We start from the raw sequence: 143,205 nt of genomic DNA on the forward strand, positions 1-143,205 counted from the left end.
CTCCTACCTCAGTTTCCTGAGTGCTGGGATGAGAGATGGGCACCACCATACAAGGTATGTATAGTCTTTTTTCTTGTCACCCATCCCCTAAACATTAGAATCTAAAGTCAGGTATGGTGGTACACACCTGTAATCCTGGCACTTGGGAGGGGATGTCAAGAGGTCAGGAGTTAAAAATCCTCAGCTCCAAATAAATAAATAAATAAATAAATAAATAAATAATCCTCAGCTACATAGAAAATTAGAGGCCAGCCTGGAATAGGAGACACAGTATCAAAACGAAACAACAAACAAACAAAATGAAACAAGGGATGGAGAGGTGGCTGCTCTACAGAGGATCCCAGTTCAATTCCCAGCACCCACACATAGTGGCTCACAGCCCAACCATCTGTAACCCCAGTTCCAGGACCCTGATCTGAAGGCCTCTTCTTCCCTCTGCTGCCACCACACACACATAACACAAGTGGCACACAGACACGTGCAAGCAAAACACCCACACACAGGAGATTTTCGGAAAGGAAAAAAAGCCACGACAATAGAGTCTAACAACTATTGAAAATAGTTCAAGATAGCCGGGAGGTGGTGGCGCACACCTTTAGTCCCAGCACTTGGGAGACAGAGGCAGGCGGATCTCTGTGAGTTCGAGGCCAGCCTGGTCTACAGAGCAAGTTCCAGGACAGTCAGACAGTCAGGGCTACACAGATAAACCATGTCTCAAAAAAACAACAAAAGGGCTGGAGAGATGACTCAGAGGTTAAGAGCACTGACTGTTCTTCCAGAGGTCCTGAGTTCAATTCCCAGCAATCACATGGTGGCTCACAACCATCTGTAATGAGATCTGGTGCCCTCTTCTGGCCTGCAGTCATACATGCTGTATACATAATAAACAAATCTTTAAAAAAATCAATATATATGTGTGTATATATTATATATATTATTTATAATTACATAGTACATTGGATTAGATGGAAGCAATTAATAATCTAGAGGTGAATCAAAGAGTATAGAAGAATTCATGTAGGGCATATCCAAATTCGAAACCATTTTTTCCGACGAATTTGGAAATGCAAACATTTTGGTATCCAGGGAGTTGCTGAAGCCACAACTACTTCAGTTACCACAAATGCCTACCTTAGGTCTCATTTTGCAACCTGGAGAGAAGCTGAGGACGGGGAGAGTAGAGATGTGTGCTTCGGAGCAGCCCCAGCACCTTGTGTGTGGAGGGGGTTGGGGGATTACTTTGAACTGCTGGAGCTAGAGACTCGCCAGGGTTTGGGTGGGACCAGAAGTCCCATCCGCTGGGAAAACGGGACACCAGCAGACACAAGGCCACACAGAGAAAGTGGGCAGAGGACAATGAGTGGATCTGGGTCTTGGTGAAGGAGCCACAGGATGACCCAGCAGTGAGAGCAAGCGGTGAGTCTGGGATGGGAAGGCATTCATCCAAATCTGACCCATGGGGCAGAGGCAGGGATGTTTTCCTAAGACAAGTTAGCGCCCAGAACTCCAGGATAAAATTGTGGCCTAGGAGTTGTCAAAGGACTGACTCCTCAGCCCGTGCTTTGTCAGGTCCACCTAAGACGCGATGAGCTATCTGGAAGCCACACATTCAAAGGCTCCTAGGCTTTTTTGTGCTTTGGGCTGGGGGGAGGCATCCAGCTGGGCTCCTGGCTCAGTTCCCATCGAACTTTGCCGGTTTGCTGCTGCAGGATAGCCTGTGGCCCTGGGAGTAATTAACCCTCCAGCCGCCAAGCCTTTGATCTTTATTTAGAGAGTGAAGACTTAGAAGGATGCAAACAAAGCAATAATTTGAATACTAACACTTCAAAAACAAATGCTTGGGCTTGGCAAATGTCTCTTCTGAAAGTCTACAGTGCTTCATTGAAATGGGTGTGGCATGAAGAATTCAGAAAGGCCTCGAAGATCTTATGCAATGAGCAAACCCTCAGCTATGAAGGAGATGCAGCTTTTTTTTTTCCCCCTGTGACTTTAAGTAAATCCCGATTCCCTGGTGTCTGAAGTCCGCCCCGCTCCTCAACCCGGTGTCTGCTTCTCCGCTCCTTCCCCAGGGTCCATCCGTGTCCCGTCCCAGCCCCCCCCCCCAGTGTTGGGATTACAGGCATGCCTGGCAGGGCCTTCCTCTATATGCAACATTATTTTTCTTCTAAGTACCCACTTTGTGAAGTTGTAAGAAGTCTGGGTCTATACTACCACCCTTCCCTCCACCTCTCCCTCTACCCCACCCCCACCCAACCTAAGCTTTAAGGCACTAGGCTACCTCCAGAAACGTAGGTTAACTCTTTTGGAGGTCTCTAAGCTATAGACAAGAATGTCTTTTTTCCAGTGTAGAGATTGGCGGGCATCTACCCCCTAGGACAGACAAATGGTTGCTCTTTGGCGTTTCTCTGCTTGGACCCCACTGCCTTCAGCATAGTATTCGAAATCTGCCCAGCCCTCTGGAATCTCTTCAGGCCTACCCATCTAACCTCATTCCCTCTTACTTCTTAAAGGTTCCCCTAATACCATGATGGGACTCCCCATAGTCGCCAGTGATATGCTTCCCCCTTCCCAGACTGCCTTTTCTGTCCTGTTTCTCCAGGCCATCGAGGACTTCATGCCCCAGCCTGTGTTCCCGACTCCCTTGCAGCCCACAGCATTTTCAAGTGGACTTCTATTTAGCGATCCTACCATCCTAAAAACTCCTGCATGCGAGCTTTCATCGTGTAAGAAGGACCAGTAGGCAGGAGAAAATCACTTCTCTGATCGCCTTTCCCGACCAGCCCGCCTTCCAGCGGGCTTAGAACCCTTTCTGTACTTTCTGTCGGGAAGGTGAACCCGAGGATCCTTATGGCCCGCTCCTAAAGTGACTGTGAGTGGCTTGGGGTAAAGATGGACCCGTGGGTCCTAATAGCCTGTCTCATGACTGTGAGTTGCTTGCGGCCAAACAGTGGGCCGGTGGGTCTCGAAGGCCTGTCTCGTGACTGTCAGTTGCTTGGGGGCAAACGTGGAGCCCAATTTTGCCTGCGGCGTTCCGCAGCCTAGCTCCATGCTAACTGACCAGAAACAAAGCGAGGGCAGGGAGCGTGGCTGCCGCTTCGGTGTGGACGGGTCTTTGGTCCCTGGCTAAGCGCATCTCGAGAATGGACCCCGGCCGGGGTAGAAGAGAACCCAGGCGGCCATCTTCAGCACAGAAAAGGTTAAGCCACCGTCTCCCCCACCCCCCGAAAGGCTAGGGGGCGAGTGCGGCAGAAGGTCCTGTTTACCGTGGCTCCCCCTCGGCGGCGGGCCCTGGGAGAGTGGTTGCCGTGGCAACCGGCCGGGCGCCCGCCAGCTGCGGATTAGCTCACTGGAGCCGCGGGATGGGTCGGGAGGAGGGGGCGCGCGTCACGGCAGACGTCGCGGCGCAGCCCGAGGCAGAGGAAGGGGCCCGCGCGCGCGCGGGCGGGCGGGCGGAGGGAGGGGACGCAGCGCGCCTCCGAGGCCGGAGGCGGCGGGGACCGGACGGGAGCGCGCGCGGCGGAGACCCGAGGGCTCGCAGCGGCCTGGGGAGGCCGCGCGACAAAGGCGCGCAGGGCTGCGGGCCATGGCGCCCCAGGCCCCGCCTCCGCCGCCGCCACGCGGGCGTCCGCGAGATGCGCCCCGGAACCCGCGGAGCCGCCGCTGGCGGGGAGGTAGGACGGGCGCCGGGGGTGCGGGCGAGCTCCGGGGAAACCCGGGAGGGTACGCGCGGGGCGGCGAGGAAACTGTGTGCAGGCGGCGCTGGGGAGTCTTCAGCCGGCCCCAGGGACACGCGTCGGAGAGCGATCCAGATCTCTTCCCCGGGGCGGGCTGACTTCAGGGCCGAAGAAACTTGCAGAAACTGGGCAGAGCCCGGCCCTGCGCCGTGCCAGAGCTCTGGACGCCTGAGAGTGAGTGCGCGTGTGTGAGAGGGCGTCTGTACTTCGGGGTGGGGAGTCCAGACGGCTGGAGTCAGGGTTTGCAGTGTTGGAAGGTGGGCAACGTTGAAGTTCACTTCTCCCACTTCCCGCCCAAGGATGGAGTTGGGAGCCGATGGAGCCCAGGGTAAGTCTCTTAAGAACACAGGATATAATCTTGTGTAGGAGGAGGGCACTGAGATATGGAGTCAGACCACTGAGACAGAGGGAGCCCAGCGCCGGGAATCCTTTAGTGAGGGGACAGGAAGCTGGGGGTTGCCCTCCTTGGCCCTGCATTGGAACTAGGAAAGTGCGCCGACCCTGATTTAACCAATCTGCTGAGGGAGAAGCAGGCTGACTTCTGGCCCAGTCCTCTGAGGGCTTTGGGGGTTGTGACTTCAACTCCCCAAATGACAGGTAATTGTGGGGTGTGGTAATGGTGTTATAGTATCACTTTACAGTAATTTGTTCTGAAACACTTGCACCTGCTGTGGTTACTGTAGCTTTTCCCTTCTGTCTCAAACACCTGAAGAGTGGAATGGACTTGTTTAGGGGATGGTCCACATAGGAGGGAAGTGGAAATTCGGAGAGGAAGCTGAGGGCAAACAGAAACCAGTGGTAGTTTATTTGAGACCGGGTCTCAGGATGTGACCCAGGCTGGCTTCAAACTTACCATCCTCCCTCGTGCCTTAGCTCTCTAAGTGCGGGATTACTGGTAGGCGCAGACAGGCTCAGTTCAGGGACTCGACTCGTTTTGTTTTGCTTTTTTGAGACAGGGTCTCAGGTAGCATAGACTGACTTTGAACTTGACTTTAAATTAATTTTTTTCGAGATTTAATTTATTTTTATGAGTGTTTGCCTGGATGTATGTCTGGGTACCATGTGCATGCAATGACCAAGGAGGCTCTGGTGCCTGTTGCCTGGGACTGGAGTTACAGACAGTTGTGAGCTGCTAGGAGTCGAACCCCAAGTCCTCTGGAAGAACAGTCAGTGCTCTCAACTGATGAGCCCTCTCCCCAGGTCCTGAGTCTACCTCACAAACACTGGAATTATAGAGTGCAGCACAAACCTTTATGAGATGCTAGGGATCAAACCTAGGGCTTCCTGCATGGGAGGAAAGCACTCTACCTACTAAGTTATGTCTTCCTCTCTGAGATTAAGACAATTTTTATTATATTTCTATTTATTGTGTATGTGCGGTGAGGCATGTGTGTAAATCAAAAGACAATTTGTGGGAGTCTGCCCTCTCATCTTGTGGGTCCTCAGGGTCGGACTTACGGACATCAGGCTCGGCAGCAAACACCTTTACCTGCTGAGCCAGCCATCTTGCCATTCCTCAGACTCTTTTTGAGGTAGGGTAATGAAGACACTGTCTGGAAGATTTGCACCCTGTCCGGACATAACTTCACTCATATAAGTGGCTCTGTGTGGTGGTCAGTGGGGACACAGTGATTAAGACAGCCTCTTCCTCCCGGAAACTACCACTCTGATCCGGCCTGGCTATTCATACTGTATGCCACAGAGCCAGGAGAATCCAGAGGGTCCCAGGTTCAGAGGGGGTGCTTGTGGTGAGACCTGGGGAGTCACTTCACCAAGAATGTGCGGGAAAGATTGTCTGGAGCAGAGAGAGCAACATATGAAAAGTCATGGAGAGAGGAGAGAGGCAGGCATGGAGGAGAAACCCGGTGTGGCTGCAGCACAGAGTCAGAGCCCCCACCTCCCTCACCACCACCGTGTGTTTGTGTGTGTGTGTGTGTGTGTGTGTGTCTGTCTGTCTGTCTGTCTGTCTGTTTGTCTGTCTGGTCTGTCTCAGCAAGGCTGTCTGTCTGTCTGTCTGTTTGTCTGTCTGGTCTGTCTCAGCAAGGCAGAGCAAAGTGAAATGGAATGAGGAGTTCCCCAAAGTAGGAGTGAGGACCGACCAGCTTTGTGTCTTAGAAAGCTCACTCTGCCCTTGAGGCCGGCGAGACCCAGGCTTTGCAGCCTGGTAGAGTGGCAGTGTTGAGGCTGCGGGAATGGATGGAGTCTGGAGGACAGGAGGCAGGCAAGGCCGCTGGTTTGGGGCACAGGATGAGGTTACTTAAACTAGAACCAAACCCAGAGATGCTCAGCAGGAGAGAGCAGAAGAGGAGGGACATTTTGAACGGCCTGAATGGAGCGGATTACCGCACTTGGACAGTGAACTTGGCTTCCAGTTCCCTGGCAGCTTAGGAACAAACAAAAATGCACTAGATTGCATAGTTTTGGATTGGGGACAACAGAAAGCTTACAAATGAACTTTCAGAACAAATTTTTTCCTGGAATTGAACTCAACTGGGAGTTCATCAGGAGAACTTCATGTAAAGACTAGGGAGTGACTGGGGGTGGTGGGGGTGGAATAAAGTCTCCATTAGGGAAACAGAATGATAAACATAGATAAGCCCGAGGGGGGGGAGACCTTCATTGTCAGTGTTACAGAAGATGGGATGATACACTCCACAAGACTGTCCTCCTGGACCATCCACCTCAGGTCTAGAGGAACAGTTTGGGTGAGGGTGAGGGTGGAAGGTCAGCTGGGGTGTGGACAGTTATGGTGCAGTGCCACCAGAGGCGGGGGACAAGACAGTGATGTCTTAGGAAGAAGTGACATGTACTTTTGAATGTAGAGGACAGAGCAGCCAGTTGCCGAGCCACGAACAGGAAGGTGGCCCATTAGTCTGTCAGAGGCTGGGCAGAGACCCTGGTGTAGCGCAGGAGAGCCAGCTAGATCCTGGTGGTGCCAGGGTCACCAGCCTCCAGACATGCCATTCCGTGGCGAAATGGGCAGAAGCCTTGGGAGCAGCATTTTGGGGCTTCCCTCCTGATTGACACGCCCCAGATCCCTCTGCCTTCAAGTCTTGATACTGAGTCTGCATCTGAAGGAAGGGGTGGGTGGCATTCAGCAGATCTGAACTCCTCTCCCTAGAGAGGAGCCTGGGGACTGTTTGCACAAGAAGTTTCAGAAAGAGTGAGCTGGGAAGTCCCGCAGACGCCACACAGGCTTCCTAGTGACCGCTCCCTCCGATGTGTCTGCACAAGGCGGACAGCCTACGGAATCCGTGGCCATCGCCACACTAATGAACTCGGTAAAATTCATGAGCGGTCTCACTTAACTATAGCTTACATAAACATTGAGGAAGTGTGGGTTTCTGCTCTCCCCAGCAAGTTCCTTTCCTCCGTCTTTCATTTATTTTAGAATTTTATGTATGGTGTTTCGCCTGCATGTGTGTCCATGTACCACATGTGTGCCGGGTAGTCATAGAGGCCAGAAGAGGATTAGAGGTCCAGAAACTGGAGTTACAGATGACTGTGAACTGCCATGTGGGTGCTGGGAATCAAACCTGGGTCCTCTGGAAGAGCAGTCAGTGCTCTTAACCCTTTTAACTTCTGAGCCATCTCCCGTTTCTTTCTTTTATTATATATTATTTAAGATTTATTTTATTGTATGTGTATGAGTGTTTTGCCTGTGTATATGTATGTATACTAACTACATGCCTGGTGCTCATGGAGATCAAAAGGCTTCAGATTCCTGGGACTGGAGTAAGGTGGTTGTGAGCCACCACGTAGATGTCTAGGAATTGAACTTGGATCCTCAACAAGTGCTCTTAACAGCTGGTCAGCTCTCCAGTTTCTTTTAAAGGTTTTATTTTTAGTTGTGTACAAGTGTGAGTACAGATGCCCTGGAGTCCAGAAGAGGACACAGGGTCCCTGGAGCTGGGGGAATAGGTGGTTGTGAGCTGCCTGACAGGAATGCTGGGAATGAATTCAGATCCACCACAAGCTCGGCACCTGCTCTTAACTGCTCTGGCATCTCTCCACCAGCCCCCCCCCCCCAGTTTCTTTGCTTCTTTGCTTGTGAGACAGTGTTTCGCCATGTAGACCGGCCTTGTTCTGTGGTCCTTCTGCCTCAGCCTTCTGTGTTAGTGATTTTTCCTAGTGCTTTGATGAAAACACCCTGACCAAGGCAACTTATAGAAGAAAGAGTTTATTTTCACTCATGGCTCCAAAGGGTTAGAGTCCGTGATGGCAGACAGAGCAGAGGTAGCAGGAGGCTGGAGCAGCTGGGGGCTGACACCTTAAGCCACAAACAGGAGGAAGAGAGCTAACTCAAAATGGTGGGAGACTTTTGAACCCTCATAGCCCAACCCCAGTGATATGTTTACTATGGTAAGGCCATACCTCCTAATCCTGCCCCGACAGCCACCAACTGGGGATAAGCATTCACATGCCCGAGACTTAGGGAGGACATCTCATTTGAAGCGCCACAGTCTTTCAAGGTTGAGTTACAGGTGTGTGTCACCATGCCTGCCTCAAATTTCTTAGTATTTTAAACTTGCCTTCACCTTAGAATGTGTATTTAAATGCCAGAGAGGGATGTTGGGGGGGGGCATTGTTTTGTGGTACTAGAGTCAAATGCAGGGATTCATACATACTAGGCAAGCACCCTACCACTGAACTTCATCCCAGACCTAGGGAGAGAGATTTTAAAAATAGCCGTTGCTGCTGGGTGCGGTGGCGCATGCCTTAAATCCCAACAGTTTAATCCCAGCACTCGGGAGGCAGAGGCAGGTGGATCTCTGTGAGTTCGAGCAGAGCGAGATCCAGGACAGGCACCAAAACTACACAGAGAAACCCTGTTTCAGAAAGCAAAAAAAAAAAAAAAAAAAAAAAAAAGAAAGAAAGAGCCAAAAACAAAAAGGGGTTGTTTCCTTCACCTTCATAACTATTAAAGCAAACAAACAAACAAACAAACAAATAAATGAAAAATCTCTGAGAGTGGCCCTGAGCAACAGTTGTGTGTGTGGGGGGGGGTTGTTGTTGTTTTGTGAGAGAGTGGTCTCCAGATGATTTTAAAGTTCAGGGTTGTAGCTTTTGCCATCTCTGAAGCAGATAAACCTTGGGTCCCAAAAGGTCCCTGGGGCCATATAGGCTGTATCACAGGTACCAGGGAGCCCAGGCTGACCTTGCTTGGGGCCATGTGTCCCACAGTCTCTGTGTAGCTCTTTATCTTGTTGCCTCACCTCAACTTCAAGATCTTTCATTTTTACAGGGTTTCACTCTGTAGCCCTGGCTGTCCTGGAACTCTGTAGACCAGGCTGGCCTCGAACTCAGAGATTTGCCTGCCTCTGCCTCCCAAGGGCTGGGATTAAAGGTGTGCACCACCACTGCCCAGTTTCGCCTCAAGATCTTTGCAGGTCCTTCTGCATCGCTTTGGCGGTTACCTTGTTCAAGACTGGGGATTGGTTCCTTTCTTGAGGCTGCCCTAGATTGTGCTTCTTGGAGAGAGATTGGTGAAATGGTTTTCTCACAAGATGACAGCCACACACTTTCCCAGCTAGGAGAGCTCACTATTTTCTCGGCCACCTCTCAGTCCCTCTATGGCACTAGGGACCCAGCCCTGGGCCTGGCCAACAGCCTTGAGTGTTCATGTGTGGACCGTTTTGCCACAAGAACCTCTAGCCACCTCAGAATCCAGAGACTGCTCCAGGCTCTCTTGAAAGTCTTCTCACAGGTCAGGAGCAGAAAGGCTGCTGGGCCTGTCTGCACTTTAATAACAGAAGGCAAGGGAGTCAGCTCAGCCCTTTGATGCTCAGAAGGCAGTGCTATTCGGAGAAGCCACAGTCAGACAGACCCTTGCCCTGGTTTTAAAAACAGAGGCTGATTGAGGCAAACATCAACTCGGTTTGCATAGAACTTGAGCTCTGTATGATCTGGAGCATAGAACTTGGGTCCTGTATCACCTGGACCACAGAACTTGGGCCCTGTATCACCTGGACCACAGAACTTGGGCCCTGTATCACCTGGACCACAGAACTTGGGCCCTGTATCACCTGGACCACAGAACTTGGGCCCTGTATCATCTGGGCCACAGAACTTGGGCCCTGTATCATCTGGGCCAGAGTCACTGCTTTGTCCCTTTGATGAGTTACAGTCCTACATCCTCCTTCTCTGACTACTCAGTTTGGAAAACCAAGTAACGGGGTTTTCCCTGGCCTCAGGGCATGATGGGGTGAGTCACACTTGCAGCAAGTTTAGGGAAGAGGCCCTTGGGACTCCAGGACTTGGGCAGGTGCCAAGCGGGGAGTAGGGTCAGGATGGAGACCCATGACTATGACTGGCTACTCTTCCTGTGATGGTGGCTTACTCCGAAGACTGGACAGACTAGCTTAAGTTCAGAGTCAAATGCATTTCCTTTAGTGTTTTGCTTTCTTAGAATTTGTATTTAAAATTTTCACTTTTACGTGTATATGCTTTCATGTGGACTGAGAAAGTTGTGTTTAAGAGCTTTAAGCAATATGTAAAGAGATTTTGTGGACAAATGAAGTTTTTCCCGATGCTGTCGGGACCAGCCTCAGAGCAGGTCCATTTGATGTTTGGTCTATAAACCAAGTCCCCCTCGATCCTTTTTCTTTCTGTACTGGAAACTGAACCTAAGGCCTTTGCATATGGTAGGGATCCACTGCACCACTGAACTGTATCCAACCTTGTTTCATTTAAATTTTGTAAAGATTTGATTTATTTTTAGCTGGGTGGTGGTTGTGCATGTCTTTAATCCCAGCACTGGGGAGGCAGAGACAGGCGGATTTCTGAGTTCCAGGCCAGTCTGGTCTACAGAGTGAGGTCCGGGTCAGCCAGGGCTACTCAGAGAGACCCTGTCTCAAAACAAACAAACAAAAAAGAAAGGGAAAAAAAGATTTATTTTATTTCAGTTACATGCATGTGTGTATGTCTCTGGACATTTGTAAATCGATGTTTCCTCTCCCAATTGCCCAGTCCCAAATAAACACTCAGAGACTTAATATTACTTATACATGCTCAGCTGGTAGCTCAGGCTTGTTACTAGCTAACTCTTACATTTAAATTAACCCATAGTTCTTATGTATGTTTGGCTTGGTACCTTTTCTCAGTAAAGCATTCTCATCTTGCTTTTCTGCGTTTGCTGGCAACTCTCTTACCCTGCACTTTATCTTCCCAGAATTCTCCCAGTTTGGCTCTTTCGCTCAATCTTTTCCTGCCCAGCTATTAGCCAATCAGCTTTTTATTAGCCAATGAGAGTAATACACATTCATATACATAGTATACAAAAAGATTGTTCCACAGCAGGCGTGTGCATATGAGTTTAGGTGCCAATGAAGGCCAGAGTCATTAGATCTCCCTAGAGCTGGAATTGCAGGTGGTTGTGAGCTACCTGACATAGATGTTGAGACTCAAACTCAGGTCCTCTGCAAAAGCAGTATATGCTCTTAACCTCTGAGCCATCTTTCTAGCCTTTAAGTTTTTATTACATTTAGAGAGCAAGTGCATGTGTGTGTATGCGCACTCAAGTGTGCAAGTGTGTGTGTGCACATATGCACATGTGTGCATCCCACAGAGCTTGGGGAGGTCAGAAGACATTTTGGGAGTCAATTTTTTCCTTCTATCATGGGGTTGTCCCAGGGATCAAACTGAGGTCATCAGGCCTGCAGCAGGAACCATTACCATGACTACAGAGTCATCTCATCAGAACCATATTCCAACATGTTTTTTTTTTTTAAAAAAAAAACATCACCCCCACTGCTACCACCCACCCCTGCACAAGCTCCCATCCATAGCCCTGGCTGGCCTGGAAACTACTGTGTAGACCAGGCTGTTCTTCCTCTCTTTCAGAGTGCTGGAATTAAAGGCTTGTGTCACCTTCCTGGGCTTTTTTTTTTTTTTTTTTTTTCTCCTGTGAAGCCTGGCTGTCCTGGAGCTCACTCTGCAGACCAGGCTGGCCTCAAACTCATTGAGAGCTGCCTGCCTCTGCCTCCAGAGTGCTGAGATTAAAGGCGTGCCTGCCACCATTGGCTGGCTACCTGGGCCCCCTTTTAACTTTCTGTTTTGAAACAGAGTATCATTAAATTGCCCAGGCTGACCTTGAACTCACTTGTAGCCTAAAAAGGCCTTAGCTTTGATCAAGCTGTCCTAGCCTCCCAAGTTGCTATGATTAGAAGAAGCCTGTGTCACCAAGACTCCTAGATCTTTTTTCTTTGCATATGTGTGTGTATCTATACCTCTATCTATTTGCATATATGCATATCTCTTTACATATATCTATTTAGCAAAATGGAAAATTTTCTATAACATAGTTTTACAATATAGCAACATTTTATGAGAATAATTCTATTAACAGCCTTCTTTTTAACAGCTGCCTGGAGTGCCTCTGTTTAAGTTCATTTGTTTAGCAAACTATCAATTTATGGTTCAATTTTAGTTGCTGCAAATGATGTTGCCATAAGCCCTGAGTCTAATATTTCTGCCAACTAAATTCCTAAAACTGGAACCACTGGGTTAAAGAGGATCTCAAAGACACTTAGTGAATAATGTTTGTGTCCAGTAGTGGTTCCTTGAAATGAGGATCTGATGGCCTTTTAAAAATGACATATTCCCTATCCTCCTTCATGTGTCCCCACACCAGCTCCATGCTGAGTTTATTATGAATTTTTACTTAAGTTTATATGAAATTAAAGTTTGTGGTATGACAGTTTCAGAGGCAATTTGTTACTGTGTTGTTAAGTATAAAAAGGCAGCATGTTAAAATGAAAGTTTCCAAAGGAAGATTTAATGGATTGTTATCTAACAAATTGTTCTAAGTTTTGTCTCTTGCTGTTGGTTTCAGGTGAGTCAGTTGAAGATGAGTGTTGTAGTGCGCCTCTAGATGCTGAGGCAGGAGGATTGTGAATTCCTTGACAACCTGAGCTACACAGCAAGACCTCTGTAGAAAAACAGAAACAAAACAGAACAGAAAACACTGAGTCAATAGATACTTCTTTCTTTTCCCTGGGTTTGTTTATTTATTTATTATTGTATTTATTTATTTTCATTTTTGTTTTATATTATTTTTGAAACAAGGTCTCATGTAGCCCAGGCTAGGTTCTTACTTTGTAGTGGAAGATTAGGTTATAGAATGTTGTGCATGCCAGCTAGTCAAACTGAGGTGTATCACCGCTCCCTCACACTCCTCTGTTCTCAGAAGAGAAGATGCAGTAAGTCAAATCTGACTTAACGGAAATTCTCTCCAGATCTACAGTGGGTGACAGATGCTGGTGACCATATGTAAGCCAGACTGGGGCTGGAGCTATGGCTCAGGAGTAGAGTGTTTGCCTAGCATGCTTAAGGTCCTATACTGCAAAAAAAAGGGCACTCACAAACCACTCTCCGCCAGAGATGGGGCTGTAAAGACAGGCCAGTTCTGAAGCAGCTGACTGACCGCTCTGGGCTTCTTTACCAGGAACATTGTGTCTGGCTCCTAGGGGTAGAGGAATTTTCTACTTCCTTCTCTAGGCTACAGGTGATATTTGTTCAGACCTGAAATGGAGTAGGTGACCATCTAACCAGTAAGATCCTTTGGCTTCCTTTGGTGACCAGCATCCTTCTCATCTGGTCTATTTCATCGTTGTGTTAGTGGCAATCAGCAAACATTCACAGGCTCCCAGGACATCAAAGAGAGAGCACTGGTCTCTGTTTACCTCCCAGCTGACTGAAGCATTCAACATTATGGGAAGTGGCAGAGAGGGGACAGAGCTGTTGAACGGCTCTCAGAACAACCAAGCTTGGATTCCAGCGCTGCGTGGGCAAGGCCAAGAGAACCTCCCATCACAGGCTCCCTGTCCCCAAACACAGGACAGCCAGCATGTCTGGCCTAGCACTGACTAAGAGGCTGGGGTTGCTTCTAGCTACATATGGAGCTTAAGGCCCAGGATGCCAGTTCATTGGAGGGAAAGAGAAGGCCGCTTCCAAGACGAGGGCAGGTACCCTGCAAATGGAAGTGTCAGAGACAAGTCCCCAAGTTTCTTCCCCCAGAGCCCTGAAACTGGCTCTCACCCCTAACCATCTATAAATACGGGGGCCAATTCCTCATTATCATGGTTGTCAATCCCTTCCTGGAACCCAGGTCAAGGCTGAGAGGAGTTGGTGTGCACTGTTAGCTTTTGTGCCACTTGTGAAAGCGTTGAAATACTGATATGCTTATGTGTGAAAAGGCCTGGGTTCGGTCCTCAGCTCCTGGAGGGGCGGGAGGCAGTTAACCAGAAGGCAGAAGGCAGGGTTTTTTTAATGATTTATTTATCTCTATTTTGTGTGCATTGGTATTTGTCTGCTTGTATGTCTGTATAAGGGTGTTGAATCCCCTGGAACTGTTACAGACAGTCGTGAGCTGCTATGTGGGTGCTGGGAATTGAACCTGAGTCCTTTGGAAGAGCAGCCAGTGCTCTTAACCACTGAGCCATCTCTCCAGCCCCAGCAGGCAGTTCTGATTGGCTGGCGCCCATGTCCCATCTTTATCACATAGCGTGAATGCTGCCTCTTCCCCCCTAGATCCCATGCCATTTTGACTGCCCTTAGCTGCCCCCCCCCACTTCTTAGTGTGCATATGATGGGAGACGGTGTGCCCTGGTGTACAAGAGGAGGTCAGAGGACAGTTTTGGGGACGTTTTTGTTTCTTCCAGGGATCAAACTCAGGTCTTCAGGTTTCCAGCACTTTACCTACAGAAATATCACTCAGACCCTAACGATCCCTAATGAAGGGATCTTCACTGATTGGCCCCTCATTCAAAAAGTATTCATGTATCATTCACAGTAGCCAAGGCTGGGCTAGAAACAGTAGGGACATAAAGTGAAGCAAACTCGGTCAGCAAACTTGAGCCTAGACTCCTAGCTTCTTGGGAGGCTGAGGCAGGAGAATTACTTAATTTCCAACCCCGGGCAGCATAGGGAGATCCTGTCTCAAAATGGGGAGGTGAGGAGGGCTGAGAGATGGCTCATGAGTTAAGAGTGCTTGCTGCTCTCTCAGTTCCCAGCACACACGTCAAGTGGTTCACAGCTGCCTTTGTTCTTTGCAGGGACCCAAGCTCATGTTCACAGATACACACAATACACACAATTTTCTTTTTATTTTTGTTTTTCAAGACAGGGTTTCTCTGTGGCCTCAGGTGTCCTATAACTTGATCTGTAGACCAGACTGGCCTTGAACTCACAGAGATCCCCCTGCCTCTGGAGTCCTAGGATCAAAGTTATGTACCACACTGGGTCCATATACACAATTTAAAATAAAATATTTTTAATAAGAAAAAGTTCAACTGGGCAGTGGTGGAGCATGCCTTTAAGGCAGATCTCTGTGAGTTCGAGGCCAGCCTGGTCTGCAGCGAGAGTTCCAGGACAACCAGGGCTACATAGAGAAACCCTGTCTCAAAAAAAACAAAACAAAAGAAGAAAGTCCCGAGTACATGTTGGAAGGCCTAGATAAGCGGTGTAAGAAAGAAGCAACTGAGTTGAGGGAGAAGAGCGAGCAGCCCCACGCCACTGGCCTCTCACAGACATCTCATTCATACTCACATCTCAGCCTGGCCCCTTCAGAGCTGTTCTTTCTGCCTTAGCTCACTGCTCTGCCTACTCTACATATTTCTCCTGATCAAACCACCCAGACCTTAGCATGTGCACAGGAGAACAGTTCTTCATCACAGGCCCTCCACATTCCCTAGGGTAGCAAACCTGGCCTCCTCTCAGCTTCCCAGCCTTCTGCTTTCTTCCTGTCTCCCCACCGACATCCTAGAGTGCAAATCTTGCTGTCTCCAGATACTGGAGCCCACCTGTTAGGGTCCCTTGATTTGAGGCCGACTCGTGCTTTATTGCTGAGGCTGGGCTCAAACTCCATTTCTGAGCCCTGGAATTACAGAGATTTTCCATCGTGTCAGGCAATGATACAGTTTCTGTTGCTAATAACACAGTACTAGAGACCAAGCAACTTATAAAGAAAGGAGGTTTATTTTGGCTTGGTTCTGGCCCAAGGTCAAGAGGTAACATCTGGCAGTGTCTCTTTGTCAGAATCCTGAAGTGATGCAAGACGTCACTTGGGTGAGGCCAGGAGCAGGGGACACCTAGCCAAGCTGGCTCTTAAATTTACAGGCTGTCCCACTGCATCTCCACTGGAGACTGACTTTTGTAGTAGGCCTACTTTCTAGATAGCTCAGTGGCCCAACCTGTGAATGGAGTTATTCATTCATGAAGCCAGAGGCCTGATCACCTGAGCGATCGATCCTTCATGGTCTCACCTCTTAATATCTCAGGATGAAGGTTAAACTTCAACACAGGCTTTAAGGGAGCTATGTTCAGATCAGGGCTCGAGCCTGGTCTGAGAACTTGTCGGGTTCTATTTTCCTTGAAGATGGCTGTGGCTCTTACAGTGCTCACCGCCCTCCTCCGAACTCTACCTTTTGGTTCATATTTACCACTGGTAAATTCAGCACTTCACTGGACTCTTTTTGTTAGAGGTATCTCTCACATTCCCTGGACCCGGTTTGTCGTTTTTGTTTTCTGGTTTGTGTTTTTTGTTTTTTGAGATAAGGTTTCTCGGTGTAGCCCTGGCTATTCTGGAACTCCCTCTGTAGACCAGGCTGGCTTCGAACTCAGGGATTATTTCTTTTGCCTCTGCCTCAACAGTGCTGGAATTAAAGGCACGAGTCACCACATCGGGCTTCCAGCTTGTCTTTTTTTTTTTTTCTTGAAGAGATAGTAACAGTTACTGCCTTCATATTGTCTGCCATTGGGTCTCTCTCTAGTTCCAGGGCAGAGATCAATTTATACCAGTGTGTTCCAGACAGTACAAATGCTGTGTTCTGCCAGGTGATTGAGTTTATGGTCAATTTCAAATCCATTCATGCTGCCTCAGATTAGCCAAGTGAAATTGTAGGCGAAAGACCATTTTCCGTAGCTCAGAATTTAGCTGATGGAAATGAGCATGCTTGCAGGCATTGCGAAACCTTGGAGTACAGAACACTAGGCAGAGATAGTAAACATTCAGACAAGGGCCCCGGCTCACAGGAAACTGGAAAATAGCGCAGGCTGAGGAGGCCAGGACAGCAGGCTTGGTGACCCAGGGGGACATTAGGCTGAGGGTCAGCATGTCCTGGGTGTCTTGCTTCTACTGCAGTGACCCAAACTAACTCCCTCGGGTTGTGTTGTCACTGTGGTCATTTGCTTGAGAGTTGGTGGTGGGTGTTTGGAGGTGGGGGTCGGGGATGGGTTTCTGTAGTACTGGGGTTGAACCCAGGGCTTTGTAGCTGCTAGGTAAGTGCTCAGTCCTTGACCTGCAGCCCCAGCCCTGTCTGAGAGTATTTTAGAGTTTCATAGCCCTTGGGAACAATCAGCCCTCCTAATGAGTTGAGGGGACCGTCCTTATCAATTCAGGACCCTCTACTGTTCCTGTTAGTATCATTTGTCAGGGCAAGGCTCATTTTAAAACCACAGCAGCCATGTGTCCACACTTTCCTCAGGATGTGCCCCGAGCTGAGTGCTCAGCAGGTGCGATCTCACCTCATCCTTTCCAGGCCTTTCCAGCTGCTGCTAACACCAAGAGGACAAGGCTCCGGAAGTCACTGACCCGAAGGCTAGCAGCACGCGGCTCACTGGAATCTGAGCCTGGATCCAGAACCATCCAAGCCCTTTGCTTTAACCCTTACATTAGGCTGCATCTTCCACCCCTTCCCCAGAACCTTGGGAGCAGCCAGGGGCGTGGCCTCTGGTGCTGGCCGTGTGGACGGCATGGAAGATGACGTCTCCCTCTAAGATCGCTGTCTTTGTCCACATGTGCTGGCTGCGCGCCAAGCCTGGAAACTCTCTGCTCATGGAAAGAAAGAACAGAAGCCAGCAAAAAAGGGTGGGAAGGAGGCCGAGGGGGAGGAAAGGAAGAGAAGGACAGGAAGGGGGGCAGCACAGCTGGAGCTGGGGTGGCTGCCAGGAAGCAAGTGATGACCTCCAGGTGCATTCCACTCAAGTGGCTGCTCGGTGGTGTGGTGTGAACATCCAGCCCTGGGAGGCACAGACTCTGGGCTCTCTGGGTGACCGCAGCCGGGACAGATGAGCAGGGTGGCCCTTCCTCTTCTCTGTGTTCAGGGAGGTCAGGTTAAGGCAAACATCAGGAAAGCCTGCAGAGAGAAAGCAATCCCAGATGGCAGTGTGCGGCTGCCTCTGGAAGTGTAGGCGGCTGCCCAGGCATGCCTCTATACCAGGGCATGGGTGGCGGTCAAGGTGCTGACTACTGGCTGCTGTGGATGAAGTCATGGAGCCCCTCTGGATCCAGACGTTGAGGCTGTACCCCACCCCCAGATGTCTGGAATCCTGAGTCCGACCACCTGTGTTCATGCAGGCATGGCCAGAGTTCATCCCTCCAGATGTCTGTAAAAGGGCAAGTAGTCGGTTGAGTGTGAAGGTGGACTGAGAGCCAGACGTGGTGACGCACGCCTAATCCCAGCACCTGAGAGGTAGAGGCAGGAGGAGCTGGAGCTCAAAGTCATCCAAGCCTACGTAGAGAAGAGTTCAAGGTTGGCCTGGGTTACACAGACCCCCATCCCAAAACTGAGCAAAGGCCAGAGAGATGGCCACCTCACCCCACTTACAAAGCTCATAGTGGACCGGGCAGTGGTGGCACACACCTTTAATCCCAGCACTTGGAAGGCAGAACCAGGCGGATCTCTGTGAGTTTGAGGCCAGCCTGGGCTACAGAGCGAGAGCCAGGACAGGTACCAAAGGGTGTGGTGGTTCACACCTTTAATTCTAGCATTGGAAGGACACAAGCAGGTGGGTCTCTGTGAGTTCAAGGCCAGCCTGGTCTCTATAGAGAGTTCCAGGCCAGCCAAGGCTCTGTAGTGAGACTCTGTACACCCCCCCCCCAAAAAAAGCCAAAAACAAATAGTAAATTGTCAATAATCCTAGATATCAGTTCATTATTGCAGCTTAGTTTGAGGTTAACATAAACATGGGAAGCCTCAGGTAAAAATATATAAATGACATTTGAAACCAATCATAGAAGAGCAAATATGAGGCATGTATATTTAGTTAGTCAAATGCAAATAAGTTCATAATTGCCATAAAAGTGAGGGAAGGGAGAAAAAAGTTTAGCTGGGGTGACAAGAATGGGCTTTGTTGGAAACTGCCTGCCTGCCTGTTACTGTCTCTGTCAAGTTAGAAGACGTTTCTTTTTTTTTTTAATTTATGTTTTTGTTTTTAATGTATGAGTGCTCTGTCTGTATGTATCCCTGCAGGCCAGAAGAGGGCATCAGATCCCATTATAGGTGGTTGTGAGCTACCATGTGGTTGCTGGGAATTGAACTCAGGACCTCTGGAAGAGCAGCCAGTGCTCGTAACCACTAGAGGACATTTCTATGGTAAAGGCTTTTATAGGCTCGTATTAAATGGAAAGGTTTTGGCTAGACTGAGGGGGGTGAGCTGTAAAACACAGGAAGTGGATGGAAGCCGAGCAAGAGGATGGACAAAGTGTGGGGGCTGATGGGGTAGCCCAGCAAAGCTCAGGTATAATCTCGCCAGCAGAACATTCTAGCCATGGCTAGTCATATGAACATTTCAGCTGGAAAAAGCAAATTGGTCACAAGGGCTGGTCAAATGGAGAGGCCTCTGGATGTGACTACCATGCCAGCTGCTCAGTCTGCCACTGGGTCCCCTGTGGCTCTGCCTGCCTCTGTCACCTCTTTCCTGGGTCCTTAGAGCTCCTGTTCCTGTCGCTCTGGTTCTGTCTACTTCTCCCTCCACTCTCTGTCCCACTCTCTGCCACTATTTCTTTTTTTCTTTTTGGTTTTTTGAAACAGGGTTTCTCTATGTAACAGTTGTAGCTGTCTTGGAACTTGATCTGTGGACCAGGCTGGTCTTGAACTCACAGACATCCGCCTGCCTCTGCCTCCTGAGTACTGGGAGTAAAGGCGTGCGCCACCACTGCCCAGCTAATTCATTTCTTTTAACCTGCTAACACCAAGTTGCTTTTTTCCCCCCAGTACAAGTCAAAAAGTTCAAATGCTCATTTTTATTTTTAACAAAAATAAAGGAAAGAATTCAGTGGGAATTCATGGTTGAAATTATGTGGTAGCTAAAGAGCATTTTTTGTTTGTTTTATTTTGAAACTAGTCACAGTGTAGCCCAGGTTAGGTGTTGGCTACGTATGTGCTGAGGATAAGTTTGAAGTACTGAGATTATAAGCATGGGCCACCAACGCTGCTTAATTCTTTATTATTAATTTGTTTATTTAGGTACCGGAAAGTATCATAATAGAGCTTTATAAGTAGCATTCTGTTACTTAGCTTAGCTACCAGCTTTTAGGTGTGTGTTTGCTTGAAGCTCTCGTGACTGAACCTCGGCCATCTGTGTGTTAGAAGTGTTCCACCGCTGGCCGTGTCCCGCTGACTTGCCCAGGCTGGTTTTAAACTGTTCATCCTCCTCCTCCTTCGGTCTCTCAGTAGCTGGGATTATAGGCTGCTCTGTCAGGCCTGACTTGTCTGTCTGTCTGTCTGATTCAACATCCTAACAACAAAGACCATTACTTCTTTTCTTCTTCTTTTTTAAATCTTCTGTTGCACTCTATTTGTTTGTTTGTTTGGGGGTGTGAGCATCTGCCACAGCGCTCGTGTGGGGTCAGAGGACGGCTTGCAGGAGTTGGTTCTCTCCTTCCACCACGTGGGCCCACGTGACCACACTCAGGTTGTCAGGCTTTGAAGGCAAGGACCTCTACTTGCCGAGCGTCTCCCAGGCCAGAGCAGCACGTCTTCAAATAAAATCCCCGAGCTCCAGAGGTTTCTGAAGGGGTAGACCCTGTTCCTGATAATGTGGAAAAACCAACAGTAAAAACTAGAGGTTGGGGGAGAGGAAAGAGAGAGAAGAGGCCTGGGAATACAGCTCGGGTGGTAGAGTGCTTGCCTACCACATCCGGGGCCCTGGATTGGATCTTCAGTACTACATAGAGTACTCGTGGTGCTGGGGCTGGTGCAGGAATACAGGTGTGCATGCCTGTGATACAAGCACTTGGAGGTGGAGGCAGGAAGATGAGAAGTTCAAGGTCATCCTTGGTTACAGATGAGTTCAGAGGCCAGCCTATGATGATACAGGAGACCTTATCAGCAGAGGACAGATGGCCTCTGTGTGTGAGAGGCCTGTGTGTATGAGAGTTAGAGAGACAGAGAGACACACAGAAAGAGATCTCCAACAAGAACATACAGCTCACGAGGAAACCCACATTGCCCTGAGTAGCTGTGTATAGAAACTGAGTCACCTGGACAAAGGAGTGGGGAGGGGGTGGTGGGTGTGGATGAATGATGGCAGTAGCAGCTTTGGGTTCTGTGGGGGGGGGGCTGCTCTTGTGGTCCCAGCTCTGCAGTGAAGGCTAGGGAGCCCCGGGCTAGTGTTGTCATTTCCAGCCCTGACTTCCGGTCACTCCCCTGTGTGCGTGTTTGGGAGCATCTCCCCGATGGGCTTCTCTAGCTTACTATGTATCGGCCCCCACCAGCACCTCCCTTTCCGCTTTGATTCTCCTCACTCACTGGGACTCTTAGGAGCACAGACATTTGCAGGCTGGGTTCCCAGTGACCCTCTGGGTCACGAGGAGAGCGCTGCTGAGGCCAGCAGGAGGATGTGACAGGCTGGGTCAGCCAGTGTAGGCGTCACTCCCAACAGGGTCCTGGGAGAAGGGGCTCCACACTTCCTGGAGCCAAATGACTCCATAAATAGAAGGATGGGAAAAGTGGGAAGATCTGGGCATCCTCTCCCTCCCGGCAGCTCAGCTCTGGCTTCTGGTCCTGACTCTGGAGGCTCTTGTGAATGTTTGTCATTCACATGTGTCCCCGCCAGTTGGTTGGGGGCGGGGATGTGTGGTCTACTGTCTTCTAATGTAGGTTCGAAGCCAAGCGCTGAAGATGTCAGGAGTGACTGCTATTTGTCATTTCCCTATAGTGGTCTCTCATTAGACTATCTCAGGAGTCACTCTCTTTTTTTAACTTTGTTTTTGGCAGGTGGGTGGAAGGCTGCTGCTGGTGGTGGGTGGTGGGGTGGTGGGGTGGTATTGCAACAGAAAGAAATTATACACATCTTCTAATATGGTGACTTCATTTACTTCATCCAAGGGCTCAGCATGTCCTCCATTTGGACCCTTCCTGGGTCTTCAGAAAGCCTTAGGTCTTGTGCCATCTGCCTTCCCAAGACTACAGCCGTTCCCATTTACTCTCCTGAGAAATCAGCCTCACCAAGGAAAGGGACTTCCTGAAAGTGGTTTTCCTGACTTAGTGCTGAAGGTGATCAGATCACACCCAATCTGCTTTGCATGCTGGAGGCAAAGTGATGGGGCTGGGGTTTCTTTAGTAGCCAAGAGTGCTCAGTAGTGAGCCACATGAATGCAGATTCCCGCTTAAGACTCTCCTTCCTCTTCACTTCGGAATAGGTGTGTCTATATTGAACGTAAGGTTGTGTGTTAGTAGAGAGCCTTTGTGTTGTTTAAACAAAGATGAAGATATCTCATAGAACCTGAGGACAGGAATGCGGACCACCCCAAGGAGGGGTGGGGCCAGGAGGTACAGGGCCACCCTGCCGCTCTCTTTCCTGTCCCTCACAGCTGGGTTCTGTGTTCCTTCGCCCACAGGGAGGGAAACAGCTGCCTCACAGCAACTCCTTCCTGTTCCAGACATACGGAAATTGGCGCTACTTCCCTAAAGTAGAATCTGATTGGCCAAACATGAGTCTTCTGGTAGAACCAATTAGCCCCGCCCTGGCGTGGGGTGGAGCCAGTGATCTCTGCCTTAAATATGGCTGCCAGCAGCCTTGAGACACAGGGCAAGATTTAGAAGGTGATTCCTTGCAAGGTAAGCTAGCTGTTCATTGTGCATGACCTGCCCTCTACCTGTGAGCGATTTCTTTAAATGCAGCTTTCATGGTGCTTAACTTTTGTGCTTCCTAGAATCCTAGTCCTAAAGTCCACTCACTGAATACTTGGACATAAACAGAAATTGAAGATTTGGGGGAGATACAGCCCTTCTAAGGCTTAGTGATGCTGTTCATCCTCTGTGTGCCTCTTCTGTAAACTGAAATGGACTTCCTGTTATGATTGTTTCAGCACTGGGCTTGGATAGAGGCTTACCTTCTGCCTGGAAAGCAGAACAAAAACCAAAAACAGCACTTTCCTGAGATGTAACTTGCATACAAGATAAACTCAGCATTTAATAGGTGTACAGTTTCGTGTTTTTCATTTGTTTGTATCCATTTGTTCCACTGTCACAATTTGAGGACAATTTTCACCCTGTAAATGAAACCTGTATCCAGCGTGTCCCTCAGCCACCCAGCCTCCCAACACTCTAAGTGACCTCTCAGCTGCTTTGCCTGTGTGGACTGGCTTATTGGGGACATTTCAAATAAATTAAATCATACACTATGTGGGCTTTAAAAAGGATCCTTTAAAATGTATTTTGTTTTATTTAGTTTAATGGCTGTACATGTGTGTGCGAGTGGGTGCCTGTGGAGTCCAGAAGTGCTGGGTCCCGCCAGAACTGGAGTTACAGGCAGTTGTGAGCCACCAGATAGGGGAGCTGGAATCCAAAGTCAGGTTCTCTGCAAAAGCACCACATGTTCTTAGCCCAGACCAGATCCCACTCCAGACTCACATTTATTTCATTTTAAATTATGTATATGTGTTTGTGTCTGTGTGGGCATGTTCTCGTGGGTGCAGGTACCCACAGAGGCCAGAGATAATTGATCCCCTGGTGTTGGAGTTAGGTGGCTGTTAGCCACCCTGCCTGGGTGCTGGGAACCAAATTCAGGGGACTCTCCGCGAGAACAGTATGTGTTCTTAACTGCTGAGCCACCTCTCCAGCTCCAGTATGTGGAATTCTTGACTGGATTCAATTTACTTAGCATACTGGTTCCCAGGTTCACCCATGTTGTAGCATGCACCTGTATGTCAGTCCTTGTATGGCTGAGTAATAGTCCTTTATGTGGACATACCACATTATTTATCCATTTATTAACTGATGGTCATTAGGTGTTTTTATTTATACTTTGCTTTCCGGACATTACACAGAATGCCATTCTAAACATTCTTAGAAACTATATAAGGGCATAGTTTTTGTTTTCCAGGCATGTGATATTTCTGTTATTAATTATGTTTGTGCTTAGAGACGTGCCTGGCAGACTGTCACTATTAATGTACTCACCCTGACTGTCCCAGAAGGTTATGAATGATAGCTATTTCCTGCTTTGTTGCCCTTAGAAGCAGGTCCAGCTGCCCCAAAGAGCCTGACCCTAAGGGGTCCCCAGGGGTCCTGGCAGAGCTGAGATTCTTCAATCAGGCTTTTAGAGAGGTGATGATCCCATGTAATTCTTGTTTCAGGTGTGTAAGGAACAGATATCAAAGCTCAAAGGGTGAAATGTGGATTTGGACTAGGGAGATCTGACAGAACTCTCAGTCCTTTATTAAACATGGTGACTGATAATGGGCAAGCCTCTGACCCTTGACCTCATTTTTAAAGTGAGGTCAATGGCTCCATCTCAAAGTGGATGGACATCTGGTCCTTCAGAGGCTACTGCCAACCCCCGGGCTGAGGCCCTGTTGTGAAACTCGTTCTCGCCTGCCGCTGCTAGTTTTCTGCTGAGGAAGACCTAGGCCATTCTCAGAAGCTCCCCAGGGCTGAAGGAGCAGCCGGTTTTATAGAATTACCTTTGCTCTTTTGGTACCTGAGGTTGGAGCCCGGGCCTCATGAGTGCTAAGTGTGTGTCCTACCACAACTGACAAGCCCAGCCCGGGGTGATTGTAAACTGACCACTGTTCACTTGAGCTGCTCAGGTCTCAAAGTCTGCCTTGGTGTCGTCCTTGTTCAGGCAGCCATGTTAATGAGACTTCATGGATGTGGCTTGTCTGACATTTGTAGGGGATGAGGTCTCACAGCAGACCTGTTCCTGGCTCCTGCAGTCTCTCTCTCCCTCTTCCACTCTGGTCCCTGAGCCGTATGTAGGTGCAGGACTTGTGTGTAGATGGATCCCTTGGCTCTGGGCTCCGTGGGTCACCCACAGGCATGCTTACATGGAAGGGGAAAGGTCTCATGGGCCTCAGCCCTAGAGAAAGGGACAACAAACTGGTGCTCGACACTAAGCCCCACGTGCCTTTTGCTTTGTTTTGTTTGTTTTGTTTTTGCACTGTTTTCCCAGCTCTCTTGCATTTGGAGTAATCTTAAAGTATTCAGTATCCACCTGGAGGGCCTGGTGAGTAACAGATGGGATGGGGATGAGTTGCTTCATAGAGCTGGCGTGCTGACTTCAGTAACTAATTTTATTTTACTTTATTTTTAAAGATTGATTCATTTATTATGTACAGTGTTCTGTCTGCATGTATGCCTGCAAGCCAGAAGAGGTACCAGATCTCATTACAGATGGTTGTGAGCCACCATGTGGTTGCTGGGAATTGAACTCAGTCCTCTGGAAGAGCAGCCAGTGCTCTTAACTGCTGAGCCATCTCCCCAGCCCCCAGTAACTGATTTTATAAAGGTTTTTTTTTTTTTTTTTTTTTTTTTTTTAATTATATTTATGATCACTGAAGGCTTCTAGTGGCTGGATAGCACTATTTCTTAGAACCTCCAATAGAGCGTTTTAACACACTTCTTAGGGTATGTGTGTGTGTGGCGTGTGCATACATGTATGTATGGGTGTATACCTGTGCATATCCACAGAGGCCAAAAGGTATTAAGTGTCCTGTTGCTTTCTGCCTTATTCCTTGAGGCAGGGTCTCTCCTGAATCTGAGCTCACATTTTTTGAGGCTGGCAGCCATTAAGCACCAGCAATCCTCCAGTCTCCCCAACACAGACATTAAAGATGAATTCAAGACTATGCCTGGCTTATTAAATGGGTGCTAGGACCATTCTGGGATCCAAATTTAGGTCCTCATGGTGCAGAAAATGCTTTTAACCACTGAGCCATCTTTCCTGCCAGAATCATGGTCTTGTAAAATACAATTTACTTTATACTTTATAATATTCCATTGAATACATGTATTATTTAACATTTGAGTTGTTTTTAGTTTTTCAGTTTTATAAATAATAAGCTATAAACATCGTACATACATTTTCTCTGTCTTTATAATTATTTCTTAGGATGGATTTCCAAAGTATACAAATATACAATTATAGAACTATAAAAAGACAGATCCATTAAAAACTTAGTCCTTTCCCCTGGCTCCCTTTAAAAAATATTTATTATTATTATTATTTAAATTATTTTTTATTTCATGTGCATTGGTGTTTTGCCTGCATGTATGTCTGTGTGGGGGTGTCAGATCCCCTGGAACTGGAGTTACGGACAGTTGTGAGCTGCCACGTGGGTGCTGGGAATTGAACCTGGGTCTTCTGGAAGAGTAATCAGTGCTCTTAACTGCTAAGCCATCTCTCCAGCCCCTATTTTATTATTTTTGATTGTGTGTGTGTGTGTGTGTGTGTGCGCGTGCACGTGCGTGTGCGTGCGTGCGTGCGTGTGTGTGTGTGTGTGTGCGCGCGTGCGCGCGCACACATGTGAGTTCAGGTGTGCATTGGAGCCATAGGCTTATATCCCTCCTAGAGCTGGAGTTGCAGGTGGTTGTGAGCTGTCCGTCATGAATGCTGGACCTGAACTTGAACTGAGCCATTCTCTCCAGCCCTGTTCTCCTCCCCCGACCCCTCTGAGGCAAGCTTTCACTGTGTATCCCAAAACTCACAGAGATCCTCCTGCCTTTACCTCCTGGCACTGACACTGAAGACCCATCATGCCCTGCTCTCCCAGTTCTCTTAATGAACAAGTGTTGCACAACTCAGTGTGGTACAAAAGAAGTGTGAAAGATGAGGTTAACAATAAGAGCTAGAAAAATAGGAAAATATAATAATAAACAATAAAACAGGACAGCATAATAATGTATGTGAACTAATTCTCTCAAATTGTCTTGCTGTATCATACCTTCTGGTGATGATGGAGGAGGGGGCAGGGCCTGTGTGATGAGAAGAAGTGAGGTGAATGATGTGGGCCCTGTGTAGGACTGGGCTGCTGTGTAAGGACTTGAACACAAGCACGTAATATCATGACTGATGGTATCTGTGCAGCCAATGTGTCTCCTCTGTGACACAGAACACAGCGTGTTCTGCTGGACCAAGGAGTGATTCCCATCTGGTGGGATGGAGCAGGACAGCCTGAGATTTCCTCACATTACTCAGAATAGCACACATGTAAAATTTGCAATATCAGCTGCGTGTAGTGATGCACGCCTTTAATCTCAGCACTCAGGAGGCAGAGGCAGGTGGTCTCTGTGAGTTCGAGGCCAGCCTGGTCTACATAATGAGTTCCAGGACAGGCAGAGTTATATAGTGAGACCCTGTCTTGGAAAAACAAACAAACAAAATATTGCAAATCTTTTTCACCTATCAGTTTCATTTAATATTTAAATTAATTTACTACGCCTGACCACAGTTAAGTGAGGGACTGCTGGGCAATTTAAACTAAATTAGAACGTGATTTTTACCAGTTTGGTAACCTGCGTATATAAATGAAACAAGAGGAAGTATATTTTTCATTTAAAAATTCGATGTGCATTTTATTTCATGTGCATGGGTGTTTTGTCTGGTGACATTGCTGATGATTCCATTGCTAATGAGAGAGGAGAATGAAACATGATTGTGTGCATGGGGTATGTCTGTACACCACACGTGCGCCTGGTTCTCTCGGAGGCCAGAGGAGAGCATTGGAGCCTTTAGGACTGAAGTTACAGACAGCTGTGAGCCTTCGTGTGGGTGCTGGGAAGCAAATTCAGATCCTCTGGCAGAGCAGCCAGTGCTCTTAAGACACTGAGCCATCTCTCCAGCCCTGGACTGCTTTTTATTTGAAAACAAACAAAACGGAAGTTGGGGGTGAGCTCACTGTGAAGCACACCATCAGTGTACGTCAGTCCCTGGCTCAAACCCAGCACACAAAGAGAAATCCGAATTAAGACTATGGAGTCACATTTTAGTATATTGCATAGTTCATACTTTTTAATTTTACTGTTTATATGGGATCTTATGTAGCCCAGGTTAGTGTCAAGGCCGTTAGATAGCTGAGAAAATCCTTGACTTCCTGATTCTCCTGCCTCCACCTCACAAATTCTGGAATTAGCAGGTGTGCCACCAGCATCCAGCTCTGTAGCTTCTACTTTACTGATTATGACACACACTGACTTCATCAGAGCCAACACTCGTAGTTAGAGACCCTGAGGGGACTGATAGCATGAACACTGTAACTCCGTGTTGCTGTGCAGGGAGCCCGTGGAAGTACACATCTACTCTCTAACCCTCCAGGAATGGTGAGCCGGAAGGCAACCTGGAAGCGTTTCCACATTGCCAATGGAAGAGGAGAATGAAGCGTGATCTCCAAATGTTGTCAAGAGAAAAATGCCTTTCCATATTCCTAAGGTGCCTGAATACCTCTGCAGATGTAAGAAGCGTTTAGGAGAGAGAAGGCAACATCTTGACTTGCTTCTGGCCTCATCAGCACCAAGTGTGGTCCAGTTTGCATTCTTAGACTGGGCTAGCCACAGCTCCCAGGGTCTTTATCATATTTCAGACCAACAGGTATCAGCTAGGAAGATACCAGTCAGGTGGCTAAAAGAAAATTTTGTCAGTAACCGAATATTCATAGCCATGGGCAGTCTTGATGTAGCTCGAGTTACACTCCTAACCTGAAATGAGCCTTGATATTGAAGCCAGTGTGGGATCTGCAACCCTCCATTACTATAGCAGATGCCTAAGAGAATTAAGTGTTTAAAGAGAAAAGACTTGTTTTGCCTCAAAATAAACCTTATTGAGAGGTTACAGTCCAAGATCAATGGACAATCCTTGCACCAGGGAGGCAGAGGCAGGAGGATAGAAGTTTGAGATAAACTTCCTGTCTCAGAAACAAAACAAGAGTTGCTGAGATGATCTGAATTCGACCTCCTGGACCCTCATGGTGGAAGGAGAAGACCACTTCCCAAAAGTTGTCCTCTTACCTCCACATAAATGCTGTGCTACACACACACAATACATAAACTTAATTTTTAAAGATGTGTCCATTTAGTACAGACAGGTGCAGCGCTCTTTATCCCCAACTATCCCTGCACCCCGGTTGTATTAGGAACTTCTTATACAGAGAGACTGTCATGTGGCACCCCAGGTCATTGTGAGACGGTACACAGCCAGGCAGGTCCTGGGGGTCAGAGTCCTCCATCTTCTTCCGTATGTGAAAATACTGGACTGTTCTTGAAGATACTAGTAAATAATAAATGTACTCTGCAAAGGTCTGGCACTAACTGCTGAGCCATCCATCCAGCCCAAGTATGACCATTTAAAAAAATCAAGTTCTATAGATATTGTGCGCAGAAATAATATACCAACTTAAGAGCAGGAGATACATCTGCTCTCCTACTCGGATTCCTTTATTCCCACTTAAACATACTTTATTAATTATATTTTTAATTATTTTACCTTATGAGTTTGAGTGTTTTACCTGCATGTATTTCTGTGCAACACCTCCGTGCCTGGCATCCACGGAGGCCAACAAGGTGGTCAATCCATGGAATTGGAGGTACAGATGGTTGTAAGCCATCTCATGGGTGCTGGGAATCGAACCTGGGTCCTCTGGAAGAGCAGCCAGGGCTCTTCTCCTGAGCCATCTTTCCAGCGTCAGCTGAGACATCTCACAGCCACCTGTAATTCCAACTTCTGGGAATCGGATACCTCCAGCCTCTGTGGGCACTGGCACTCACATGCCCATACCCACACACACACATGCACATAAGTAAAAATTAAATGAATATTTTTGTTGTTGTTGCTTTTTGAGACAGGGTTTCTCTGCGTAGCTTTGGAGCCTTTCCTGGAAGTCACTCTGTAGCCCAGGCTGGCCTCGAACTCAATGATCCGCCTGCCTCTGCCTCCCGAGTGCTGGGATTAAAGGCGTGCACCACCAACGTCCGGCTAAAATAAATCTTAAAAAAAAAGAATATGTGCCAGGCGGTGGTGGCACACCCCTTTAATCACAGCACTCAGGAAGCAGAGCCAGGTGGATCTCCATGAGTTCGAGGCCAGCCTGGTCTACAGAGTGAGATCCAGGACAGGCACCAAAACTACACAGAGAAACCCTGTCCTGAACGCGCCCCCCCCCAAAAAAAAAAAAAAAGAAAGAAAGAGAAAGAAAGAATATGCTCGGTGATGAGATTCAGAGGCATCTTATTTAGTCATAAATGAATAATTAATGCCCAAGCAGATTATGCCTCCCTGGTCCCTGAGGAGGAAAGCGAGGCAGAAAGTCAGGCTGGGGTGAACTACAAAGATAGGGCCAGGCCCTGAAGGCTCCCCTCCCCTGGAGGTACAGGCTGCAAGCTCCTCCTTCCTCTTTGAGGTAAAATACTTCTGTTTTAATTCTTGGGCCTTTGCCAAAGAGGCGACTGTTTTATAATGAATGACTTGCCTTTTTCGTGTGCATGTGTAGTCCAGGCCCCTTACAAACAGAAAAATGGTGTGTGGGGAGTTTTAACTGGACTCTGGTATTTAGTAGGCTTGCTTAAAGGAACTGAAGGAAGAATGCTTTCCAAATGCAGCAGTGGGTTTGAGAGGTGGCTCGGCAGCCCAGAGCACTGGCCCTGGCAGAGGACATAGTGTGGTCCCCAGCACCATGTGGTCGTCACACAGGCAGCTGTACCTCTCATTCTAGAGGGTCCATCTACCCCCTTCTTCTGACCTCTGTAGGCTCCAAGCATGCACAGGACACAGACATACATGCAGGCAAAGCACCCAACCATATAAAAGCAAATACAATCTTTAAAAAATTATATGGACTCTCGTGTATCTATCGTCTCAAATTTTTAGAGACCATTTTAGGGCTATTAAAAGTTTTAATAACTGGAGATGGTGGTGTACTTCTGTAATCCCAGTCTGAAGCAGAGTTGCCATAAATTCTAAGTCATTCTCTCTCTCTCTCTCTCTCTCTCTCTCTCTCTCTCTCTCTCTCTCTCTCTCTCTCTCTCACACACACACACACACACACACACACACACACACACCCTGTTTCAAAAAAACAAAAATAGTAATAATTAAGACCATCTGGTTAATAGGAAGTTCTGCTTTTATAGGAAACAGTTGGGTGAGGAAATGTGGTATTAATATTCTTTCATTAGACCTCTTCTTGGTCAGCAGTCTGAATCACAAGGCCAAATTGCCCAGGGAGAAATGAGTCCTCAATTGTGTGAAAATCATCTAAATACTATTATTTATCATATTAGATTGCAAACCAGCCCACAGACAGTTGGTTTTGCTGCATCAGAGATGTCCCTAGGTTCACTGGAAGAGACTCCCAGTACACCACAATTTGGGAAATAGACTGTCCCAGATCTGTAAAGTGGCAGGAAGGCTTATGTGTACAGAGCACTCCCAAAGAAGACTAGACTTGTCATCTTATTGATTATTTTACTTTTTTTAAGATTGATTTTTATGAGGCCTGACAATAGTGGTGCACGCCTTTAATACCAGCACTCAGGAGGCAGAGGCAGACGGATCTCTGAGTTCAAGCCCAGCCTGCTCTACAAAGTGAGTTCCAGGACAGCCAGGGCTGCACAGTAAACCCTGTCTCGGAGGTGGAGGAGATTGATTGTTTTTACTTGTGTGTATGTGTGAGTATATGCCGTGTGTGTGTGTGTGTGTGTGTGTGTGTGTGTGTGTGTGTGTGTGCCGGTGAGAGCGGAGGCCAGGGGTGTGCCAGACCCACGGAGCTGAAGTTACAGAGCTGAAACTACACTCACTTCCTAGAGGAATAAGAAGTGCTCTTAACCACTAGCCGTCTCTCCAGCCTGGATTTAATTTGTTGTTGTTGTTTTTCAAGACAGAGTTTCTCTGTGTAACAGTCCTGGCTATCCTGGAACTTGCTTTGTAGCCCAGGCTGGCCTCAAACTCACAGAGATCCACCTGTCTATGCCTCCCAAGTGCTGCAATTAAAGGCGTGTGCCACCACTGCCCAGCTATTTTTTTTAAATAACATGTGGTGTGTGTGTGTGTGTGTGTGTGTGTCAGGCACATGTTCCACAGCATGACTGTAGGACTGTAGAGGTCAGAGGACAGACTGTGTGAGTTAATTTTCTCTTACCCTGTGGGTTCTGGTGAACGAACTCAGATTGTCAGGCTTGGCAGCAAGTACGTTTACCCACTGAAACATCTAGCCAGCCTATTTTAATCATCAGGGGCAAAAACAAAAACAAAAACCCCAAATGAGAGCGACATATTCCATGCCTCTGAATCCAGGCATCCTGATGGCCCTTGCTGAATGTGGGTGTTTTCTCTACCTCTTCACTCCCAGCCTCTGCTCCCCATTCAAACTTACTCTTGTAATGTGGCACCAGAATATGCTGTCTCCTGGTCCCCTGGAGCTAGGAGTTGTTACCTGATGGGAAGTGAGTTCACACTTAGTGTTGTGTGTTTGAGGCTAAAGCTGCTTGGGAGCATCTCCTGGAAGGATGGTGGTGGCCCTGCTTCCTCGGGCAGGGGATGGGGAAAGCACTCCTGAGTGGAGAGGGCTGCGGGGACTGCCCGCAGCCCAGGCACTGCCCGGTGTGCTGCTCTAGGAAGGAGACAGAGCCTCTCAGCTCGGCGTCCTCTAGAGCATCCTGCACACAGCTTGGCATGAGCCTAAAAGAAAAAGAAGATGGAGAGCCAGCTGCCTGGCTCACATGCAAGAAGGTTGCGTGGTGGGGGGTTTGGTCTGCAGAGCCAGAGTGCAGGCTGTAGAGCGCGGGATGATGGGCGGAGATCGGCTGCTCTCCCCGCCCCCACATCCCATGTGGCTCTCCGCCAGAAGAGGACAGAAAGGCAGTGTCTGTGGCCCAGCCACATGGAGAGGCTCCAAAAGCTTCAGCTGTGTGAGTGTTATGAGAGGGACAATGAGTCCCTTCCTGTCCCCAAAGGCCTTTCAGGGCCCCCCTCCACCGTGGGGTGGGCGGGCCAGAGTGCCTGGCTTCCCTGGAGCCCTGGGCTCAGGTCCACCACAGGTTCATTCCAGAATGTACAGTGCTGGGTTGCTGTAAAGTAACTGCCGGGCTCCTGGGCAGCCCATGCTCCAGCCACAGCAAGTTTGGAAGGTTCATCTGCTCCAGGCATTTTCAGCTCATGGACGCCTCCATGCCTTCCTCCTCCTAGAAAGAATTTCCTTATACATCTCTTTATTTGTAGGTGCGCATGCTCACATAGAGGTCAAAGGGCAACTTGTAGGGAGTGCATTCTTCTTCTGCTGCGTGGGTTCGTCGGGTGTGGTAGCAAGCACCTTCACCCCCTGAGCGTCTCACCAGACCAGGCAGGTCTTCCTCTTTATAATGTGTTTCATGTATTTTATGTTTTAGTTGATTGATTGATTGATTGTCTTAGTCGCTGTTCTATTGCTGACACATGGGGTTTCTCTGTGTAGCCCTGGCTGTCCTGGATCTCACTCTGTAGCCCAGGCTGGCCTTGAACTCACTGAGATCCACCTGCCTCTGCTTCCCAAGTGCTGGGATTAAAGGCGTGTACCATCTACCCCCACCCCCCACCCCTCCCCCAGGCTGTGACCAACTCTTATAAAGGAAAGCATTTGATTGGGGCCTTGCTTACAGTTTCAGAGACTGAGTCCACGATCATCGTGGCAGGGAGTGTGGTGGTGTGTGTGTATGTATGTATGTATGTATGTATGTATGTATGTATGTATGTCGGCAGAGCAGTAGCTGAGAACTTTACATCCGGGATTCCCTGGCAGCAGCCTGAGAGAGAGAGAGACAGAGAGACAGAGACACTGAGCCTGGCTTGGGCTTTTGAAACCTTAAAGCCCACCCCCAAGCAACACACTCCTCGAACAAAGCCACACCTCCTAATCCTTCCAAGCAGTCCACACTGGGAACTAAACATGCAAACATATGAGCCTCTGGGGCTCATTCTCATTCAAACCACCACGTTTATTTATTTATGTATGTCTCTGGCCTTTCCCTCCTGATACCTACTATCTAGAAGCATGTCTTGGAACACAACCCTTTGATTTCTTTGGGGAAGTTCTGAGCCAGGACACTGAATGCCCACACTGTTGCCTGGCAGGTTTATTAGCCTCAAAGAAAGGGTAGAAATCTTAGAAGCCTGAGGAGATCCTATGACATCATCCCCCTGGGACAGGGTTTCTGAATGGTGTCTTCTTGCTACCTCCAATTCTGGGCGGGATCTCCTCAATATAAACAGTGCGGAGTGAGGGTTGGAGACCTGCTTCCTTCTGAAGTGGCCTGTGTGACTCGCTGAGTATGTGTCTCTGTTCTCTAGGCCACCTGGAGCCTCTCTCGATGCTGACATGGTGACAGTGTGCAGGCAGACCACAGGCAGCCACAGCCAGACTGGAACTCTGAGCTACAGACTGGCCGACAAGTAAGAGCCTCCCTTTGCATGCACCCTGAAAGTGTGGGGGATGAGCAAGCTTCTGAGTCTCCTTCCTTTCTCCCTAAGAATGTAGGAATTGATTAGTTTCTCTCTCCCTTCCTCAACTAAGGGGTGTCATTTTCCCAAGCATGTCCTTGAACTCATTTGAGGCTTGGGACAAAGTGGTCGAGGGGGTCTGTATATTGCCGAGTGAGCATTGAGAATCTCCTTTGTGCCTTCCAGGCCAGGGCCCATTTTCCAGCTAATAGAACCACAGGTTTTTCACTCCCCTCTGAAGCCTTGAGGCCATAGCGCCCTCTTCTGACCTCCATGGACACCAGGCATACGTGTGGTACACATACACATATGCAGGCAAACACTCATGCATAAAGTAAAAATAAAACAAATACTGAATCCTAATTGTTGTTTTCAAAAAGAAATTCTGCTTTGACGGCCGTGGAAAGTGTGTTTGCGGTCTCACAAGCTTAACATTTATACTGTGCAACCCAGAACAGCAGCATAATTTGTGTGCCGATGATGTAACTAAGGGAGAGGGCTTTATATAAACAGCTTGTAGTCTTAGAAATGGAAAGTTATAGTAACGGGATGAATGCAGCTGCTAATTATTCATCCCTCACTGTGAACCTTAGCTGGAGTTTCTCACTCACTAGACAGTCAGATTTATATAAATTCAGAAGAATGCGTCCTTGCTTCGTGCCTGTTTACTGGGCCCACCCATCTAATTACCATGCCCAATTGTAATCTCTGCTGTGCGAGGCTGGTTTGTATTTCAAAACACTGTATTCTCATTCTCATTAAGTGTGCTTCAGACGTTTTCTTCCTAAAGAGTTTTTGGCATCTTTATGGTGCTAACCTCCCAAAGTCATATTTAGAGGTGTGCAGATCCACTCGTGTTCTAGACAGTCATCTGCAATCGTAGAAAACCTATCCACTGAGGAGCCGTTTGCCACATGGGGTTTGTGAGTGCTTAGCTGGCAGCTGGGGCAGCTGAGGGACGAAGCTTTCATTTCTTTGGATTTAAGTTCACATCACTCCATGCCTGGTGGAGACTGGATTGGACAGTGCGTTTCTAGGCCACGTCTGAAGTCTACATCTCCACGTTGATTCACACATTCACTCAGGCAGCAGACACTTACTGACTCCTGCTCTGCCAGGGTTGTTCTGGAGCCGGGGAAGCAGCTCTTGACAAGACAACCCCTCTCACAGAGAGCCATTTCAGTGGGGTTTGTGCTCCAGAGAGTGTTCCCCAAGTCGTGGCTTCACACCTCAACTCCGGTCAGTGGTGGCACACGCCTTTACTCAGAGCACTCCCAAGTGGATCCCTGAGCTCGAGGCCAGCCTGGTCTACAGAGTCGGAGATAGCAGGGTCAGTACCTGCTGTGCAGGCATAGGATCCTGAGAACCCGTGTAAAGAGCTACACGTGGCAGGTTACGTCCCAGCTGTGGGGATAAAGGGACAGGTGGGTCCCAAGAGCTCTGTCCAGCCAGTCTAGCCTAGTCAGTGTTTCAGGCCCGTGAGAGACCCTCTCTCAAAAAACACGTGCATATAAAAATAAAATAAATCTTAAAAAAGCAAAAGAGCTTCAGAGGCCCGGGAGATGGCTCAGCAGTTAGAGGACCTGGGTTCAGTCCCCAGCACCCACATGGTGGCTCACAATCTAGAACTCCAGTGCCAGGGAATCCAATGCCCTCTTCTGACATCCATGGGCACCAGGCACACATGGTTAACATACATACATGCAGGCAAACACCCATACACATAAACATTAAAAATGATACAATAAGTCTTAAAAAAGCAAAACAATAGCTTCAATGTTGTGGTTGGCAATTAGTCTATAATACTTATATCTGGTTCTGGCGTCTGTCCAAGACTGGCCAAGGACAGTAATGTAAGGACCCCTCACCTTGTATTTGTCTCTCTGGCACAGGGTCGAGGCAGAAGGGCCAAAGGCTGGGGAAGCTTCTAGAAGGCAGCCACTGCCCTTGGGAAGGAGTTCCCCAAGAAAACCCCACAATCTCATGCTGGAGGCAGGAGTGGACATGCTCGGCTCCAACATGATCATCAGTGGCCCGGCTGCAGACCTTGGTGCTAAAGAGGCCAGCCGGCCTTCGAAGAAGCAGCTTGGTAGTGTCCAGAATCCCGGATCATCCACCCGAGCCCAGCCCCAGCCCCTCAGCATAAAGGACAAGATATCCAAGTGGGAAGGCAAGAAGGAGCCACCTGCGCCTGAGCCTGCCAGGCAGACAGACGGCCAAGAGAACGCCTTGCCACCCTGCGGGGTAGAGAGGAGAGGCAGCGAGGTCACCAGAACTAGGAACGGAATGAGGCTCGAAGCAGAGAGCTTGGAAAATGACGGCAGAAGGACAGCAAGAAGCGTGTGTCAGGACACAGAACGGTGGCCAGGCCTGAGGCAGAGCGATGGACAGCCAGAGCCCAGCCAGCACCGCGGGCTCGAGCTGAAACCCAGTGACTTACGCTTCCAGAGTGACCGCCCGTCCGTGCTGAAGCAGGTCAAGAGACTGGAGAAGGCCCTGAAGGACGGCTCCGCTGGCTTGGACCCCCAGTTGCCAGGGACTTGTTACTCCCCCCACTGCCTGCCTGACAAAACAGAGGAGGACCGATCCACCCCTGAGAGCCACGGAGCTGGGGGCTCCAAGTGGAGGGCCCACCCCTCGGAGGGCAGGGAGCCAGGCCCTGATGTTTCAGAGGAGTGGAGAGGCCAGGAGAGTGCGTGCCGGGGCTCCAGGCAGCACCCCCCAAAGCCTTTCATCAACCCCCTCCCCAAGCCCCGCAGAACGTTCAAACATGCCGGAGAAGGGAGCAAGGATGGGAGTCCAGGGAGCCCCGGCTGTAGGAAAGAGAAGAGAATCCTGCCTCCCCTGCCCGCTCTGCCGCCCCCTCCCCCACCGCTGCCCTCCTCCCCTCCCCCCACCTCCGTGAGTAGAAGACCGTGGACGGGGAGGCAGAGACCCAGTGCTGACCACAGGTAGGTGCCCGCCAGAGGACTCCGCTGTCGCCTGTGTCCCTTTACACCCGCCTCTTGTCAGCCTGAGGATGTGTCCGGTGCACCCGAGGGCTCTCAGTCGTCAGGTGTTCATGGTGTGGGGCAGCTCGTTGACCCACCTGGAAATGTGGGAACCTTTTGTTCTCTTCCTCTGGAGGCAGGCACAGTGGCACAGGCCTATAATACCAGCTCTTGGGAGTTTGAGGCTGGAGGGTCGTAAGTTCAAAGCCAGCTTGTACAACATAGCAAGTTCCAGGCCAGCTTGGGCAACTTAGTGAGATCCTGTCTCAGAACAACCAAATCACCTTTCAGGTGTGATAAGGGCTTGTAATTGTCACCAAAGGTTAAGTGAAGAAGTTTGTGAAGCTAGGCGTTTCCCAGTTTACCTTTTTTCCCCCCTTTCAGAGTGTGTGTCTCTGTGTCTGTGTCTGTTTGTGGGATGGGTGTGGAGGCCAGAGCTGATGTCCGGTGTCTTCCTTGCTTGTTCTCCACTTATTTACTGAGGCAGAATCTTAGTTTGTCATTGACCCAGCTTGGCCCAGGGATCCTGTGTCTGTCCTTCCAGAGTGCGGGCACTACAGGTGGTCATGTGCTCTTTCTCTCTCCTGCCCCTCTCCCCCTCTCTCTGAGACAGCGTCTTCTCCCGCTCCACCCCCCCCCCAGACAGTGTCTGTGTATGTAGTTCTGGAATTCTGTCTGTAGCACAGGCTGGCCTCGAACTCACAGATGCCTCTGCCTCCTGAGTGCTGGGATTAAAGTTGTGCGCCACCACACCGAGCTGTTTTCTGTCGTTGAGATAAGGTCTTTGCAGAGGTCCCTGCAAGCTCTGCAGTCAGAGAAATGGATCTCAGAGGCAAGAAGGAAGCTCGGTCCAGCACAACTTAGCTGGTGCCGATTCAGGCTTCTCGAGTCTGACACCAGGCAATTTATTTTAGGCATATTTAAGTACAGTACAATTTTGGAAAGAAGTTTCCTGGTAACAGTTATCTCAATCCCATGTGCACAATACAGTGTGAGTACATCACAACTCTTTTGCAAAGTAACTTCTTTTGCATGTGACTTCCACCTTGAAGATGGGTTCTACCTATGGCTTAAGGCTCAGGATCTGGTGTGGTCTCTGACCCACATAGTGTAGAGGTCACATCTCCCCTAGGGATGGGTCCTATTGACTGAGAAACAAAGATAAAGATGCAGGGAGGGAGAGTCTGGGATAACATTCTGGGGGGCGGGCTTGGGTGAGGCGTGGCCCTACAGCTAGCAAAGGTCACCAGATTATTAAGAGCATCAGCTGCCAGCCCTCTGGGTGGAAAACAGGGATACACACATCTATTGCAGCCTATGGAGACCAGCTCCACAGTTTAGGGGAAAATTGTAATAGCATATGTGAAAATTACAGACAGAAGCAAATGATATTCCAGAGTCTGTGGCCCTGCGGCCATGCCTAACGAGGTTCCCCATCAGAGGATTATTCACCTGGTGGGTTGACACCTTGAACATCAATTACTGTTTGTTGTTGCTCTGACATGTCTATTGGCTACCGGCACACATCCCTTCTGTAGAAGAGACAAGCCTTCCTGCTTAACATTCCTGGTTTTCCTAGTGCTTGTCTCTGAGCTCAAAGACTTCGAGCTCTCTAGACCAAGCTGTTATAGAACTCACTCTGTAGTTCAGGCTGGCCTTGAACTTGGGGTAATCCTGCCTTAACCTCCCAAGTGCTGAGATTACAGATGTGAACCACCATGTCTGACTTACTTCATTCCCTGTTTGCCTTCTAACTTGGCTTGGCATCTTCCACATGGGTTTGACCACTCATCTTCAATCTGCTGTTGCCCAAGGCCACCAGCAGCCTCTGTCTCATTAAGTCCAATGGCCAATGTTCTGTCATTTTCTTAGATGACGTCTTTTGGTGTGGAGGACAACTGTTGTATCATCCTGTCTTGAAACATTGCCTTCATTTGGCTTCCGGCACCTCCAGGTGAGGCTTCCTCCTGGACGCTCTCAGGTCCTTCCTTCTCTCCTCCTACTGTTAGGACAGTACCCACTGTCCTGACCTGTCCCTGCCCCAGCCAGGCTCAGACCAAGGGCTTTTGTCCTCTCCCTTGTCCCTCATCCCATCCTGTGCATGTCACTTGCCAAGTGTATGACTCCCGAACTGAGATCTCAGTCTCAGCTGAGTGCAGTCATACCCTGCTGGATCTCCATGTGGCTGTCATTCCAAGCCACCACTGACCATTTCACAGTAGCCGACATCTTGTCAAATGACATCACCCTTTATTTAGTTACTTAACCCAAGAGGTAGTCACTCGCTTTGGTTTTCTTTTTCACATACTCCTGACTAACCCAGCAGCAAGCCCTTCAGTCCTACTTAAAAACTTGATCTTGAATCTGATTATATCACCTTAGATCCACTGCCCACCTCCCAGAACATTCCTGCCCAGTAACCAGAAGCGGTTTCCAGAAATTGTGTCCTGCTCTGACTCAGAGTTATTTGTCAGTGAGGGCGCTTTGGGTTCAGATAACTTCATTTTTTCTGTTCTCCCCCAAGAGGAAACAGCTTGCGTATTCTAAAGTGTGTGTGTGTGTGTGTGTGTGTGTGTGTGTGTGTGTGTGTGTGTGAATATTTTTTAGACAGGTTCTCTCTATGTCGTCTGGGCTATTCTGGAGCTTACTATATAGATCAGGCTGGCTCCAAACTCACAGAAATCCACCTGCTTCTGCCTCCCCCGAGTACTAGGATTAAAAGCATACATTACAGTGCTTGGGCATATATAATTATTTATATATAAAATTCTTGTATTTTTTCTAAATATTCCTTTATTTCTATCATATTTCACATAACTAAAATAATGCTTTAAATTAGGATTATGTATATTTGTTTCTTCCTAAGTAACTTAATATTTTTATTGCATTTTTAAAACTATTTTTAATTACGTATATCTGTGTAGGTATGTGCATGTGAGTGCAGGTGTCCATTCAGGTGAGAGACATTAAATGCCCTGGAGCTGGAGTTTACAGTCAGTTGTGAGTGATAGTTGGTTGCTAAGTGAACTCAGGTTCTCTGCAAGAGCAATCTTTTTAGCTTTTTGTTGTAATTTTTGTTTGTTTGTATTTTGTTTTGTTTTCCCCAGACATGATCTCGCTATGTATCTCTAGCTGTCCTGGATCTCACTCTGTAGCCCAGGCTGGCCTCGAACTCACAGAGATCCACCTGTCTCTGCCTCCCAAGTGCTGGGATTAAAGGCATGTGCCACTGCCACCCCCGGCCAGGCTCACATTTTCAAATGCAAGCATAAGCAGAGCGAGCAGACTGGGAGGAGGGAGAGACTGTAAGCTCTCCAAGCCCACCCCTAGTGACATACTTCCTCCAGCAAGGCCACACCTTCTAATCCTCCCCAAACGCACGACCAGCTGGGGACCAAGTGTTCAGATGCACGAGCCTATGAGGGACATTCTCATTCTCATCACCACAGAAGGATTTACACGTGGGGAAGTTGGCTCCTGTCTTAGTGTGTGAGTGAATTCAGTTTGCTAATAGTTGAAGATTTTTGTGCCAGTGTTCCGTAATTGAGGTAGATCTACACTTGGGTGATTCGTTCACGTGTATTTACATTGTGACTGTGTCTGCACACATGTGCACGTGCCAAGGTACACATGTGGATGTCAGAGGACACCTTGGAGGAGTTGCTTCCCTCCTTCACCATACTGGTTCTGAGAATCAAACCCAGGTTGTTAGATGTGGCAGTAAGCACTATTACCCGGGAGCTGTGTTTTTAGGCAGGATTTCATAGGCAGGGTTTCGTTATGTAGTGCACTGGAAGCACCAGGAACGTTAATCGTTCATGGTCATCTCCTCAATGGAGGAAATGTGTGCATGTTTTCCACCCAGAAGCCTGGAAGTGGATGCTGTTAAAAAAGCAGCCAAGTGACCTTTGTTATCTGTAGGTCCAGGATGTGGGAGCCCATAGAGGTATCCTAGTGAGATCTGAGCCTGCTTTACCCAGCAGGACTGCACAAGAGGATGATTGGGCCAGGCAGTGGTGGTGCACACCTTTAATCCCAGCACTCGGGGGAAACAGAGCCAGATGGATCTCTGTGAGTTTGAGGCCAGCCTGGTCTACCGAGCGAGATCCAGGACAGGCACCAGAATTACACAGAGAAACTCTGTCTTGAAACCACCCACCACCCACCACCCAAAAAAAGAGGATGACTGGACCATGTGCCTAGGTACCAGGTATTTGGAAGAGTCTACACTTGGCTGTATCTAGCAAGGGGTGGGGGGTCCTTTTGCCTCACTCTGTGGCATTGTTATAAAAAGCCCTTTTGAATAGAGTTCTGGGCTGCTGGGTGTTGACCCAGGCCTTTCCAAAGCTTTCCTGTGTTTCTGTCTTCTCATCATCTAGGTCTCTCTATCATTTAATTCCTCTCTCCTCTGCCCAAGAACCCTTCAAAAGGTGGTAGTAGGTCGGAGCTGGTCTCCCACGGACACCAGCCTCACCTAAATCCCCCCAGAGCGTTCATCCCAGACTCTCCCTCCCTGAACCTTTATCATTGTCTTTCTCAGTCGATGGTGAATCCTTACGGGAGATGTCTCATGCACTTCATAGCCTGGTGACCTCTATGCTACGTGGGTCAGAGACCACACCAGATCCTGAGCCTTAAGCCATAGGTAGAACCCATCTTCAAGGTAGAAGTCACATGTACTTTGCAAAAGAGTTGTGATGTAGTCACACTTTAAGCTTTATTGTGTACATGGGATTGAGATAATGGTTACCAGGAAACTTTTTTTCCAAAATTGTACTGTACTTAAATATATCTAAAATAAACTGTCTGGTGTCAGACTAGAAGTTTGAATCAGCACCTGTTAAGTCATACTGAACTGTGTTTCCTTCTTACCTCACTTGGATCCGATCATTTCTCTGCTTGTAGGAACCTCCACAATCTAGCCCTGGCTGTCCTGGAACTCGCTCTGTAGACCACGCTGATTTCAAACTCAAGAGATTCACCTGCCTCTGCTTTCTAAGTGTTGGGTTCCTATGAGCCATTTTGTTCTGTTGTTGTTCATTTGTTTGTTAAAATTCAATTAAAAAAATTTATGTATGGGCTGGAGAGATGGCTTAGCAGTTAAGAGCACTGGCTGCTCTTCCAAAGGACCTGGGTTCAATTCCCAGCTCCCACATGGCAGCTCACAACTGTCTATAACTCCAGTTCCAGGGGATGCTACACCATCACACAGATATAAATGCCGGCAAAACATTGATGCATATAAAAATAAATTTCTAAAAAAGTATGTACATGGGTGTCTTTCCCATATGTATGTCTGTGCACCACATGTATGCCCCATACCCATAGAATCCAGAGAGGGTTTCCGATCCCCTAGAACTGGAGATAGATACCGTTGTAACCTACCGTTTCGGTGCTGGGAATTGAACTCAGATCCTATGGGAAGAGCAGCCAATGCTCTTAAGCTGAGCCATCTCTCCAGTCTGGTGTTTGTTATTGGTTTCTATGTTTGTTTGTTTTGTTAAATTACTATTGTGTGTGTACGTGCAATTATGTGCCTGTGGAGGCCAGAAGAGGTTGTTGGATCCTTTGGAGCTGGAGTTACCTGATGAGGGTCCCTGGGAATAGAACTTGCGTCCTCTACAAGAGCAACTGCTCTGAACTGCTGAGCCAACTCCCCAGCCAATTGTTACGTGTTGTGTTGAAGGAAGAGCTGGGCTGAGGATTGAGCCCAGGGCCTTCTGCAGGTTAACCTCATGTTCTACCACTGAGTCACAAATCCTCAGCCTCCGTGTCCAGTTCGAAGTCCTTGCCAATTCAGTACCAGAGCCTGACTACATTAACTACAGCCTGGCAGCTTCTCCGAGTGATACCCCTTCCTCGCCCCTCCCCAGGGCAGCTTGGTTGTGGAAACAAAAATCTTTTGTCTATGTCACGGTTGGACAGACAGATCAGCCTGGTGAATCATTATTCTCATTATCTCTTTCCTCCTTGCTGCAATCTGCTGTTTTCAGCCTTCTAGCATTTTCTTTATAAGCAGCTAAAATGACTTTGTTTCAGTCCAAAAATGATCACATCAGCTGCACTTTAACAATTTTGACTTTAGGTTTCTTGTTTTGTTTAAAATACTACAGTGGAGGTGATTGGGGCAAGATGTTCACTTTCTACATCTGAAAGAATAGTGTGCTCTGTTGTGGTGCTATCTCCTAGAGAAAGACAAACGGCTTACCCCTGCATTGGCAGACGTCCTGTCTTGTCTGAGTCAGGAGAGCCAAGCCAAGGCCAGAGAAAGAAATGATAAAGGGTCCCGAGGCCGTGAGGGTGCAGGATGACACAGCCAGTCTGGGCTTTACAGTCTGAAGTCACTGTATTCTCATTGGCCACTCAGCCTGCCCCGGCCAAGCCACACCAGGGGATGCTGATTCTTGGTTTGAGGACAATGTCTCTTTTTCTCTTCTCTCTGTCCTTCTTTTTCCTCCTCCCTTCCCTTCCCTGCCTCTTCCTTTTCTTCATTTCTCTGGAATTTAACTGCAGGAAATTGAACTGCAAAGACTTAGGCCCTCAGCCTAAACCCTCACGTGTCAGGAAGTTCCAAAGATAAGCATCCTACAGTCACGTGAGCTTGGCTATGGATGTTTATGGCGTACATTTAATAACCCTGGCATGAATGCCTTAAGGCTACCATGAAACAAAAGTGTTTTTTTTTTTTTTTTGATGTAAGCACCTCAAATTCACATAGACATATGCTCCAAATATTTTAACTTGAATTTAGATTTTCACATTTAAGCTGCATTTGGTCATGCGACGGTTTTGAAACCTTTGTAGAAACCAAACAGCTCCACCCACCATGATTTAGACTTGTCACTGATGGTCTGGGCATCAGACAGATCTGTCTTCTACTCGGGGCTTCCTCCTTGGCCTTGGGAACTGAGGAGCCCTCCCACCTCACCACTGCCAAGGGATGCGTGCTGTCGTGGGTTCCGTCTCCACCTCGCTGGGGCTGGCAGTTCCCCAGTAGTCTGCCTGGACGGGACCCTGATCGCTCAGCCATCCGTCGGTCAAAGTTACCTCCATAGCCTTGCCGCCATGTCCATGTCAACATGGGTGCCGGCCTCTGAGGCAGCTCTGAGTGGCCATGTATAAAACATGAATTAGGGGCTGGAGAGATGGCTCAGTGGTTAAGAGCACTGGCTGTTCTTCCCGAGGACCCGGGTTCAGTCCCCAGCACCCATATCAGGGGCTCACGACCACCTGCAACAACAGCAACAATGTGTGAGTGTTTGGCCTGCATGTATGTGTGGACCATGTATGCGCTTGATGCCCATGGAGATCAGAAAGAGGGCATTGGATTCCCTGGAACTGGAATTACAGATGTAAACCACCATGTGGGTGCTGGGAACCAAACCCAGGTCCTCTGCAAGAGCAACATGAACCCCAAATAAATCTTTTAAAAAGAAGGTCAGGCTGGGCTTGATAGCACACATCCATAATCTCAGCACTTGGGAGGTAGAAGCAGGTAAATCTCTGTGAGTTTGAAACCAGCCTAGTCTCCACAGTGTATTCTAGGACAGTCAGGGTTACATAATGAGACCCTGTCTCCAAAAAAAAGAAAGTCAGAGGAATGAATTAATTAGTTTGAGGTTCAGAGCAACATTGCTTTGAGAAACATGGTTTAACAGAGACATTTGCGTCACCAGTGGCTATGTTGGAAAACGAAGAGGCCTTGGTTGCTGCTCTGTGCTCTGAGAACCTTTATTGTGTCTTATTTTTCATTGGAAGGTGAGAATCACTGGGTCTTGGACACTATTCGTAATTCTTCAGGTTTTTGCCTGTAGCAATTTTAGAGTTTGAGGTCTTATATTAAAATCTTTAATCAGATGGATTTTTGCAGATTAGAGATACAAATATTAATTTTTCCTTGTACCGTTTGTTGAAGAAGCTGTCTTTTCCAATGTATGCATTTGACACGTTGGTCAAGATTCAGTGACTGTGCCTGTGTGTGTTTATTTCTGGGTTCTCCACTCTGTTCCACAAGTGTTTACATTTACATGTCTGGGGTTTTGTTTGTTTTGATTTTTGGTTTTTTGAGAGAGTCACACTGTGCAGCCCTGGTTGCTATGTGGACTAGGCTGGCTTCAAATTCACAAAGATCTGCTTGCCTCTGCCTTCAGAGTGCTGGGATTAAAGATGTGAGGCACCATTTCTGGCTAAAAATAGCTTTTCGTGTTTTCATTCCTAGCCAGGCATGGTGGCGCACGCCTGTAGTCCCTGCCTCAAGAGGATTGCTCTGAGTACAGATCAGCCTCCATTACAGAGTAAGACTCTGCTTCAAAAAAAAAAAATCAAAGTTATTCAATCAATTAATTAGCTAATCAATCAAACACTCATTTACTTATTCAGCCAACAAATATTTACTGTGCCTATATTTAGTGTTGGATGTGGGAATTTATTAATGAGCAGGACTGATAGAGGCCCTCCTAGAGCATCCAGGCTAGCAGGAGGGCACAGCTGCTTCTGTGAGGCTTGACTGGTAACTCCAGAGCTGTGCTAAGTGCTCTCAGGAAGCAGAAGACGCTGGGGGGGGGGGGGTGAAGACGCAGGTGAATGCGGTCTGCCAAGGGAACAGGGCAGCCTTGAGAGGACAAGCTGTTTAGATGCTCAGCGTGGGAGGAGGTGGCGGGCGGACGGATGTCAGTGAAGAGCAGATACAGACCCTGAGCTCTCTGTGCTGGAGGAACTGAAGGACAGGGGTCTGGCCAGAGTGGGACGAGGAGGCCTGGGGTCTGATGGAGCCAATTCTGGAGCTCTGGAGACAGCTTTGAAGGGAGCAGTCCTCAGATTTGCATCTGTTGGGGCTCCCCTTGGCAACTGAGTGGGTGTTGTGGTCAGGTTGTGATGTAATTTCAATGGGGGCCCGGAAGAAGTGGTCATTTCCAACGAGACTAGGGGGGTAGAATGCCGTGAGTTGGTTAGGTGTAGGTGGGCTTGGAGAGCGGGCTCTGCAGTGTGCCTTGCAGCTCCAGGCATGAACATCTGGTGGCCTTCCAGAGGCCAGCTCCGAGACAGGAACTTCTTTTGAGACATGTTAATTTTGAGGTTCTTGCCCACTGTCTTAAATTAGCATTTTATTTACAAGAATATGGAAAAGCCATTAGTAACCCCCCCCCCCACACACACAGAGTATTTGGACATTGGTCATAATTTTTTAATGTTTCTTGAAGTAATTTCATGATACACTCCAGGCTGGCCTCAAACTCGAGATCCCTTGCTTCAGCCTCCTGAGTACTGGGATTAGACTCCCATGGAGGGAGGGCTAGAAAAGAAAAAGAGAAAAAAAGAGAAGATGAAATTCATTGGGGAGTGGGGGGCCTGATGTATGCACCAGTAATCCCAGCACTTAGGAGGTAGAGACAAGAGAATCCGAAGTCTGGGAGGCCATCCTCGACTACATAGTGAATTGGACCAAGCCTGAGTTACGAGGGAGTTCATCGAAACAGCGAGATCAGGATCTCATCTCTAAAACCAGCTGTCATGTGATCATTGGAGGGCCTGGAAGGCAAAGAGGAGGTTGCGTTCTCCCCAGCTCTGAGCATCCTTAAGGCAGGGACTTCTTGCCTTTTCTTCACTAGTTCGGAGCGCAGTATGACCCACAGAAGGTGTTTGGCACACCCGTGGGTGGTGTGGAGTATGGTGCTGGACGTTGGTTAGCTACAGACCTGTTTGGTTGTGCTTGTCATTCATTTACCTTTGGAAATACCCTTTTTCTCCAAGTTAATACATAAAGGCTAAAACTTTTCTCAAGTTCAAAGTTGTTCATAGAGAATTAGCGCAGTGGATCAGTCATTCATGTGAGCAGGTTTTTCTTCAGGGTGTGTCATCTTCCACCTGCATTGTAGCCTGGCTGTTCTCACCTAAGAGAAGGAGACCAGGATGAGCTCTGTGTGAATTCAAAGTTTTTTAGTGAACCACATAGACCCTACTACAAGTCTAAAGAGGCGGTCCCGAGCTGAGTCTGAGTGAGAAGGGATGTAGCTGTGATGGCCGTTAACAAGCATGACTTGATACGGATTTTTTTTTTTTTCTAAGACAGGGTTTCTCTGTGTAACAGCCTTGGCTGTCCTGGAACTCGCTTTGTAGACCAGGCTGGCCTGGAACTCACAGAGATCTGCCTGCCTCTGCCTCTGCTGGGATTAAAGGTGTGCGCCACCATGCCTGGCTGAGGATCTAAGCTTTTAATGAGGCTAGGACAAGTTGTGTCACGATGGTCACCTTTGATAGGGGAGCAGAGGCCTTGGGCTTACAGAAGCAGAATAGTGCAGGTTAGCAAAAGTTCCTCCAGGTACTGGACATGCCTGAGGGTCAGCCTGACCTCAGTTTTAGCCCGGGGTCGGGTCAGGATTTGGCAAGTATGTTTTTCTCACTTCACCTGAACCTTAGAACAAGAGGACAGCAGTCCCTGCAAGCCATCGTGCTCACGTGTGATGCTGACATGCCAGTGAACCAGACCTTGTAATAATTACACTTCGGCTTTCCTGTTAGTTCTGGAACCTGGAATTGGTGGCTCTTCCTTGCACCTCTGTGGATCTTACTTTGTGTTGATTTACAGTGTTGCCTTTTAGATTTCACACACTGGTCAATTGAAAACCAGTACTTTGACACAGAGATGGAATTGCCATTAGGAAACCCCTGTGATAACTTACTTGACAAGTTAAGCTTTGCAGCAGAGGCAGGAGGATCACAAGTTCAAAGGCCAACCCCGGGCGACATAGCAAGAGACCCTCTTTCAAAAAGCTAGGGACTGAGCTGAGTGTGGGGGCGCACACCTTTCACCCCAGCACTCGGGAGGCAGAGGCGGGAGGATCTGCAGCCTGGGCTACAGAGTGAGTTCGGGGTCAGCCAGCAGGATTAAAGGATTAAAGGATTAAAGACATAGAAACCTGACTTAAAAAGCCAAAAAGCCAGGGCCTGAGGCTGACGCGGCAGGGCACTTGCCCAGCGTGCACAAGGCTATGGAGGGTTTGCCGTGCGCTGCTTGTTCTTTGATTTTGTTTGTTCTTGTTTTCTGTTATTTATTTATCTGTGGGTGTGTGTGATGAGGGATGCTCGGGTACCACGCTAATGAGTGGAGGACAATTGCAGGAGTTGGTTCTCTTCTCCACAGTGTGGGTCCAGCAGATTGGACTCGGTTCCTCAGGCTTGGTGGTGAACACCTTTACCTGCTGAGCCTTCTCATGGGTCTTACTTTTGTTTGTTTGCTGTTGTTTTATTGTGGAATTTTTTGTTGTTTGTTTGTTTTGAGGCAGGATCTACAGCCCAGACTGGTCTGAAACTCATGGTAGCCTAAGTGGGCCTAGGACCATTGAAAATTCTCCTGCCTCAGTCTCCAGAGTGCTGGGATTATAAACATTAATCACCATGCACAGCTTTATTATTATTATTATTGTATTATATTGCACTTCTGGTTTTTTGAGACGAGGTCTTACTATGTAGCTCTGGCTAGCCTGGAATTCACTATGAAGACCAGGCTGGCCTAGAACTCACATAGATCTGCCTGCCCCTGCCTCTGGAATGCTAGGATTAAAGACATGCACCACAATACCCAGCTCCTCCTAGCTTTGATTTTTAAGGTGGGATCTCATTATGTAGACCAGGCTGACCTAGAACCGGCATTTCAGACATGTACCATTAAGCCTGCCTCCTAATCAGTTTAAAAGAAAGTTCTTATTCTTACAACGTGGTCTTTCTAAATGCGGTTTAGACTGTCAAAACCTTGTATGGGTCAAGACTCAAATGCAAAGCATGCCTCATGTTAACATCTTGCTCCCATAAATATGGAAAAAATGACAACAGAGTTAAGGCATGTCTTAAAATCCAGGATGTCCATCAGTAGCCATTTGGATGATGGTTAATCCCATCCCAAGGAACCCCAAGATCATCCAGATTAGTTGTTGTGTTGCATGCACTGTAAAGAGGAGAGCTAGCCACTGGACTATGCCCTGAGGTGTACAAACGTCTTGAGTTGTTAGGGCTCTGTGCTGCAGACCACACCTCCACCTCCACTCCATCTCTCCTCATAGTACTAGTCTGGGCAAATAACAACCTGGCCTGGAAGAGGTCAGAGTCAAGGCAGCATGGCATATTACCATACCAGAGAAAGCAGCTAACACCTATCTATGTCCCAGACCAGACCCCATCTGCTAGAGCTCTGAGACTTGGCCCCTCGTCTGCCTGCAGGAGCCCTCGGTGGAGGCGGAAGAGGCTCATGCGTGTGATAGCTCATCCTGTGTGGATGAGTTTCTGCGGCAACTCAGGCGTTTGCCTTGTCTTGCGCCTCTGCAGCCCTGGCCTGAAAGCTTAGGCCTGGCCCCTTTGCGCTCTGTTCTCTGCTGTGTTCAGAACCAGCCTGAATTGATCCCAGTTCTCTTTTCCTTTCCTTCCATGGTGCACACCCCAGGAAGTCCTATGAGTTTGAAGACTTGCTGCAGTCTTCCTCTGAGAGCAGCAGGGTGGACTGGTACGCACAGACCAAGCTGGGGCTCACGCGCACTTTATCGGAAGAGAACGTCTACGAAGACATTCTAGGTAAGAGGCCAAAGTGTGGGTAGAGGGCTGTGGGTGGGAGTCTGTCTGGGACGAAGTGAGAGTTGAAATGGAGGTTCTGCTGGAAACACACGTGCATGCACTTGAAGACAGATGTGCAGGCACCGTGTGAGAAAGCAGCGGGTCGGCAGGCCGGGAGAGTGAGCCTCAGTGGGCTGAAGGAGAGAGGCACAGCTGAGCGGGCAACCGGGTGATCCAGGAAACACGGAGCCTCAAGGTCCAGGGTGGACTCCTGTCTCCGCTGGTTGTTTGGCGACACAAGGGCTCAGGATTTGAGATCTCCGTCTGTCTAATGATGATGCTGGCCCCCTTGCAAGTTGCTCAGGGGTTGGTGAGAATCCAAAAGACTTGGTTCCCAACAGCCTTTCCTTCAGTATCGGCTGTGGAGTGAGGACACTGGAGGCCAGCATGCTCTTTCAGATGACACGAGAGTGTGACTCCAACAATGATGTCTGTGGCTGGAAGAGTAGCCTTGGTGGAGCTCCGAGACTCCTCAGCTTCCAAAGCTTGTTTCAGAGTTCAGTAATCTTCAGGGGATAGTTCCACTTCGGCTAGGCCTGAGCTCATCAGACCTGATGGCTTGTGATGGCCGAAGAAGTGAGCTGGCACACGAGCAGTGCTGCGTGGAAGCCCGCAGGCCAGTGTCTCCAGCTCTGCCACGTGGCCGTCCCTGTGGCCCATGACAGAGCCACCAACTCGAGCAGTTCTGGAGGTACTGGGAGAAGTCGGGGTGCTGGCCACACTGATGAAGGTGTTGGAGTCTCATACGAGGAACCAGAGGGTCCACTTGTACCCTGGGTCTTTAAGCATCACTTAGGAGCTGCTGTCCCAGAAAACCCAGAACTAGAGCTGTTTCGCCCAGAACTGGCAGGAATGAGAGAAAAACCAGGCAGATGTAGAAGAACATAATAAATGAGAGGCTGGAGAGATGGCTCAGAGGTAAAGAGCACCGGCTGCTCCTCCAGAGGTCCTGAGTTCAATTCCCAGCAACCACATGGTGGCTCACAACCATCTGTAATGAGATCTGGTGCCCTCTTCCAGCCTGCTGGAATACATACATGCAGGCAGAACACTGAATGCATAATAAATAAATCTTAAAAAATAAAACAAAATTTGCTTGGTATGAACCATCTCAGGAGAAGTGTGCAGAATAGGATTCTTCTCAGCTGGAAAGACACTGAAAACTAGTTTTATATCTTGTGTAGTATATAGTCTCTTCTACAGATAGTATAAAACTTTAACATGTTAAAGTCACTCATCACACTTTAGCTGTTGCAAACACGTAGACTCGTGAACAAAAACTCAGAATACCTTGAAAACAGAAAAAGAGCTGGTGAGAGCGAGAAGCCCACAGGTATTTGCACATGAGGGGGAGATAGGGTATTTGCACACAGACGTCACACGTGGGATCACCAGTACCAGAAACGCCTCTGAAAGGAGACAGCGCAGGAGGCCGGGAGGGCTTGTCAGCGCAGTTTGAACCAGTGTCAGGGTGGGTGCCCACCCTTGCGATGATACGGCAAAGGTACTTTAGGGGAATCTGCAACCCGAACTGGCTTCACCTTTCTTCTCTCATGATGGTTTTGTTCTCAGCAGGGTTTCCGGCCATCCCCAGGAAGGCTGCTACCAGCTCCCTGGGACCCATGCTTTCCTCTGTAGAACCAGAGCCTGGGGCCTGCAAGTCCCAGCAGAAGTCCTGAGTCACTCTGGCCAGACCAGCTTCTGTCTGTGTTCCTTTTTAGTGACTTTGAATAGTTGCCTTAGGCCTGGGCTCTCAGCCCTTCTGAACTTGCCTCTGAGGCAGGGTCCAGGCCCCACAGAGCAGCAAGTCCTGAAACTGGGAACAGAGTTTATTTGTCGCAGCTACAAGTGGGGAGATGGGGAGTTACCCCTTCGTGAGAATCAGGATCTGCTGCTACGAGGAAGGCCTGGCCAGTAAAACAACACACATCCCACAAGGACTCACAGGGTGGAGGCCAGGGTGCTGGCCTTGGTGCTCTCTGCAAAAGTTCGGGGGCTTGAGAGAGGGCACAGCAGTGAAGAGCTCTGGCTGCTATCGCCAGAGACGTGGGTTCAGTTCCCAGCACCCTCATGGAGGCTCACAGCCGCGTGTAACTCCAATTCCAGGGGATTTGACACCCTCTTCGGGGCTTCTCAGGCTTCAGCCACACACAATACATGGATAATATGTGCAGGCAAAACACCATTCACATAAAATAAAATCTTTTAAAAAGAGAAAAAAAGACAAAGTTCTAACATCTCTAACCCATTTTGCCATTGATCCCAGATCCACCCATGAAGGAAAATCCTTACGAGGATATCGAATTGCATGGCCGCTGCCTGGGCAAGAAGTGTGTCCTGACCTTCCCTGGATCTCCCACCTCGTCCATCCCGGACACTTCCACCAAGGTACCTCGGGCACTCTGGAGTTCTTCCCGTTCAGCCGTCTGTCTCACTCAGCAGCCCTCTCCACAGAGCTCCCTAAAACACCTTTGGGTTTCTAACTCAGGACCCTCTCCGAAGTCCGTCACTAAAAAGCCATGCATTCTGACTGTCCCGAGCCAGGTGTGATGGATCCCACCCGCAGCATCAACACCAGAGCCACGGCAGGAGAACTGCTGCTCAAAGTTCAGGGTCAGCCTGGCTGACGTAGTAAGTTCCAGAGTAGCCTAAGAAAAGAAAATCCTGAGCGTAAATAAACAAGTACAGAAAGGCATCCTGATGAGATATAAGGAAAAAAGATAGAGTGGAGAACTGGTTTGTATAGTGTACTACCTGCCATCTGTGTACATTTTGTTTGTTTGTTTGTTTTTTCAAGATAGGGTTTCTCTGTGTAGTTTTGGTGCCTGTCCTGGATCTTGATCTGTAGACCAGGCTGGCCTCGAACTCAAAGAAATCCTCCTGGCTCTGCCTCCCAAGTACTGGGATTAAAGGCATGTGCCACCACCACCCGGCTCTGTGTACATTTTTTAAAGGTTTTTTTTTTTTTTTTTTTTTTTTTTTTTTTTTTACTTGTCAGATGTGGTGGCGCACGCTCTTATTCCCAGCCCTCAGGAGGCAGAGGCAGACAAACCTTTGTGAGTCTGAAGACAGCCTGGTCTACATAGTAAATTCCAGCTACACAGTGAGCCCCTGTCTTTTAAAACAACAACAACAACAAGTGCTTATTTATTTTTTATGTATATGTATGTGAGTTTATGTGTATCACATGTGTGCAGGAGCCCTTCGAGGCCACAAGAGAGCATCAGATCCTGGAACTTGAGTAATAGATGGTTGCCAGCCACCATGTGGGTGCTCAGAACTGAACCCAGGTCTTCTATAAGAGCTCCAAATCACTGAGCAATCTCTCCAGACCCTGTGACTATTTTTTAACTTAAAGAATATATGTATTTTTGTAAGCTCACATTTGTTTGTACATGTGCAGAATATTTCTGTGAGGGAACCTAGAATGTAGAAGTGCATATGCAAATACCTCAGTGGTGGTATTTTGGTATCTGAGTACCCAGAGGTCAAGACTCCAAGATTTACTTCCCGTTACAGAAGATCCTTTTGAACTCTTTAGGGGATTTGTTGTTGAAGAAAGTAAATGAAGGGAGACCAAATTTAAGCTGCAAATGTCACTCAAATTCCATTGTCAGGGTTTTGTTTCCAGCCTGAGAAAGCAGCTGTATGCCTGTGGCCCCCAGGGCAGGTCAGCATTTGCTGGAGGGTGGGGTGGTCTTCACAGGGCATGCGTTCTACACCTGGTGTCAGACAGAGACACTTCCAGCCACAGACTTCTAGAAGAATCAGAGGCATAACCTGTTGTTAAGGGTGAAGCTTACAGGCCCATGTGAGCTGCTCAGGATTTGCCTGAACCAGCTAACTGTCGCATGGAGAAGACTGTTGTCATGAGGAATGCGTGATAACCAGTAATTAGCAGTTTCTACTTGCCTTGGAAACGTGTTTGTGTTCACATTGGAATATGGATGTGTCTGGCATTTAGACACTTTTCCTGGAGCGACCAGCCTGACTTAGAAAAACAAAATCAGGGCAAAGGACATGAACCAGTGGGGGACTGCACACGAGCCCCTGGTTCAGTCCCCAATGCCCGGGAAGAAACTTGGCAAAATGGCTCACACCTGTGATCCCAGGACTTGGGAGGCTGAGGTCATCTTTATCTATGTAATGAGTTCAAGGCCAGCCTGGAACACATGAGACCCTGTCTCCCAAAAAGAGGGGATGGGGTGGGGGGTGCTGTGGGTTATAGCTTAATCTATAAAATGCTTGTCATGCAAGAATGAGGACTGAGTTCAACCCCTGGAACCCATGTACAACAGCTGGGTGTAGAGATATGTGTTTATAATCCCAGCTCTGGAGAGGCAGAGAGGCCCATTGGCCATCTGAACTAGAGAGTTCTAGGCCAGTGAGAGACCCTGTCTCTAAAAGAAAGGAAGGAAGGAGGAAAGAAAGGAAAGAAGGAAAAGAATAGGTGGATGATGTCTAAGGAACACCAGAGGTTGGCCTGTGGCCTCCGCACATGTGTGGACATATGTGCATGTGAACCCACACACACAAACACAAAAGAAGGAAAAGAGCAGTCATACCCACTCGGCTTCTCACATCCTCCGTGGCCCTCCACCTTCTGAGCAGGCAGCTGCTCCCTCGTACCACAAAGTGAAGGCTGAGTAGTCCTTCCTGTCCCTGCTGGGCTGGGCAAATCTGGAGCCTGTGCTCCCAACCACAACAGCCAGACTAGGGTGGTAGTGATGCCAGTCAAGTTTTCTGTCCAGATGTGGTTGTCCTGGATAGCAGTGTGCCCTGGCCAGTGCCCCGGACATGACAGGCTGTTAGGGCCTGTGCAGCGTCACTGGGCCCTGCATCTTATGTCCACAACTCTGCTGTCACATCTGGGTGTCTGGTCTGTGCCCCCGTTCTGAGGGACAGCTGCAGACTTTGCCGCTTCCTCCAGTTAGCTCATCAGCTATTCATTGAGCATCTGCCACATCTGGGCTGCATCTGGGAAATTAGAAGTAGCTGAGGCAGCCCCTCTGGGTTGAACTCCTCTACCAGCCTCAGAAAGCTCTCTGCCGTCTTTGGGATGTTCGTTTAATTAACTCCTGTCTGGTCCCAGTGGAAAGGGGGGGACAGTTGGACAAAGTCTCCTTGGAAAAGAGCAGATGTGCAGCCGGCACAGATGCTGCGGTCTGTGAACCCAAAATGGTGTGTGTGTCTCTTATATAACCATCCGCACTACAGCACAAGGAATGTGGCCACAACTCAAAAAGACATTGTGTGGGTGTGTGGGTGGAGTATGTTCCCAGAGTATGTTCTCGTGTGTGGGTGCGTGGATGCACTGCATATGTGCCTGCACATGTGCATGGAAAGGTCTGAAGTTGACAGCGGGTATCTCCTTCAGTCATTTTCCACTTTATTTAGTGAGTGAGAGTCTTACTCAATCTGGAGCTTTGCCCTCTGGCTAGCCAGCTTGCCCAGGAAGTCCCATCACTGCCTCCTGAGTGCTGGGCTTCCAGGTGTGCCATCACATCTGCCCAGCTGTTGGTGTGAGTGCTGGGGTCTGGACTCTCTCCAGCCTCTGTTGTTTGTTTGAGATGGGGGTCGGGTCTCACTCTGTAGCCCTGGCTGACCTCAAATTTTAAATCTCCTGCACCAGCTCCCTGAGTGTTGTGATTATACAGATGTGCCACTACAACTGTCAAAGACCAATTTTTTTTTCTTTCTTTCTTTTTTAAATTATACTCATGATATTAATCACATTTGTGGTATTCATAGATTACATTTGCAGTATTCATTCAAATATATATATATAATTTTAAATGTCGAATGTCATTTCTTGAAGGGGGTAGGAGGTCTTAATTACAGGCTTACAGCACAATGGGAGGACCCCAGAGGGCAGAAGTTCGCTACTGATGTTTTACAATCTTGCATCTAAGCTGTTAATGCCCATTATTCAGGATACACAGACAAGGAATTTCCCTTAAGCATTCAGGAGGATGGAACCTGGCAGGGAATTAGCATTGGGAGGATATCAAGGTCAAGGTCTGAAAGCAAGGCAACAGTTACCCAAAACAGGGGGGGGGGGGGCAGGGCCCTGCAGGTCCCCCTTTTATTAAGAAATGAGCTTCTGACTTGGGTTGCGTGGGACGTCAGCAGGTCACCTTACCCATCCTGGAGACGCCTGCCCAGGCTACACAGGTGCTCTGTCTTAGGTTGGTGAGTGCCCCCCAGGCATTACCCGTCTCTGAATACTCATTATCATACCGGCTCAATAGTGTGTGAGCTGCATAGTTAATTGCTGCCAAAGATCTCAAAGTGGCACTGGGCTTGCAATCTGTGTGTTCGATACAGAAAAGACCAACAGAGGAAGGACCAATTTTTATATCAGAGAAAGATGTGCTAACTGGAGATAGTTCTTTTCCTCTTTTTTTTTTTAAAAAAAATATTGTGACACCCATTTATCCAGAAAGAGCTAGTGATCTCAGCTTCAGTCCATGTCATCTCCCTCTGAGGAGACTCGGGGCTTCTTTCCACCGCCTTCTCATCAAGATTTCACATGCCAGGACCCATCACAGCCTCCTGCAACAACTCAAGAGGCTTGAACAGGAAGTCAGACTTCAGGCCCAGATCGTTCTTGTCTACTTCTCAGACACTACAGGTTCCCTGCGGTGCCCAGTGAATCCAGTGCCTATGCGATTAGAAACATGTGCCACGGGGACACGGCTGCTGAACTAGAGACAGTGTGCCGCGGGGACACGGCCGCTGGACTAGAGACAGTGTGCCACGGGGACACGGCCGCTGGACTAGAGACAGTGTGCCGCGGGGACACGGCTGCTGGACTAGAGACAGTGTGCCACGGGGACACGGCCGCTGGACTAGAGACAGTGTGCCGCGGGGACACGGCCGCTGAACTAGAGACAGTGTGCCGCGGGGACACGGCCGCTGGACTAGAGACAGTGTGCCACGGGGACACGGCCGCTGGACTAGAGACTGTGTGCCACGGGGACACGGCCGCTGGACTAGAGACAGTGTGCCACGGGGACACGGCTGCCTGCAGGAGACAGTGTGCCACGGGGACACGGCTGCAGGACTAGAGACTGTGTGCCACGGGGACACGGCTGCTGGACTAGAGACTGTGTGCCACGGGGACACGGCCGCTGGACTAGAGACAGTGTGCCACGGGGACACAGCTGCTGGACTAGAGACAGTGCCACGGGGACATGGCTGCTGGACTAGAGACAGTGTGCCACGGGGACACGGCCGCTGGACTAGAGACAGTGTGCCACGGGGACACGGCTGCTGGACTAGAGACAGTGTGTCACGGGGACACGGCCGCTGGACTAGAGACAGTGCCACGGGGACATGGCTGCTGGACTAGAGACAGTGTGCCACGGGGACGGGGCTGCTGGACTAGAGACAGTGTGCCGCGGGGACATGGCTGCCTGCAGGAGACAGTGTGCCACGGGGACACGGCCGCTGGACTAGAGACAGTGTGCCACGGGGACGGGGCTGCTGGACTAGAGACAGTGTGCCACGGGGACACGGCCGCTGGACTAGAGACAGTGTGCCACGGGGACACGGCTGCTGGACTAGAGACTGTGCCATGGGGACACGGCCGCTGGACTAGAGACAGTATGCCACGGGGACACGGCCACGGGACTGGAGACAGTGTGCCACGGGGACACGGCCGCTGGACTAGAGACAGTGTGCCACGGGGACACGGCCGCTGGACTAGAGACAGTGTGCCACGGGGACACGGCTGCTGGTTTAGAGACAGTGTGTCACGGGGACACGGCTGCTGGACTAGAGACAGTGTGGCACGGGGACACGGCTGCTGGTTTAGAGACAGTGTGCCACGGGGACACGGCTGCTGGTTTAGAGACAGTGTGTCACGGGGACACGGCTGCTGGACTAGAGACAGTGTGGCACGGGGACACGGCTGCTGGTTTAGAGACAGTGTGCCACGGGGACACGGCCGCTGGACTAGAGACAGTGTGCCACAGGGACACGGCCACTGGACTAGAGACAGTGTGTCACGGGGACACGGCCGCTGGACTAGAGACTGGGCCATGGGGACACGGCCGCTGGACTAGAGACTGGGCCATGGGGACACGGCCGCTGGACTAGAGACTGTGTCACGGGGACACGGCCGCTGGACTAGAGACAGTGTGCCATGGGGACACGGCCGCTGGACCAGAGACAGTGTGCCACGGGGACACGGCCGCTGGACTAGAGACTGTGTGCCACGGGGACACGGCCGCTGGACTAGAGACAGTGTGCCACGGGGACACGGCCGCTGGACTAGAGACAGTGTGCCACGGGGACACGGCCGCTGGACTAGAGACAGTGCCACGGGGACACGGCTGCTGGACTAGAGACAGTGTGCCACGGGGACACGGCTGCTGGACTAGAGACAGTGTGCCACGGGGACACGGCTGCTGGACTAGAGACTGTGTGCCACGGGGACACGGCCGCTGGACTAGAGACAGTGTGCCACGGGGACATGGCTGCTGGACTAGAGACAGTGCCACGGGGACACGGCCGCTGGACTAGAGACAGTGTGCCACGGGGACACGGCTGCCTGCAGGAGACAGGTGGGAATGGGCACTATGCAGGTTAGTGTGAGGTGTCCCTATCAACACTAGACTCTGCTGGATAACAGAGAAAAAATAAACAACACCTTTAAGGCCCGCCAGTGGCCTCCGTTTCATGCTACAGTTAGGGTTTGGCCAGTTTGACCCTACTGCCAGTTGCTGGTTTTTATGAATGAAGCTGTGTAAGATTTTTATGAATGAAGCTGTATTGCCCTACTCAGTCCTTTGTACATTGCATATGATGCATGTGGACTTGGCATGGCTGAGAAGCTGCAGCAGCATGGCCCCACTGCTGTACATACTATCTGACTTTGAAGAAAAACTTGACTGGCTCCTACTAAGTCTAAGACTCACACCCTTGCTTCCAAAAGCCTCAGCAAACAGACATCTTCATATGGTACCACTTCTCCCAAGTAGCCTCAGGGCCCTCGGAGCCCTGGTAAAGACTCCGGGCCAGAATTTGCTTCTTCCTACTGAGCCTCAGACTATGCTGAATGCTTGAGAGGCGCGCACACACACACACACACACACACACACACACACACACACACACACACACACGTCCTGCTGTCTTCTCTTTTATCAAACAAGAAGCTACTCAAGTCCACTCCTCGAAGCTCCCTGGACCCTTCTCCCATCAGTGACACCAGGAGATGTAGCATGGATGCAGCCTGCACACAGCTTCTGCCAAGCTCCTTGCATGCTATCTACAGCTGAGTACCATATTTTGGTTGATTTTCTTCTCAGATCTTTTCATGGGTCAAATCTGTAAGCAAACACTGACCCAGTGTAAATCTTGAATGAAAACAGATACCCGCTGGTTGCCAGCCGTTATATAGATTTCAGTGCCATGAGGGCATTAGGGCGTCTTCTTGGACTTCATTGCGGTGGAATTAGGCTGCTGAGAAGCCTGCTTTCTGTGCCAAGGTGATAAAGATGCCCACACTGGTCACAGCAGGTCAGCTCTCCACTGTTGGAAGCTTCCTGTACTAAGCAATTCCTTGCCCCTTGTAGACCTATGATGAATGGGAGAACCGACCACGGAGCAGACAGGAGTCTCTGTTCCTGGAAATTTTGAAAAAGAAGGAGCTCTGAAGTTGTAAATACATCCGACTTGGAACTAAGTGAGACTGGGAAACTCAGTGGAACACAGTAGGCCTATTCTGTGAGTGCTTAAGATACGGTAGATGTGGCTTTGTAAATTGATTGAGAAAGAAAGACTCATTCATGAAATGGAATAGGGATAAGTTAGCTTGGAGGGAAATGATTTAGATTAGCATACCATGAAGTAAATTACTGAAGGATTAATGAATAAACTATGTTCAAAAACAAACCAAGAAAATCCAGACAAAAATAGAATTCAGTATTTATTAAACATGTAACAAGAGATAAATTTTCTTTTTTTTTCCTAAATTTTTTTCATGTATTCATTTGTACATGGGTGTGTACGTATGCACCACAGCAAGCATGTGGAGGTCAGAAGAGTCTGCGTGGGTTGGTTCTCTCCTTCTACCATGTGGGACCCAGGGGTCAAACTCAGGTCCTCCAGCTTGGCAGCAAGCGTCGCCCACCTGCTGAGCCATCTCACCAGCCCAGGAGATAGATTCTCTAGGTAAAGACTGAGGAAGTCAGAGGGCTGGAGAGGTGACTGAATGGATAAGCACACTTACCTTCTCTTGTAGAGGACTGGAGTTTGACTGCCAGTACCCATGTCAGGCTGTTCACAATGACCTGCAATTCCAGCTGCAAAGGAATATGCTGTGCCTATCTTACCTCCATGCAGTTTGCTGGTTTCGACTCTCACTGGGAGTGTGTGGAAGTTACTTCCCCTCACAGTCTCGCCTACAAAGTGAATTAGCAAGTAATTTTACTTTTGCTAGTTTTTGAGTGAAAAATGTTTCCTTGGTGGACTTGGAATTCCCTCTTCTTTTTGGAGAAAGCTGAGATTCTTTCACAGATCTGGGAATGATTACACTCCCACTTTGTGACCAGTCTTATCTTTTATATTTTTTGTTGGTTTGAGTGGACTTGCACTCATCAACTTGCTGTGTTTATCAGGAAAATGGATTCTTTTCTGGGTTATGAACTGTAAATTTCATTTGTTTGAGACAGAGTCTCATGCAGCCCTGACGGGCGTCAGACTTGCTGTGCCGCCGAGGAGGGCCTTGCACGTCTGGTCCTCTCAAGTGCTAGAATTACATCCGTGCACGACCATGCCAGAAGTCAAGTTCATTTTTATTTTGGGGGGTACTGAAGATCAAACTTGTCGTCTTGCACGTGCTGGGCAAGTCCACTGAACTACATCTACTGCTGATTGGTAAACTTTTAAAATAAGTTCTTTATTTACCTTTTGATTTGAAAGAGACTTGTTTAGAAATGAAATCCTGGATTGGGGCTCTAGCTCATTAGTAGAGTGTCTGTCAGCGTAAGGCCCTCGATTCAAAGGCCAATACTACAAATTAAAAAAAAGATACTGATGTCCAGAGGGATGAAACTTCCTATAGAGCAGGCCCTTGGCAAGCCAGCCCTCAGGGTCACAGCCAGTTTAGTCCTATAATTTTACAAGGACATGTGCCTTTTATCATCAAGCCTCATCTGTAAAGCCAGAGTGGAGGCAGGTGGCTTCTCACCTGTCTGAAAGAGATTGCATTAGATTTACATCTTTGTCACATAAATTTCTCACAACTGGATGGTAGCACAGCATGGTTAACATAGCAAACCCCAGGTACCCTGGAAACTCAACCCAGCCTGCTCAGTTCCCTGTCTCCACACTGAGATCTCCCACCCAGCCCAGCCTGCTCAGTTCCCTGTCTCCACACTGAGATCTCCCACCCAGCCCAGCCTGCTCAGTTCCCCGTCTCCACACTGAGATCTCCCACCCAGCCCAGCCTGCTCAGTTCCCCGTCTCTGCACTGAGATCTCCCACCCAGCCCAGCCTGCTCAGTTCCCCGTCTCTGCACTGAGATCTCCCACCCAGCCCAGCCTGCTCAGTTCCCTGTCTCTGCACTGAGATCTCCCACCTCGACCCTTTTGTTTGGACTCAACGCCTCTCTCCTTTCTCACACAGCCATCCTTGTCCAAATCTGCATTTTTCCGGCAAAATTCAGAGAGAAGAAACTTCAAACTGCTGGACACTAGGAAGCTGAGTCGGGATGGAAGCGGATCCCCTGTGAGAACCAGCCCGCCCTCTACACCTAGCAGCCCGGATGAAACTTTCTTTAACCTTGGAGACCTACAGAATGGCAGGAAGAAAAAAAAGATCCCCAGGGTAACACATACTTCAGTTTTGGAGGTGCGGGGTGCGCCCCCACTTCTCTGTAGAGGAAGTTGAGGACAGATTGTATGCGGTCCCCTGCTTCCCGTGTCCCTGTGTGACGGGGGACACAGTAAAGTCAGTGGACTAGGATATGTGGGTCATCGTCTTCTCGGTTCTTACCGCGATCCAGTGTTCTTCCCCTTAGCCATTCTCTCCCGCCTCCTTAACTAACCTTTCGATTCCAAACAGTCTTTTCCTGTGTGTGTGTGTGTGTGTGTGTGTGTGAGAGAGAGAGAGAGAGAGAGAGGGGGGGGGGAGGCAGGGAGGGAGGGACGAACACTGAGCACGAGTTTCACACTTGGCTAGGGAAGAGCTCTACCATTGAGCTATAGGCTATATCCCCAACTCTTTTTTTTTTTTTTTTTTTTTTTTTTTTTTTTTTCTTTTGAGACAGGGTCTTGCTAAGTTACTCAGTAGCTAGCTTACTGCTAGGAGCTAGTGATCCATTTGGGAGAGCTGGTCAAGATGAGAAGGATTGGGTAGAGGCTTGACAGTCTCTCTCTCTCTCTCCCTCTCTCCTTCCCTCCCTCCCTCCCTCCCTCCCTCTTCTTCCCCCCCCTCTCTCTCACACACACACACACATACACACACCCCAGGACCTCTACTGCTCCTATTCTTCCCAATGCATAAAAAAAGTCTGGTAAAATTTAATTACTTTATGTGTGAGTGTTTTGCCTGTGGGTAATGTGTGCTTTATGCATGCCTGGTATCCGCAGAGGCCAGCAGAAGGCATTAGATCTTCTAGACCTGGAAGTCCAGCTGGCCGTGAGCCGCCATGTGGGTGCTGGGAATTGAACACTGGTCCTCTACAAGGGCAGCCAACATTGACCACTGACCCACCCCTCTAGTCCCAGGTTCCACACTTTGAGGCTATTTGATTTGCCTCAACTGCGCATGGTAGATTTCCTCTCCCTCCCACACCCCAGGGTAACCTGGAGGCTGCCCCTGTGGGAAGGGAAAGTGGAGCATGCCCTCAGGGGCTCTGCTGAAGGTGCCTTTCAGTAATGGCTCCTGTTGAGTGGCTCCCCTGGGGAACACAACTGGAGATGAAGGACACCTGGGGACCATGGAAGATCTACCATGGCAGCCTAGAACGTTAAAGCAAGAGACTTTTGAGATAACCTGATCCCTCGTCTTGTAGATGAGGACATCAGATAAGAGGGGTCAAAGAAATGGCCTGCTGGTACCCAGATGCAAAGGGGCCAGAAAAGTATGGTAAAAATAAAAATGGAGTATTTAGCTGGGCAGTGGTGGTGCACACCTCCAACCCCAGCACTCGGGAGGCAGAGGCAGGCAGATCTCTGTGAGTTCGAGGCCAGCCTGGTCTAGACAGCGTTCCAAGACAGCCAGAGCTGTTACACAGAGAAACCCTGTCTCAGACATAACTAATTAATTATTTAGCTAGGAGTAGTCGCTCAAGTCTATAGTCCAAACTCAGAAGGAAACTGAGGCAGGAAAATCACCATGGATTCAAAGCCAGCCTGAGCTACAAAGTGAGTTCCAGGCCAGTCTCCCCACCCCACCCCACCCCGAATAAAAGCAGAGCCAAGGGTTAGGCTGGGTGCTGGAGCATGAGCCTGGTGTACACAGGACCCGGGTTCAGTCCTCAGCACCCCCCCCCCCAGAGAAGACATGATAAACAATGCTGGTGTGGGGATCTGAGGCACAGGTGCTGTGGGTGTGTCCTTGACCACAGCCCCTGGGGTCTGGCACAGCGTGTGACTCCACCCAGCCCCTCAGAGGAGAGCACAGCGGAAAGAGACACACAGGAAACACCAGATCCTGTCTGGCCAACAGCAAGAGAGGCCTGTGCGTTTGAAGTAGATCTGTTCTCTGACGTGAGCAGTGTCAGCCCGCATGGCACGGGGGATACTGGGGTGTGAAGCGGGCTCCGTAACAGGAGAAGCCATCTGGGCTGGGTGGTCTTAAGCCCTGGGATGTGTCCCATTCCAGAGCATTCTGGCGCACTTCCATGCCACACGTGTGCCCCTGGAGTTCTTCCACAGAGCACCCCTTTGCACAGGCAGGAGTAGGACTCAGAGGCCACTGTAACTGCCGCCCCATCTGCTGGGGCTGTCCAGACATTCCCTACCTGGGAATTGTTTTTTCTGTCTTTTCCTTCTCTTGTTTTGTTTTGGGAGTAAATGGCTCTTTCCTAAGCCACAGTGACGCCACAGCGTGAAGGTGTCAGTGGAGAGCTGAGTGGCACTGTGAGCCAGGGAAATTGTGTGTCCCTTCCCCCAGCCACCCAAGTGTCTCTGCTGTGTGCGGGACTGTCTAGACCCTGGCTGCCCACGGGCAGTGAGGCCAGCCTCTTCCAGCGTTTCAATAATGTGGTTGAAAGAATGATCAGAAGATGGGGAGGCAGTGCATCCTGCCCCTTTCCCTGAACCTTGGCATCTAGGAAAGAGGGGCCAGCCTGGGCGATCCGACCGATCGTCCGCACCAGGGAGGGAGTTAACACTGGCCTTTCTTCTGGTATCTGGCAGCTGGTATTGCGGATCAATGCCATTTACGAGGCCCGGAGAGGAAAGAAACGGGTGAAGAGGCTATCCCAGTCCACGGAGAGCAACTCAGGAAAAGGTAGATGCTCTGCCCCGCCCTGCTGGGCTGCCCTCCTCACTAGAATCTGAAGACATCCTTCCCGGGGAGCTGTCTTCTGTAGTTTCCTGGTTCACTGAAGAGGAGGCAAGGGGCTGCTGCTTATCCGCCCTTCTCTCTGGGCCAGAGGGCCAGAGGGCAGCTCAGTGGTGCAGACTCTGACTTCAGCTGTACCTGTGTGTCACCTGACTCTGGCGGTGGCCTTCCTGGCCCGGCTGCAGTAGAGAGCTTCGGCCTCTTGCTGTAGTCTGATAGAGGAGCCACCTTCCCCAGAGTCAGGTTGGTTTGGTAACACATTAAGTCGAGCAGAATTCGACTGGCATGTTGACGCAGTTGGCCTGGAAGTCTGGGGTCTGTTGCGCTGGAATTCACGTGTGCCCTTCCTTCCTTCCTTGTTCTTCTGGTCCAGTGACAGACGAGAACAGCGAGTCTGACAGCGACACTGAGGAGAGGCTGAAAGGTAAGGGGGACGGGTAAGGGGGGGTGACTAGGAAGGGACAGCCATGTTCCTTCCCACTGCGGAGGGACGGACACAGCCTGTGCAGTCTGGCTCGGCAAGGCGTGACTGCCTGGGAGGAGCAGAGGGGGGCCGAGCCTGTGCCGGGACGGGGATGCGACGGTGTGCCCCTGATGACGATGGTGTGCCCCTGATGACGACGAGAGTGGCTGTGAGTGGCAAGCAATCCCTTAAGATCTCGGAGCCTCTGGTTCCTCGCTTGCCAGGTAAAGTAGGTAAAGCATTCAGTGATCCAGGTCCAGGCTTTAGTGAGTTTGCTGAGATCTCTCAGACCCCATTGGGGAACAGAGGGCAGCCCTGGGTGCTGATCAAGGTGACAGGACCGGGCCACTTAGTGGCTCCACCTACATTACCTCGGACACCATCTGCTACCTGGGCCACCCCTAGAATAAACAAGTCCATTCCCACTGCAGAGAACTGGCTGGGGCAGACGTGGCGGTGAGTCCCTGAGGTAGCCGGGTCTCGGCCATATGTCACACATGGGATGTTTACAGAGCTCTCAGCTCTAAGAGCTCCATGGTCTGGATTTTGTCACTTCACACAAACTGAGTGATGGAAGTGCGTGAGGGGAAATGTACAAGTCCCCACCCTAAAGACAGATGGAGGGGGAAGCCTTGTGGAGCTTCCGACTTGAGGTCAGCGGCAAAGCCCTGGCCGGTCCTGAGCCTGGATCCTGTGCCCTGCTTGGCCGGCAGGCCAATAAATGAAGGGTGCCCCTTCCTCAAGTTTGACAAGAAGCCCAAAGGAAGGATTTTCTACTAATTTGCTAGATGTGGAAAGACTCAAGGGATTAGAAAAAGTACTAAAGCTAGGAATTACATAATCCGTCAAGCGCTGAGCAGTTCCACATTGGCAGATGAGTCACGTCAAGCCTGTGGCTTCCTTCTCTCCACAGCTCACAGCCGGCGCCTGGTCAATGTGAAGTCACGCCTGAAGCAGGCCCCTCGGTACTCGTCACTTGACCGGGATCTCATCGAGTACCAGGAGAGGCAACTTTTCGAGTACTTTGTGGTCGTGTCTTTGCACAGGAAGCAGGCAGGGGCTGCCTATGTGCCAGAACTCACCCAGCAGTTTCCTCTGAAGGTAGGGAGGCAGGTCCCCGCGGGCTGCCCGGGCACTGCCACATCCTGGCTGTCGGCTTGGATTCAGGGAGGTGAGGCAGTCTGGGAAAGACTTAAGGCCTAGAACCTAAGGAGTATCTGCCACATGAAAAAAACTAGAAAAAAATAGAAAATGTCACAGGCTCCAGGAAGACAGAATTGGGAATGCAAAACAGGCCCAAAAACAAAACAAACAAACAAACAAAAACCAAGCAGAAATACTCCCAGGTATGCCACTGGTGGTATAATCTTTAAGCCCAGCACTCAAGAGGTAGAAGCAGAGGCAGGTTGATCTCTGTGTTTGAGGCCAGTCTGGACTGCATAGAGTTCCAGGATAGCCGGGGCTGCATAGTGAGACCCTGTCTCAGCAAAAAAAAGAAAAGAGAAGAGAAGACAAGAGAAGAGAAGAGAGGAGAAGAGAAAAGAGAAAAAAGAGGGAGGGAGGGAGAGAGGGAGGAAAGAAAAAGAAAGAAAGAAAGAGAGAAAGAAAGAAAGAAGAAAAAACCTTCTTCCCGGGACTGGAGACATAGCTTAGTTTTTAGAGTGCTGGTGCTGTACAAAGCCCTGAGTTTGACCCCCAACCCCACACAAATTGGCCAGGGTAAATGCACACCTGCCATCTCAGCACTTGAGAGGTAGAGAAAAGGGGTCCGAAGTTCAAAGTCTTCTTGAAGGATGCATAGTGAGTTCAAGGCAGGCCTGGGATACATGAGACCCTATCTGAAAACAACAACAGAGCCCTTTCGCGTTCCTATGGTCACAGTGCTGACCGTCTGTCCTCTTTGCCTCCTTGTCCAGCCAAGCCTGTTCCCTGCCTGTCTCAGCGTTTCCCCTTAAGCCACATCCTAAGTAGCATCACAGCTGTGTCTGTGCCGAAGCATCTTTGAACGCACCCTGTTTGTGTTTTAGGGGAAAGCCCTGCTATGTGGTGGCTTATACCACTGATAATATCCAGGGGCCTAAAATAAAGGGCTCTTAATAAAGCCTGCAGTGACGTGGCCAGTGATCCCGAAGTCACTCTCAGGCTTTGGAATCTTGTCTACTACATTCTAATTCAGTCCAATCAGAATTTACATTTAGGCATTCAAACTATTTTCTGCTTGGCCCCAAGTCTATAAAGATAAAGAAGGTGGGTTTCCTGTCCTTGAGGAAGGTATACCAGATGCATGCTGAAAGAGTGTATGTATTCACAGGAGCTATCGGGAGGTAGAACGTGACAGTCCTATAGACCAGGCCCCAGAAAAGGGGGAGCTCATCTAGAGTTATGCTGGGCTTCTGTGGCAGTCACCTCATGCAGGACCCCTCCAAGGAAGGCCTGAACCCTGCCTGTCTGCCTGCTGCTGTCCTTTCCCAGACAGCTTTTTTCATCATCGTGGGCTAGCACAGTGGTCCTTGAAGTTTAGAACAGTGATGTAAGTGGAGGTAACCATGGGCACACAACCTCCACACAGGCACCGACCCCTCTGCCTTCCGCTGCCTCGCCTTTAAGGAACACTCTCCTGAAAGCCCCGCTGCATGGATGTCTGGGTTGTGGGGTCTGCCTGGTACATCCACGTGTGAGGAGTTCCGCCTCCCAGCCCAGTTGAGAGCCCCAGTAGACACCAAGGCCTGAAGGACTGACTTGTCCTTCTCGCTGTCCTCGGTGCCCAGTGCATTGCTGTGCCGTATGATAACCCTTAACTGGGGTTCCAGGAACAAAGGCATTAAATCATGAATTAATCACTGACTCATCAGAACTGCTGAATGCTTGCCATTTCCAGCCTGGACCCTTTCGACTAAGACTCCCACTGAAAACCCTTTTTTAGGAGATAGTTAAAAGTCACTGTTGAGGGGTTGGGGATTTAGCTCAGTGGTAGAGCGCTTGCCTAGCAAGCGCAAGGCCCTGGGTTCAGTCCTTAGCTCTGGAAAAAAAAGTCACTGTTGAAAACGGAGCTAATTCAGAAAGCTATAAAGAAAAGAAACCACCCATGGTCTTTACAGCTAGCACGTTGTTGTTTGGGCCTAGTCTTAACTCATACTGTGTTTCCTGTCTTTATACTGCAGCCATTGTGATGGTTTTGTGCCATGACCCATGTACAGCCTTGTAAGCATATTGTTCTAAAACATACTTAATACAAATTCTGAAGCATCTGTTCTGAAGTTCTCTAATGCCCCAGTATGTAGGGACTCCTTCTCTGTTTAATTTATCTTTTTCTTTGGAAATACGTTTTTGCTCCTGATATTTCTTATGTAAATTTGTTTTATGTTGCTCATTCTGGTTCATTCTGGGCCTTCTTTTGTTCTGGGACAGGGTCTTTTATATGGCCCTATTTATGTAGATTTTTGATAATTTTGTTGTTTGGTTTGGTTTGGTTTTTTGTTTGGTTGGTTTTTTGATGGTGATAGTTATGTGCATGCGCATGCATGTGTGCATTTGTGCATGTGCATGTGTGCTTGCATGAACATGTGCGTGTTGTGACAGGGTCTCCTGGAACTCACCAAGTAGAACAAGCTTACCTCAAACTCACAGAGATCAGCCTGTCTCTGCCCCAAAAGGACTGGGATTAGAGACACACAGGGGCTGGGGAGATGGCTCAGCCGTTAAAGGCGAGGCTCACAACCAAAAAGATAAGAGTTCGGTTCCCAGCACCCACGGCTGTCTCTCCAGCCACAAAAATAAAAAAATAAAATTTAAAAAAAAAAAGAAGAAGCATACACCACCACGCCCAGCCTTTTTATAAACTTTTAAATAATGGATTTTGCCAGGGTAGTGATGACGTATGCCTTTAATCGTAGCACTCGGAAGGCAGAGCCAGGCGGATCTCTATGAGTTTGAGGCCAGTCTGGTCTACAGAGTGAGATCCAGAACAGAGAAACCTTGTCTCAAAAAACCAATAATAATAATAATAATAATAATAATAATAATAATGGGTTTTATCCCACATTCCAATAATTACCTTATTCAAGGTTGGAAGTCCATATTTTTACGCTAATAATATTCCATTAAGCCAAGCGTGGTTGCTCACACCTGTAATCCTAGCACTTGTGGCTGAGGCAGGAGAATCTTTGTGAGTTTGAAGCTAGCTTGAACTACATACTGAGACCCTGTCTCAAAAAAGCAAAACCAGGCCCGAGGGTCTGAAGAGATGGCTCAGTGGCTGAGAGCACTTTCCACTCTTCAGGACCTTCGTTCAGTTCTTGGCACCACATCAGGTAACTCACAACTGCCTGTGACTCCAGTTACATGGGACCCAGTGCCCTCTGGCCTCCAAGGCAACCTTCACCAACGTAGTACACATAAACTCACCCAGGTGCACACACAAAGACACAAAAGTGAATAAATAATAAGAATAAAAACAAAGCAAAAACCATCTATAAAATGGAAATAGATTCCTGTTGATTTCATACACAAAATAAGCAAACTCATTTTTTTCTAGTGTATTTTGACATAGATTCTCACAGAGCCAGGCCAGCCTTGAACTCACTGTGTAGCTAAGCGACTAAGATTACGTGTATGCGTGACCACGCCCAGTCTTCATGACATTAACTATAATCTCTAAGTCAGACTTTAATTAATCTTCATCCTCCCCGTCTGTACTGCCTGAGATTCTACCCTGAGTGCTGGAGAGAGAGACCAACAGTCAGGATCAGTTTCCTTCCTCGATCTAAACTGGCTGTGTGACCAGGACAAATCACTTACCATCAAAGGCCTGTCTCCTTCTGTCTGAAATGAGAGGGCAGGCCTCATTATGTCCAGCTCCCATCCAGGTCCACATTCAGTCACACACACACACACACACACACACACACACACACACATACACATACACCGCCGTGGAACTAGTTTTCATTGTGTAATACAGTCGTGCTATCTGTAGTCACTGTGCATATTACCACACTTGGAGGTCAGAAGAGCTGATGTGCAGCGCTACCTCCCAGATCCATGAGCCCCCTTTGGAAAGGGTTGTCATGGAGACTTTTCCTTACTGACCAGAAGCATTGTTGCAGAATATTAATCAGAATGTCTTTCTGAAGCATGTGATCTTCCGTCTGATGACTGACCTCTCGGACTACAGTTGCATTGTCTTGGGGAAAACAGCCACAGACGAGCTTCAGACCCTTCCCCAGGATGCTGCTGAGAGGGCAGCCATAGGCAGAGAAGGGGCACCGGGCTTTACCTCTTCTCCCTTATCAGAATTAGTCTGTGACCCTCTCCCGTCTTTCTCTTTGCAGTTGGAAAAGTCATTCAAGTTCATGAGAGAGGCTGAGGACCAACTGAAGGCTATTCCCCAGTTCTGCTTCCCCGATGCCAAAGACTGGGCTCCTGTCCAGGAGTTTACCAGGTAAGAGCTTCCAACATCCCTCTACCCACATCCACAGTTTGAGAGTTGGATGGGGGAGGTGAGGAGGTCTTAGGTAGCAGAGCCTATAACTTAGGAGTTAACAATCCTGATTGGCTCCAGCCTTGGAATCTCCCTGTGTGTTTTTCAAGTTTCCCTGAGACAAGAGACACCTTCTAAGTGGGCATTTATGAAGCCTCCCGAATAGAATCCTAATCTGGGAAAAGTTAGGGAAGTGGCCCACCAGCCATCCGCACTCACACACGGCTCAGGAAGCATTCCTGTGGCCTCTAGCTGGTGCTGGGACTGGTATCTGTTCACATTTCTGCTTTAGAGCGTGCATGGTGTTAGCTGTCGGCATTTGGCCCAACTCAGTAGGCTCATATGCTGAGTGCCTGAGGGACACTACGTCCTGTGAAGTTGGCCTGCAGTTTTGAAGGCCGGCCTCAAGGTAGCTGTTCAAGAACATTTCTGTGAGAGAACCACACCATGGCCAGGCCTGAGAAAGGCCCAGCCCTTTCCTCTCCTCAGCTGTTCCCTCCTGAGTCACACCCTCACTTTCCACTAGTGAAGAGAAACACAATCCCTCTTCCTTCTCGTGGTGACTAACCGTTACGTCTACACCCTGGGATAGCTCGGGTGACAGAATTATGGGTAGAAAAAGCTCTCTCAGGACATTTCCACTCTGCCTCCTAAAAGGATGGGCAGTCAGAGCAAAGAGCTCTGAGCATCTCTCCAGCCTCCCCCTTGCTCTCTGCCACTTCACTGCTCCGGTGGGGATGTGCCTTTGGATTTGTCATGTTTTGTAACCTGTTTGTGTTTTCACAACCACAGTGAAACATTCTCGTTTGTCTTAACTGGAGAAGATGGGAGCAGAAGGTTCGGTTATTGCCGAAGATTGCTGGTTAGTACTCTGCCTGTCACTCAACCAGAACTTCCTAGAGAGTCAACCCCTTGAGACTCAGGTTTCACCTATGCTGCTGGAGGTGCAGGTAGTGGCAGGTTACCCAAGGAGTAAAGAACATAGATAAGGCTAGACCTGGTAATGTACACCTGTAATTTCAGTACCAAAGAAGGTGAGCAGGAGGCTCTTGAGTTTAAGGCCAGCTTGTCTCAGATCACACAACACACACACACACACACACACACACACACACACACATACACACGGGGACAGGGGGTGATTTGAAGACTCATTAAGTTTTCTTAGTAGGAAGAGGTGATGTCTCTATATCAGTAAGAAAATACTTCATTGCCTGGCTTGCTGGTGCACATCTTTGGTCCTGATACATGGGAGGCAGAGGCAGGCCAATCTCTGTGAGTTCAAGGCCAGCCTCAAACTCAAACAGGGCAAGTTCCAAGACAGCCAGGACTGTTACACAAAGAAACCCTGTCTTGAACACACACACACACACACCAAAAAGAAAGTGCTTCATTGATTTTTTTTTCCCACCAAATTAAAGACCTTTCTCTCCTTAAGCCAATTTTCCTTTGTGATAAAACATTGCTAAACAGACCCTGATTGCTGAGTGAGAACGTTCCGAATAGTTGCTAAGAAGAAAAGGTTCAGGACTGGAGAGATGGTTCAGCGGTTAAGAGCCCTGTCCACTCTTCCGAGGACACAGGTTCAGTTCCCAGCACCCACATGGCAGCTCATAACTGTCTGTCACTCCAGCTCCAGTGGATCTGGCATCCTCACGCAGACATGCATGCAGGCAAAACCCCAATGTACATAAGAAATAAATGTTTAAAAAAAAAAAAAAGGTCAGAAACTGGGCCTGGAGAGCTGGCTGCGGAGTTTAGAGCACTTGTCGCTTTTACATGAGCCTGGATTTGGCTCCCAGGACACCCCTGGTGGCTCACAGCCATCCCTGCTCCAGCTCCAGGGCATCCAGCTCGCTCTTCTGGCCTCCGAGTACCCCCGGCATAGAAATGTGCTTAAAAGGGATAGGGATGTAGGTCAGCGGTGGCTGTGCTTTTCATCTCCAGCCATTGCAAGAAAGAGGGAGAACGAGGGCTGCTAATGCATGACACATTAGATGTTTAATATTTATCCAATTGATGGGTAAGAAGCGTGGGTAACAACTGAAGAGACTAAGTGGACTGATACCTGTGTTACTGTAGTTGCTTTAAAGTTTTGAGATTGACTTGAAAAGTAGCTGAAAGGGATTTCCCAAAAAGGATTTCCGAAATGACTTCTCATTTGGGATCGTGGTTTTAATAAATGTCCAGTCTCAAACAACTGGCAGGAGGGACTGCAGTGAAGCAGTAAACAAGCGTCCTGACCTTACGGTCCAAGACCACAGTCAGCACCCGTGCGTTGCACCCTTGACCTCGGGGCCTTCCAAAGAGTCAAAACACGGCCGGCAAGATGGCTCAGGAGGTGGAGGCACTTGCTGCCAAGCCCGAGGACCTGCATTTCATCCCTGGAATCCACGGGGGCTGGCGAGCTGGCTCGGGGGCTTGGAGCACTTGTTTTTGCGAAGAGCCTGCATTTGGTTCCCAAAATGCACCTGGCGGCTCACAGCCATCCATACTCCAGCTCCAGGGTATCTGACTTGATCTTAGAAAAGAGAGAACTGGGCCGGGCGGTGGTGGAGCCCTCCTTTAATCCCAGCACTCGGGAGGCAGAGCCAGGCAGATCTCTGTGAGTTCGAGGCCAGCCTGGTCTACAGAGCAAGCTCCAGGACAGGCTCAAAAAGCTACAGAGAGACCCTGTCTCGAAAAAACCAAAAAAGGAAAAGAGAGAACTGGCCACTGCAAAATTGTTGTCTGGCCTTCACCTGTGCACACGGCGTGCATGCACCCGCCCCCAGAAACACATAAATGCAACAGGGATTTCAAAATAGTCCCACAGACTTCTGAATGGTAAAATGGGGTGATGGTGAGTACCTACCTCACATGATAGCTCCAGAGCGGTAGGGTTCTTTCTCTCCTGTCGACGCTGATACTCAGGATGGCCTTGTATTTCTCTCCCAAAAAGCCTGGAGGCAAAGGGAAGCGACTTCCTGAAGTTTACTGCATTGTCAGCCGCCTGGGATGCTTCAGCCTCTTTTCAAAGGTGAGAACGTGGGGTGGGAGAACAAGACCGGCCCCAGAGGGACCCAGGAAACAGCACCCCAGAGGGACCCAGGAAACAGCACCCCAGAGGGACCCAGGAAACAGCACCCATCTCCTGCCGCCTTTAGTCATGTTCTTGCGATCTTGCTCACTGTTTCTTCGCTCTCTCCCCACTTCTCATCGGTTTCTCTCATCAGTGGTTCAAGAAATAAGAGTAATGAAGGATGTGGCCATGGGGGCTCACTCCTGTAATTCCAGCTCTGGAGAGGCTGAGGCAGGAGGATTGCTCGTTCAAGGCCAAGGGTGGACTATAGAGAAAGACCCTGTCGAGAAAGGATTTTTAAGAACTTTGTCCTGAAGAAGAGACAGAGGAACAAAGGGAGGGAGGGAGGATGGGTGGGTGGGTCAGGGTTGTAGCTCAGTCCCGAGTACACACAAAGCCCTGGCTGGCTCTCAAGCACAGGAATAAAAACTGTACCTGTAGCGACTCAGTAAGTCACCTGTCAAAGTAGCAAGAAGAAACTGTGGTTTCCCCTATTAACACGTAGTATGAACTACAAAGTCACATAAAGGGACACAGAAAAGAAAACTATTGGAGCCAGTGTCTTAGAGAGTCAGGAGTCAGCAGCTCCTCATGAGCTCCCACCCCTCTGTACCCCGAATTCTTGAGGCACTGTGGCAGGCCCACTGGACCAGAACTGAGCACACCTTGACCGCCTGGCTTCAGAATAGCTGAGCTGCCTTTCTGACTCGTAGATCTTGGACGAGGTGGAAAAGAGAAGAGGCATCTCCCCTGCCCTGGTGCAGCCCCTCATGAGAAGCGTCATGGAAGCCCCTTTCCCAGCCCTGGGCAAAACTGTCGTTGTCAAGAACTTCCTGCCAGGCTCAGGGACTGAGGTAAGCTGTCAGACTCGCTTCCTCTGTCAGGAGAACAGGTGGCCCAGCCAGCCAAGTCCCTGTGGCTGGACAGGCTGTCTTTCAGCAGGGCATCCAGCTCAGTGGTTTCCTTGATCACGCCTCATAAACCCCACCCTCATTCCAGTCTATCCAGCTCAGGCTCGGCTCCAGGAGGCAACCCACAAGAACCATGCAGTACAGCATGCGGTTTTTCCCAGACATGCGCTGTGTGTCCATGGTTTCTTTTCGAAGCCCATAGTCATCAGTCTTCTTTGGATCTGTTCACATTTTCAGTCTGTGTTCCTAAGTTTATGACATGAACTGTTCTTTGCAGTGAAGACCGTCTTGGATACTACTTACTATTTGCCCTAGGCTTCAAATCCTGTCATTTACTTGGTTGGACCCTGAGACCTGATGAGGAACCTTGTTTTCTTCTTCCTTTTTCACATCATGATAGCCCTGTAAACGTCAGAACACCAGTCCCTTCTGACCTGGGATCTCTGCTGTAAACCAGTTGCTTCTAGACACAGAAGAGAAGAGGGTGTATCAGGGACATACCACGTCAACCCGGTTTTCCAGCACTGAGCAGTTGTTGGGAACACACAACCACCCTACACGGGTGTAGTATCTTGGCTATGAGATTGTTGCAGGAGGTTAGCCGTGAGGGAGTCCCAGTGTGGGGAGAGTACTGTGCTGTTGGTAGAAGGGAAACTCTTCTCACACTGATGTCACTGGACAGAAGTCAGCTCTTTACAGAAGCTTAGAAACTCACACATGCAACTTGTGAGAAACCCAGGTCATGGGAGCAAGTGAGGAACAAGACGATACACACACAGCAAGCTTAAAAACTAGGAACACACAGAAGGGATTGGCATGTGCTGGGCACACCTATAATCCCAGCCTCTGGAAGGTGGAGGCAGGAGGATCAAGAGTTCAAGGCCATAGAGCTGGAGAGATGGCTCAGTGGCTAAGAGTGCTTTCTGCTCTTCCGGAAGACCCAGGTTCAATTCCCAGCACCCACATGGTGACTCATCCATCTGTAACTCTAGTTCCAGAGGCTCTGATGGCCTTTGTGGGTACTGCATTGTTTGTAACTGGTTTGTGTGTACATGGTGCACATACATGCAGACAAAAACACCCATACACATAAAAGATACTTTTTTTTCCTTAAAAGCACTTGCTGCCCAAGCCAATGGCTTGATTTGATCTCTGGAACCCACAGAGGGAGGGGAGAACTGACTCCTGAAAATTGCCCCCTGACCGCCACACATGTATGTGCCTTGGTACATGCACACCTGCACTCATACACACATCATGCACACACCTTTAATAAATACATACACACAGATAAATAAATAGTTCAGGGCCAGGGATTTTCTTCCAGCAGTAACAGGACAGGCCTTTAGAAGACAGGATTTCCCCCAGGACTTTGAGGCTAGGTCAGTTTTCAACTAAACCATCCAAGGGGCATCCAGATAAGCTCTTCCAGGAGGAGCTCCTTACATGGCCAAGGGCCGAGAACTCTGCTGTCCATCTTCCTTGTCTCCAGGGTGGTGTAAGCCCACCTTCAAACCTGCTTTTGTTCCCTGGCAGGTGATCGAGCTGTGCCGCCCCCTGGACTCCCGGCTGGAGCATGTGGATTTTGAGTCTCTGTTCTCCTCCCTCAGCGTCCGGCACCTGGTCAGTGTTTTTGCCTCCCTGCTTCTGGAAAGGAGGGTCATCTTCATTGCAGACAAACTCAGGTACCAAGCTCTGCCGCTTCTGATAGTATGTGTGAACGATGCCAGTCTCAGATTCTCAAGGGTGTAGAGATTGGGTTCCGGGGAGCAAGGATGACCATGGGGCAAGGGGAGTTAGACTGCGTGCGGCATATGCCTCTCTTGTATGCGGCTTGCTTTCTGTGTGGTGCACTGTGAACGAGATACTCTCTTGTATGTAAGGGAAACCAAGGCAGAAGGTATGTGGACCTGCCCTCCAGAGTTCTCATTCCAGTCGGGCACCAAGAAGTAAGCAGTCTGCATGGCACCACGTGGGGAGGGCTTGTTAGAGCCGTGAGCTCAGGTGGCAAAGGGTGGGAGAGATGCTGACCTAGCGCCGAGCCCCAGAGCATGCTGCAGGCAGGAGTTGCCGTCCGTGTGAAGCGAGGAGTCAGGAGAGGCTGGACATGGCTTCGGGAGCTGTGAGGCAGCTCACTGACTGGAGTGGAGAACAAGGCTGGTCAGGAAGAGATGGGCAGGCAGAGAGGGCAAGCATCCACTCAGGGGAAGGCCACAAGACTAGATGAAAGAGCGCAGACTTACACAAGGCATTCTTCCCGTTTGTTATTAAACTAAACCATACAAATCACACACACACACACACACACACACACACACACACACACATACATATAGACACACACACACATAGACATAGACACACAGACATACGGGGACACACACACACACACACACACACACCTGCCCCATAGGATGCCATCCATAGCCCAATGATCACATTCTCTGAATCAAAAAGGCCACATCACAAATCAAAGAAAATCCAGAAGGAAATAAGAATTTGTATTGATCCTGAACTTCTAGCAAAGGCAAAATTCCTTGCATTTTCATCATTTCAGGCCTTTAATCCCAGCACTCTGGAGGCTGGGGCAGGTGGATCTCCGTGAAGTCAGGGCAGCATGGACCACACAGTAAGACCTTATTTAAAGCCGGGCGGTGGTGGCGCACGCCTTTAATCCCAGCACTCGGGAGGCAGAGGCAGGCGGATCTCTGTGAGTTCGAGGCCAGCCTGGACTACCAAGTGAGTCCCAGGAAAGGCGCAAAGCTACACAGAGAAACCCTGTCTCGAAAAACCAAAAAAATAAAAATTAAAAAAATAAATAAATAAATAAAACCACTGACTTGGGCTCAGCAGATAAAGGAGCCAGCCACCAAGCTAGACGGCCTGAGTTCAATCCCCAGGACCCACGTAGTGTGTGGAGGGAACTTATGCCTGCAAGTTGTTCTCCGGCTTCTGTGAATGTGTGCACACATGCTCGCACACACAATCAATGTATGTAAAAAAAAAAAAAAAAAAATGCCAAAATACTGGCCTCCTCTGAACTGAGAGAATAGGAGTGTATGAGGTGGCTGCCACCCCAGGAAGGGCCAGGATTGGGGCCACCAGCGGCTGAAGTAGTGACGGCCACCCGAGAGGCCCACCTGGGAACTAACAGGAAAAGCAGCAGTGCCTGTGTGGTCTGGAGAGGAACCGCGACTCTGAGCTGTGGAGAGGGAACAGAAGAGGGAGGAAGAAAGGGACCGAGGAAGGAAGAGACAACATGTTTCAACATGGAGTTCATGGCGGGAACAAGCATCCCGCCCTGTCCTCCACTGTAGCCGTCTGGTCACCTTTATGATGCCCGTCTTTGGACAGTTGCCATTTGGCTGTCCCTGACTGTCCCCATCGCATGTCTGAGCCCCTCTTCACTTTGAAATGTCACCATTATTATGTTCCCCGTGCACTGCTGTCAGCTCGGGAAGCAGGCGGCCCTGTCCTCAGGCTGCAGCTGGTGCTGGGAGCTGGGCAGCTCTCCAGGCTCCTGGGCACTGGGAAATCAGACAGAGTTCTCAGTGCTGGGGTCCTGGAAGCCAGGGATGACTAATAGCCCTCTAGTGACCGGGGTCAGGTTTCATCGGCTCTCTGGTAACTGTCTCCATGTTCTGAAAGGCCCACTCCCTGCTCCCCAACAGCCCCCATTCCCTTAGATTCTCAAGGCTTGGATTTGAGGGAGGGGGGAAAGGTGGATTTCAGAAAGGTCTTGGTAACAAGTAGAGACCAGATAAATAAATCCAGAACCCTCCAAGAGTGGAGCTGGGGACACAGCCCCTAAGGAACTTCCTTCTAGGATGAAGATGTTTGACCAAGGGAGGCCAAGCTGGAGAAGACGCCTAAGGTCGTGAGTGTGGCTGGAGCTGAGCAGGCTCCGAGCATCAAGTATGAGTTTTCTGGTCGGAGTACAGCGAAAGGAAGGATAGGGACAGGTGGGGAGAAAGTGTCTGCCTAGCCAGCAGCCAGCGTGGGCTCCGAGTGTTAGAAGACCAGAAAAGAGTGCCACCCACCTGCCTCTGCCCTGGACAGATTTCTGAGTGGGCAGAATGGACACTGGCCAGCCCCCTTGAGCAGATCTCCATGCTCCTGAGAGGTCTCTGCTCTGGGCCCTCAGCTAGTCCAGGAGGGCCTTTGGGGTTTTTCTCCTCACCTTACCTTCCGTGGGGTCTGACATTCTGCTCTTGGAGATCTACTCACTGTGGCAGGCAAGGGCACTTAAATCATCCTTGGTGGCTTTTGCAGCAGATGTTGGATGCCACAGAGGGAGATTTTTATAGGGGTGGGGAGGGCAGCAGGAATATGGCTAATTTTTATGCCCTCTTTGGGGCCAGAGCCTGACTTTATAGTAACTAGTGTGCACATATGCCTGTGTGTATATAAACTGTCTTAATTGCATTTTTATTATTTACTTCTTTTTGAGACACTGTCTCATGTAAAGTATCCCACGATGGCCTCAAATACTCTATATAGCTGAGAATAGCCCTGAACTTCTGATCCTTCTGCCTCCACCTCCCAGCTGCTAGAACTACAAGCATACACCACCAAGACCAGTTTATATGGAATGGAACCCAGGGCTTCTTGCAAGCTAAGCAAGGAACTCTATCAACTGAGCTACATCACTTTTTTTGGTTTTTCGAGACAGGGTTTTTTCTCTGTGTAACAGTCCTGGCTGTCCTGGAACTCACCTTATACACCAAGCTGGCCTCGAACTCACAGAGATCCGTCTGCCTCTGTCTCCCGAGTGCTGGGATTAAAGGCGTGCGCCACCACCGCCTGGCTGCTATATCACATCTTAAATTGCACTTTAGTCCCTATACAGCCTCACACATGCACATCCTCTCAGATCACACTGGAAGTTTTTTCCCAGAGCAGGAGGGACCCTGAACACTCAGCCCTTAATCCTGGGTCTCCACATTTGTAGGGCATAGGGATTGATTGAAGCCTGGAGAGTGACTTTCTGGGCTCCAGTGTCCTAGGCAGACACTTTTGCTGTTAAACATGGCTCAGTATGTTTTCCCTCTTGCCCAGTAAATTAACATCCATGTTACACTAGTCCCGTGCAGATTTACATGGAGGATATTGTAGGCAGAAGTTTTTCTCCTGCAAATAGTGACTTACAGGACGAGTACAAAACCTAACTGGAGCCGGGCGGTGGTGGCGCACGCCTTTAATCCCAGCACTTGGGAGGCAGAGCCAGGCGGATCTCTGTGAGTTCGAGGCCAGCCTGGGCTACCAAGTGAGTTCCAGGAAAGGTGCAAAGCTACACAGAGAAACCCTGCCTCGAAAAAACAAAAACAAAAACAAACAAACAAAAAAACCTAACTGGAGAGGTGTCGGGGGTGTAGCTCAGCTGGCAGAGGGTTTGCCTAGCGGGCACAAAGCCCTGGTTTCCGTCCCCCACACTGTGGACTGGCTGTGGTGGCTCACACTGTCACCACTGCACGTAGTGTTGGCCAGAGAATTGGAAGTTCAAGTTCAGTCTCGGCTACATAAGGCATTTGAGGCTAACCTGGGCTATGTAAGAGCCTGTTTCTAAAACAAGAAAGAAAGAAAACAGTGAGCACAGGCTGGAATGATGGCTCAGTGGCTAAGAGCATTTGCTCTTCCAGAGGAAGACTCCCAGCACCCACATGGAGGCTCACAACAGTTACAGGGAATCCCCTCTGCTGGCTTCTTCAAGTGGTGCCGTCTTCTGGCCTCCACAGGCATTAGGAACACATATGATGCACAGAATATATGCAAGCAAAATACCATGTACATTTTTAAATTTAACCTAGACGTGGTGGCGCACACCTTTAGTCCCAGCAATCAGGAGGCAGAGGCAGGTGGATCTCTGTGAGTTCAAGGCCAGCCTGGTCTACAGAGAGAGTTCCATGACAGCCAGGACTACACAGAGAGAACCTGTCTTGGAAAAACAAAACAATATATATATATAATTTTTTTTTAATGAGCATATCCGTGGGGCCTGAGGACTAAGTGTGCAGCCTTCGCCTGCTCAGGTCACGTCACGTAGGTGCTGGGTCGGGGCCCTGAGAGGCACAGAGCTTAGCTCACAATGCTGAAGGAAGCCAGGTGTAGAGGGGCCACCTATCGATGGAAAACATATCGAGGGGGCCAGAGCTGCAGTGTACCGGGGGGACAGTGACAAGACAGACTCTGGGGCCCTGTGCATCCACAGGAATGCAGAACGTCTCTGTCAGGTGGGCTGTCCAGACCCGTGTGAGTATGGCGGTGCGTGCAGCCTGCCATCCCAGTAGGAGGCTGAGGAAGAATGGCTTTGAGTTTCAGGCTAGCCTTGTCAACATATCGAGAGCCTGTCTTGAAAAACAATAAGATTCCTTTCCTTTCCGGCTAGGAAAGCTAAGTGTTTTTCTCCAGAACCTTCCTTCTTTCTCTCAGTGTCCTTCCAACAGAGGCCTCGGTGGGTAGGTGTGACTGGGAGTCCTCCAGGTTTCTCTCAGATCTGAAGGATCAGACTCCATGGGTCAGAAACCTCCAAGCCTCCTGGTTCTCTGATTCATAGGCCTGGTGGAAGGATCTATTCCTTTCTGTATGATTTATGGGGTAGTAGCCATAGGGAACTGAAGGTTCTCTGTCCAGGCCTTAGCCAACAAGGGCCTGGATAGGGCTGGCTGCAAGTTTCTTGAGCTGCAAGATTCTGAGAAGGAAGTCGTTAGCATCCCAGCTGCTGCCTGCATCTGAGACACTCCTCTGCCGAGCACCCGTGGACTCCAGTCCTGCTCAGCTGACCGTGGGGGGAAGGCTCTCCCTTTTGCCTTCTGTGCCCCAGTCTCGGTGGGGCCACAGCAGAGCATGAGAACAGGATATATGGCAAACCCAGGGAGTGGCCCTGTGACATCCCTGGCGGGCCTTAGCGGCCCGGCACTCACCCCCCACACAGTGCATTCAGTTATCTTTGCTGTGGAGTCTGAGAGCAACTTGCTGGGAGTCGGTGGCAAACACTCTTGAATTACAGAAGGGTTTTAAGTTGAGCCAAAAACCTGCCAAATTTAAAATAACATTTTTGCTCTGTTTCATCTTTAGGGTGGACATTGAGTGTTTCTAAAGGCTCTGTCAGGCTCAAGCTTGACAGATGGAAAGCAAAGAATGTTGTTGTGATAGCTCGTTCTGTCACCATAACAACTCAGATAAATATTTCCCTACACACATCTTCATTTCCTTTATGATAAACATTTTGTTTTTTATTTACTAATTTCGGCTCTAAAAAGCTTCAGCTAAACCTATAGACCAGGATAGACTGGAGTCAGTGTTGCACATAAGCAACTTGGTATAAAAGTTCTAGATGGCCAAGTGCTTAATATTCAATATCCTATCTTTTTATAGTCCAAAAAAAATCCTAAGCTGAGGAGGGTTCATCTACTAGCTAAGGAGGAGTAGGATGAGATGGCCAAATCTCGACCAACGGTGTTTGAATCTTGGGTTCCGCACATGGATAACTACACAAATAAGTTCCCATGTAGCTGTATGTACTCATTCTTTTGTTTATTCCTCTTGGTTCAGTTTTACTCGGTTTCCCTAAGCTCCAGGGAGGTCCTGAATGTCTTCTAGATCCTGCTGCGCTCAACAGTGTTTGCCATCTCAAGGCCTGTCTGCAAGCAGTGGCGGTCCCCACTGCCTTTCTGCTCTGGCACCCAAAATGCTACACTTTGAGGATCCAGCAGGATCTCAGGGTGGATGGCAAGAGTCTAATTTAGCAGAGCTCTGTGGAAAGAAAATATTTTAACAGCACGACAGTACATTATAAAGTCGCGGCTGAGGAAAACAGCACCCTGGTAGAATACTTGCCTAGCGTTTCTGAGAGTCTGGCTTCCATTCCCAGCACTGAAAACAATTCCGAAATGTCACTAGCTGGAGGTGCAGCTCAGCTGGGAGAGTGCTGGCCTAGCATGTACTAAACCCTGGGTTCCCAGCACCTCATAAAACCAGGCACGGTGGACGGGCGGTAGTGGCGCACGCCTTTAATCCCAGCACTCAGGAGGCAGAGGCAGGTGGATCTCTGTGAGTTCGAGGCCAGCCTGGACTACAGAGTGAGCTCCAGGACAGGCACCAAAACTACACAGAGAAAGCCTGTCTCAAAAAAACAAAAACCAAAAAAACAAAACAAACAAAAAAAAAAAAAACAGGCATGTTCACACCTATAATCCCAATACCAGGGAGCTGGAGGATGAGAAGTTCAGAATCATTCTCAGTACATAGTTCAAGGCCACCCTGCAATCTATGAGACCCTGTCTCAACAGGGGAAGGGTACATTCTGACTTTTGTATTAACACCAGGAAGAGGGCCTTTGGAGCACAGTTTAGAGGCTAACAAAGCCATACATAAATGCTGTTGTCCTCGAACCCATCACTAGGTGTCCTCGGCTGGGACACGTTTCAGCTCTTTCCTTGGAGTCCCCCAGGTCCTGCTGCCTCTGTCAGGCCTTCCCCTTCAGGCCTTCCTCACATAGATGAGACCCTCCCTCACAGATCCTGGGGTTATCTCATAGTTCCTCTGAGTGACACATCACCGCCATTCTTTGACGCAGGCATGCTAACTAGCCTTACAGTGAGTGAGATCCTTGACCCCTTTTGTGGCCTCAGGAGAAAGTTTCCGTTTCTGGCCCCTGGATGCTCCATCTTGTACAGATTGAGAGTTTGTGGGTGCTAAGGCTGGAGGGGTACGCTGGGGTTCTTCTAGGCTAGCTCTTGTCTTTCATGGGGGACAAGGGTGAGGCCTGGCGTAGTGAAGGGCTGGCTCTTCCTGAAGTCACACAGAAAACAGAGCCACCCCTCTTGATGGCCAGCCTGTGTGCCTTCTAAATTCAGAGACACGTTACTTGAGCGCAGTCAGGAAACACGTCAGTCCCGCTCTCTGGGAAGTTTCACCATGTGCAGGACAGCCCGAGTTCTGCCCTTCAATCCTGTTCTTGGAAGTGCTGTGCAGTGGGAGAGATGCACCCAGAACTGAAACATCTTCTCCAGATGTTAATACTCACAGACACATCCTGATGTTCCAAAACAATGCTTCAGCCCTGAAGAACCGCCTCCCGATACTAAACATCCGAGACCCGGCCCCTCTCACCTGCGCCCATCACTGAGCCCTCTGACCCAGCCACCTTCCCCCCCGCCCGGGGAGGGGGGCATTCTCTTCCCTCCCCCACCCTGCAGAGTCGGGCACAGCTGTTGGAGCTTGGCAGTTCCGCCAGCCCCACAGTAATGGGAGCCAGCTGTGAGAGGGTTCTCCTTGGCCATCCTTCACAAATGCGGCCTCTTCGGCAACAGCCAGTGCTCAGTGAGGCGCCTGCTCAGACTCTGCCCCGGGCTCACTCCAAGGGTCCCCCCTTTTCCTTGCAGCACCCACCCTCTGCCCCGCCCATGCACACAAAATTCCATCAGCACTTACTGCAGTAATTAGGAAACACATTCTTCATGTCTTCTCTGCCACTTAGGTTAGAGAAGGAGCGGCCACTCCCGCTGTATTGACAGAATCCAACGTTCCTTTCCATGTTGCCCAGAGCAGAATTTTTTAAAGTAGTGACTGGGCTAGAGCAAGAGGCGTGAGGTATCTGATAGCTTCCTGTCGTCTGGGTGCCCCGTGCCCCCTCCCTCCTGTCCCGCTAACTAGGTGTAACTGATAACCAGGTGTGGGAATGTTTGGTCCTCAGCTGTGATGACGGCTCTTGTAGGAAAAGTAGCTGCTCAGGACCCCCAGACCAAGTTCTCAGCACAAAGGAGATTTATTTGCTCCAGAGGGACAGAGGGCAGGGAATAAGAGACAAAGACAGGAGGAGATGGAGGGAGAAGGGGAGGGGAGCAGACCTTGGAGGCTAGCTCTGGGAATGTAGTCTAAGGATCTTAGCCAGGCAGAGGGAATGGGGGAGAAGAGCCAGACCTGCCAGAGCCACGTGCTCCAGGGGCCGCTGTCCCTTCAGCTCTCACCATTAAGCAAAGAAGATCCTGAACGCTCCTTTCAAGAAATGGTGGTGAGCCGGGCGGTGGTGGCGCACGCCTTTAATCCCAGCACTTGGGAGGCAGAGCTCCAGGCCAGCCTGGGCTACCAAGTGAGTCCCAGGAAAGGCGCAAAGCTACACAGAGAAACCCTGTCTCGAAAAAACAAAAAAAAAAAAAGAAAGAAAGAAAAAAGAAAAAAAGAAAAAGAAATGGTGGTGAGTGGCAGTCCTTACCTATGTGGCCAGCAGGTTACCCCATTGCATCCTCGTCAGAACTGGATACAGGGCTGGGATGTAGCATGCATGAGGCCCTGGGTTCAGGCCCCGGCACTACGAGGAAGAAAGAAATTGGATACAGTTGTCTTTTAGCTCAGAACATTCTAATTCAGAGTGGATTTCAGCCTTCTTTCTGTAACCCTCTTCGTCTGCGCTGTGCATCAGTCGGTGTGGATGGTGATTTTCCCTAACCTCGGTCCTCCCCTCCCCGCCTTGGTTTGCAGTCAGTGCAGCTCAAGTCCACGCCTCCCAGAAGTCCCTGCTGGCCCAGCGGGCCTTACAGGCGTCACAAGGGCTGGGGCAGCAGGGAGAGAGCACGCTCTTCTGAGGATGAGTTCAGGAAAGGACAGTTGGTCTTTTTCCTGAATTGGGGAGAAGGACAAGTACCTTTCTTCTCCTGTGGCAATGACGGGAAAGCACACAGGCCACCCTCCCCTGGGCCTGTCTCTCTGAGTCTCCTTCCTCTCCCCGCCCGCCTAGTACCCCTAGGCCCCGCTCCTTGACCCCCCACTCGCTTGCCTTCCTGGACTCCTGATCCATGGCTGCCCTGGAGTTGAAACTTCCGCAGGGCTCAGTGTCTTTAGCTACAAAATTCCAAAGCAGGTTAAACCCCAAACCAGGTGTGTCACCCTAGAACTCTGGAAGGTGACCCAGGAGGGGCTCCAGTTTACGGTCAGTCTCAGCTGCGTAGCCTAGCAAGACCCTGTTCCTAAAAGTGAATGTGGATGCTGTCGCCAGGATTGTTTTCAGATCTAAATCATGGGACTCTAAAACTTCCCTGGAGACAGAAGCGCTTAAACAGCTGGGTATGGGGGTGCATACCTCTAATCCCTGCACTCTCTTTTTTTTTGTTTTTCGAGACAGGGTTTCTCTGTGTAGCTTTGCGCCTTTCCTGGAACTCACTTGGTAGCCCAGGCTGTCCTTGAACTCACAGAGATCCGCCTGGCTCTGCCTCCCGAGTGCTGGGATTAAAGGCGTGCGCCACCACCGCCCGGTTTTTTTTCTACTTTCATGTCATACATACATACATGCATGATTTTTATGTGTCTACATAAAATCTAGAAACCACAAGCAAAACATATTTGTCTTTCTGTTATTGGCTCACTTCTTTAATATGATTACCTCCAGTTGCATCCATTTTCCTAAAAAAAATACAACTTTGTTCTATATGGCTGGAAAAAAAAAATTAAAGGGGCCGGAGAGTCTTAATTTCAGTAATTAAGAGTACTTTTTGCTCTTACAGGGGACCCAAGTTCAGTTCCCAGCACCCTATGGTGGCTTACAAGTGTCCATAACTCCAGTTCCAGGGGATCTGCTCCAGAAATAAAATTTTAAATCCAAAAAATAAAAAGCTTTGTAGGCCTCCATTGTGTATATACCACAGTCTCCTTGTTTTGGACAGAGGTTAACTCTTCAGCTAGCTCTTGTGAACAGTGCTCCGTAGACATCCAAGTGCAAAGGTCTCTGTGAAATGTTGCTTTGGAGTCCTTTGGGTCCGTGCGTGGGAGTGGACGAGCTGGTCATGTGGTGGCAGTATTGTTAGCCTTTTGAGAAACCTCATGCTGACTTGTATAGCAGGTGACTTTTCTGCCAACAGTGTAAAAACAGTTCCCTTTGTCCAGATTCTTACAGCATGTGTTATTTTGGGTTTTGTTTGTTTTGTTTTGTTTTGTTTTTTTTGACACAGGGTATCTCCATGTGTTCCTGGCTGTCCTGGAACTCACCATGAAGACCAAGGCTGGCCTCGAACCCACAGAGAGCCACTCTTATCCTGAGTGCTGAGATTAAAGCTATGTGCCACTACACCCGGCTGTGATTTGGGCTTTGTTTTTTGTTTTTGTTTTTAACAATTTTTTGTTTATTGTTTTATGTGTGTATTAACATACATGTGCATTGCACATATGGTCATCAGAGGAAAGCTCTCGGGACCTGTTGGCTCCCCTCACCATGGGTTCTGGAACAAGCTCATCTTGTGGGCAGGTGCTTTGCCATTGTTTGCTGATGACTGCCGTTCTGACGGGGGTAAGAGGGAATCTTAGTGTAGTTCCGCTGCCTCTGATGGTTAGGGAAGCTGAACACTTGTAGGTGTGTTTGTCTGTGGTCATTTGAGAACTGGATGGATCCCAGCCTTCTCTCTGGCCCCCACTGTGGAAGCCCCGCCATTAGCCACACTGAGCTGGCCTTTTCTCTCTGTGTTCCCCCTGCAGCACACTGTCCACGTGCTGCCACGCGATGGTGGCCCTCATCTACCCCTTCAGCTGGCAGCACACCTACATCCCAGTGTTACCACCGGCCATGATTGACATAGTGTGCTCACCCACACCCTTCCTCATCGGGCTGCTCTCCAGCTCGCTGTCTCTGCTCAGGGAGCTGCCACTGGAAGAGGTGAGCCCCGGGTCCCGGGCAGACGTGGGAAGATGCCAGGGCTTTCTCTGTGACAGGTCCTTCCCAGACTCTCCCATCAGTCAACCCCTTGGTAACTGTAAGCGCCATTTTCCCTTCTAAGTGAAGTGGCCTGTAGAAGGCCTGACATCAGACATAGCCGTCTGCCCCATCCTCCTGTCTCCCCACACTGATCAGAGGAAGCAGTAACTGGAATGTGTGCTTGAAATGATGACAGAGAAGGCAGGGACTCAGTTATGTCATTGAAAAGACACGGGGTGTGGCTGGCAAGATGGTTCAGTACCCAGCCTGATAACTGAGTTCAGTCCCCTCGGAGGTACGTGTTGGAAAGAGAACACTGACTCCTGAAGGTGGGCTCTGACTTCCACGTGTATGATGTGACACATGCACACACACGCACGCACACATGCACGCACGCACGCACGCACGCAACAATAAAGGAAGAAAGGGAAGGATCGGAGGCCACAGGGAAGTCGTCTTCTGTCGTAGAGTAGCCGTCTACCATGCAGGAGCCCCTGGGTCCAACCTCCAGTACAAGAAACATAATAATAACTAATGAAGGCTAGAATTAAAGAAAGGGAAAATATGTCCACAAAGCTAGGTGTGCTGGTCACAGCCATGTGCCCCAGCACTTACCAGCCGAGGCAGGAGGACCTCAAGTTTGAAGTCCGCCTGGGCTACATAACAGGACACGCAAAATAAAACCACAATATAGTTGTAATACCACCCAGGATTTTATAGATCAGTGTGCAAGGCAGGAAATGCTATGGGGTACCTCTGCGGTTATTCGGTCCCCTCCTCTAAATAGTTTCTGGCCTGCCCTATGTATAGGGGACTCCAGCAGCCACCAAATTCTGCTCAGCTTTGAATTTGGTGAGGATGTTGGTCCATCTGCCCTCCATTATCCCAGGACTGGGGATGCTGGTCCTTTCGATGTGTGAAGGCAAGGAGTTTATGAGGGTCTCTCAACATGGCAGAGCCTGTTTCCAGCTGTGACCAGGCAGGCCATCCAACCTCTGTTCTTCCTCTGTCACAGTCGGCCACCTAAGCTAGGGTCTGCATGAGGGTCCACTCTCAGAGACAGCACATAACCGTGCCCTTAAGCTTTGTACACAAGACATCTCGTTCATACCACCCTGTGGCCCTGCATCTCAACCCACACTGAGGAGAGAGGTGCTCCCTCCCCAAAACTGTAACTAACAAAGGCACAGAGCCTGTAGCCTGACAGTGTCCCCCAGGCTGCACGGTTCAGTGAACAGCCCAGGGGTAAAAGGGTGAATCCCCAACACGGAGTGGGCAGAGTTAAGTAGAACTCCAGAAAGTAGGGGCATCTCACATCTTTTGCCCACCACCGCAGTAGCCCCTAAACAGACAAACAAAAAGAAACACAAAAATGGGCTGGAGAGATGGCTCAGAGGTTAAGAGCACTGGCTGCTCTTCCAGAGGTCCTGAGTTCAATTCCCAGCAACCACATGGTGGCTCACAACCACCTGTACTGAGATCTGGTGCCCTCTTCTGGCCTGCAGGGATACATGCAGAAAGAACACTATACATAATAAATCTGAGAGAGAGAGAGAGAGAGAGAGAGAGAGAGAGAGAGAGAGAGAGAGAAGAGAGAGAGAGAGAGAGAGAGGCTCTGCCACAGTCAGAGCAGGGCTGAGAATCCAGCTGTTGACACATGTGTCCTGGCCTTCAGTACCAGTGTAGGACACCCCTCAGTCCATGTCAGAACACACACACACACACACACACACACACACACACACACACACACACAAATTCTCCCCATCCCCAGCTGCCTTCAGTACTGAGAAAGAAGAAAACTCCATCTCCACTTTTCCCCCCCCCAAGCCCTAATGACAGTACCCACCCCTTTTCCTCTGTCCTGCAGGTTCTTGTGGTCGATCTCATCAATGACCGGTTCCTCAGACAGGTGAGTAGGAAGCCAGCTCAGCCTGCTTCTCCCATGCCTTCGCTTCTGCCAGAGGGTTCACCTCCAGCTCTGGAAAGGCTCTCTAGCGGGCCTGGACTTGCTAGCCCAGCTGGACTGGGGCCACCCAGGCCACGGCCAGCCGAGGATGAGGTAGCAAAGAGGGAGGCTTTGGCCAAGACTGCTTTCCACCTGGACAGGCACCAAGGGGCCTCCACCAATGACTAGTCGGGACACGGGCTGGAGAGATGGACTTGTAAAGAACTGGACTTTGTTTCCCAGCACCCACGTCAGGCAGCTCACCTTCAGCAGCATCTTCACAGGAGTCAGCAGCTCTGGCCTCCTCAGGCACCAAACTCACATGCACAGACCCACACATGGACGTGGACATACACTCACACATCATCTGAAAAAAATAAATCTCACTCTTAGCCGGGCAGCAGTGGTGGCACACGCCTGTAATCCCAGCACTCGGGAGGCAGAGCCAGGCGGATCTCTGTGAGTTGGAGGCCAGCCTGGGCTACAAAGCAAGATCCAGGACAGGCACCAAAACTGCATGAAGAAACCCTGCCTCGAAAAACAAAACAAAACAAAAAAGAAAAAAAAAAAAAGAACCCACAGAGCCCCAACACTTTCACAAGAGAACTGTATAAAATTTAATCTCACCGAGTGGTGGTGGCGCACACCTTTAATCCCAGCACTTGGGAGGCAGAGCCAGGTGGATCCCTGTGAGTTCAAATCCAACCTGGGCTACCAAGTGAGTTCCAGGAAAGACACAAAACTACACAGAGAAACCCTGTCTCAAAAATAATAATAATAATAATAATAATAATAATAATAATCTCTAAGATGAGGCCAATGCTGACTGGTGGCCATCTTACAAATGAAGGCTCTGAGGCTCTCACAGTTTATAAGAGCTAGAATGGGGATTTGAACCTCAAATTTCTGACTCTAAGCATATCTCTTCCTACTAAACTAGGAGCTGAGGCTATGTATGATGGCTCAGTGGATAAAAGGCTCTCGCCAGAGCCTAATGGCCTAAGTTCAAATCTCAGGACCCACATGATGAAACAAGAGAACCCTATACACATGCGCACGCGCACATGCTCACTCACTAATAAAACAAAACAAAAAAAGCTCTGGGCAGTGATAGCCAACGCCTTTAATCCCAGCACTGGGGAGGCAGAGGCAGGAGGATCTTTGAGTTTGAGGCCAGCCTGGTCTACAGAATGAGTTCCAGTACAGTCAGGGCTACACAGAAACCCTGTCTGGAAAACAAACAAAAACAAACTAAAAAGCCAGGCATGGTGGTGCATACCTTTGATCCTAGTACTCAGGCAGAGGCAGGAGGATCTCTATGAGTCTGAGGGCAGCCTGGTCTACATAGTGAGTCCCAGGCTAGCCAGGGCTAGCTGTACAGTGAGGCCTTCTCTCTCTCTCTCTCTCTCTCTCTCTCTCTCTCTCTCTCTCTCTCTCTCTCTCTCTCACACACACACACACACACACACACACACACACACACACACAGAGTTTAAACTATGAGCCGAGCTGCCTGCCCAGAGATGAGGCTGGCACATGGCTGGCCAGGCGTAGCTGTGCCCACCTGCATCTCCTGCCTTACAGATGGAGGACGAGGATTCCATTCTGCCCCGGAAGCTTCAGGTAGCCCTGGAACACATTCTGGAGCAGAGGAATGACCTGGCCTGTGACCAGGATGGAGGCCCGCTGGACTGCGTGCATGGTAAATGCCAGGACTTGAAACAGCTGTCTGGTTGAGTGAGAAAGTAGGGGCATGGGGAGAAAAACTGGGGTTCCGCCTTCCATTTGGATTTCACTCCAACGATAATTATAGGAATTTCCCCCACTTTCTCCATCTAGATGCTAAAATACCTCCAAAAGGGGGCCAGGCCAACTTGAAGTGCCCTCTTTTTCTCTTGGCTGGTCCCGGGTGGGAAGAAGCTGTGGAGGAAAGTAGCTGTTGCTTAGTCAGTAACTGGCTGTCCTGGGCTCTGGCCCACCAAGCTTACTATTACGACCCTTGTCTCCCTTTGCTCAGGCCCTGAGTCCAGCCCCTTGAATGAGGTGGTGTCAGAAGCCTTTGTCCGGTTCTTCGTGGAGACCGTGGGCCACTACTCCTTGTTCCTGACTTCGGGCGAGGAGAGGAGCCTGCAGCGAGAAGCCTTCAGAAAAGCTGTGTCCTCCAAGAGCCTGCGGCGCTTCCTGGAGGTCTTCATGGAGACCCAGACTTTCCGTGGCTTCATCCAGGAGCGGGAACTACGCAGGCAGGACGCCAAAGGTTAGAACACCAAAACCTTGCCGGGGCAGTGAGGGCAGAGGCTCTGGGCTCTGGGTGCCTGAAGAGCATGCAGGAAGAGGTAGACAAGGACGCAGGCAGTAACAGTACTCCAGCCTCCACAGGGGCTGCCTCCACACCACACCTGAGCAGTGAACGTGGCCCGCTCGGCCTCTCCCAGGCTTCCCATGTCCCTCCTGCTTCTCTGCAGCCCCCTCTGCCCTTCTTCCTGCCCGGAGACTGTAGAGAGGTAAAGATTCAGGAGACTCTGGGCTGGGGCCTGGGGCCTGGGGCCAGCCCTGCAGAATCTGGACATCCTGCCTCAGTTACCGTCCACGCCAGCCTTTCTTCTCCCTCCTCCTCCTCTGAATTCTTCTCTCCTCCTTCTCCCTGTCCCCGGCTGCATAGACACCATCATGCTTTTAGGGAGAAAGGGAGCCAGGAGCACGAAATGACGGAGACACCGTCCCAGCCCATTTTGTCCATTGTCTTGGCCGTTCTGGGCATCTAAAATCTAGGGATGCTGGTAAAGGCGGGTTTGATGGGAGCTAAACCCGGGAAGGGAAGGCGCTTACTTCTACAGCATGGCTACACGGAGCCCAGAAGGTTCCAGAAGAGCAGCTGGCCGCACCCCTGGGATTTGTCTGGTGATAGGAACTCAGCTCGAAGCCCTGCGCTCCTGTAGCCATTTCCACGGGAGAGACAGGCAGCCATACTTGAGGCTCTGATAAAGATTGGATTAGAGGATGTGAGAGGACAGGCCTCATCCTAGGTCCCTCTTCAGAAGAGCTGTCAGGTGCATTTCAGGCGGGGTTACAAGTCACTGTTGGTAAGAAAGGTAGCAGCAGCCGGAGGCAGTGAAACTCGTCTTTAGTCCCGGCACTTGGGAGGGAGGCAGAGACAGGTAGACTTCTAAGTTCAAGACCAGCCTCGTGTACAGAATGAGATCCAGGACAGCCAGGGCTACACAGAAAAACCCTGTCTCAAAAAAACAAGATAGCAGGAGTGAAATGGGATCTCATGTGTGAGTGGTCTTCACAGCTGTCCACAGACAGCTATGTGGGGGGGGCAATTATAAGGACAGTAAAAATCCTCAGAAACCTCATGCTTGCAAGCACGTTTATAGGCAGAGCTGCATCTCAGAAGCAAGGCTTCCCTTTCCCGTTCTAGCCAGGAAGGTTTGTGCAGACGCACAAAGGCAACGCAGATCTAAAATGTCCCGGGTGTCTCTCGTCACCAGGTCTGTTTGAGGTCCGAGCCCAGGAGTACCTGGAAACCTTGCCCAGCGGAGAGCACAGCGGAGTCAATAAGTTCCTCAAGGGTCTGGGTAAGGCCTGGATCCCTGTCAGCAGCCTCAGATCTCCTGTCTCCCCCAGCCAGGAACCCTCAGTGACACGGGAAGCTGGCACTAGACTGGCTGCCTCTCTCAATCTGTCCCTAGGCCCTCGGGTGGCCTCACTGTCATCCTTGCCACAGTCTGAGTCTTCTGGGAACCCAGTAGAGGAAGCGGGCCTGGGGCCAGACAGGGAGTGACAGGGGGGACTCCACCCGGCCTGCAAGCTCCCCTGGGTAGGGAAGTTAAGAAGCAAAGCTTCAGGACTCCAGTTTAGTCAGCAGGAAGGTCCTCCTGAGAAAAAGAGAGTCCAGGCTTGGCAGTCCTGCATACCTGCACCCCCAGCATTTGGGGGTTGATGCAGGAAAATCAGGAGTTCAGTGACCAGCAAGAAGGCTCAGCGGCTAACGACACCACAGGCCAAGGACAGATCCCAGATCTGTCCAATCCCAGATCCCATGTAAAGGTGGGAGGAGGGAACGGACTCTAGATCCTCCCTTAACCCCACACGTGTGTGCTGCGACACCGGCGTTCCCGTGCCCGCCCTCCCTCCCTCCCTCCCTCCCTCCCTCCCTCCCTCCCTCCCTCTCTCCCTCTCTCCCCAATAAGATGTTCTCACCTTCTTTTTTAGGGAATAAAATGAAGTTTCTCCACAAGAAATAACCCTCATCTTGGCTCAAGGGAAACCTCTGCACTGGGACCACACATTTCTAACAGTTCTGAGAGGCTGTGGGCTGAAGGCAGTCCCCAGCCCCAGCTCCTCCCAGGATGGGGCCTGTGAACTCGGCAGGTGGCAGAAACTCGGGATAGCCCTGGAAGGAACCTGCCACCATGCAGCTGTTCTTACTGTGGTTGGTTCTGGAGTCTTTATATCTTAGACATTAAACGAGAAGAAGAAAGGTGTTTGGGTCTTCCTTCTGTCTTGCCAGGGCTGAGAAAACTCTCTCCTGCCCTACCTCATCTTTTCTGGGTCAGCCTGCTGACAGCTACCGAGCCAGGAGGGAGAAGATCGGAAGAGTGGCCGCCACAGAAGTCACCCGAGATGTGGCTGCCCACGATCCCGGTTATTCCGGACTGGTCTATGACGCCACCTGGTGGCAGAGACTGTGGACGTCACTGTTCTTGACTGGGGGTTTTTTGCTCCTTCAAAGGAAGTCACATAGAACCGTTCTTGCCCGAACAGCCTGGCTTTTAGGGACACATAAAAAGAGGAAATCTTGTTAATTGTTAACAAAACGTTCTTGGGGTCCCGAGATGTCTATTTCCTGTGGCCTAACCATGACATTTTGACCACTGCTGTGAACCTATTCCTCATAGCCGATGGGAGGGGCTTCTGTGGTTGTTCTCATTGAGAGGGAGGAACGGGAGGAGGTCACAGTCAGCTGACCTGTGGGGGACTGTGGGAGTCTGCAGGAGCCCTGTGTGCAGCACAGGACAGCTCTCAGGCTGGCTCGGGCTACCCCCCAGTACTGCTGGGCCCCCCGTGGGTGGCACAGGGAGTAACTACTTCTGGATCACCTGGCCTGGAGTGGGGCAGGATTAACGGGGTGTGTGGCTGGCGTTGGGGTGAGCCTGAGTGAGAACCTGAGCTTGGGGCTCCCACAGGCGCCTCAGTTTAGCTAACTTTACTGACAGCAATATTCTGTGTATTTTTATATTGCCCCTGAGTGATCACTTTTAGTATGTTGGAATATACATTCTCTTCTAACTTATTTTCTATTATACTGTTTTACTTAAGAACTCCAAGTGAATGAATAAATAAATAATAAATAAATATCTTTATCAACATTCCTAGTGAGTGTATAATATTTTATGAAGGTTTTTGTATTTGACTTAAGCAAAAACAAAAATAAATTTGGGGAAATGTGCTAGACCACGTGCATGAAGAGGCTTCTTTCAATGTTCTTTCTATTAAAAGGGGAAACACTCTGCGTGTGTAAAGAGTAAAGAATCGGGCCAGCGAGGCGGCCCCTCAGGTGACGGCCCCTCGGGTGACGGCTCCTCAGGTGACGGCCTCTCGGGTGACGGCCCCTCAGCCTGGCAGCCCGAAGCCGATCTCCACAGGCCACATAAGGGTGGAAGGAGAGGACTGACTCCAGAGTTGCCCTTTGACCTCCACATGTGTGCTGTGGCACACACACACCCTGCACACTCACACATCACACGCTGTTTTTGAATACTTGAAAGGACTGGTGAGTTGGCATGTCCATAAGATAAGAAGAACGAAATGGCCTGGCCATTGAAACGCCTGGCACCACCAGGCCTGACCCCTGAGTTCGATCCCCAGGACGCACATGTGGAAGAAGAGAACCAGCTCCCCTAAGGGTCCTCTGACCTCCAGGTGTGTCGTGCCATGTGCACACGTGCAAACATACAAGTGAAGTAAAACATTTAATTAATGTGTGTATTTACATATATATTAAATATACTCCTAGGAAGTACACATGCGGGTCATGAGAAGATTGTTCGATCAAGTGCACAAATAACAATAACCATTAGCTGAGCCTGATTAATTTACTGGAACATGAATGCCCTCTTCTGTCCTCTGTCCAAATAACCTTCCCTCACACTTTTGTAAGTTTAAAGAAAATCAACTAGCATTACCCATAGCGTGTAAAGCAGCAGATTAGACCAGGAAGAGTTGGAGGGGGGAAAAAAAGCAGTAGCTTTGCAATGACCTCTCACAGTCTGGGGTGGGCTCTGTGTTCCTGCTTGTTGGTTTTGATGGGAGCAGGTAGTAATACTGTCTTGCTGGCCTTGAATTTGCCAAAATCCTTCTGCCTGAACCTTCCTGGTCATAAGGTCACAGGCATGCACCCCCTGACCATGGGGCAGATTTATATAGACAGTGCCCTTAGTTGAGAAACAGGACTGCTGGAATGCATGATGTGGGGGATGATGCCAGAGTCCCCCTAGTCTTTATATCTTGCCTCCTGAGGCTCCGTCCAAAACTGTCCTATAGTTCCGATTAAAAGGTACACATTCGCCGGGCAGTGGTGGCACACGCCTTTAATCCCAGCACTCGGGAGGCAGAGCCAGGCGGATCTCTGTGAGTTCGAGGCCAGCCTGGGCTACCAAGTGAGCTCCAGGAAAGCGCAAAGCTACACAGAGAAACCCTGTCTCGAAAAAAAAAAAAAAAAAAAAAAAAAAAAAAAAAAGGTACACATTCATGCTGAAGAGATGACTCAGAGGTTAAGAGCACTGACTGCTCTTCCAGAGGTCCTGAGTTCAATTCCCAGCAACCACATGGCGGCTAACAACCACCTGTATTGAGATCTGGTACCTTCTGGCCTTCAGGGACACATGTAGGCAGAACACTGTATACATAATAAATAAATAAATCTTTAACCAAAAAAAAAAAAAGCTGGGCGGTGGTGGCGCATGCCTGTAATCCCAGCACTGAGGAGGCAGAGGCAGGTGGATCTCTGTGAGTTTGAGGCCAGCCTGGGCTACAGAGCAAGATCGAGGACAGGCACCAAAATTACACAGAAAAACCCTGTCTTGAAAAACCAAAAACAAACAAAAAAAATAAATTCAGGTCTTATGTATTTGTAATCCCAGCACTGGGAAAGTGGAGACAGGCAGGTTCCTCGGCCTCGAGTGGCCAGCCAACCTAATAGGTGAGTCCCAAACCCATAAGAGAACTTGTCTCAAAAAAAACAAACAAGGGCTGGAGAGATGGCTCAGAGGTTAAGAGCACCGACTGCTCTTCCAGAGGTCCTGAGTTCAATTCCCAGCAACCACATGGTGGCTCACAACCATCTGTAATGAGATCTGGTGCCCTCTTCTGGTCATACATGCTGTATACAAAATAAAATATCTTTAAAAAAACAAACAAACAAAAATGGGGTGTTGGGATAATCTCTTTGTACATTATGTAAAGATGTGTCTCTGTTTTAACTCACCTGCCTAAGGCACCTTCTGATTAGTTTAATAAAGAGCTGAATGGCCAACAGCTAGGCAGGAGAGGACAGGTGGGACTTCCGGACAGAGATGGGAACTCTGGGAAAGAATCTGACCTGAGAGATTCACCAGCCAGCGTCAGAGGAAGTCAGCTGTCAGGTACTGAGGGGTAACAAGCCACAGGACGAAAATGAAGATGAATACAAACGGGTTAATAGAAGCGTTAATAAGAGCTAGTTGGTAACAAGGCTAAGCTAAGGCCAAGCTTTCATACTTAATAAGAAGTCTCCCTGTCATTATTCGGGGGCTGGCGTTCCAAGGAAAGACCCATTACATGGGGGACTATGGAGCAATGGCTCAGCAGTAAAGACTCTGCTCTTCCAAAGGACCTAGATTCAGTTCCCAGCACCCACATGGTGGCTCACAACCATCTATGATTCCAGTTCTAGGGGATTCAATGCCCATTTCTGGCCTCTACTGTTACTTACACTCATATCATGTTCACATAAACATATACATGAATAAGCAATAAAATACAATTAAACCAAAAAATAAGGTGGAGGTGAGTATGGAGCCTTAGTGAGATAGCTCAGTGAGGAAGATGCCCGTGCCAGGCCTAATGACCTGAGTTCAGTCCTCAGGCCCACATGGTGGATAAAGAAAACTGACTCCTACAAATTGCCCTCTGAACACACACACACACACACACACACACACACACACACACACACACACACTATTCAAACAAATAACAGCAACTACACATGCCTACACACACAGGTACACATTTAAAACTAAGCAGGGAAAAAGACACAAAACAGAGATGCTGTAAAGATGGCTCCGTGGTTAAGAGCGGTTGCTGCTCTTGCAGAGGACCAGAGTTCAACTCTTGTTAGCCAATCAGGAAGCTCACATTTGCCTATAACTCTAGCTCCAGGGGGTTGATGCCCTCTTCTGGGGCACCTGCATGCAAGCACATGGGCATAAACACACACACACACACACACACACACACACACACACACACACATACACACACACACACACATTTTTTAAATGCTTGAAAAAAGAGAATATATACAATCATAAAAACCAATAAATGAATGACATTCCTTCTCAAAGGGAGAGGCCTCATTGGTGCTGGAGAAGCTTTTTCTTCATCCCAGGTACCCAGGTACCTGCAGCATGCTGATCAAGCCCTTTATGGCAGGTGCTACAAAGGAGAGCACATGAAGAATTCTAGGGGCTTGGTGAGGGCGAGGTTAGAGCAAAGGGGTTGCAGAGGCTGAGGGGTGTGGTGTAATCTCCTGCTCTCTCGTCTTTGTTTCCCTGAGCCCCAGGTCAGCACATGATAAGCCTGCACACTCCTACAGCCTTGGCATTCTTTACTCCTATTTCCTTATTTAATTTCAATGAAAATCATAAAAACATGTCTGCCTGCATGCCAGAAGAGGGCACCAGATCTCATTATAGACGGTTGTGAGCCACCATGTGGTTGCTGGAATTGAACTCAGGACCTCTGGAAGAGCAGCCAGTGCTCTTAACCACTGAGCCATCTCTCCAGCCCCCAAATTAGCCATTTTTAAAATAAACAATTCAGGGCCATGCAGTACATTCATGCTGTACAATCACAACCTCTCTTGTATTCCCAAACGTTTTCCTTCTCCCAAAACAGAATGCACATCCATTTTGCAGCACTCCCATTGAGGTAGACGTTGGTGGATGGGTGGGGTCACTCCAGGCCTGACCAGAGGCAAGAACAGGAAAAGGCAAAACAAGGCAGGTGAACAGGGCCATTACTGCCCACACCTGTCAAGGCCAATTAATTCTCTTCCACGGCTCTCCAGGGACCACACCTTGGCCTCACCCAGGCCCTACATGGAGTTCAGCTGCCAACTTCTGGCTACAATTAAGTGGCCTGAGGCCAGTTTCCCTGTGTCCCTTACCTGCCCCCTCTTTCTCCTCTTTCTCTTCTTTTCCTAATTGACCCCAGCACAAAGTCTATGAGAACACAGCCTTGCGTACTACAACCAAGGCTCACAGCCCGCGGTCCCTTCCCAGCAGGGCTAACTTGCTTACCCCTTGGGCAGAGTCTGGGCTAGCTGGTTCTTTTGGAGGAGAACACAGATTCACTGCAGACTCACGCAGACCTAGCCTAGCACTTAAGCAGGGGACTGGGGTGCAGCAGGACCATGCTCACACACGAGCTAAAAGAGCAGCAGACTAGTCGGGATTGGCCACCGTGTAACCAGCATGGCCCCTGCCCACCCAGGTCCTCAAGATTCCCTGGGAGCTGTGAAGCCGAGAGCTCTGGATGGAGGCTGCTCTCCACCCTCCCTCTCTGCCTTGTCAGCCTCTGGGGAAAGTCCAACCAGGACCACAGATGACTTAGCAGCTCTGCAGTCTCAGCATCTGTTAGCAGGACTCTCGGAGAAGCTGGTGAGTTTCCCAGCCATGTTGAAAATAGGGTAACAGATTCAAGAGACTAGAAAAAGTGAGGTGGGTTTGCTGTTGTTGTTTGATTTTCTGAGGGCTATTGTTTGGTTTTCTTTTGAGACAGGCCCTCCCTATGTATCCCTAACCAGCCTGGAACTGTCAGTCAGGCTGGTCTCAATGTCACAGACTCGCCCTGCCTCTGCCTCACAAGTGCTGGGATTAAAGGTGTGTGTGGCCGGACGGTGGTGGCGCACGCCTTTAATCCCAGCACTCGGGAGGCAGAGGCAGGTGGATCTCTGTGAGTTTGAGGCCAGCCTGGTCTACAGAGTGAGTTCCAGGACAGGCTCCAAAGCTACAGAGAAACCCTGTCTCGAAAAACCAATAAATAAATAAATAAATAAACAAACAAACAAATAAATAAATAAAATAGAGGTGTGTGTCATGCCCTCCTGGAAACAGTTTTGTGGAAAGGGATGCCAGTGTAGAGAAGAGGCAAAAATGGCTGGAGCAATGATTTGACAGAGGACACTGTCTTAAGTCCTCAGATGGGGAGAATTTCATGTCCTCTTCTACAGGCTGGGACTTCCACATCCCCAGCACCTCATCTCATTGGCCTAGAACACACAGCCTCATCCACTGAATAACTTGGGGCTTGAGATTGCCCCTGAAGAACCAGCCTGCCTCCCTCCATCTTAGACTGGAGAGCCACCTTATAGTACAGACAAACTGGGTTCGTTCCTGTTTATGATTAAACTAGGACTGGACTATGCCCCACCTGTAACCATAACTACACATGGCTCTGTACTGCCTGTTCCAGGAATGCCAATCATGTCTTTGTTTCAAAAGTTGTTCATAACCATCTCGCAAACCCACCTTTGTTTCAAAAGGTTCTATGTCACAAATCATTCTCTGTACAGCCAGCTCCCAAATAACGACATGGAGACTTCTTATTAAGTATGAAAGCTCGCCTTTAGCTTAATTATCTTATCCCACTAGCTCTTAGAACTTAAATTAACCCATTTATTTTAATCTACAGTCTGTGATATGGCTTCTCTGTACTGCTCAGGCTGTTTCCTCTGTGTCTGGCTGGTGACCCCACCTTCTTCTCCCCAGAGTTCTCTCTCTGTCCCCAGAAGTCCCGCCCTAACCTCTTCCTACTTAGCTGTTGACCGGTCAGCTCTATATTAAACCAATCACAACGACACACCTTCACACAGTGTACAGGAATATTTCACAACAGTTATCTGGCCACCTGTGTCTACCATGCTCTGACTATCTGTTAGGCCCACCTTGCAGTCTTGTCTTTGTTTCAAGAGGTCATTAGGAACTACCTTGTCTGTCCTGCTCCTACAGCCCCTCCTATTTTGCCTGCCAAACCCCCCATTTGGAAACCCCCTACCCCTGAGCTAGAAAAGCCTCGTCTTCCTCAGATCCAATACTGACCTCTCCAACCCACACTTGCGGGGAGGCAGCCCATATGGACAAATAAAAAGGCTTTCTTGAATTAATTGCTTGCTTTAATTAATTTGGCAGTGATAATTCGGGTCTTTCTCCTCCCGTCTTTGGGATTAACACCCCCCACGCTCCCGTCCCATTCGGGGCTCAGGCACTTAGAAGACCACCTGTAACCTACTAGCTCTCAGAATTCTGGGACAAGCAGATGCTAGCCCCCAGCTAAGGGAGGGAGGGATTAGCATCTGCTGCACCTCTGTAACTCTGATGCACGCTAAGCCTGCTTCATATTGAAAATGGACCATTGTTCAGTATTTTGATGTCTAGTTTCTTGAGTTCAAATACTGAACCAATTAAAAAATGGGCTGAAGAGCGAAACAGAGAATTCTCAAAAGAAGAATCACAAATGACTGAAAGACATTTAAAGAAATGTTCAACATCCTTAATCAGCAGAGAAATGCAAATCAGAACGACTCTGAGATACCATCTTACACCTGTCAGAATGGCTATGATCAAAAACACTAATGACAGCCAATGTTGGAGAGGATGTGGAGCAAAGGGAACACTCCTCCACTGTTGGTGGGAATGCAAACTTGTACAACCACTGTGGAAATCAGTATGGCGGTTTCTCAGAAAATTGGGAATAGATCTACCTCAAGACCCAGCCATACCACTCTTGAGCATATACCCAAGGAATGCTCAATCATACCACAAAGATACATGCCCAACTATGTTCATAGCAGCACTATTTGTAATAGCCAGAACCTGGAAACAACCTAGATGCCCGTCAACAGAAGAATGGATTAAGAAAATGTGGCACATATACACAATGGAATACTACTCAGCAGAGAAAAACAATGACAGCATGAAATTTGCAGGCGAATGGATGGAACTAGAAAATATCATCTTGAGTGAGGTAACCCAAACCCAGAAGGACAAACACAGTATGTACTCGCTCATAAGTGAATACTAGATATAAGCAAAGAACAATCAGACTACAACCCACAGAACCAGGGAGGCTTTATAGCAGAGGGGACCCTAGGATGACTGTGGCTTATAATAAGTTTTGGTTTTACTCAATTACTGGGCAAGCCTCAATGAAACATTTCACTATTAGGATAAGAATTTATACTGTATCAAACTGATAAATAGAAAAATAAATAAATTAATAAAAATTTAAAATAAGAAAGAAAATGGACCATAACAATCTATTTCTTACGCTGGGCAACATGGAGACCCTGAGCCTATAACAGCCTGGCAAGAGAGATCTTCTGGAGACCTGCAGGAGCCCTTCCTCTAGCTACCAGACTATTGAAACAATGGACCACCTCCCTCAGTTAATTTGCCCAGGAATCCAATGCTGGGGGATGGGAAAGGGAGAGGGGTCTCTAGGTTCAGGTGGAGGAGAGATGTGCCTCGCTGGAAGAGATTTCACACCCTTCTGACAGCTTAAAGTGATGCATACACATTTCCCGGCTTTTGTTTCAGCCTTTTGTTTCTTTTTTCAAAGCATCTCTCCATGCAGGCCTGGTTGGCCAGGAACAAAGGATGTAGACCAGATTTGGATCCTCCTGCCTCTGCCTCCTAAGTGTTCCGACTAAAGGTGTACACCTCCACAGATGACTTATTTCATCTTCTGTAAAAAAATTGTTAGCCTGTCACAGAAACAGCAGAGAGAAACCAGGAATCTTTCTTCAGCATCTTTTAGCCAAACTGTAAACACATGGATTTTCCTTTATCACTATTTCCTGGTCTCTTTTAAGAAGCTTAAGACTGCCGGGCGGTGGTGGTGCATGCCTTTAATCCCAGCACTCGGGAGGCAGAGCCAGGCGGATCTCTGCGAATTCGAGCCAGCCTGGTCTACAAAGTGAGTTCCAGGAAAGGCACAAAGCTACACAGAGAAACCCTGTCTTAAAAAACAAACAAACAAACAAAAAAAAAAAAAAGCTTAAGACTTATGGATCAGGATTGGGGACATGGTTCAATACTTAAAAGATACATTGCTTTTCTAGCACCCATGACAGGTGGCTGAGCTGCCTTTAATTACAGCCCCAGGAGATCCAACACCTCTAGATTCCATGGACACCCACAAACATCACACACGCGCTTAAAAAAAAAAAAGAACTAAAAAAAAAAAAAGAGACTTATGGATCTGGTACCCCTGGAGCATCATTAGGAGGCAGACTCATGGCTGATACTCTGGATTGGAAATCAGGGGAATTCTTAGCTGCCGGGAGTTTCCTCTCGTTCACTGACCTTGGATATCAGTTGCATATTTATTCACTGGTAAAGGAAGGAGGTTTTGGATTTTGACTGTTCTTGTGTATGAGCAGTACTTTAGCTGCTCACTTTTATGACGTGAGAGTTCCTGGTAAAGTCTCACGGTGCAGACCTTCGTTTCGTGTTCTTGGTGCTCATCTGTGACGAAGGTACATTGAAAAGTTCATTTTGAAGGCTTGGTTAAGCCATTCACTGAACCATTGTTGGTCCTGGAATGGGAAAGTGGGCTTGTTTGGCAGAGTTCATTTTCTGTGCTTTCTACATAACCTGCTTTGACATTGTCTTTCTGGTATGGGTGAGGATCTGAGTTCAGAGGGCACTCACTAGCAAAGAATTAAGCCAGGGACACATGGTTAGAAGTAGAGACAGGAGTCTGGAGAGGCGGTGGGGCAGCAAACCAGAAATAAGAACAATACACCTTGGCAGTTAATTAGAACCAAGACAGAAAAAAAAAAAAATATGCCTTGCAGGTTAAGGGTTCTGTTTGCAGTTAAGACAGTTAAGATTGAGTTCCTGTTTGTTCTGTGTTTTGTGTGACCCATCTACACCAGCTATGCTTGATCACATGTGGATGGGAGGTACGTGGGTAGGAAGTACGTCAGGGTGTATGCTTGCCCTGACTGGACCTGGTGTGAAGTACAGTGGCCTTATGGGTGTGTTTTATAAGCCTTGGCAAAATGTGACTTTCCATCCTGGGAACCCTGAAATGGTCCTGGCCAGAGCCCATCATCCTAGCCAGTATTTAATTAGCGCTTGTTTCAAATCTGGCTCAAAAATTGTGGAACTGGTCTTTCTCTCACGATTCCCGGGTCTAGCAGCGGCTCCCTGGTGAAGATGGAGGACTGCTTTTGCAGAGGATCCCTGTTCAGTTTTCAGCGCCACCTGTAACTCCAGCTCCAAGAAACCCCATCCCTCCCGCCTCTGAGGGCTCCAGCACTCAATGTACAAACCCGCATACAGACATATGCGCATATACATCATTTAAAACATTAAAAGAAGCCGGGCATGGTGGTTTGACCCCAGCACTTGGGATGTAGAGGCAGGTGGATCTGTGTATCTCTGTGAGTTCGAGGCCAGCCTGGTCTACAAAGTGAGTTCCAGGACAGCCAGAGCTGTTACACAGAGAAACCCTGTCTCAAAAAACCAAAAACCAAAAACAAAACAAAACAAAAAATATTCTTTGAAGAAGAAGAAATAGAAATAGGGAGCCCGTAACACAGTACAGTGGCTACAGGCACTTCTGGGCATGCCTGATGGATCACCTGAGTTCCACCTCTGGGACCCACATGGTGGAAAAAGCGAACTGACTCCTGAAAGTTGACCTCCACATGGCATGTGAGACACATACAAAATAAATGTCTCAAGCCTTATAACCCTCATCTCCACAGGACCTGCCTCTCTCACCTTTGGGTAGCATGGGTTTCTCTTGAGTGTGCTTTATTTGTTGTATGTAGCTTAGACAGGGGCAGGCTTCCGGTCTTACTACACCAATGTTAATTTTGATGTCCCTGATCTCATACTACATTTAGATTCTGATTTACTTTTTATCTTCATGTCTGAGTGTGGAACCATTTGGACTCATCTTGAACAACAGCTAATATATGATGAGTGACTTCTGTTATCTGGGGCTTAAATATCTTTGGGGGTGTTGCCTTTGCAATGGGCAACACCCCAAAAAGATTTTTGGTTGTGGTGTGGTGATACACACCCATAACCAAGCACTTGGAAGGTGGAGGAAGGAAGGTTAAGAGTTCAAAAGCAACCCTCAGCCTCATAATGAGTTCTAGGTCAGCCTGAGCTAAGACCCTTTCCCACAAAAACAAGCGAACATTCTTGGCTTACATTTGAATTTGAGTAAATTGTTGAGAGATTCCTACTACTGTTTGTGTAGGCTTATGAAAAATAGTAATGGCCAGGTATGGCGGTGCATGCCTTTAATCCCACCACTTGAGAAGCAGAGGTAGGTGGATCTCTGAGGCCATCCTGGTCTACAGAGCAAGTTTCAGGACAGTCAAGGCTACACAGAGAAACCCTGTCTCAAAGAACCAAAAAAAAAAAAAAAAAAAAAAAAAAAGAAAAAGAAAAAAAAGAAAAGAAAGAAAAAGAAAAAGTAATGATAGTTCATGGTGGTACTGGGGGAGAATTCCTGCTGTCTGGATGCACTATGAATTAATGTGATTCTTTTTGTTGTTTTTGGTTTTGTCTGGGGCTGGAGAGGTGATGGCTCAGTGGTGAAGAGTTCATATTGCTCTTGTGCTGGACCCAAATTCAGTTCCCCTCACTCCCATCAGACAGCTCACAACTGCCTGTAGCTCCAACTCCGGGGAAACCTAACATCTCTGGACTGTGGACACCAGCATTGATGTGCACAGAACTCTTACAGACACACACACACACACACACACACACACACACACACACACACACTATAAAAAACTTTACAAAGTAAGTAAATATTTGTTTTTTATTTATGTATGTGAACGCCACATCTGTTCAGGTTCCCACAGAGGCCGGAATAGGACATCGGATCCCCGGGCTGAAGTTACAGGCAGTCATGAGCTGCCCATGTGGGTGCCGGGAACTGAGCTGGGGTCCTCTGCAAGAGCAGCAAGGGCTTTTGACCACAAAGCCATTTCTCCAGCTGCTGTGACTCTTTCGTTGGGTGACATTTTAAGGCAAGGGACAGAAGAACTTAGGGACAGTCCCAGCAAGACCCTGTGTGAAGAAACTCCAACAATCTCAGCTGCAGATGCTCTGGGGGTCAAAGCCCTCTGCTTGCAGGACTCTGTAGACCAAAGTCTCCCTCCTCCGTGGCCTTCAGATAACTGTAATGGTTTATGACAGTGTTCCAGCGCCAGGAAGTACTCAGTCACCTTGTATAACCAAGAAGAAGTCGCCCTTTCCTCTTTTCCCTCAACTCACTCTTGTTTTCTTTGTTATGTGACAACTTAAAAGAACACAGTGCTTTGCCATTTGGAACTCGCTCTGTAGACCAGGCTGGACTCAAACTCACAGAGATCCAACTGCCTCTGCCTCCTGAGTGCTGGGATTAAAGGCTCAAGCCACCACCATCCTGAGGTTTCTAACAAACATGCTTGTTCAGTTACTCTAGTGTAGGGACTTCATTCCTCATCATCTACAAGACATGATCCCAGGGGTCACAGACCAGAACTATTACGGTTTTGTACCTTAGTCTGTGTCTATTCTTTTTTTTTTTTTTAAGATTTGTTTATTTATTTATTTATTTATTTATTTATTTATTTATTTATTTATTATGAACACAGAAGAGGGTGCCAGATCTCATTTCAGATGGTTGTGAGCCACCATGTGGTTGCTGGGAATTGAACTCAGGACCTCTGGAAGAGCAGTCGGTACTCTTAACCTCTGAGCCATCTCTCCAGCCCCCATCTGTGTCTATTCTTCTTGACCTGATGGAGGCTGAAAAAATGATGACTGAAGAAACAATCCCGTTGGACATTTATCTATGTGAGGGACCCCAGGACTTCAAAGAGAAGAGATAAATGCTTCCCCAAGCCTACCTTGACTGATTGTAGGTGACTAGAATCTTGATTTATTTTATTTATATGTGTGTTGTGTGTGTGTTGTGGGGGAGGTACAGAGACTAGAAGTGGGTGTCAGAACTCTTGAGCTGGGGACACGGACTTGTGAATCGCCCAGTGTAGATGCTATGATCTGAACCCCTGTCCTCTCAAAGAGTAGTGAGTCTTTTTAACTGCTGGGCCATCACTCTAGCTCCAGGAAGTAGGATCTTAAAGGAGATGTTGGAGACGCTTGCCTTCTCAATAAATATGGTCTCACAGGCCTCATATTAGAACATACTCCATTCCTATGAGAGCTCCAGCAGCTTGTCCTGAAGAAGCATGGAAGGTTGGCCTGCACCTTCAGCTACAAGGATCTTGAGACACATTTTCTCCCAAAACAGACCGTAGAAAGAAATAAGATTGTATTGTTTTCTTCAGTAGCAAGGGTAAGAGACAAAGAGACATAAAGGTGCTTTTGAAAGGACCAAGCAGACGCCATAACAGGCTGCTCAGTCTTCTCTCAGAGATCAGGCCTCAATTTCAATTTCCTGAGACTTGAGCAAGCAGTTTCTGGGAGGGCCGTGAACAAAAGACAGAGTCCTTGCAGTAGCTCCCTTTCTGCATGCACTCTGTTCAAGGTTCAGCCAGTTGTTTACTGTCTGGGACCCCTCACCAACTTAGAGCTATGTGCATGGGTCAATGTGAATGTGCAAGGTCAGTCAGCCTCCATGGCAGCTCAAGGACAAAGCCTGGGACTTGTCCAGACCTGTCCAAAAATGATAACTGTAACCCTCAATCAGTAAATTCAAAGGTTACACACCCTCACCCAATCATAACACACAAAGGCTTGTACCACCCTGCTTATGGTTTTTCCCTTTAAAAAACCCTCATTCTGAGAGCTCAGGGCCGTTCTCCTCCACCTGCTGTGCTGGAGTGTTGGACACAGACCAAGCCCAGGCTCGCTTGTTATCAATAAATCACTATGTGTTTTGCATCGGGTATCGGCTCTGTGGTGATCTTGCTTGGGGGTCCCAAGACGCGGGCACAACACTTGATCCTTCCATGTTGGCAGGTAGTCAGTCCTGCTCCTCTCTGGTGACCTGGCTGCTGCTCTGGGTTTTGTGAAAGCCAAGGTTACATTTTAAGTTTTAATTGCTATGCTTTAGAGATGCATGAAACAAAAATGCCTCTGATCTGCAAGCCCCTTGCCCAGGGACAGATAGTTCCTGAAGTGCTGGAGGCTACTACTGTTTATGGATGTACTTGATCAGACGTGGGAGGGAGGTTCAGAGGCAGGAAATGCATCAGGATATGCTCTGGTCCCTGATTGGATATAGACTTGGAGGTACGTCAGGATGTATGCTTGCCCCGATTTCTCGATTGGTGGGATTAACAGTTTGTTGCCAGGCTGGCCACAGACTTCAACGACACCCCCTTAGCACTGGCATAATGACCTTGGTTATGAAATTATTTTGAGGTAAGGATATTCGAAAGATGATTTTTACAGAGACCTTTTAGTAAAAGTGAAATTTGGAGAAAGAACTTTCCTTGCTGACTCCTGATTAAGCATTATGTGGCAGCCCGGCATCCTGTGGGTCCATCTGATTTGGCTTCATTATGAGAGAGAAACATGTCAGAGGCAGTGACAGTATCAGAAAGTTTTAATACAGAGACCTCCCACTCTTTGTCCAAGGAATCTGAAGTCTTCCTTTAGGCCTGACAAAATGCACAGCGCGGTGATGTTCCCAAGCCTTTTTTGCCTGTGTACCATTGCTGTCACAGGCCACGTAGGCAATTTGGACACACCCTGACTGTGCTCAACAACCCAGATTTATCAGTGTGCTGTGACCCAGGGCTCCCAATTTTGAAACACTGGGCTCAGCCCTGAGTAGCAGCTGCTTGCACTCTGGAGAGTGTGTGTGTATCTGCCCCAAGTCAGCACTTAAGAAACTGACCCTACAAGTCCTGATGGGACCGACTACTTAGAGCTCTTTGGTCCATTCTGAGACTCTGCTCATTCTGTCCCGTGTTCTACTTTGATCCTTGTGAGTTTTCAAATATGGCCCCCTTTTCCTATAAGTTTTATACAGTTAAATGCTTTCAAACTCAATAAATAAGACCTATTTCTTTGTTCAAAAAACAAAAAAGGTACTTTATGTTAATCAAAATACTTATACAGACAGCACTTTCAGCCAGGCATGCCTTTAGTGCCAGCACTTGGGGAGCAGAAGCAGATGGATCTCTGTGAGTTCATGGCCAGCCTGGTCTACATAGTGAGCTCCAGGACAGCCAGACAAAGCACATTACTATAACCCCATCACTGGAGGCAGGAAGATCAAAAATTCAAGGTTATCCTCTGCTACATATGGAGTTAGAACCAAGCCTCGTCTCAAAGACAAATAAATAAAGGTAGTAAATAGGCCTGCTTTGGCCTGAGTTGAGGTTGCTAAAAAATAGGAAATTTTTGGATGACTGATGGAGACAGGATGGAGCTGTGTCTCTGTTCACCTCTGAGAATTACGTGATACTGAAAGCCTGCCAATGTTGGCTCACACTTGTGTTCCGCATATATATTATATGTTATATGTGTCTGTGCCTGAGTGCATGCATGTGTACCATATGAGTGCAGTGTCTGAGGAAGCAGAAGAGGGCATCAGATCCCTTGGAACTGGATTACAGGTGGTGGTAAACTGCCGTGTGGTGGGTGGTTAGGAACAAAATCCAGGTCTTCTGTAAAAGCAGCCAGGACTCTGAACCACTGAGCCATCTCCCTAACCCCTCTGCTGATGATATTTATTGCAGTATTTGCACACCAAGTACAACAAAGCACCCCAGTTTCCCCAAGAGTAAGGTCAGGAATCTGAAGGATATTGTGGCTACCTTGGAGGGAGAGGAGACACTCAAATAGAGACATTCATGTCCCTCCCTCTGTTATCAGAAGTCAAACAATGATCCTCTCAGAATTAGCAGGTTCCCAGGAAAGCCTCCTAGGGGATGGGAAAGGCTAAAACCCTGGCTGTTTTTTGCTATTTCCTCTGAATGGAACCATTCCCTTCTGGGGAAGACTTCCTAAGACTCAGGAAGTAAACTAAACTCACAAACCTCAAGAAGTTCCTGAAACTTACAGGTCTCAAACCTCCCCTCCACCCTCTAAGGTTATATAAGCAGTAACAACTCCAGACAAGGAGAGACTCTCCAGCTAGCTGAGCTGCCTACAAGTCATGCGGGGAGCTGCAGGGATGCAGCTTTGTGAGTCATCAGCCTGGTGGGGTGGGCTTTTCAGGGATGCCTGTGCCTTTGAGTCATCCGTGCTCCCCTAAGTAACCCTTCACCCACGTCCCTGTAAGTCAGCCCTCACCCACACAGCTGAAACGCACCCCAGTAAAGTCACTGAGTTAGACTTCCACAGAAAGGTTCCCTTGGTCTACAGTCAGTGCTGTACCTGAGAGGAGTAGATATTTGTCCACACTGCTCCAGAAAAAGCTACACGACACCTGAGTCCAGCAAGAGAAGACACTTGCCTGGCAGGAAGAGATTCACACAGTTCAGACAGTTGTTAATATATGCATTCCTCCTGGCTTTTGTTTCATCTTTTCTATACAGTTGTTGGTTTTTGTTTGTTTGTTTGTTTGTTTGTTTTGGTTTTTCGAGACAGGGTTTCTCTGTGTAGCTTTGCGCCTTTCCTGGAACTCACTTGGTAGCCCAGGCTGGCCTCGAACTCACAGAGATCCTCCTGCCTCTGCCTCCTGAGTGCTGGGATTAAAGGCGTGCGCCACCACCGCTCGGCTGTTTGTTTGTTTTTTTAAGAAACGAGATTAAGGACTGACTCAGCAGTTAAGCATTGGCTGCTCTTCCAAAGGACCTGGGAGAGAATTTGGATTCAGTTCTCAGTACCCATATTGCAGCTAACAACTGTCTGTAACCCCTGTCCCAGGGGATCAGATGCCTTCTTCTGGACTCTGGCAGAATCAGGCATGCATATGGTGTACAGACATATATGCAGACAAAACACCCATACACATAAAAATAAATCAATAAATCAAATTTTAAAACCTATTCAAATGGTATTTTGGAGTCTACTAGATGTTTCGTAAAACATTAAAATGCAGTGGTTGGTTTGTGCTCGGTTGATAAAAGGCTTGCTTAGCATGCACCAAGCCCTCCCTGGGTTTGATCTCCAGCATAAACCGGGCGTGGTGATGCATGCCTGTAATTCCAGTGACTAGTGACTCGGGGATTTTTAATAGGGTGATGGAACGCTTCTCCAACCAGTTGTTTGACCCAGGGTCCTAGTGCTGGTCACTCAGCTGTCCGCAAAGCTCATGTTAGAAACCGCCCGCCTTGGTTGCTGCCGTTAAACTGACAAAGGCATCCCTAGCCTGGTCGTCAAACACCATCAGAGTTCTGAGAAGGATAGATTTCACCTGAGCAAGCGGAAGTGCGGACCAAGCAGCTTCTGAACCTGTTAAAAATGACAGAGACTTACTGGCTACCTGGACAGCTACCCCAGGGTCCCCCTGGATCTTTGGGAGTGGAGGTCTCAGGGCAGCACCAGTCTTCATGGCCAGGCCCAGAAGCTCTGACAGACTTCCCTGTAGAGCAGGAACTTGGTGAGGGGACCAACCTACCTTGTCTAAGCAAAGTGGGGCAATCGATCCCCAGTGTCCTGTTTGTCACAGTCGCAGCAGGGGCTTGGCAGCAGCCAAGTGAAAGGCAGTTTTGTTTTTTTGGTTTTTTTTGCCCAGTGACCTGCATGGTCATAATAACCTTAAGTGGTGATTTTTTTTAAAGTGATTTAATGTGTATAAAAGGATGAAACATGGTTCAGATTTATTTCTCTCACTAGTCTACTGTTGCATTAATACCCCAGAAGTTCATAGTCTTAACATTAATCAATGGAATTCTGATAAGCGATTAATCCAGCTCCGGCAGAGGACACTGTTATTATCATAGTCACTAGCTCAAGGTTTCAAATCTCCTGTGGTTGTTTCTTTTCTTTCTTTCTTTCTTTCTTTCTTTCTTTCTTTCTTTCTTTCTTTCTTTCTCTCTCTCTCTCTCTCTCTCTTTCTTTCTTTCTTCCTTTCTTTCTTTTTTTCAAGACAGGGTTTCTCTGTGTAACAGTCCTAGCTGTCCCCTTTGGTCGTTTTCTAAATATAGATTTTAAAAGTGCTTCTCATTGTGCTAAAACATCTGTCTAATTTACCTACATCCAGTTTTCTGCATAGAGGAAAAATGTTCATGCTTTGAACCAGAATCATTTTTGAGTCCCCATGATTCAAAGGCATGAATCTTGTGCCTTTTCTTTCTTTTTTTTTTAATTTATTTATTTTTATTTTATTTGCATTGGTGTTTTGGCATGCATGTTGGGTCCCCTGGAACTGGAGTTACATAGACAGTTGTGAGCTGCCATGTGGGTGCTGGGAATTGAACCCAGGTCCTCTGGAAGAGCAGTCAATGCTCTTAACCATCTGAGCCATCTCTCTACCCATTTCATGCCTTTTCTACAATGTGGATTTCAGTACAGATGACAAACAGTGGGAATGCTGCTATGTCTAAAACTTACCTCTTTTTATAAACTCAAAAAATTCTTGTAAGCTCCAGGGGGTCAACTTGAATCTGCCTCCAACAGGTAATTAAATGGACTCCAGATAAGTACTGTCAGTCAGTATCCTAAATTCCCTACCTACTGCCTGTTCCTGAGGGTGGGATCTCCTACCCACCTTTCCCTGGTCTTGGACCTCCCCTCCCTCAATTACCAGGACCTAAGAAAAACACTTCCCCCTAAACGTCTGCTCTGCCAGTATCTTGCCAGGCCCAGGTGACCCCTCAAAATCTTCAATTTGAACAGCTTCAAAGTGGCTGCCCTAAGTAGTCCAGCCTCATAGACTGCTTCCAGTAGACCTGCACTTTCCTAGCACCAAACAGCCCCACAGAGCCTGGACAGGGAGTGAAACATCCAGCTATCCCAGGACTGGAGCAGCATTCCAGCTTTCTCAGGTCCTCCAATGATGCTGACGCCCCCAGACAACAGGAAGTAGTCTCGAGAGTGCCCTCATTCCCACCTCACCAACTACCCTTTCCTATTTCCTCACCTTTTTATAATAAGCACAAGGGAATTTGTTAATTCTGCTGCGGCAGCAGCCTGTCTTTGCCGCCAAAGCAGTTCAGTTACGTCATCACATGTCGCCAGATGCTTTCCCACCATCAGCCGACATGTGCACCCCTTAAAAGTGCCCCGCCAGGCACAACTCGCTCTCTTGCCTCTTGCCCTTCTCTTGTCTCTCTACATCCTCTTGTTTCCTCCATGTCTTTCTGTCTGTCTTTCTGTCTGTCTGTCTGTCTGCCTGTCTCTTATGGCCTTTCACTCTTTCTCTTTCCCCTCGCCCCTCCCCCACTAACCTCTTGCACTAACTCTGTTGCACCTGGCGTATTTGCTTCGTGGCAGCCCCACCCCACCCCACCCCACCCCCCGCAAGGTACCCACTTCACCTTTTTTTTTTTATCCTTTCAATGACTACCTTGCAACTATGTCTTTGTTTCAGGGGCTTGTTATAGTCCTATAACCCTACCCTTTTGCCTGCCAAATCCCCCTAAGCTATTAAAAACCTTATCTTCCCTGCATCCAATGCTGACCTCTTGAACCCTGCTGTTAGGGGATGCAGCCGAGTACATAACCAATAAAAAAGCTTGCTTTAATTAATTTGACCATGACGATTTGGGTCAGTGGTCTTTCTCCTTGAATCTTTGGGATTAACATTACCTCGCCTTACACTTCGAGAGAGAAGCCCAGCAACAATGCACCGACAACTGGTGAGACCACACCTTGGCTGCACTGATCAGTGTTACACCCAGATCGCAGGGACCCCCAAAAGACCACCACGGCGATGGAATCCCACACGTAAAAGCAAAGAGCCTTTATTTCAAGCTCCAGAGCTTGGTCCCTCTGTCTGTCCGACACAGTGGTGAGAGCAAGAGCCCTGAGCCCAGGTGGGGCAGAGTTTTTAATCATAGCAGAAGTTAGGGTGAGGGGATTTCCAGGGTCCAGGACCCTGATTGGCTGACAATTGTCCAGGGCTATCTATAAAATAAAAATATGTGTGTGCCAGACTCAGGGACATCTGGCCACCTTATCTAATGGTTGGAATGTCAGGTACTTCCTCACCCCTGGGTGGACCCCTGGGTGGTATCAGCTTGAGGCTTTTCCTGGATCTGGGTGTTGCCTGCCAGTAAGCCTGTCACAGAAGCTGTGTCTAGGCCCCTAAGCCTGTCATGGCTGCTGTGTGGTCAAGCTATTTTGGGGCCCCTTCACAATTAGTTCTGTGTATCTCTTGCCTCCTATTTAAATATTCCTCTGTTTTCCCAGACCCTGAAGGTGGATGTGGGCAGTGGCTCACTAGGTCTCTTTGTCTTTCTCTTCAATGTGGCCATGCTACATAATTTTTCTGCCTTTTATTATTAATTTGCATCTTTTAATTGGCTTATTTGGCATGGGTAGCTTAATCCTGCTTTTTGGGGCACAGGCTGTGAACCCTAAGCTTAGTAACATCTTAATCCTCCTGCCTCCAACTCCTAAGCACCAAGATTGCAGACAATATACTATCATGCTTGTTTTTTTTTTTTTTTTTTTTACTTTTTTGTATGAGTGTTCTGTCTACATGTAGGCCTGCATTCCAGATGAGGAGATGAGGGTATCAGATCCTATTATAGATGGTTGTGAGCCACCATGTGGTTGCTGGGAATTGAACTCAGGACCTCTGGAAGAGTAGCCAGTGCTCTTAACCACTGAGCCGTCTCTCCAGCCCACCCATGCTTGGTTTTTTGTTTCTGGTTTTTTGATGTTTTGTTTGTTTGTTTGTTTTGTTTTTAATATTTATTTATGTATGTATTATGTATACAGTGTTCTGCCTGCATGTTTGCCCACAGGCCAGAAGAGGGCGCTAGATCTCATTACGGATGGTTCTGAGTCATCATGTGGTTCCTGGGAGTTGAACTCAGGAAGAACAGCCAGTGCCCTTAATTGCTGAGCCGTCTCTCCAGCCCTCTTTCTAGTTTTTGTTTGTTTGTTTGTTTTTTAGTTTTTCGAGACAGGGTTTCTCCGTGTAGCTTTGGAGCCTGTCCTGGATCTCACTTTGTAGATTAGGCTGGCCTAGAACTCACAGAGATCCACCTGGCTCTGCCTCCCGAGTGCCGGGATTAAAGGTGTGTGCCACCACTGTCCGGCCTCTTTCTAGTTTTGATAGGGCTGAGAAGTGCAGAAGCAGTCATGGTCCCTTTGGGTGTAGCATCCTTCTTCCCCCATCTCCTGAACTGGTATCTAGCAATGCGAGGCTGCTGGGAGTGCAAAGCCACAATAGGGGACTTGACCAACTTCAGGGGTCTTGACACAAAACACGGCTCTTCCCTCAAAGGGTACTAGTAAGAGAGATTTTATTCTGGAGTCACATATGCCCTGACCAGGGCATACAGATACAGGTTACCCCAAATACCAATGTTCCAGCTGGTAACAGTTTCAGGAAGATTTTGTAGCAGAACTGAAAAAGGTCGTCGTCATAAGTCAGGGTGCTTTAAATATCTATCTATTGGTGGGAACACCAGGTTACAACAAGCAGGGATCCTCTTTGATAGGCCACGGTGCTGCTGATGACATTCTTAACTTTTGCATTAGTGGAAAGCTAATGGACTGTTTATACACAGAAAAGATTTGTCTCATAGTCATGGGATGGATACTAGAGCAAATACAGAAGAGAGCTCTGAATGGTTATTAAGAAGCTAAAGATAGGGCTGGAGAGATGGCTCAGTGGTTAAGAGCACTGACTGCTCTTCCAGAGGACCCGGGTTCAATTCCCAGTACCCACATGGCAGCTCACATCTGTCTGAAACTCCAGTTCCAGGGAACCAGACACCCATGACAAAACACCAATGCGCATAAAAAAATAAAAAAAAAGAAGAAGCTAAAGATAGATCAAGCTAATTTGGTTCCAGATCTGTAACATTCCAGTTCACCACAGCCACGGAAATCCCAGTCAGTCGGTGAGCCTTGGAAGCTCTTGAAGGCAGGGGCAGCTCTCTGCTTTCCCGAAGCTGGGAACTTTAGTCTACAGAGGGCCAGCCTGGCCGGAGCTGAAGATTGCTTATGCTCGCAAACCTGCCACATTCTGAAAGAAATTAGGGAGCATGTGTGGTGATGTAGAGGGGCCCCAAAGCAGCTTGACCACACAGCAGCCATGACAGGGATGAGGAAGTACCTGACATCCCAAACATTCCAAACCTTAGATAAGGTGGTCAGATGTCCCTGACTCTGGCACACATATATTTTTGTTTTTACAGATACCCCTAGACAATTGTCAGCCAATCAGGGTCCTGAACCCTGGAAATCCCCTCACCCCAACCTCTGCTATGATAAAAACTCTGCCCCACCTGGGCTCAGGGTTCTCTGCTCTCACCACTGTGTTGGACAGACAGAGGGACCAAGCTCAGAGCTTGAAAATAAAGGTTCTTTGCTTTTACATACAGGATTCTGTTTCCGTGGTGGTCTTTGGGGGGTCTCTGTGATCTGGACATAACAGCTCATGCCTTTAATTTTTAAATATAGCACTAGAAGGCAGAGGCAGGTGGATCTCTGAGTTTGAGGCCAGCCTGATCTACACAGTGAGTTCTAGGCCAGCCAGGGTCTTCACAGCGAAAGCTGGTCACAAAAAAAAAAAAAAAGCGGGGGGGGGGGGGGGGAGGGAATCACTAAAATGGGATTTATTCAACTTCAACTGGTCATTGAAAATGGTGAAATCCAGGAAACTGCCCAAATCCATGTTTAGAGTCCTAGCGTGTGATCAAAGTTTAAGCAAAAGGCTAAGGATATGCACAGTTCCTGTAAGATCTCATCCTGGAAGGTGGTTGGACAAGTTTTTGGAGCTCTGCCCAATCTCTCTGGGAGACAAGTTCCCCCTCCTGCTGGTGCCTCTTCCTTCTCTGGGCATGAGATTCCTGGAGAAATTTCCATTTGTTTGGGGTCCTTTGTTTCAACAGTCCGATCGTGAGATTGAGAGACAAAAGTGTCTCTTTAAAACCTCTTCATTTGCAGGTGGCACATGCCTAGAGGCAGGTGGATCTCTGAGTTCAAGGCCAGCCTGTTCTACAAAGCAAGTTCCAATACATCTAGGGCTACACAGAGAAACCGTGTCTCTAATAAAACAAAAGAATATCTTCATTTCTGTCAGGCCAATGACACAGTGAGCCTAGTGCTGGGATTATGGCTGTCTACAACCATGTCCAGCTTTAGGCTGTGTTGGGCATCCTTTGGGGAATCAAACAAATGACTTTATGCATTTTAGACAAGGACTCTACTCACTGGGCTAATTTTCTTATACTGGTTGTTTTTCTTTTCTTTTTTTCTTTTTTGGTTTTTCCAGACACGGTTTCTCTGTGTAGCTTTGGTGCCTTTCCTGGATCTCACTCTGTAGCCCAGGCTGGCCTTGAACTCACAGAGATTCGCCTGCCTCTGTCTCCCGAGTGCTGGAATTAAAGGTGTGTGCTACCACCACTTGGCATTGTTTTGTTTTAATTATGGGCTGGAGAAATGGCTCAGTGGTTAAGAGCACCAGTTACTCTTCCAGAGGACCTAGGTTCAATTCCCCAGGTGAGACCAAAACAGGAGCAGCATACCTTGCAAATGAAGGAGCCCACTGTATGAAGCCCCTATACTTTACAAAGCAGGGTTTCGGGGGCTGGAGAGATAGCTCAGAGGTTAAGAGCACTGACTGCTCTTCCAGAGGTCCTGAGTTCAATTCCCAGCAACCACATGGTGGCTCACAACCATCCGTAATGAGATCTGGTGCCCTCTTCTGGCCTGCAGGTGTATATGCTCTATACAAAATAAGTAAATAAATCCTAAAAAAAAAAAAAAAAAAAAAAAAAAAAAAAAAAAAAAAAACCAAAAAACAAAGCAGGTTTTCTATTTGAGAATCAGTTTCTGTTTCTTAAATCTGATGTAATCTGTGAAATATGTGACTCCATTTACCTGATGTATATCCTTGTCTTCCTCTTTCATTGTATTTTTCTAACAATCTCTAACAGCCGGTTCTCTTGCCCCGGTAAACACACTTACAGCTGTTAATATTTTAGCTCTCTTCCATAAAAGAATCCTCAAAAGGCCAGAAGGGGCTGCTCTCTAAAATCCTGTTTTACAGTGAGACAGTTGGCTAGCAAGCCCTGGGTGCACCTCTAAAATAATTGTGAAACTGGTTTTTCTGCTAGAAATTTTTGGGTTTAAAATCTGCACCCACATTGTGGCTCACAACCATCTGGAATTCCAGTTTCAGGGTATCCAGTGCCTCCTCTTCTGACCTCCCTGGCTTACATGTAGTGTGCATACATGCATGCAGGCAAAACCTGCACACGCATAAAATAAATAAATCTTCTAAAGAATATGACAGTTATCTTGTTTATTTTATTTATTTATTTTTTTTAAAGATTTATTTATTATGTATACAGAAGAGGGCGCCAGATCTCATTACAGATGGTTGTGAGCCACCATGTGGGTGCTGGGAATTGAACTCAGGACCTCTGGAAGAGCAGTCGGTACTCTTAACCTCTGAGCCATCTCACCAGCCCCTATTTATTTATTTTTTTAAATTACACTCATGATATTCATTAATTAGACTCATGATATTAATTACATTTGCGGTATTTGTTGATTACATTCGCAGTATTCATTCAATAAATATATTTATGATATTCATTAATTACATTAATTGTATTGATTTATTACATTCATGATATTATGTCCTGATACTACTGTCCGGATTGTGGGGTTTTTCCATCACACAAAACAGAGATTCTGTACTTAGGGAATCATTGCTCTATATTACTTTCTTCTTCATCTTGAGATAACATCTAAACTTTCTGTCCCTATGAATTTGTATATTCTATATATTTCATGTAATACAATTCTATAGTATTTGTCCTTTTTTAATGTAAAAACATTTTATGTACAACTGCAGGAGAAATAATTCACAGATAGCTTGAACATAAAAACAGGTTATAATTTAAAAGTCCAGGATTATTTTAAACAGTAAAATATTTTCTCCGGCCGGGGGTGAGAGGTGGGGTGAGGGGTGGGGTGGGGGTGGCACATGCCTTTAATCCCAGCACTCGGGAGGCAGAGCTAGGCAGATCTCTGTGAGTTCAAGGCCAGCCTGATCTACAGAGCGAGATCCAGGACAGGCACCAAAACTACACGGAGAAACCCTGTCTCGAAAAACAAAAAAAATATTTTTTCCTCTGTAGAAAATAGTAAAAATGAGTTATCTTGTTTATTATGTATATGTGTGTGGGTGCAGCATGCCAGTCACCTGGGGTCTCTGAATCAGGTGTTAGACCCCCCCTTCCTCTTCCTGTGGACAGAGGCGGCAGGGCCTGTTGTCAGAGAAGAAAGGCCTTCATCTGCATTTGCCCCTCATTTTACTGATGGAAATAGACGTAAATTTCTCTCAACTGAATTTTCAGAGCCATTCCTGGGTCAGTCTGGTGCTTTGAGTGACCCTTTCCGTTCAAAATGTGTCAGAAAGCAAACGAGTTTGTGTGGTCTTCCTGTGCCACCATGACAACCATGAATCCATACTCAATGCTCCCAACTGTAGACCTAACAGTGTTATGCAACTTATATTCCCCACAAGGGAACCCTGTGATGAATTAGATAGCTTGTTGTTTTGTTTTTTATTACATTGATTTATTTTTGTATGTGCATAGACAGGTCAGAGGACAATTAATGGAGTTCTCCCTCACACCACTGTGTGAGGCCTGGCAGTTGATCATAGGTCATCAGGCCTCATGGCTAGGGTGTTATCTCACCAGCCTCTATTAATATTCTTGTTCGTGCAGTTAGGGTCAGAGTCTAGGCCCTGGCAGTCCTAACATGCTAGGTTCAGGTACCCTTTAGCTATTGGCTGGCTGCACAGACTGAACGCTGAGGGCAGAGAAAGGAGACTCGATCAATATGGATACACAGGAGAGAGAAACAGAGACATTCGGGAGCTATCCCCACCCCCTAAGGGAGCAGGACCTCAGCTGGGGTACGGTTTAAGTCAAGGGTAAGAGGTACACATAAATAAACAGTCCAGGTCTAGGCGTGGTCACACCTAGGTTGTCTCAGCTTGTCTTTCTGGAGATGTTCTGACAAGCTGTCAAATTGTGTGAAATCTCCTTCCGATTGGCTGCCTGGCTTCAGCCTTTTCCTTCTCCCAGCTGAGTTTCCGGGAGCAGTTCCTATTTCTTTCTTGAGGTCCACCTGTCAATCCCATAGCCAAAAGGAGGGCACAAGCGTCTGTTTAGAATAAATCTGTTCTAGCCAGGCCGGCTATACTCTGTGCAATGATCTGAACCTTGAATTCGTAAAAAATATGAATTAACTTTTTAATTTTATATGTATGAAGGCTTTGCCTACATGTACGTCTGTCTGCACAGCACATACAGAGGTCAGAAGAGGTCATCAGGTCCCCTGGAACTGACTTTACAGGTGGTTGTGAGCCATCATGCTGGGATTTGAACCTGGGCCTCCTGGAAGAGCAGTTAGTGGTCGTAACTACTGAAACATCTCTCCAGCCCCCTAAACCTTAATCTTACATCCCTCTATGTGTGTGTTTCTGCTGGGCAAATGGCAACTTCCTCCTTGGCAGTTTTTCTCACGAGACTTGGTTTTAAGGAGTAGGCCTGGAAATCCGGCCTGTGAGGCGCAAGAAGGACACCAGCTAGGGTCTGAGACCTGTGGCGGTTTCCCCCATTTTACCGTAACTCTCTGGCCTTCAGCAATGTATTTGGTAAACAATTCTTTAATTTATGAATTTATTCTGCAACTAGTACAATGTCTTTTGTGTAACCACTTCCACAGAGCAAACATGGTATTTAGGGCAATGTAAATCTGTGTTCCAGCCAGAGTCATTGGTATTTGGTTTCAGAAAAGGAAAAAAAAAAAATATATATATATATATATATATATATATATATATATATATATATATGTATGTATATATATGTGTATATATATATATATATATATATCTTTAAAAAAAGAAAAATTGTTTGCTTCCAAGTGTGGTGGTTCATGTCCATAATCCCAGTACTCAGGAAGCAGAGGCAGGCAAAGTTCTGTGAGTTCAAAGCCAGCCTAGTCTCCATAGTGAGAACTCATCCAGGATTTCATAGAGAATCTCTGTCTCAAACAAAAACAAAACAAAACAAAAGGCAGGCATGGTCTTCTGTGCCTTCCATTCCAATCTCAGCCCTTGAGGCAGACAGATCTCTACGAGTTCAAGTCCCTGTCCCCAACACTAAACAAAGCAAAGAATTACGATTCCATTTGTCTTTGGGAGAAGGGCACGTGCCACAGTGGGTGCGAAGGTTAGCTGATGCTACCCCAGTCAGTTTTCCCCTTCAGCTCTGTGTGTCTTAGGAACTGACCTCAGGATGCCAGATTCCTCAGCAAGACCCTCACTGGCTGAGCCAGTGAGGTGAGTGAGTGCCCGGTCTGCTTTGTGGTACTGACACCAGCCTTAGGACTAACCATAGGAAGAATTAGAATAGCCCATGGGTATTTGTGAAAAAAAAAAAAAAAAAAAAAAAAAACCAGTCCCTTCAAGCTCTCTCTGGTTGATCACTATCTCAGAGATGTTCTGGTTCTGTGGGCTGGCTGGAAGACGAAGTCCTTACTGCAAGAGAGAACAGGCTTGTTCCTGTTCCCTGAGATGCCGGCTCTTGGCCCAGGTGGCAGCCTCAGCCAGCAGAGATAATTGCTTTTCTTAGGGGGACTGGTCAGTTCTTCTATTTCTGGAGTCCAAGGTAACTTCACGTTTAGGGTGATGAGTCTGTGCAGTCAGCCTTGGAGCAGAAGGACACGCATAGCGGAGGTTTCTCGACACTCCTTGAATGACTAACATGGCCACAAGGAGTCCAGCAGGCATCTGAGCCCAAAGTAAGGAAGGTGTCAGGGGTGAGGGAACAGGGACATAGTTCTATACTGTCACCCTCAGCAGCCTGGTGAGTTCTCTTAATTTTTTAGGACCCTCAACTGAAGCTGAACCAGAATTCATGTCATAGGTGTAGGACAGAATTTTAGGACTAGACAGTATGAACCGGAGTTGGGGTTTTATTAAAACTTGAAGAGACTGCACTGGCATGGTGGCACACATCTTTAATCCCAGACTTGGGAGGCAGAGGCAGGCTGATCTCCGAGTGAGGCCAACCTGGTCTACATAGGGAGTTCCCAGATAGCCAGAGTTATATAGAGAGTCTATCTCTCTCAAAAGAAAAAAATGCTCAGGAAAAGAACAAAAACATACTCAGGCATGAGCATGGACTTCTCAAGGAAAGAATAAAGACATATTTAAGCGTGGTTATGGGTTTCTCAAGGGAGATTCCTAGTTAAGTGTCTTAGCATCGACTTTGTGTTCGAGTTTCATTTCTGTTGCTAGGATAAAGCAACAAGAGCTAGGTGTGGTGGTATGTGACTTTAATCTCAGTACTCTAGAGGCAGGGGCAGGTGGGTCTCTGTGAGTTCAAGGTCAGCCTGGTCTACATAGAGTTCCAGGTCAGCCGGGGCTACAGAGTGAGCCTCAGTCTCTAAAACAGAACAGGAAAAAAAAAAAAAGGAATTTACTTTGACTTAAAGTTACAATTACAGTCCATCATTGTGGGACAACCAAGGTGAGAACTTCAGCTATCTATATCATATTCATAATCAAGAGCAGAGAGAAACATATGAGCCTATTCATGCTCTCTTGCTTGTGCTCAGCTCAATTTTTCTACCCTTAAACAGTTCAGGACGCTCAGCCTAGGAATGGTGCTGCCCACAGTGGAATGTGTCTGCCCAATTAACTTTAAGACAATCCCCCACAAATATGCCCAAAGGCCAGCCCAATGTAGACAATCCTTCATTCAGACTCTTTCTAGGTGATTCTAAGTTGTGTCAAACTGACAATTAAAGCTACACATTACAATGTATATGTATCATTTTGATGCTTTTCAAGTTGTATGTCAAAAAATAAGCCTAACATTTCTTCCTTTCTGCTCGGCTTTTGATAAATGAGATTTATAGAATAAGAGCCTTGCATATGACTATTGTTTCTTAAGGTAAAACCAGGAGCCCCTAGGCTTAGACAAAGAGTTTCTGGTGAAATTCCTAGAGAGTTGCAGGTTTATAGCTGAGACCAGCTAACAGCTTCAAGCAGTTGTTAATTGTGCTGGAATTCTTGCTTTTCTGCTAGTGAAAGGCTTCAACCAGGTTTCCGGGTGGAGGGCTCTTCTCTTCACTTTTCATGCCCTCATAATTTTCCCTCTCTCTATCCTGTCTCAGAGACAAACACAAAATTGAAGGCAGAGATGTCAACGAAAAGTCTCCATGCCCCCGTACAGGTTGACTCTCAAGCCTCTGGGGATCGACCTGCCCCCTTACCAAGCATCGTCACAGTCTCCACCCAAAGTTCTGTCACAGTTGTCACGGTTGTCGGAGACCCTCTCATTTGAAAAACATCTTTTCCTTGCAGCAGCCCTCAGCATCCTGCTGAGTCCCTGTACTCAGCTACAGAGTGGTTTTGATGTGTTCCGCCCACATGGATGCCAGCAGCATCTCTCAGACACACAGTGGAATTTACTGCCGCACCTGGGGGGCAGATGGCACAAAAGCCCGGGGCCACACTGCAGCCCCAACTTTTCCAAGAAGACTGAGAAGGTTTTTGTTCCTATCTTACAGTTCATACCCATCCCCGCTCCCATGTGGTAGCTACGTAAAGTATCAGCGCTACTTTAAGGAAATAAGAAAATAATTTAGTCTAGCAAGGCACAGTGGTGCAGTTTCATAGGACTACCAAGCATGGACTACAGAAGCATGGCAGAACTGATGGCAGCAAGACCATGCTGCCAGACCTCTCACATCACAGTGGCAACAGAGATGGCCAGGGTGCAACCGGGGCTGGCTTAGAACCTTCAATGGTACACTCCTAATGCCCTTCTATTACCAGCCAGGCCTCACTTCTTATTGATTCTACAGCCTCCTGAAAGTGTGCCACAATCCGGGGACCAAGTGACCAAGCACATGAGCCTAATGGAGGGATGGGGTGGGGGAACACTTCACATCCAAACCTCAATAGCAAGGAAACCCGTGTTGCTACCAGCTATTTCGATTTACTGTTGGTGAAGGTAGGGTGTGTCATGTTCCTGAGAATTTTCTCTAAAAGTCAAGGGATGGTAGGTCAGATTCAAAAGCTGATAGTAAATGGCTATTCACCGGATGAGAGCTCAACATAATTTTGGTTGTGCAACCTGGAGCATTCCACCTCTCTACAGCCTAAATGTTCGGCTTAGCCAAGGTCAAGCAGTGTATGGGGTCTAAAGACGATGACTTCTGCACAGATCTGCCTTCACCGGAAGTCTGGGAAGCACCCTTTGCAGTTTCAGACTGTTCCAGAAGTGGAGGCCAGGACTCCAGACCAGAGGGACAGAGAATGAGCTGCATAGGCAAGGGGCTGAGGACACAGAACTTGAGACAGAAACACATGCTGACAGCTATGGGTGTGGTTTGCTAGTGATGACCCAAGGCCTCTCCCATGGTATGTAAAGAATCTACCACTGAGCCACACCCAAATGGGACTCACCTAACACTATGGCAGTGAGGGACCAGGAGTTAGATTTCCTGATAGGCAGACGGGAAGGAGCTGTGACTAAGTAATAAAGGTGTTGAACTTCCAAGATGGCAGGCTTCTTCACCTTCCTGACTTGAGACAAAAACCTGGTAGCCTGTCAGCCTGTCGGGTGGTAGTGGTGTATGCCTTCAATCCCAGCACTTGGGAGGGACAGGCTGGTAGATATCTGTGAGTTCCAGGACAGTCAGGGCTACACAGAGAAACCCTGTCTTGAAAAACCGACCAACCAGCAAACAAACAAAAACCTGGTACCCTAAAACAAAGGACTCCTGGGCTTTTATTCAGGATGATAATTGGCTCTAGTTCAAGGCCAGGTCAGCACACGTTTACTCAATAGTTGTGAAGTGATTATCCACCAACCCTAAAATTAGGGAAGGAAGACCCTTCAAAGACTCAAAAAACCTGAGCCCAGAGGAGAGACTTGATTTTCCAGCATAGTGTCTTTCTGTGTGTGTGTGTGTGTGTGTGTGTGTGTGTGTGTGTGTGTGTGTGTGTGCTTTCCCTGAGACTAGAGTTACAGACCAATGATGAACTGTAAGATGGGTGCTGGAAAAGCAGCCATTGAGCTTAACCAATGAGCCATCCAGCACCAGAGGGTGACTTTGAACTTCTGATCCTCCTGTCTCCTTTTCCCAAGTACTAGGATTATAGGCATGTGCTACCATGCCCTACCATGCCCAGTTTATGCACTACTAGGAACCAAACCTGGCACTTTAAGCATGGTAGATAAACATTTTATCAACTGAACTGCACTCCCAGCCTCCAGTGCCCCCCCCCTTTTTTTTAAGGTTTATTTATTTATTATGTATACAGTTTCTACCTGCATGTGTCCCTGCAGGTCAGAAGAGGGCACCAGATCTCGTTTAGATGGTTTGTGATCCACCATGTGGTTGCTGGGAATTGAACTCAGGACCTCTGGAAGAGCAGCCAGTGCTCTTAACCTCTGAGCCATCTCTCCAGGCCTTCTTTTGTTTTTTAGATAGTGAAAGAACTGTGATGTGTTCTAAAGCTGTTTCAAGATAGACTGAATCAAGAATCCCTGGGGCAAGTGGTTTTCCATACAGAAAAAAATGAACTCTTAATCTCATTCAAAGACCATCAACGGGGGGTGGGGTGTGGGGGGTGTTGGGGATGAAGGGTGGGGAGATGGGGTGGGGTAGGTGGGTGGTGGAGAGATGGTTCAACATTTTAAAGCACTCACTGCTCTTCTTTTTTTCTTGACAGGGTTTCTCTGTGTAACTGCCCTGGCTGTCCTGGAACTCCCTCTGTAGACCAGGCTGACCTCGAACTCACAGAGATCCTCCTGACTCTGCCTCCCGAGTGCTGGGATTGAAGGCATGTACCACCATCACCAGGCTTTCGTGGCTCAACCTTGAACTTGTGATCCTCCTACCTCCAAATCCCAGAATGCCGTGCTACAGGTGTGGGCTACCATGCCATCTTTTATGGCGTGCTGGGGATTGAGCCCACCTCCATGTATGGCAGAAAAGCATGCCACCAACTGAGCCATATCCCCAAGCCCTCATCTCTTCTGAATGGAGCCATAGCTTTGCTGACGGTCTGGAGTAAGGGGTACTGGAGAACCCTCAGTTCCTTTAGAAGATAGTTGAAGGAACGCACAGCGGCAGACTATGGGAGTAACACAGCACAAGCACTTGGGAAAACGACGCTACAGCAAGGCTGAATATGAACAAACCCTATGACACAGTAATCCACTTCTAACTGTACACTTGGCAAAAGGCATACACGTAACTAGGTTTGATGGCACATGCTTTTTTCTTTTTCTTTTTCCTCTTTTTTTCTTTTTTTCGAGACAGGGTTTCTCTGTGTAGCTTTGTGCCTTTCCTGGAACTTGCTCTGTAGACCAGGCTGGCCTAGAACTCACAGAGATCCGCCTGGCTCTGCCTCCTGAGTGCTGGGATTAAAGGTGTGCGCCACCACCGCCTGGCAGCACACACTTTTAATCCCAGCACCCAGTAAATTGAGGAAGGCAGACCAGCCTGGGTTATGTGACCCCTATCACAAAAACAAAATAAAAGGCATACGTGTATGTTTTAAAAAAACATATGTAGGGGTCTGAAAATACGGATCAGTGATAGAGTGCTTGTCTAGCATGTGTAAGACTCTAAGTTCAGAGCCAAACAAAACAAACTAAAAATACATTTCAGTTATTTCATGTGTATGGGAGTTTTGCCTGTATGTCTGTATACTACATGTGTGTCTAGTGCCCACAGAGACCACAAGAGCCCACCAGAACTCCTAGAAATGGAGTTACAGACTGTTTGAGTCACCATGTGGGTTCTGGGGATAGAACTTGGATCCTCTGCAAGAGCAGCCAGTTCTCTTAACCACTGAGCCATCTCTCCAGCTCCACAAAAACAATATTTAAAAAAGAAAAAAAATTAAAAGTACAGATGGTTGGGGAGGCAGCGTAGTAGGTAAGTTGGGTTCCTCAAACTCAGGCAAAGAGCCAGAAGTGATAAGAAATGAGGGAGACACAGTTCATGCCGACTCATCCGTTTGCCTTCCCTGTCATTGATGATAAGGGTTCCCCTCTGCCTTCTTGGAAGAAAGCCACAGTCACAGTGACACTTCGTGCTGCTCCTGATTGGATAAAGAACGGAGTGGCTGTTGACTCTCAATTGCCTTCTGCTCAAAACTTCCACTGGGCTCATACTTAGGAGTAGCGTATCCTTATCACTCACCCTCATCACTGCCATTTAAGTTGCTGGCATTAGGGCCAGGAGGATGGCTCAGGGGGGAAAGCACTTCCTTCCCGCCAAGTCCTTGCAGGTGCATGCGCGCGCGCGCACACACACACACACACACACAGAGATAAAATAAAAATGAATTGTGGGCATTGGTATTTATTCATTGTGTGTGTGAGAGGGTGTTCATGCAGGTGGGTGCATAGGTGTGGTCAGGTGCACATGCACACATGTTTATTATATGTGGAGGCCAGGTTCAACCTCTGGTGTTGTTTCTCAGGTGCCTTCCACCTTGGACTGTGTGTGTGTGTATGAGTTTGATAAATTATATGTGAGTGTGTTGTTCTGTGTGTGGGCCCAGACAGGTGCAATCACAGAGCACATGTGGAGTCAGAGGGCATCCTGATATCGGTCCTCACTTTTCCGCCGCGGTTTAGACAGAGCCTCTTCACGATTGCGTATACCCTGCTCCTTGGCCTGGGATTCTTGGACCCTCCTGGCTCGGACTTTCCTAATCAGTGTGCTCGCAGAGGCTTTTAAGTGGATTCTGGGGATCCAAACTCAGGTCTCCAGGTTTGCATGGCAAGTGGCTTGCACAGACTGAAGCGTCTACCCAGACCACCTTGTTCTGGCCTGGATCTTGCTGACTGGGCTAGGCTGCTGTCCAGCGAGCCCCTAGGGCAGTTGTGTCCATTTCCCCGGTGCTGGGAATACAAGCAGGCACCGCACCCTCTGCTCCTTTATGCGGCTTCTGAGAACCAAACTTAGGCCCTCCTGCTTGCTCAAGCAAGCACTTTACCCACAGAGTCTTCAGCTCAGCCCTGGGCACTGGCTTTACACAATCTTCTACACACACACACACACACACACACACACACAGGAGTTTGACATTTATCCCTTCTGTGTGTTAGATGCCAGCCCAGGCCAGAAGATTGGAGTCTGTTTTGGCTCAGCCAGGGTAGGATTTTTTCTGCCTTTACTCTACCTATCCCCATGGAGACCGAGGCAGCAAGGGGCAGTGAGTATGAGAGACAGGAGGGCCTGGCACATGCCAGCGCACCCCTGTCAACTGGACCCCTTTCCTCCCAACCTTCCGTTTCTCCGCCTGTACACGAGGCAAAGAGGCTCCTTCTGACCTCAGCTTAGGCTGAGTTGTGACATCCAGGACGGCGGGCCAGGCTCAGCTCCCAAGACCGTTCAGCTGATGACGACATCCATGATGATGATGTCAGGCAGGTGTGAGAGGCATGGCTGCTTAGGAGTTGTTCATAAAACAGATGGGGTGAAAGAGAAGACAACAGACTAGGGAGCTGCTGTCTGTCTCCCAGGCAGCTCTCAGCAAAGCTCATCTTAAAGGCAGAGTCTCGTCTTTTGTTTGTTTTGTTTTTGTTTTTTTGAGACAGGGTTTCTCTGGCTGTACTGGAACTCCTTCTGTAGACCAGGCTGGCCTTGAACTCACAGAGATCCGCCTGCCTCTGCCTCCTGACTGCTGGCATTAAAGGCTTGTGTCTCTATGACCGGCTAAGTCAGTGTTTCTGAAGGGCTGTTTATAACTTCTGGGCCTGCTTATCTGGAGCCGACTACCTAGCAGGCTGCTGCACCTGTGATATCATCCTTCCCGAAAGGCAGTCTGGCTCACCAGTCTATGTCTCACACTGGCTTTTTGCCAAAAAACCACCTCGATGGACAGTGTTCTGTGTGTTACAAATCCTATTTACTTATTTAATGCTGTGGATGTTTTGTTTTTTGAGACAGAGCCTCCGGTAACACAGGCTAGCCTTGAACTTGCTATGCAGCTGAGGGTGGCCCTGATCTCCTGATCTTCCTGCCTCCTCCTGAGCTCAATCTCTGACTTTCACTCCAACTCTAGTCCCACTTCAGACTACTTCAAGGACAGCCCTAGGGTGCGGAGTCAGTCGAGAAGATTCCTCAAGCATGGGCTGTGGTGGGTGGGGCAGCAATCTGCCTAACCCACAGACTGGACATTCTACTCACCACCTCAGCCCCACACCCAGGCCAGCCGGGTCACAGTTCCACCTCTCAAACTATTAGTCATCAATATTCAGTGCAACATCTACTCCAGTATGTAACCTCACCACTTGAAAAGGGAAAGCAGAGGGATCAGGAGTTCAAGGTCAGCTCAGCTACACAGCAAGTTTAAGGCCAGCCTGGGCTACATGAGAGAGATCCTGTCTCAAAAGAAAAAAGAACACACACACACACACACACACACACACACACACACAAACACACACACGTCACTACCATCAGAAAAATGTTTACAAAACAACCACACACACGGCTTTCAGTGTGTGGCTGGCCCTTACCTTCAATCCTTCAAAGCACCGGAGGCAGAGGCAGCCTGATAATGAAGGTCTGAGATCAGCCAGGACTACATAGTGAGTTTGCGGTCAGCCAGAGCTACACATTTTCTAGATTCTGTCTCAAAAAACAAAAACAAAAAAACAAAAACAGAAACAACAACAACAATAACAACAACAAATCTTAATGTGATAATAAAAGGCTGTCGATTAAATCAGTGGCAAAGGACTTGCCTGGTCTGTGTGAGGCCCTGGGTTCAAGTCCTAGTACTGAAAAAAAAGTGTAAAATGAGCCTCTTGCAGTAGGATCTGCATGTAACCCCAGCACCCAAGAAGCTAGGGTGGTGGATGGGGGGGGACGGACGACCATGAGCGAGAGCTTTTCTGGGCTAAGATAAAAAAATTGTGATAAAATATACAAAATACTTTTTTTAAAAAAATTTTTTCAAGACAGGGTTACTCTGTATAACAGTCTTAGCTGTTGAACTCACAGAGATCCACCTGCCTCTGCCTCCCCAGTGCTGGGATTAAAGGCGTGCACCACCACTGTCTGGCAAAACATACAAAATTTATACTGTACCGTCTAACTTCACGCCACCTCCCTGCTCTGTCTCTCCTTAGTGCCAGTTATCAAAACCAAGACCTTAAGCAAGCTAGCTGAGAAAGCATAGGTGAACACCCTCAGCCTGAGGAATTGAAAACACACACACACACACACACACACACACACACACACGACTCTGTCGGGCGGTGATGGCGCACACCTTTAATCCCCGCACTTGGGAGGCAGAGGCAGGTAGATCTCTGTGAGTTCAGGACCATCCTGGTCTACAGAGCGAGTTCCAGGACAGCCTGGGTTACACAGAGATGTCCTAACCTCCACCCCCACCCCCAGGAAAAGGCTCATGTCTTGGGGATGACTGGTAGTGACATGAGCTAGCATGGGTGAGGTCCCGACAAAGGGAAAAAATTGAAACGGGCCATGGTGATTTGCACCCGTAATCCCAGCACTTGAGAGGCTGAGGCAGACTTGACTTTAGTTCAGCCTGGACTAGGAAGTGAAACCATGTTTCCAAACAACAATAACAGAGTTGATTATCACAGGTACTTTATTACCTCATTGAAAACCTGACTAACACAGAACTCAACTGTGTTTATTTATATCTCAAATGCAGCATTGAAAGTAGTGTCTCTACTACCAGACTGACCCTAACTCACAGAGATCCACTGGCCTCTACTTCCCAAGTGCTGGGATTAAAGGTATGATCTGCTATGTCCCACTCAGATTGGTCAATTTCATTTTATTTTATTTTATTTGTTTTTTAAAGACAAGGTTTCTCTGTAGACCAGGCTGGCCTGGAACTCATAGAGATCTGCTTGCTTCTGCCTCTGGAGTGCTGGGATTAAAGGCGTGTGCCACCACCGCCCAGCTTAAGTTGGCCAATTTAAAAAAAAGATTTATTTTTTAATTAATATGGTGGGGTTTTTGTTTGTTTGTTTGTGTGTGTGTGTGTGTGTGTGTGTGTGTGTGTGTGCACGTGAGTGCACATGAGTGTGGAGGCTAAAAAGACCATGGGATCCCCTGGAGCTGGAGAGTCTAGGTGATTGTTGGCAGCTAGATGTGGGTGCTGGGAACTGAATTCCTGTTCTTAGGAAGAGCAGCAAGTACTCTTAAGCAATGAGTCATCTCTGGAGGCCCTGAACTGACCGAGTCTATACAGAAAGTCTGTAAGCTTTCATAAAGTAGGGTGGGACTTTATGACCCACAACAGCTGTAGGAGGGACAGCGCTTGTGTGAGCTGTAGGCTGAGAAGGGGCTATAGGGATAAGGACGGGGTGGGGGCAGGGTGTGTGTGTGTGTGTGTGTGTGTTGCAGGAGTCAACATGTACCCAGTGTATGTGAAGGCCTGTGGTTATGAACACTAGAGAGAGAAACTGATAGAAAGCAAGGGAGGAGCTGGAGAGTGACTCGGTGGCTAGAGTACTTGTTCTTGTAGAGGAAGGACCTAGGTTTTGGTTCCCAGCACCCGCATGGTGACTCATAACCATCTGTAACTCCAGTTCTCGGGAATCTGATGTCCTCTTCTGACCTCCATGGACACCAGACATGCATGGGCTGCACAGACATACATGCAGGCAAAATACACATAATAAAATTAAATAAAGCTCAAAAAGCAGAAAGAAAACAGAAAGGGGCAACAAAGATGAGAGCATGGGAATTTGGAGGTCATGTGACCTACATGTGGCCTTTACAGATATGGAGCCTCAGATACCAGTTGGCTAGAGACTGGGAGGCAGGTGCCAAGTTGTCTGATAAATAGCTGGTCAAAACGTGTTGATTTCTCTCAGGGTTGATTTATTTTTCAAAAGAGTTTGGGTGTTGAAACCTTGCATGGGACCTGGGAATATCCCAGTTAGAAGGGAGGATGAAGCCCTGCTGGGGTCCCCAGGGTCTGCAGGACCAAGTCCCAGCAGCAGCTGGCTGCAGCTTGCTCCTGCTGGCAGAGGGCTTTCTATTCTGCACGGCTGTCTCTGGTTCCCTCCCACACTCTCCTGGGTCCTACACTGTCTGTTCACCTGCTGTCGTGGCAAGGGCCCACGCCGCCACCTCCAGCTTCTTTAAAAGTCAGTCTGTGCCTGTGCTGACATCCTCAATCCCCACCAGTCCAGGTTCAGGTTGCTCTGTGAACCCCCACAGCACCCAGCAGCTGTCTCTCAAATTGCCAGTCCCCAGATCTAATGCTTCGGCTCCCCTACCAGGCTCTTAGCTTCTCAGTCAGCAGACTGGTTCATTCTTCGGAAGAAATCAATACATGGAGATGATTTTGACATCTCTGCTCTCCATATCTGTTCATTTGCTCACGGAACACAGTGGGTGAAGTCCACATGAAGTGCTGCGACGTCTGCATTCAGTGCATGTCTTGGACGGCATCATCCTCACAGTCATGCATACGTTCTGTCTATCTTTCTACACATATACAATGTGCAGATACTAAATAGAACTGATTGGGGCCAGTGGAGAAATGGCTTATGGGTTAAGAGCAATTGCTCTTCTTGGAGAGGACCTGGGTTCAGTTTCTATCACCCACATGGTATCTTACAGCCATCTGTAACTCCATTCCCAGGATCTGATGCCCTCTTCTGACTTCAACAAATGCAGAAACCACCACCACTACCAAAACCTTAAACAGCCAAACAGGAAAAAGTTTATAAAAAAAAATAATGGGTGTTGTGGCACAGGCCTATCACCGCAGCCCTTGAGAGACCGAGGAGCGCATGCTTTCTTAATACTGACAGAAATACTTCTGGCGCACATTCAAGCAGGTACTTCCAACCAGACTGGCAGTTTGAGCAGACACTGGGCTAGAGTCAGAACCCTGGCCTAAAAAATGGCTCCAGAAGGTGCTTTATGAACCTACATTGCCTTCAGACTTCTAGGGAAGGCAAAGGGTTATGGGATTGAAAAAAATGAAACAAGGCAACAGTGTTGCCATGGGTGGAGGACAGGAAGTAGGGAAATCCCAGCAAAGGGTACAAAGTTACTGTTGTTAGGTAGGACAGATAAGTTTAGACATCTAAACTACTAAATAAGCTGTATAACAAATAGCATAGTATTTATTAGAAATTTTCTAAAAGATTAGAGTTTAGCTTCTTACCATATACAAAAACACTTGTAAGATGATGAATTTATTATTAATAATGACCCCTTTATAAAATAATTGAATCATGGCGTATCCTTTAAATGGATACTTTTTTTTGTTGTTGTTTTGTTTTGTTTTTTTGAGACAGGGTTTCTCTGTGTAGCTTTGGTACCTATCCTGGAACTCACTTGGTAGCCCAGGCTGGCCTCGAACTCACAGAGATCCGCCTGGCTCTGCCTCCCGAGTGCTGGGATTAAAGGCGTGCGCCACCACCGCCTGGCTGCGCCACCACCGCCCGGCAAATGGATACATTTTTTAAAAAAAGAACACATACAGAATTTTAAAAAATAAAGGAGATAACTTGCTGTCTGTCCACGTCTGCTCCTTTGGAACCCACTACTGTCAAGTATCAGCGTGCAGCATCCTACCCCCATTGGCATCCATGTGGGTTCCTCAGGGCCCTTTCCCAGCAAGGCCACATGGGAGATTACAGCCGGACAGAGAAAAAAATGTGAGCTGCAGAACCAGAAGCACAGGCTGCATCACCTCTGCTGGGATTGGAGGATGTGATGATTCTACACAAAAGATTCCCCAGGCCCAAAGCTGGCTGCTTCCAGTCCATCACTTCTGTATTTATGTTGTACTTTTGGGACAAGTACACTCGTATTCCTGTATTCAGCTACATCCATCTGTCATCTGAAGAAGGAAAAAATACATCTCTTAGACCTAAAGTAGAGTGATTTTCTGTTCAACTGTATTATTTTACTAGGAACTTCACAAGAATTGACTTTGAGATATCTTTTTTTCCCTGTGTCTAATAAACTTTCGAATTGATTAAAAAATAAAATAAAAGGGGGTTCCTGTATTCAAAAGTGACTGTGGGCTTCCGATGCCCTGGTCATTGGTACTTTCCCGTGTTTGGAAGGTCCATTCCTGTCCTTGTCAAACTTTGATGCTTTGGAATACATCTTCCTTCTCACAGTGATCTCCTGGCTGCTGACACCACGTTCACTAGGTGCCCTCAGAGACTGAGGGTAGGGAGGTAGAAGCAGGACCCTGCCTTGAGGGGTTTATGCTGGCCTCATTTTGTAAATATCCCATGAACCCCAGTCTCCTCCTATGAAACAGCCTTTCCTGCCTTCTGCGGCTGCTGCAAAAGAGGCCTCCAGAAGCCTGTGCCCACTCAGAGTATCATGAATCAGCTTTTGACGATGCTTGCTTACGGCTCAGCTGTGGGAGACTCCAGCATACAAAGTCTTGACACCAACACCTCAGAGGGCAATGTCCTGTCCCTGTGTCCATCTGCTAGTGCCTGGAATGACCACAATGACAAGAGCTTTTCCATTGAATTCGTCGCTAACTTTTCTGCTACCTCTCCAACAACTGTGCAACAAAACCTTATAGATTAAAAAAAAAAATGGGGGGGGCAGTGGCGAAGGCTTTTAATTTCAGTATTCAGGAGGCAGATTTCTGTTCATTCAAGTCCAGTCTGGGAGAGAGAGAGAGAGAGAGAGAGAGAGAGAGAGAGAGAGAGAGAGAGAGCGCTTTGGAGATAAAATGCTCCTCAAAAAAGTTCATGTAATGTAGTATTTGTCATGACAGTTTTGGAGAAATCATTGGATCATGACAGTACTGACTTCATCAGTGCACTAATCTGTTGGTGAATTCATAACTTGATGGGCTTTTAGAGAGTGGTGGAAACTTTGGGAGAACGGGTTTGGTTGCAGGGAACCAGTTTTTGGGGACATGCCCTTGAAGGCTATGTGCTTATTGACAGATTCTTGCAGAGTAGCCCAGGTTGGTCTCAAACCTGTGATCCTTTTCCTTTAGCTTCCCAAACACTGGTATTACAAACAGGATGCATCACATAATTCATTATTTACTTAATTACGTTATTACTATTATTATTTTGACAGGGTCTATGTAGCGTGGGGTTGGCCTCGAACTTGCAGCGATTTTGCTGCCTAAACCTTCAGAGTGCCAGGATTACAGATGTCTGCCACCAATGCCTGCCTGGCACTTCCAACAACATGGATTCGGACAGTCTCCGTGAGAGAGGGGCTACTGTCCTCCCGAGAGAGGAGAAAACAGATTCCAACACAATAGGTATCCGTTTCATAGTAGGGAAAGAGCAGACACACAGCCAGGCCTTCCCCGCACCTTCTTCTTCTTCCCCAGCCACCGCCTTGAGGTTGGCTCTTGTTTGTTGTGGTCCTTTGATGGCTAGGATCCGGAGCATCCCAGCACACCTGTCCAGAGCGCGCGGCCCCGCCCCTTAAGGGCGGAGCCTGAGGGCTCACCAATCAGCATCGCCGGGGGGAGGGCCGCGGGCGCCCGGCGGCGCCCGCAGTTCCCCAGGCCGGAGCGCCCGCAGACGCGGAGACGCGGCGCGGGGACCGAGAGGCGCTCGGACTCCACAGCCTCCCTCCCCTCCCCTCCCTTCGCTGTCTTCTCCTTCTCAGCCGGACCGGAACTATGTGATCCCGGAAGTTCCGGGGCCATTGCTGTGTGGGATAAACAGTAATGGCGGAGGCTGCGGCTCCCGGAACAACAGCCACAACATCAGGAGCAGGAGCGGCAGCGGCGGCGGTGGCAGCGGCCTCCCTCACCCCTATCCCCACAGTCGCTGCCCTGTCCCGGGGGTGGGCGGCGGGGCGGCGGCAGCGACGGCAGCGGCGGCGGCTGGACGAAACAGGTCACCTGCAGGTAGGACGTTGCGTGGCGCGGCGGAGGGCGGGGGCTGCGGGGCTGAGGCGGAGGCGGAGGCGGGCGTCGCGGGGTCCCTGCAGCGGTCGCCGGCGGAGCATCGCGACGTCAGCCCCCGCAGAGGCCGTCCGCGCATCGCGGCGGGTTGTGGACCGCGGGGCTCGGACTGCGGGGCAGTGCCGCCACCTCCCCTCGCCCGGCGGCGCTCCGGTGCGTGCTGTGAGGACCGGCGTCCCCGCCCCGGCCTCCATCGCCACAGGTCCGGGGAGGCGGCGCGAGCTCGCCGCTGCGAGTCGGGCTCCAACGACCCTCCGGGCGCCCTGAGACCCTCCGAGGGTCCCGGCGAGCTCAGCCGGCCCCGGGGCCTCCGCGCCCGGCCATCCGTTTGTAACGTCTTTTCTGCCCTCGGCGCCGCGCACCCCCGCCCCGCCGGGAGCAGCCGCTTTTGTATTCCTTTGTATGTAGTCGGTGGCTGGCGGTTCCGAGCTTTGTCTCCGAACCGAGCGTTCGGAGCCGGCGTTAGCCTCCTCCGCCCTCGATTTTATGAACTGCCATTATTATTACTGTCCCTTTGAGCGGCGTTCCTCTTTGCGAGAAAGGAGATCCTAGGAGAGAGGTTTGGTTCTGGTTTGGTAAGCGAGACGGAATTATTCGAAAAATGAATGATCGGTTATACAATACGCATGTAAAAATTTTTAACCAGCTATAAATGATGCAGGGTATTTGTTGTATTAGCGATTGGGACGAGGGTGTTTTATTGAGACAGCCTTGCTGTGTAGCCCGGTTGACCTATATATAGTCCTGACTGCCTTAGAATTTTCGGCAATCCTTTTGCCTCAGCCTCTCCCTAGTGCGGGGATTGCAGGCGTGTGATGATACCACACCCGACTATATTGATTTAGCCATCAGGAAAGATTGTAAGCCTTCCTAAGGTTTAAAAAAAAATCCAAAGAGAAAACCAAAAAAACAAAAAACACTTTTCACCCGACAAGGACAGTTTATATGCAAATGCAAAAGACGATTTCTATTGAAGAACTTGCTGTCGGTATTAACTCCAAAACGGAAGGATTTCTATCCTTCGGTCTTAATTTGAGGCAAGTTCCAGCTTTGCAGCCCCGGTTGTACTAGAAATGTAATCACGCTGGCCTTGAACTTCCGTCTTCCAGCCTCTGGCCTCCCAGTGCTGTGATAACAAGTTACCACCGCGTCTGATAGGAAATTTTAAATACCTTGATTTTTTTTCTTTCATCTACCATAGTTCTGAATACCCATTATCATCTTTATCCTGTCAAATACCTGCAATAGACCTAACTTTACAATTCTATGCAAAGTTTCAACATTTTCCTTTTTCTTAAAATCATCTGTGTGTATGATATGTCTGTGGGAGGCTGTCCCCTGGGCCACGGTGCAGGTCAGAGGGGACACTTTTAGTGTCTTTCACTTTCACTGTGGGTTCCAGGAATCAAATTCAGCCATCACTTTTATCAGCAAGGGCGTCTGGCCACCCTCCTTTATCCTTTTGAGGCGTGTGTGGGGTATGTGATTCTGAAGCTAAGGTAGCTCAGAATGGCTTGGGACTCCACCGTGATCCTTCTGCTTCTATCTCCTGGGTTGAGATTGATTACAAGCGTGGCTCCCTGCTTCCCTTTTACTTTTATCTGTTTCCTCTTTTCTAGTTCCCCTCCAGACTGTTTCCTACAGCCTACATTTAGGGTCTTCTTAATTTAAATTTTTTAGTCTTTTTAAAATTTAAATTTTTTATTTTTTGAGACAGGGTTTCTCTGTGTAACCCTGGCTGTCCTGGAATGTTCTAACTGCCTCTACTTCCCCGGTGCTGAGATTAAAGGCCTGCACCACCATGTCTAGTTTAGGGTCTTTAAAAACAAAATGAGTCTTACTCAGCACATGGTGACCTTGAACTCCCTATTCGACCAGGGATGACCTTGATTTTTGTTTGTTTTTGAAATAGGGCTTTCTCTGTCAATCCCTGGCTGACCTGGAACCAGGCGGGCCTCATATTTAGAGATCTGCTTGACTCTACCTCCGGAGTACTTGGATTAAGGGCATGTGCTACCAGTACCAGGCAGTGACCTTGATTTTAAGTGCTGGATTACAAGCATGGGCCAAGCCCAGCTCCCTAAGACTCATTGAGTTGGTGGGGTTTTCTGTGCTCCTGGAGCAGTTGTTTATGTCTAATGAGATAGTTTCTTTGGAGTTGGAGAGATGGCTCAGTAAAGACCTTCCAGCTCAGGCGTGAGGTTCTGCATTTTGATCCTCAGCACCTTTGTGAAAGCCCTCGCTGTGAACTCTAGGTTTAGTGGAAGACCCTGTTGAAAAGGCTCTTCAACAGCTCAGTAATCCAAGTCAGACCAAATCAAACTGAATTAAGAAAAAGCTCAAGTTTAATGGGTAAAATGCTCCTGCAGGATTTTCCGGCCCCCAGAGAGGGAAGAGACCCAAAAAACCCACGTGTCTTCTAGGGGGCAGTAATACCCTGTGGGAGTGGTCTTGAACATCTCTGGGGGAGGAGCTGTGTTTGGCGGGCTTTGTGAGATGAGGCAGAGTTTAGAGAGAGAGTGAGATGGGGGAGGAGAGTTGAGGTGGAGCTTTCACAAGAATACCTATCTCAAAACAATAAGGTGGAAAACATCTGGATTCCTCCCCTAGCCTTGCGTACAAATGACAAATTCCTCTTGAAGTATCCTCCTGGCTTGGGGAGGCTAAGACAGAAGAAAATTGAATTCTAGACTAGCCTGGCAAATGGGACAATTTATATGCCTGCCCTAGGGTAAATGGGGAGGTTCAGTGGCAGAAAATAATATAGATGAAGTTTTCATTTTTCTAAGATGGTTTCTCTGTATCTTTGGAATTCATTCTGTAGATCAGACTGGCCCCAGACTCAGAGATCTGCCTGCCTGTGCCACCACTGCCCAGCTGAGGTAAACTTTTGAGAAAACAATGTGAAAAGCTTAAAAAGGATACAGGCTTAGGATCAGCAAGATGGCTTAACTTGGGTAGCAAGGGTGCTTGCTGTGATTCCCCAGAACCCACAAGATGGAAGAAAAACTTGTGTTCCAACCTCTACACATGCACTGTGGCACATCTGCTACCATGTACACACATACAAGAAATTAAAAACAAAACAAACAAGAGACAAGCTTGAAGTTGTTTTTGTTTTCGAGACAGGGTTTCTCTGTGTAGCTTTGTGCCTTTCCTGGATTTCGTTCTGTAGGCCAGGTTGGCCTCGAACTCACAAAGATCCGCCTGCGTCTGCCTCCCGAGTGCTGGGATTAAAGGTGTGCACCACCACCGCCTGCCAAGCTTAAAAGTTTTACATGATGGCCCACGCCTATAATAGTGTTTGGGAGCTGAAGGTAAAGCATCAGGAATTCAGGATCTCACTACATAGCACTCATGTACATGGCCTTGAACTCCCAGAGATCCTCCTGCCTCTGTCTTTTGAGGGCTAGTTAGTATCAAAGAAGTGTCTTCTCCATAGCTTTTGCTTAGACTAGTCATCTGGAAATTTGTAAGGTCTCTTGCGGTGGCATGTAGAGCCAACCCTTCATGGTTGAACACATCTGTTCCCCGGGCTAGTGAGTAGGTTGAGGCAGGGTGATGTCTTGAACAGCCCACTAGAAACCACAGGTTATTCGCTATGCTTTAGGTCTAAGTGCTTTGACATTGTTTTCTGTTCTAGTTGCCATCATGACCTCTCTTAAAGTCTTTCTCCTTTGAACAGAGGAGTGACAGCTATGAAATCTTTGTTTTAGACTTTGAGCTTTGAGAGAAGCAGAGTTCTGTTTTATCTTACCTGCAGGGTTTTCCTCGGTGCCCTGCATAGCTATCACGCCACAGTTGCTGTTGATACAGTTAAAAACTAGAACTTTTGTATGAATATATATATATATATATTTCTGCCTTTATTTAAAAAAAAGTGCACGGGGCTGGAGAGACGGTTCAGTGGTTAGAGCACTTCCTTGCTTCTCTTACAGAGGATCTAGGTCTCCTTTTCAGCACCCACAGGGTGGCTAACAATGGACTGTAACTCAGTTCCAGAGGATTCGACGCCCTCTTCTGGCCCCTGTGGGTACTGCTGGCATACAATGCAGATACAGCATGCAGGCAGAATACCCACACACATAAAATAAAAATAAACAAAATATTAAATGTAGAAATTGTTTACCTACAAACATTCCTGCATCCACTCTGAATTTTTTTTTTTAGAGATTTATCTTATTTATTATGTATATAGTGTTCTGCCTGCATGTGTCCCTGTAAGCCAGAAGAGGGCACCATATCTCATTGCAGATGGTTGTGAGCCACCATGTGGTTGTTGGAAATTGAACTCAGGACATCTGGAAGAGCAGTTGGTGCTCCTAACCACCTAGCCATCTCTCCAGCCCCACTCTGAATTTTTTTTAAAGTACACTTGAAGTTGCTAAAAGGAGAGAATCTATTAGAACATGCTTATCTTTTCTGGGACTACCTTATTCAGACTTTCAGCAAATAAACTGAGTGTGCATTGTGAGTTCACTGCAGAGATGTACCTTACTGTAAATATTTCAGTATGCTTGATGGCTGCACCTGTTTTCTGAGAGAATGTGCGGCATGTGTGGGTGTCTGCATATGAATACTAGTGCCCTTGAAGGTGTCAGGTTCCCCCTTGAACTGGAGTTACAATGAGCTGCCTCAGGTGAGTGTTGGGAACCAACTCTGCAACAGCCCTTTGGGCTTTTAACCACTGAGCCATCTCTGCACCCAAAGGAAGGGTATTTTCTATACCTAAGGCGTAGTCCTCTTTAAAGTGACTTGCTTAGATAAGAATGTTTGTTTTGTTTTTAAGATTTATTTATGTACTTCATGTATATGGGTGTTTTGTCTGCATGTACAGCTGCATGCCAGAAAAGGGCCTGGGATCCCATTGGACTGCAGTTATAGACTGATTGTGATCCACCATGTGAGTGCTAAGAATTGAACTTGGGACCACTGGAAAAGCAGTTAGTGCTTTTAATGAATGAGCCGTCTCTCCAGCCTCTATTTTTTAATTTTTGAAAGATGATTTTAATGTATGAGTGTTTCCTGAATGTATGTCTCTGTACCATGTGTATGCCTGGTGACCACTGAGGCCAGCAGAGGGCTTAAGAGCCACTGGAACTGGAGTTACAGATGGTTGTGAGCCACCCTGGGAGCTGGCAGTCTAACCTGAGCCCTGCAAAAAAGCGGCCAGTGCTCTTAACTACTAAGCCAACTCCCTAGCCCAGTGATATTCTCTTTGTTTTGAGATAGGGACCTTAACTGTGTAGCTCTGACTGGCCTGGAACTCTTCCCTCTATTTAGTCCAGGCTTGCCTCTAATTCACAGATCCTCCTGCCTCCGAGTCCCAGTCAGTGTTAGGATTAAAGGCATAGACCTCCTTGCCCAGCTCAGGGTTCATTTTTGTTGTTGTTGTTTGTTTTTTAGAGACAGGGTTTCTTTCTCCATGTAGTTTTGGTGCCTGTCCTGGATCTTACTCTGTAGCCCAGGCTGGCCTCAAACTCACAGCCTGGTTCTGCCTCCCAAGTGCTGGGATTAAAGGCATGTATCTCCACCGCCTGGCTTCAGAGTTTGTTTTTAATTGCTCAGTTTCGCTTTCTCATTAGCTACTATTAATGCTCCTGAAATCTCCGTGTGTTTTGTTTGTGCTGCCTAAGAAACAAATACCTCTGCTGAGAAACTGTTATGCTGTGCTGTGCTGCCACCAACAGGCAGGCTTTCATCTCCTAGAGAGAGGCTGTGAAGTCAGTCCTTGCTGCTAGCTGCCTTGTAGACCAGGCTGGCCTCGAACTCACAGAGATCTGCCTCTGCCACCACCCGGCTCGAAGACAGTTAATATTTATTTATTGGCTTTTTGAGACTGAGTCTCACCATAGCCTTGGCTGACCTGGAAGTCACTGTGTAGACCATAATGGCAAGATTTATCTCTATTTTGTGTGTGTGTCTGTCCATCCATGTGAATGTGGTTACGGAGCTAGATGTACACTGTCAATGTCAGCTTTCAGGAGGCCAAAGCAGGCAGATCTCAGTATACATAATGAGATCATGTCTCAAGAAGAAGGAAAAAAGTATCGGGAAGGGTGGAGAGATGACTAGGTTTAGGGTATGGATGCTCTTGCGGAGGAACCGGGTTTGGTTCATTCTTTTTTTTTTTTTCCTTTTCCCGTGCTGGGAATTGAACTCGGCTTTACATGCAGTCAAGCACCTTATAACCATTTGGTTTTAGTTTTTAGGATTTATCTTAATTGTCAGTTTGGGTATGTGCACGTGAGTGTAGGTACCTGCAGGGTCTCTGGAGCTGTAATGCTGACAGTTGTGAGCCACCTGACTTGGCCTGGGGATTCAGCTCAGGTCTTCTTTCTGCAAGAGTAGTGTGTAATAGTTTGGGCTCTTAACAGCTGATCCATCTCCAACCCCTTGTTTTCCCGTCTAAAATAAAGAGGTGTACGCTTACATTTTCTTTTTTTTAAACAAAGTCTCATGCAGCCCAGCCTTACTCTATACTCTGTAGGTACCCAAGGATGACTTTGAACTTTGGCTTCCACCTACCTGCTGTTGGAATTGCACAGAGTACACCAACCTGCCCAGTTTTTGGTTGTGTGGAAATCTTTCTAGGCCTTGAACCCAGAACTTTGTGCATGCTAGATTAAACCCTCTGCTGGCTGGGATACATACATCCACAGACTGTGTGTGTGTGTGTGTGTGTGTGTTGTGTGTGTGTGTGTGTGTGTGTGGTCAGAGGGCAATTTACAAGAGTCATGTGCCCCATGTCCATCCCTGGTATCAAACTGATGCCATAAGTCTTGGTACCACATTATCTTTTCCCCACTCCCTGTTCTGGTTTTTGAGGAAGTATCTCCTCATATACCCAGGCCATCCATGAATGCCTGCATCCACCTCCTCAGTGCTGGGATTGTGGGCTTGTACCACCACACTGGCAAAAGTACTTCCATCTTTGGTTTTGGGGGGAAATTCTTGGAAGTACATTGCCTTTTGTCTGTTACAGGTTGTACCATCTCATGATGTCTGAGAGTCACAAAAAATGGATTTCACTGTGTGGCTATTTATAATTCCTTTTTGAGTTCTGGCTGACCTGAAACTCACTAATACAGACCAGGCTGGCCTCAAATTCACAGAGACACATCTAGCTGCCTCTGCTGGGATTAAAGACATGCACCCCCTCACCTGGCTCTATAATTGTGGTTATGGTTAGTATTACAGAATGCTAGCGTCACTCAGAAAAGGCATGTAATTATATAAACTAAACACTCACATGAGCTGAGACTCAGCAGTTTTCCCGCTTCAGCCTCATGGGATTACAAATAGGAGCCAACACATCCAACTTTGTTTCTAACATCATTATAAATACTTTTTTTTGTTTTTTGTTTTTTTTTGTTTTTTTGAGACAGGGTTTCTCTGTGTAGCTTTGTGTCTTTCCTGGAACTCGCTTTGTAGACCAGGCCTAGCCTCGAATTTACAGAGATCCACCTGCCTCTGCCTCCCGAGTGCTGGGATTAAAGGCATGTGCCACCACTGCCCACGGATAAATACTTTTAATAAATAGTTTTTTAAAAGGGAGTTCTACAGCTGGGCGGTGGTGGCACACGCCTTTAATCCCAGCACTCGGGAGGCAGAGCCAGGCGGATCTCCGTAAATTCGAGGCCAGCCCGGGCTACCAAGTGAGCTCCAGGAAAGGCGCAAAGCTACGCAGAGAAACCCTGTCTCGAAAAACCAAAAAAAAAAAAAAAAAAAAAAAAAAAAAAAAAAGGGAGTTCTACAGAGTTCAGGGCCTTTAAAGCTTGCAGAAAATAACACTATAGTTGACTAATTACACCTGAATTAGGTCAGGTTAGAGACCATTGAAAATGAAGCTAGTTTTACTTCCTACTGAGTTCTCTTTTGCTCATTTTGTTTGTTTGTTTTGTTTTTTTTTGAGACAGGGTTTCTCAGTCCCTGGCTGTCCTAGAACTCTCTGTAGACCAGGCTGGCCTTGAACTCAGAGATCCACCTGCCTCTGACTCCTAAGTGCTGGGATTAAAGGTGTGCGCCACTG

General features: G+C 48.4%; 2 protein-coding genes across 3 annotated transcripts in view; both read left to right on the forward strand.

Moving 5' to 3' along the window:
* Positions 1–3,594: 3,594 nt before the first annotated feature.
* On the forward strand, positions 3,595–94,228 carry LOC114706818 (DENN domain-containing protein 2A). Of its 2 annotated transcripts, none has more exons than XM_028889311.2 (20): positions 3,595–3,671; positions 34,050–34,151; positions 36,092–37,150; positions 49,623–49,750; positions 52,056–52,177; positions 61,427–61,627; positions 64,165–64,258; positions 64,686–64,736; positions 65,689–65,876; positions 70,106–70,215; positions 71,047–71,116; positions 73,196–73,273; positions 74,029–74,169; positions 75,763–75,911; positions 86,689–86,866; positions 88,776–88,817; positions 90,438–90,555; positions 90,871–91,110; positions 92,348–92,434; positions 93,072–94,228. In XM_028889311.2, the coding sequence occupies exons 2-20, from the start codon at positions 34,078–34,080 to the stop codon at positions 93,101–93,103; spliced, it is 3,162 nt and encodes a 1,053-aa protein (XP_028745144.2). In that variant the 5' UTR covers positions 3,595–3,671; positions 34,050–34,077; the 3' UTR covers positions 93,104–94,228. The 2 variants fall into 2 exon arrangements, with proteins under 2 accessions (XP_028745144.2, XP_037059523.1); XM_037203628.1 differs by lacking the exon at positions 3,595–3,671 and adding an exon at positions 3,963–4,062.
* A 40,524-nt stretch (positions 94,229–134,752) lies between these two features.
* Positions 134,753–143,205, forward strand: part of LOC114706814 (E3 ubiquitin-protein ligase makorin-1) — a 21,921-nt gene continuing 13,468 nt past the window's right edge. The window contains 2 exon segments of the mRNA XM_028889307.2: positions 134,753–135,046; positions 135,048–135,116. Of these exon segments, the coding sequence (XP_028745140.1) occupies positions 134,934–135,046; positions 135,048–135,116 (182 nt within the window). The 5' untranslated portion in view covers positions 134,753–134,933.

The sequence above is a fragment of the Peromyscus leucopus genome, chromosome 3 (assembly GCF_004664715.2).
Source record: "Peromyscus leucopus breed LL Stock chromosome 3, UCI_PerLeu_2.1, whole genome shotgun sequence".
In the NCBI taxonomy this organism is placed as follows: Eukaryota; Metazoa; Chordata; class Mammalia; order Rodentia; family Cricetidae; genus Peromyscus; species Peromyscus leucopus.

What these genes read in the sequence shown, in the direction of transcription:
- LOC114706818 (XM_028889311.2), top strand. Translation starts at nt 34,078, where the DNA reads ATGGTGACAGTGTGCAGGCAGACCACAGGCAGCCACAGCCAGACTGGA. An exon ending in TCCCGGACACTTCCACCAAG is followed by an intron (nt 52,178 to 61,426) that starts GTACCTCGGGCA and finishes TTTCTCACACAG; the next exon opens with CCATCCTTGTCCAAATCTGC. An exon ending in GGAGAGCAACTCAGGAAAAG is followed by an intron (nt 64,259 to 64,685) that starts GTAGATGCTCTG and finishes CTTCTGGTCCAG; the next exon opens with TGACAGACGAGAACAGCGAG.